The sequence below is a fragment of the Chiloscyllium punctatum genome, chromosome 18 (assembly GCF_047496795.1).
Source record: "Chiloscyllium punctatum isolate Juve2018m chromosome 18, sChiPun1.3, whole genome shotgun sequence".
Classification (NCBI taxonomy): domain Eukaryota; kingdom Metazoa; phylum Chordata; class Chondrichthyes; order Orectolobiformes; family Hemiscylliidae; genus Chiloscyllium; species Chiloscyllium punctatum.
In genome coordinates this window covers 91013395-91157573 of record NC_092756.1, presented here as the reverse complement: position 1 = coordinate 91157573, position 144179 = coordinate 91013395, and the positions used below count along the sequence as shown (strand labels likewise).

Sequence of the window (144179 nt, the reverse complement as noted above, 5' to 3'; positions counted from 1 at the left end):
AAAAATAGACAAGGTCTTTTCCCTGGGGTCAGGGAGTCCAGAACTAGAGGGCATAGGCTTAGAGTGAGAGGGGAAAGATATAAAAGGGACCGAAGGGGCAACTTTTTCACACAGAGAGTGGTGTCTGTATGGAATGAGCTGCCAGAGGAAGCGGTGGAGGATGGTACAATTACAACATTTAAAAGGCATTTGGATGGTTATACGAATATGAAGGGTTTAGCAGGAAATGGACCAAGTGCTGGCAAATGGGACTAGATTAGGCTGGGATATCTGGTCGGCATGGACAAGTTGGTCTGTTTCCGTGTTGTACATCTGTGCCTTTATTCAGCCTCTCCCGAAAGCTCAAACCATCCAATCCAGGCAACATCCTTGTATATATTTTCTGCACCATTTCACTTTAAACAATATATTTCTGGAAGCAGGGAGACCAGAATTGAATGCAGTATTCCAAAAGTCGCCTAGTCAATCACAACATGCACTGACCAATAAAGGCAAGTATACCAAACGCCTTCTTCACTTCCCTGTCTACCTGTGGCTGAACTTTCAAGGAACAATGGACCTGCACCCCAAGGTCTCTTGTTTGGCAACACTCCCCATTGAGTGTATAAGTCGTGCCCTGATTTGCTTTATCAAAACGTGCCCACCAATTACTTTATCCAAATTAAACACCATCTGCCACTTCTTAGCCAATCGGCCCATCTGATCAAGGTCCCATTGTACTTTGAAATAACTTTCTTCACTGTCCCCTACATCACTACTTTTCCTGTCATCTGCAAACTTACTAACCATTCCTCCTATATTCAGATCCAAATCATTTATATAAATGACAAAAAATATTGTGCCCAGCACCTCTCCTTGGAGCATACCACTTGTAACAAACCTCCAGTTAAAAAAACAACCCTCCTCCACCATTCTGTCTCTTACTTTCAAGCCAATTTTGTATCCAAACGGCTAGCTCTCTCTGGATTTCAAGTGTTCCAACCTTGATAATCAGTCTACCATGCGCAAACCTTGTCGAACGCCTTATTGAAGTCCATATGGACAACATCCACCACTCTGACTTCAATCCCCTTTTAATATCTTCAAAAAACTTAATCACTTTTAGTTAGACACTATTTCCCAAGCACAAAGCTATGTTGACTATCCATAATCAGTCCTTACCTTTACAAATACATGAAAACTCTGTCACTCAGAATCCCTCCCAACAACTTACCCACTTCTGACGTCAGGCTCATCTGTCTACAGTTCCCTGGCTTTTCCTTGCCACCTTTCTTAAATAATGGCACCACATTAGCCATCCTCCAGTCTTCTGGCACCTCTTCGGTGGCTATCAATGATACAGATATTTCAGCCAGGTGCCCACCAATCACTTCCCTAGTTTCCCACAAAGTTCTGGGATACATCTGATCAGGTCTCAGGGATTTATCCACCTTTATGCATTTTAAGACATCCAGCACCACCTCCTCTTTATTATGAACACTTTTCAGATATCACTGTTTATTTCTCCAAGTTCTCTAGCTTCCATATGCCTCTCCACTGAAAATACTGATGCAAAATACTCATTTAGTATCTCACTCTTCTCCTGCAGTTCCTCAAATGATTTGGCTTAGGTTATCTTTAAGGGGCCCTATTGTCTCCCTAGCTACTCTTTTGCACTTAGTGTATTGATAGCATCTCTTTGGATTCTCCTTACCTTATTGACCAATTCTATCCTTTTTGCCCTCCTGATTTTCGAGTATACTCCATTGCTCTTATAGTCCAAGGGATTCACTCAATTCTAGCTGTCCATACTTGCCATATCCCTCCTCCTTTTTATTGACCAGTCTCTTTTCCATCGTGCCCTCGATCATATTCAATGATCCAGCCTCTGCTGCACTCTGAGGAAGAAAATTTCAAAGACTAACAACCCTCAGAGAAGAAATTTCCCCTGTCTAATTTAAAATTGTGGCCCCAGTTCTGGATCTCGCAACATCCTCTTAACATCTACATTGTCAATCTCTCTCAGGATCTTATATATTTCAATAAGATAATTTCTCTGAAACTCTGTGTTAGACCTTTCCTCAGAAGACAACCCTTTCATCCCAGCTTTCCACAGAAACAATGTCCTGCAAAATTTGTTTAACCAGTACCTTATGACCTGGCACTCTTGATAAACTGGCAAAAATTATATATTTAAAATACCAGAGTTTACTGTATTATCACAATCTCTGCAATATCCGAGTACTCAGTTGAGGGTGCGAGGGAGAATGCTCTGTGCTGAGAAGTTTTACTTATGGTAAAGTTGGTTTATTATTTAAAGTGACTTGTGCTGTAAATAAAATTTAACAGTGATGTGTATAACCCTTCCATTACGTTTCTTTTACTTAGTATGTGTTTTTACACTGATTACGTGGAACTCTTGATCAACTGGTATATTTAATCAATTGTACACTCCTGCTCCTATGGTGCCACTTAATAAATGGCTTGCTGTATTAAGTCAACAAATTTGAAACTCCTACTTTATTTAGCACTAGGCAATAATTATAACAGGGCACCTTGTCTCATTGAGGTTCTGGAGCATTCATTAGGCTTTTGCAACTAATGATAGACCTTAGCGTCTTGAAGTGGATAAAAGATGACATTAATCAACACTATTGTTCTTGATTTCTCTTCAATGGTCATTTGAAATAAAGAATTCTGGAGAAAGATCTTTACCTTGAGATGGCAAGAATGCAGAATTTGCTGCTGCAGATAGTAATTGAGGTGAATATATGATGAAGTGTTGATGATATATATTGTACTTTTGAATACTCATTTCAAAATAGTGGCAAGTGGATTTTGGTCAGATCTGTGAATATTGTTTTCGTATAGGTCAGAAAGTCAATTTGGAACAATAACTGATATACATATTTTCCAAAGCGGCAGATGACTTCAGCCAAATTCATAGCAGACCCTTGTGGTGTTAATGGATAAAACATTTATGCTGTTGGATTTTCAAAGGGCAATTACTTTAACTTTGACTTCCACAAAAAAGCTTGAAAGCTTTAGTTTAGAGGAATCTAGAGTTCACTTCAGAAGGCAGAATAGTTATGAGGGAAACCTTTTTTCTCCAGTTTAGTTTAGTCACTTCAGCAGAAGTGGTTTCCATTCTTTGAAGCTTCCAAGCTGGAGAATTTGGAAAGGAATCTTCAAATTGTTAAAACTGAAACGATTTAGGCCTAGAAATGTGAGAGGTTCAGTAGACTCAAAAAAAGATCAAAAAATTGTTCAAGATAAAGAAATTAGAAAATGCTAATCAAATAAAGATGTAAAACCTTGAGAGAGGAGTGATATTTCTCTGGGATTGAGTCTCTAATAGATGGTGTTGGGAATCATGTTGAATCTTCATTTTGATATTTTGACTTTGATCTTACTGTTTTTCATGTACATAGTATCTAGCTTTGTCTATTTATTTCATTTGTGTAACAAACTTATGTTCTGTCATTAAAGAACATCTGCAGTCTCCTGTGACTGTGTGTGATTAAACACTATGTTGGGCAAAAATTTAAAATATGATTTTAAAACTTAAACATATGATCTATCAAGCCAAGTTTAATTCTGACTTGCCAAATATTACCATTGGCTGGGATCATAAAGTGGGGCTTCTTTAGGAATCAGAGTTCACATCTGTAGCTCTTTTAGAAATAAAAGGTACGGACAGGTCCTGCATTTAACAGAGAAGTATTATGGTGAAATTTATTTCATGGATTAAATTTTCAAAATATTTTGATTATTACTAAGATTCTTCTGGTAGTAAAAGCCATACATTTGAAATCTAAAGTGTTATGACATGGGGTAAACCCCTCTGCTAATTTAAACTAGCAGCACAGAAAAGATTCACCCCGTTCTATAATCTGTTAAAATTCGAGAGGCAAAGAGCTATCCCAGAAGTCATTATTTAAAGTAAAAATTAACAACTTTATTCTTTAAGTCCAACAGAGAATATTAAAACCAACATCTATTTACAAGTCCTTTCTCTTAAACCTATCTTTTGCCTCCCACTACACAATACTAGTCTGATTTTTTAAAAATCCCAATTAAGATTTACACAAAAAAATCCTGTTTCAAACCAGTCAGCTTTGCCGAGTTTCCTCTGTAGATTTTCCTCTGTAGTTTCTCTCCCAGGTCAGTTTCAATGTTCTGCTGTGCAAACTCCTTCCCTAGGGAGGTACCTTTCAAAATGTCCAGTTTTATACCTCGAAACATTGGATGATTTCATTGGTTTTAATATTATCAAAATACTAAAATCAAACTTGATTGGAATTTGGTATCTTGGGGCATAACTTAAACTGATTGGCTGAATTTGAATTTGTTTTTGTCTTATGGCAATCTAACTACTGCTAGCTGTTTTGACCATATGTTACATTGTTACCTTGTTCAGAATACTTTGTGCTGTGTCAGGCAGGCCTTGCTAGCTTTTCAACTCTCTTAAAAGGTACAGGACCTCTACACCTTCATAACACCTCACCACTTAAGAAAAAATGAACCATCATAATGAAAAGATAGCTTCATTTTTTTCCTCTAATCGTTAACTACAATACCATGACATACATATGACTTTAATCTAAGTTCATATTAACATCTTCCCCATAAATATAACATTGAACAGATATCAGTCTTATCTATACTTTATCAGTTAAATCCACAATCTGCAATTACATTCTTACGACCCGCAACATGTACAATATGTAAATTAAGAGTCTGTAACATAAGACTTCAACAAAATAGTTGCATATTCTTGACTTTAAAGCATTCCAAGAATGTAAGAGGATTGTCATCGGTGTATACAACCATCTCCAACACATTGTTTGTGACATTAACATTAAAATGTTGTAAGGCTAGTACCAAACTCTTTTTCGATTGTGGAATTTTCCTCTTGTGGATGTTGAGTTTCTTCAAAAAATAACCAACTGGCAGTTCAATCCCATCATCATCATCATCCTGTAGCAGTACAGCTCCAATTCCTATGTCACTAGCATCAATGGCAACTTTAAAAAGTTTTGTAAAGTTTGGTGTAGCTAAAACTGGTTTGGTGGTTAATATTGTTTTCAAATGGTCAAATGCATCCTGGTGTTGTTCTGTCCACTGAAAAGTTATGCTTTTCTTCAGCAAATCGATTACCTGTACCACTACCCTGCTGAAACTTAGAACAAACTTCCAATACAATCTGCTAAGTCCCACGAATCAAAGCAGCTCTTTCTTTGAGTTTGGTCGTAGAAATTCCTTGATGGCCTTTGTCTTTGCGTTCCGTGGGGTCAACCTTCCATGACCAATGTTATGTCCCAAGAACGTCACCTCCGTTTTCGCGAATTCAGTTTTGCTGAAGTTTATTACCAGTTTTGCTTCTCGTAGTCATTCAAAGAGCCCTGCCAACTGAACCATGTGATCTTTCCAGGACTGATTACATTGTCCAAATAGACTGCACAGTTTGTTAATGCAGCCACAGCTCTGTTCATGAGTCTTTAGAATGTAGTAAGTGCATTCTTCATTCCAAAAAGGGCCTCACTTTAAATTGATACAGCCCATTTGGGGTTACAAACTCAGAAATTTGTTTCACCATAAAGGTACCTGCCAGTAACCACACAGTAAGTCCAACTTGATGACGTAACTGGCTTGTCCAACTTTCTCGAAACAGTCCTCCAATCTTGGAATTGGATTCGAGTCCGATTTTGTAATGGTATTGACCTTCCAATAATCCACGTAGTATCGTTGAGTCCCGTCTGGTTTGGGAACTAAGACAATTGGCAAACTCCACTTGCTCTGTCTGGCTCGGTTCAATAATGTCATCATCGAGCATGGCCTCCAGCTGCTTCTGGACCTGTCTGGCTTTGTAAGGATAAAGCTGATAAGGGTGTTGTTTCATTGGAGGAGTATTCCCTACGTCTACTTCATGTACAACAGCATTAGTCCTCCCCATCTAATTCTGACATATGTCCTGATACTGCAATAAAAATCTTTCAACTGTGTTCATGCTCCTGAGACAGACCATTTACTAACCTATCCCACTCCTCAAGGACTTCTTCATTTTTTAATCTATTTTGAGGCACATCAAATTCCACACCATTTGGATTTGATTCCTCACTCTGTGGGGCAGTAACTATGAACCTGCTTCTCCAGTTCTTTCTCTCCAGTATAATTCAGTTTCAACATGTTCACATGACATACCTGATACCATTTTTTTCTATCTGACATCTTTATTAAATAGTTCACCTGACTCAACTTTTTCGCATTTTGATCGGGACCATTAAACCTGGCTTTGAAGGTAGTCATGATTTGGAGATGCTGGTGTTGGCTTGAGGTGCACAAAGTTAAAAATCACATAACACCAGGTTATAGTCCAGCAGGTTTAATTGGAAGCACTAGCTTTCAGGTGGTTGATGAAGGAGCAGCACTCCGAAAGCTAGTGCTTCCAATTAAACCTGTTGGACTATATAACCTGGTGTTGTGTGATTTATAACTTTGGCTTTGAAGGGATCTCCTTTCACTGCTAACAGTACTAACATGTCATCCCCTTGGGAAAACAAATCTCAGCTTTTATCTGCCACCTGCTTCATTCTATGATGTGCCCTCTTTAGGTGCTGTTTAGCTAACTCACCTACTCGATTTAATCCTTCCCTCACCTCCGATACATAATCTAAGTGTGAGATCTCACACTTGGTTCTGTCAATTTTTCTTTAATTAATTCCAAAGGGCCTCTCACTCATGCCCGAATATTAACTAAAGGGAGTAAACAGAGTAGATTTATTTGGGGTATCTCTAATGGCAAACAATACGAATGGGATACCTTTATCACAATCACTTGGGTAATCCTGACAGTATGCCCTCAAAGATGGTCTTCAAGGTCTGATGCCACCTTTCAAAAGCTCCCTGGGATTCAGGATGATATGCACTGGATTTAAAGTGCTGCAGACCTAAACTATCCATAACCTCCTTAAACAACCTAGCAGTAAAATTTGACCCTTTGTCCAACTGAATCTCTCTGAGTAGCCCACACCACGTGAAGAAAGCTACTAACTTCTCTACCACCTTTTTGACCTTGATACTCCATAAAGGAATTGCCTCTAGAAATCTGGTAGATACATCCATTATGGTTGGAGAAAGTGAGGACTGCAGATGCTGGAGATCAGAGCTGAAAATGTGTTGCTGGAAAAGCGCAGCAGGTCAGGCAGCATCCAAGGAGCAGGAGAATCGACGTTTCGGGCATGAGCCCTTCCTGCTCATTCCTGAAGAAGGGCTCATGCCCTAAACATCGATTCTCCTGCTCCTTGGATGCTGCCGGACCTGCTGCACTTTTCCAGCAACACATTTTCACATCCATAATGGTTAACAAGTACTGGTTCCTACTTCTGGTTCTCGGGGTCCTACACAATCAATTATAACCTACGTGAAAGGTTCTTCAAAAGCAGGAATTGGCAACAAAGGTGCTGGTTTTATGACTGCGTGTGGCTTACCTACCATTTAGCATGTATGACATGTACGGCAAATGTTAACCACATCCTTGTGCATTCCAGGCCAATAAAAATGCTTTTGTACCTTAGCCAGAGTCTTTCATACCCCTAGGTGACCTCCTGCAGATAGTTCACATGCTACCCGTAACACTTCTGTCTGTATGATATGGGCAACAAAAGTGGTGCACTTTGGCCTATTTCTCCTCTGCACTAACCTTCCCTGGTCTCCATTCCCATCTTAGGATTCTATCTTTCAGATAATAACCCTCAGGAATATTCTCTGCCTCCTTTTCAGAGTATGTACCCACATATATATCTTTTATTGTCTTTTTGTTGCAAGTTCCTTTGTCTTTCAGGACTAAATTCCTCCAGCAGAATAATCTCTCAGAGCCTCATAGGTCCTATCTATTTTTAAAGCACATACCCATCTATCAAAATGACTACATTTAATTCTTTTGAATTCAACATAAGTCTGACCTGGTTCCTTCTTTATATTTCTAAACCGCTGTCTATACACTTCTGGTACCAATTTATAAGCACTTAACATAGCCTTTTTGACCACTTCCATAATTTCTTGAACCCCTCGTCTGACAGCATGGCAAATACCTCACTAGCTCTGCCAACCAGTTTAGTCTGAACGTGCATTACCCGTAAATCCTCGGACCACTCCATCTGCCTAGCCAATTTTTCAAATGAAATAAAGCTTCAACATCTTTCACATCAAAATGTGGCAGTTTGTCATATTTCTATATTTGACTACTTTCTCTTTTAATTTCTATCCTGTTAACTTGACTTTGCTGACTAAGTCACAACGTATCAAGTTCAAATTCCCTCTCTCTCCCTTTGCTCAGCTAAGAATCTTCTCTTTTTCCTCTTTCTTCTCTCTCTATCGTCCTCCCTTTATTTTCTAACTCCATTTTCCTTAAATTATAATTTAAGTTTTTCTACCTCTACTGCACTTGTCTGTTTCTCTGATATACATAAGTGTTTGAGTAATTGCCTTACAATTTCAGTTTTACTTTTGTCCTTGGTTAAACCCAAATCTAACTTCTTTGCTAATTCAAAAAGTATGGCCTTTTTCTTTCCTTCTAAACTATCTTGGCAAATTTGAGAATCATCTTCAAACCCCAGAACCTCTTTAGCAACTTTAGGAGCCATTTCTCCCACTTTCAATTTAACTAACTACAAGTCACCAAAATTAAACAAATTGTCACACCTACATTTTATTTAAAGATGTACAATACCAACCTGCAAGTGTTTAAATCTACTGGGCATTTTTCGTACCCCAAATCTATTCAAATCTGTCCAAATATCAGACTAGATCTATCGAAACCTGTTCAAACCACGAATCCAAAACCTAAACTGTTCTAATCCTGGTGACGAGCCCCCAACTGTTAAGACACAGGGTAAACCCCTCTGCTAATTTAAGCTAGCAACAAAGATTCACCTCATGCTGTAATCTGTGAAAATTCAAGAGGCAAAGAGCTATCCCAGAGGTCACTATTTAGAGTAAAAATTAACAGCTTTATTCTTGAAGTCCAGCAGAGATTATTAAAACCAATATCTACTTACAAGTCCTTTCTCTTAAACCTATCTTTTATCTCATGCTCTACAATTCTAGTCTGATAAAAAAAAATCCCAATTAGGATTTACACAAAAAAAAATCCAGTTTCAAAACCAATCAGCTTTGCCAAATTTCCTCTGTAGTTTCTCTCCAGGTCAGTTTCAATTATCTGCTGTGCAAACTCATTCCCCAGGCAGGTATCGCTCAGAAAGCTCGAGTTAAAAGTTTGTAGAAGATTTGTAGCTCGGGTGCTCGTTGTTGTGATTCTATTCACCGAGCTGGGAATTCTGGGAATTTGTGTTGCAGACGTTTCGTCCCCTGTCTAGGTGACATCCTCAGTGCTTGGGAGCCTCCTGTGAAGCGCTTCTGTGTTGTTTCCTCTGGCATTTAAAGTGGTTTGTCTCTGCCGCTTCTGGTTGTCAGTTCCAGCTGTCTGCTGCAGTGGCCGGTATATTGGGTCCAGGTCGATGTGTTTGTTGATAGAATCTATGGATGAGTGCTATGCCTCTAGGAATTCCCTGGCTGTTCTCTGTTTGGCTTGCCCTACAATAGTAGTGTTGTCCCAGTCGAACTCATGGTGCTTGTCACCTGCATGTGTGGCTACTAAGGATAGCTGGTGGTGTCATATTGTGGCTAATTGGTGTTCATGGATATGGATCGTTAGCTGTCTTCCTGTTTGTCCTATGTAGTGTTTTGTGCAGTCCTTGCATGGGATTTTGTACACTACGTTGGTTTTGCTCATGCTGGGTATTGGGTCCTTTGTCCTGGTGAGTTGTTGTCTGAGAGTGGCTGTTGGTTTGTGTGCTGTTATGGATCCTAGTGGTCGTAGTAGTCGTAGCAGTCATACCAAAATACCTCACATTTATCCAAATTAAATTCCATCTGCCACTCTTCAGCCCATTGAGCTAATTGATCAAGAACCCTTTGTAATCTTAGATAACCTTCTTCATTGTCCACTACACCACCAATCTTGGTGACATCCAAACTTACCAACCATATCTTCCCCATTCTCATCTAAGTCATTTATAAATTAGAAAGGAAAGTGGACCCAGCACCAATCCCTGTGAAACACCATTGGTCACAGACCTCCAGTCTGAAAAGCTCTCCACCATTATGGTGTGTCTCCTGCTGTTAGGCCAATTTTATTCTGCATGGTAGACTAATTAGTAAAGTTAGGTTGCATGGGATTCAGGGTAAGCTTGCCAATGACGTACAAAATTGGCTTGATGGTTAGAGATAAGAGAGTGGATACCAAGAGCTGTTTTTCAGAGTAGACACCTGTGATTAGCGGTGTTCCACAGGAATCGGCATGGGTCCACTTCTGTTTGTTATTTATACAAATGATTTGGATAAAATATAGGAGGCATCCGTTAGTAAGTTTGTGGATGACACCAAAATTGGTGTAGTGGACAGTGAAAAAGGTTATCTAAGATTACAAAGAGATCTTAATCAATTGGCTCAATGGGGTGAGTAGTGATAGATGCAGTTTAATTTGGATAAATGCAAGTTGTTGTATTTTGGTAAAACAAACAGCAGATGTATACAATTAATGGTAGGTCCCTGGGTAGTGTTGTAGAACAGACACCTCAGGCTTCAGGTAATGTAACTCTTTGAAGTTTGTATCACAGATAAGCAGAGTGGTTAAGGAGGTGTTTAGCACATTTGTGTTCATTGTTCAGACCTCTTGAGTATAGGAGTTGGGATGTGATATTGAGGTTGTACAGGACGTTGGTGAGACCTCTTTTGGATTACTGTGTACGGTTCTGTATATCATTAAACTGCAGGGGGTTCAGAAAAGATTTACCAGGATGTTTCTGGGAATGGAGGGTTTGAGTTATAAAAGTAGGCTGGGACTTTTTTCACTGGAGCGTGGGAGATTGAGCGGTAACCTTATAGAGGTTTATAAAATCATGTGGGGCATAGATAAGGTGAATAGCAAGGACGTGAGCGGCAACTTCCTGACAAATTGCTTCAGAGTGGTTAGTGTGTGGAATGAACTACCAGAGGAAGTGGTGGATGTAGGTACAGTTACAATATTTAAAAGACATTTGGATAAGTACACGAATAAGAAAGTTTTGGAGGGATACGAGCCAAACACAGGCAGGTATGACCAGTTTACATTGGGAACATAGTCGGCACGGACTGATTTCAGCCTGGAGAATGATCTGACTGGTTCACGTATATTGATCTCACTAAGGTTGTTGGAAAAACCAGTAGAAACCAAAGTAACTGAAACACTACAGGAGGACCATCCTGAATGTGCTATGATTAAATCTCAGGCCCACGCAATTAGACAGGAAAGAGTAGAATCAGTGACAAAGGACAATGATTTGGAAAATCAAGTGTTGATACAACTTTTGAAAATTTAAATAAGAAGGATGAAAGAAAAGAAAATGAGGTTGACATGTTTAGCATGTCTTAAGAGAAGTGCAACAAATGAATTCTGAATCATACTAGTAATATCAAATAACCTACTCAAGACTTGAATCAGGAGCAATACCCGACAGTCAGGTTAAAATGTTAATGAGAAAACTGAGTCCCCCTCAATTACCAGATGAGGTGGTAGCCCGATCTCAGTATTATAATGAAATTTTAAGATTGGCTCAAGGTGTTCCAATGGCAGGTCACTTGTATATTAGAAAAGCACAGGCTAAAATTCTAATGCATCATATTAGCTGATGTCATATAAGAACATGGTCTTTTTTTATTAAACCAGATATATCATACATGTCAGTTAGAAGAAACCCTACTCTCAACTAAACCTTTAATTTCAATATCAGCTTTTGAAGGACTGTTCAGCAGGATCTTAATGGAATGTGTAGAAACTCTATCTAAACTAGATAGGATATATCTTTTAAGAACATAAGAACTGGGAGCAGGAGTAGGCCATTTGGCCCGAGCCTGCTCCGCCATTCAGTAAGATCATGGCTGATCTTCTTGTGGACTCAAATCCACTTACCCACACTCTCATCATATTCCTCAATTCCTTTATTGTTCAAAAAATGTTTATCTTTAAAACAGTTTACTGAATTAGCATCAACTACTTCACTGGGCAAGGAATTCCATAGATTTAGAACCCTCTGGGTGAAGAATTTCCTTCTCAATTCAGTCCAAACTTTGCTCCCTCTAATCTTGAGGCTATGCCCTCTTGTCCTAGTTTCATTTGCCATTGGAAGCGTCCTCTCTACTTCTTTCTTCTTATCTATTCCCTTCAGAATTTTATGTTTCTATGAGAGCCTCCCTCATTTTTCTGAATTCCAATGAATCTAATCCCAGTTTACTCAGTGTTTCCTCATAAACCAACACCCTCAACTCCGGAATCAACCTAGTAAACCTCCTCTAGTGTCAGTACATCCTTTCTCAAGTAAGGAAACCAAATCTGCACACAGTACTGCAGGTGTGGCTTAACCAGCACCCTTTACAGCTGCAACATAACCGTCCTGCTTTTAAACTCAATCCATTTAGCAATGAAGGACAAAATTCCATTTGCCTTCCTAATTACTTGTTGTGCCTGCAGACCAACCTTCTATGATTCATGCACAAGGACACCCAGGTCCCTCTGCATAGCAGCATGCTGCAACCTTTTACTATTCAAGTAATAATCCTTTTTACTGTTACTCCTACCAAAATGGATGACTTCACATTTATTAACATTGTACTACATCTGCCAGATCTTTGCACACTCACTCAAAGTATCTATCTTCCTCTGCAAAGTTTCACAGTCCTCTACACACTTTGCTCTGCCACTCATTATGGATTAATAATTATGGATCTGTTGACAAGATTACCTGAAGCAGTTACCTTTGGGGGAATTTACAGCAAAAATGTCGTGGACAATATGTGGATTACCCCAAAAAATACAATCAGATCAAAGTTCACGTTTGGTGTTACAAATATTCAAAGAACAATTAACAGTTTGGAAATAAAACTCTTTACACCTTCAGCTTATCATCCAGATCACAAGGAACATTAAAAATATGGCATCAAACTTAGAAAACCATGATTAGAACTTATTTTCAGGAATGCCTTAACAACTGGGATGAAGTTATTGTTAGTATGCTCCTAATGAGTCCACAGGACTCAAGTTCTTTTAAATTGATACACACAACTCCATTTGAGGTGGGAGGGCCTCTTAAATTGATCAACCAGAATTTTAATAGCTAAAGCTCAGAGAAAAATCACTTCTTGCTTATGTTTAAAGTTTCAGACAGAAACTAAGCACAGCATGAGAGTTATCCAAAAAAGCATTTGAAAATTACTCAAGAAACAATGATAACTAAAGCTGATAAAAAGGCCAAAAGTGAAAATTGTGTCACTGGAATCAAGGCATTAGTGTTATTATCGGTCTCTGGGGAACCATAAGCAGCAAGATTCACTAGATCTTACCAAGCAAAAACAAACCAATGGTGTGAATTACATTGTGAGGACAGGAGAAAAAAAAGCAACCAGTGTGTCATGTTACTATGTTAAAGAGGTATTTGAATGATAGACAGTGAACAAGTGTACTTATTGCCATGAAAGACATGGGGAATGAAGATACCAGAACAATTGGAGAACAAACAAATGCAAATTCAAACACTGAACCTTCAATAATCATACTGCATAATAGGGGTGATTAGGAAGTTATATGGAATATTTTGCTAGCTTCTTGAAAATACTGAGCAGATTTTTCAATTTACATTCTTATAAATCATTTGGTGTGCACAGGCCAGGAGAAAGATCTTTGGCTGTATGGTTCTTGATGATGTTAATGCTTTATGCAAAAACTCCTTCCAGACTCAATGCAAGGATGTACTCAAGTGAGGCAAGAGATAAATTCATGACAGACCCCACTACACTACACACACACTCACGCAAACCCTCACTTATACACACACACACTCTCTCTCATACACTCTCTCACACCCACCCTCTCATAGGCTCATACTCCATCACTTTCTCACACACACACTCATGCAAGAGCACACTCATAAGTCTATGGAGTGAATTTGTATTTGCAGAATTACATTTACAGATACATTCTATTTTGCTCAAAAAATACAATTTCACTTTGGAAATAGAATCGAGATTGGGATAGAATTTGAGTCGAGATTGGGATACAGACAGGCTCTCAACTTTAAAGCATTGTCTAAGCTGAGATGTCACTATTTTTTATAAAACCTTAACTTATCTTGAGAATGTGACTTAGAAGGGATTTACATATTAATGAACTGAAACCTGTAGCCTATTCTAAAAGATGAAAGACGAAACAACAATCTAGGTTTATTTAATATATCATTTCAGTTGCATGACACTAATTTTTGCTCCCTAGTGCATCCAAATAAACCTGTTGGACTATAACTTGGTGTGTGTGATTTTTAACTTTGCCCATCCCAGTCCAACACCAGCTCCTCACGTTGTGAAATTCTGTGACATAGTCACATGACTGGATTGATGTGAAATTTGCTCTGAATTTCAGCACTGTCGTGGCTCCTTTGATAATTTCACTGAAGGCAAGAAATTTTAATGGAGAAAAGAATGTCAGAGTGCCATTAGGCAATTTGAAAATATATTGATAACTGCACCAGTTTGAACAGCGTGTAATTATGAGAAGCCTTCAAACCAGCTGCTGATGCAAATGACATTAGTGTGGGAACCATTTTACTACAAAATGCTGAGACTCAGTTGAATAGTCAGTTGCTTTTCTAGGAAATTGAATATTTGTTAACAGATTTATTCAATGGTGGAGAAACACTGAATCATGTGAAAACATAAAGAAACTTGATGCTTGTGTATCCAATGACTCTGAAAAAATATTATAGCAGATGCTGTGTCAAGACCAAATTTCAATGAAATCGTATGCCATTATTAACATAAACTTGCAGAGAACATGGTTATGAGATCCTGTTTATACTTATATTAAATAGATTATTACAATTGATGTACCATGACTCTCAAAGCTACTTCTTCAGTTTATATTTTGAGGGGAGGTGTGGTGAAAGGTGTATAATATATGTTGTAATTTTGGGATTTGGATTTCAAAATAAAGACAGATGGATTTTGATAAATTATATAATGTTGTCTTCTAGTGATCAGAAAGCCACTTTGAATCTGTAACCTAAATACCTCATGTCCAAGAAGAGATGATTTCAGCCAATTTCCAAGCAGCCCTTGTGAGGTTAATGTATAAAATGCTTAGACTGTTGGGTTTATGACAGGCAGAATAAACACGAAGGTAATTGGGTTAGTTATGACTTCAGAACATAAGGTTCAAACTCTTAGTTCATAAAATAGTAGTTTTTTATCTGGTAGGGGAACCACATATTTTCCAGTTCAGTTCAGGGTGATCAGTCACTTCAGCAGAAATGGCTTCTGATCTCTGAGGCTACCAAGCCAAGAAAATTTAGACCGAAATTTTCAAGTTGTCAAAACAGAAAGGTTTCGGTATCAGAATCGAGAAGTTTATGCTAGCAGACTTTGTAATGAACCATAAAATTGTTACTACAGTTCAAGATAAAGAAGCTGAAAAGTGTCAATTGGATAAAGACTTAAAAAGCTAAGAGCGATCATTCTCTGGGATTGAGTCACCCTGTAATGGATGGTTTTGGGATACAGGTTAAAACAATGCTTTGATGTTTGTATTAAGGAATTTAAAATTGGTCGTATATATGGCTTGCCAGTTTATTTCTACTTTTGAGTAATCAACTTATGTTCTGCTGTTAAAACACATACAGCTTTGTTTGAGTAATTTCAGTGTCTAACCACACTGTTAACCAACAGTGAAAAATTAAATATGTGATCTAACAAGCCAGGTTTCATTCTGGAAGCTGTTTAGTCCAGCGCAATCATTACAAATAGTACAGCTGACATTTAAGGGTTACACCCAAAACATTGACTTCTCCACCTCCTGATGCTGCCTGGCTTGCTGTGTTCTTCCAGTCACCTACTTGTCGACATTTGAGGGAAGGCTGCAAAAACAGATATGGGAAAAATAAATAGGAGATATTAAAAATTAAATAAGCATCCTATGGATTATCAAACAAGCACAGACTACTTACAAAGAATTGCTCAGAATTCGCAGCACTGTGAGGGGCGCCATTATACATCATTAAAATCTTCTCCAGTGATGCTCAAATCTCAGGCCCAATGGCCTGCCTTAATGCTATAAATTTTTACATAATTCTATATAATGCAAGGCTATTATGTCTGTTCATTCTGGATTTATCACTTTTTCCACACATGCCTCATTCATCATTTATAACATCTGACTTAATGATAAACGTGCTCCGTTATACTATTACCCTTTGTTGAAAGTGGGTTCTTTTCCAGATTTGTAAAAAATTATATCTTCCTGCATTGATTCTTGTCGTCCTGGTTATAGACACTTTACTAGTGGTTTATTTCCCCAGGATAGGCTTTGGGATAGTAGCATGGAAACCTTTAATGCATTTAACCAAAATAGGTGATCATCTCTGTTAAAATGGCAATGGAAAGGAGTTCAGGAGATTGTGTTAAATGTTCTTAACACTGGTCTCTGACAATGTAATAGACTAAATCAGTTAGTCACATAATGGTTGCAAGTTAAAAATAAGTTCTTTGTTTAATATACAGGAACTTAACATTAAAACCTTGGTTTTATTTCTTTAGCGTTTCCTGGCCCAATATATCCACTGGGGGAGAGGGGGGGTTAAACTGAAAGCCAATACTTGTAACATTTAGAATGCTCAATAATGCCCAAATAAGGAATTAAAGAGTTTATCACCAACACTGTGCATGATCGGAGCCCTGACACAATTCGAATAGCAAGGCTATTGGAGAAGTTGTTTTCATTTGACTTCACCCCACATCCTGAGACTGAAGGAATAATTCTGGCCAGTTCCTCTTTTCTCACCTGTGCTCACTGAGAAGTAATTTGGGAGACTGGGGGCTTGGACAATTCCCAATTGCACATCTTCAGGCCCTTTCCATGGAACTTGTAAGCTTTTGACTTTCCACAACACGTTCCCCGATCATTGTCCATTAACGAAGACTTCTCCTCCCATATGCTCCTTTTAGAACTGTTCTAAACATATCTCACCACAACTGGGATTATGATCTCACCATTTCTTAAGAAATGTAGAACATTAGCTCATTTTAACAGAGATTCTAATACCACGAATTATGATCTCTCCATAAACCACCATAGATTCACTATCCACAGCATATTTATCCTAAATTAAGCAACCCGTGTTAAGACCCATTTTTCAGGACATCACAAATCCTTACAAGTAGGAAGGAAACAGGTAAATTAAGTAGGATTGTATAGGTGATTAGAATTGCTTACCATCCAAGTTTGCCCTACATTCTCCAGGAATCGAATATTAAGTTCCTGGCCGTGGCTGTGATCAAGCCAAGTAGATAAGTTATAGCGAGCATTAAAAATATATTCTCAGGCTATTCTCATTTATTACTTATCGAAGTACTGAAGATGGGGTGGAGAAAGGCTGCAATGCTCATTAATCAAATGCACTGCCTGGGAGGGTAGTAGAGGTGGGAAGCTTTGCAACCGTTTCTTAAAAAAAAGGTACACAGATGAGCATTTAAAATGTCATGACATTCAGAGTTATGGGCCAAGTGCTGGAAAGTGGGAGTACAGACTCAGTGCTGACGGGTCCTCTTCTGAGCTGTGAGACTCCAGGTTAGAATTAGAATTCGGTTTAGTTGTCATGCGTACTCATGTACAGGGATAGGGGAGTGGAGTGAAAAGTGTACATCATCACCATTCACGGTGCCATCTTAGGTACAAGGTACTTAGATACAAAATCTTCGGTTATAACGGAGAAAAATAAAGAAATAAGTTAAAAGTTCAACATTACAGTTCTTCTCAGTAAAAAGTAGTTAATAAGAAATAAAGTTAGATGTTCCAGGGTTCTTCTTTAGCCAGGGTCTTCAGTTGCTCCACGCTGGACATAACGTTATGTGCTAAAACATCCAGGAATAAAACAAAGCTTAGCATACATAGCATTTTTTAAAGTCTGGAGGTTTTAGAAAGACTGACAGTGTGACAAAAAAAAAATATGCTCTTTGTAAACGCTGGGAAAAAGAAAAATGAGAAGATATTTGAACAGGAAGAATAAACTGTCAGAAACTATCACGCACACATAAAAATAAAAGAATCCCTCAATGTCAGAAAATTGAAGGAGCTGGTCATCGACTTCAGAATACGGTATAGAGAAACGCCTGTGTATCAATGGTGCTGTGTCGGATGTGGTCTAGATTTCAAGTTCCTTGGAGTAACTATCATCAATGATCTATCCTTATCCATCCACATCAATGCTACAGTCAAGAAAGTGCACCAATGTCGCTACAGCTTCAGAAGGCTAAGGAAATCCAGCATGTCCTTAATGCCTCTTACCAAGTTTTATAAATACATCATGGCTTGGTAATGACAACTGCTGCACGAGACCACAAGCAATTAGAGTGTGTTATGAATGCTGACCAGTCCATCACGAAAACCAACCTTCCTTCTATTGACACTTTCCATACTTCCCACTGCCTCAGCAGAGTAACCAAGATGATCAACAGCCTCTCCCACCCCAGTTATGCTCTCTTCCATCAGGCAGAAGATATAGAAGTCTGAAAACAAGTACCAACAGATTGAAGAACAGCTTCTTCCCTGCTGTGATCAGACTTATGAAAGGATCTCTCCTTCATTAGAGTTGATCTTTCTTTGTACCCGTCATACTGTATTCTGTTCTATTTCTCTGGTGTATGTAAGTAATTATGATTTGTCTGGTTAGCACTCAAAACAATATTTTTCACAATATCTCGGTACATGCGACAAGAATAAAAAAACAAAAATCAAACAAAAAATGCAAGGTTTAAGTTTATATAGCAACTTTCACAATATGTATAAAATATTCTGATTTTGATGTAAAAATTAAGGTTTTGATTAGCCATGTGAAGGTTTTGTTTTTAAACAGGACAAAGGTCATTTGGAACAGTGATACAAGTGCATGAATTCTAAGACGGCATTTGACTTCAGTCATCTGCCTAGCCTGTGCCTGTGGTATTCATGGATGAAATGTTTATACTGGTGAGATTTTGACAGATACACTAAACACAATAAGGCAATTAGCGTAGCTTTGACTTCAGAATGGAAGATTTAAGGTTTTAGTTCAAAAGAATCCAGACTGCAGTTCAGAAAGTATAATGGTTTCTCCTTCTAAGGGAACCAGTCATCCCAGCTCAAGGATTTTCTTGTGGAGTTTCCAAGCAGGGAGAAATTGCATGCAAATTTTAATTTAAAACCGAGAAAGTTTAGGGCATCTGGAATTTTGTAAAAGGTTCAAAGTCATCAGTTTCACAAAGGAATCAGAAAACGTCTTAAGCTAAGTCCAGCATAATAAACTAGAAAGCATCAGTTAAGAAAATAATTAAAAAGTTGAGTCAGAAGTAATATTTCCCTGAAATTGAGTCTCTATAACACATGGTGTTGGGGAACAGGTTGAAGCATTGTTTGGATGTTTATGTTCAGATCATGTTTATGATATGTGGGCAGCATAGTTGCTCAGTAGTTAGCATTGCTGCCACACAGTGCCAGGGACCCAGGTTTGATTCCTGCCTCAGGCAACTGGGACCCAGGTTCAATTCCTACCTCAGCTGACTGTCTGTGCGCACATTCTCCCCGTTTCTGTATGGGTTTCCTCCAGGACTCTGGTTTCCTCCCACGGTCCAAAGATGTGCAGGTCAAGTGAATTGGCCATGCTAAAATTGCCCATAGTGTGAGGTGCATTAGTCAGGAGTCAATATAGGGTAGGGGATTTGGTCTGAGTGGGTTACTCTTCGGAGGGTTGGTGTGGACTTGTTGGGCCAAAGGCCCTGTTTCCATATCGTAGGGAATCTAATTTAATCATTCCAACAGTCTTCATGTACATGATTGTTTTTCCTTCTTTTACACAATGAACTTATGTTCTGCTGTTGAGAAATATCCATTGCTTTGTGTGAATAGCAGTGACCAACCATCACATAGTAAGCATCTACCTCAAGTGTCATGACCCCAGCTTGTGTAATGACTGGACAAGTCAGATTCCAGATTGAAATCTGACTTGAAAGATCATGCAAAAATAGAAAAAAAAACCCAAAGTAGTTACATATAAAATGAGTTTAAAGATTTTAAAATACACAGTAAAATACAATCCCATTAATTCCAACAGCAATCCTTGATGGTATCTAAATGCCGGAGAGAATTCCCTTGTCACATAGCTGCTCGACAGGGGAAATGTTGGCTTACTAGTATTATTGCTAGATCATTAATCACAAAACTGAACTAATGTTCTGGGGACCTGGATTTGAATCCACCATGGTAGTTGGTGGAATTTGAGTTCAATAGTAGATAACTGGAATTAAGAATCCACTGATGACAGTGAAACCAGTGTCGATTGTCACTAACATCCTTCAGGGAAGGAAACCTGCCATCTTCACATGGTTTGGCCTACATGTGACTCCAGACCCATAGCAATGTGGCTGACTCTCAATTGCTCTCTGAAATGGCATAGCAAGCCATTCAGTTGTAACAAGGTCTCAAAGAAATGAAACCAGATGGTTCACCTGGCATCAACCCAGGCACCGGAAAAGATAACGGCAGAAACAACCATGTCGACTCTGCAAAGTCTTCATTGCTAACATCTGGTGACTAGAGGCAAAGTTAGGACAGCTGACTCACAGACTAATCATGAAACAGTCCGAGACAGTCATACTCATGGAATCATACCTTACAGACATCACTGACACTACTGTCACCATTGGTAGAACTTGCTAATCCCCAAGCCAAGCCCTTCAGATGCTGTTACAACACTGGCATCTACCAAAAATGTGGAAAATTGCCCAGGTATGTCCTGTACACAAAAAGCAGGACAAATTCAACCAGGCCAATTATCGTCCCATCAGTCTATTCTAGGTCATCAGTAGACAGATGTCAGAGGCAGGTTCTTTACTCAGAGAGTGGCAATGGTGTGGAATGCTCTGCTTACCAATGTAGTTAACTCAGCAACATTAAACAATTCTTGGATAAGCACATGGATGATGATAGGATAATGTAGGATAGTTCACAAGTCAGCACAACACCGAGGGCCGAAGGTCCTGTTCTGTGTTGTATTGTTCTATGTTCTAAAGTGATGGAAAGTGTCATCTAAAGTGCTATCAAACGGCATCTGCTCAGCGATACCCAGTTTGGGTCCTGCCAGGGTCAGTCAGTTCCTGTCCTCATTACAGTCTTGATTCAAACATGGACAAAAGAGCGGAATTACAGAATTGAGTTGAGAGTGACATCTCTTGACATCAAGGCTGCATTTAATTAAGTGTGGCATCAAAGAGTTCTAGTAAAACTGGAATCAATGAGTATCAGGGGCAACCTCTCCTCTAGTTTGAGTAATACCAGCATACAGGAAGATGGTTGTGTTATTGGAGGTCAGTCATCTCAACTCTAGGTCATCTGTGCAGGAGATCCTCAAGATAGTGTCCTAGGCCCAACCACCTTCAGCTGCTTCATCGATGACCTTCCCTCCATCATTAGGTCAGAAGTGGTGATATTGGCCAATGACTGTATAATGTTCAGGACCATTTGTGACTCCTCAGATACTGAAGCAGTCCTTATTCAATTGATGTGGAGGTGCCGGTGTTGAACTGGGGTGAACAAAGTTTAAAAAATCATAACACCAGGCTATAGTCCAACAGGTTTATTTGGAAGTACAAGCTTTCAGAGCACTGCTCCTTCATCAGGTAGCTAGTGGGGTGGGATAATAGGATACAGAATTTATAGTAAAAGATCAAAGTGTCATACAACTGACACACATTACATCAGTTGCATGACACTTTGATCTTTTACTCTAAATTCTACATCCTAAGATCCTACCCCACTAGCTACCTGACAAAGGAGCAGCTCTCCAAAAGCTTGTACTTCCAAATACACCTCTTGGTCTATAACCTGGTGTTACAAGATTTTTAACTATGTTCAAATGCTACAAGGTCGAGACAATATCCAGAATTGGACTGACAAGTAGCAAGTAAAATTTGCAAGACAAATGCCAGGCTCTGACCATCATCCATAACAGACACCCTAAACACCACCCCTGACATTCAATGACATTACCATCACTGAATCCCCCACGAACACCACCCTGGGGATTACCATTGACCAGAAATTCAAATGGACTCATACATAAACAGGTGTGAGAGCAGGTCAGAGGCTAGTAATGTTGTGGCGAGTAACTCACCTCCTGACTTCTCAAAGCCTGCCCACCAGCTACAAGGCACAAGTCAGAAGTGTGATGGAATCCTCCCAATTTATCTGGAAGGGTATAGTTCCAACAAAGTTTGACCCCATCCAGGACAAAGCCACCTGCTTCTTTGGCACCACATCCACAAGCATCCACTCCCTCCACCACTGACACTAAGTAGCAGCAGTGTTTACTATCTACAAGATGCACAGCAGAAATTTACTCAAGATCCCCAGATGGTACCTTCTAAGCCCACGAGCAGTTACATCCAAAAGGACAAAGGCAGCAGATACATGGGTACACCATCACCTTGAAGCTCCCTCTGAGCCACTCATCATCCTGGCCTGGAGATATATTGCTGTTCTTTTACTATGGCTGGATCAAAGTCCTGGAATCCCCTCCATAATGGCATTGTAGGTCAACCAACTATTCCATTGTTGTTATTTGAAAAGCAATATAATCTTTATATACACAGAGAGAGAGAGAGAGAGAGAGAGAGAGAGAGAGAGAGAGAGAGAGAGAGAGAGAGAGGGAGAGAGTGAGTAACTAATGGAATTTAAACATAATAATTAAATCTGGAATCTAAAACTCGCCTGAGTCACAGGGACCATGACAACTATCAGCAATTTCTATAGAAGCCCACTGTGTTTCACTCATGTCCTCAAGGGAAGCAATTTGCTGTCCTTACTTGGTCTGACTTGCATGTGACTCCAGACTCTCAGCAATATGGCTAATTTTTAAATTGCCTTCTGAAATAGCCCTAGCAAGCCTGACAATTAGGGATGAGTAACAAATGTTGGCCTTGTCAACAATGGAAGCATCCTACAAAAATTAGCGAGGGGAGACAGCATCAGCTTATTATCTTATCATTTCATCAGTATTACACTGAGACCATTAACCTGGATTATATGCTCAAGCAACTGACCCACAGTCATTGCATGCATTGCCAAAAATACATTGTAAGTGACAAAGGAAACTCCAACATAATCGAGGAACAAGAGTAGGCCATTTAGCGCATTGTGCCTGATCCGCCAAACAAATAGATCATGCCCGATTATATACATCATTGTCACTTGCCTGGACTGCTCCATATTCCTTGATGTTATTAGGGATGGACAAAAATGCCCACATCCCATGAAAAAATAAATGAAAGAAAACATTACTGGTGTGTACCGTGTAAATTTAGGACAAGCTCTCAGAATTTAAGAGGTGAGTTAATCACCTTAGAATGTCCAGTTTCTGACTTGTTCTTGTAGCCACAGTACTTATATAGCTGAATGGCAACACATCCAGGATGTTTACAGTAATGGATTCAGGAATGGTTATGACATTAAATGTTAAGAGGAAAGGGTTAGACTAAGAACTAAATTTAAGATCCAGTAAAGAAATCATGAAGTTAGTCCAGACTCCATCATAATTTTAGAAAAAGAATGTGGAGACATTCTTTGAGAAATATTGAAACAACTGAATCAAGCAAAAGAACATTGACATTGCTCAGACAGATGGTGACGTTTACGTATCATTGTCAGAGAAGTTTTCTAAGGATTATTTTGTAACAAAATCCTATTCTAGGTGTACCTTGGGTCAGGTACTGAAGCATAGAGACAAATTTTTAGAAATTTTAAGAAACAGTCTGGGCAGATTTATATAGAATGTGAAAAGGTAAGGAAAAATAATTTTGAGAGGTGGATATAGGCATTAGTCGGTAAGTACCACATATGAAACTGAGAGAGGTAAGTCACTTGGAATTTTTAAAATATCTTACCAACCATGTTCAAGACTTGGAGACTGCAACTGCTAGATGATAACAGAAAGGACAGACAATTGTAAACTAATCCATAAAAATAAACGTTTGTTTCCATCACCCCTTAAATCAAGGTAGAATAGGGAGGGAAAGAAAGATTGGCATTCAGGGTAAAGAAGGGACATCTTGAAATACCCCAAAAATTCTTCGAACTAGAAAGGAGAATAGAATCGGAGAAGCCTTACAGTGTGGAAAGAGACCATATAACAGGCAATCAAGTCCAAACCAACCCTCTGAAGAACATCCCACCGTATCCCTATGACTTTGCATTTCCCATTGCTAATTCACCTAATCTGGACATTCCTGGACACAATGGCAATTTAGCATGGCCAATCCACCTAAACCTGTACATCTTTGGATTATGGGAGAAAACCACAACACCTGGAGGAAATCCACGCAGACACGGGGAGAACATGCAAATTCCACACAGACAGTCGCTCAAGGGTGGAATTGAACCTGGGTCCCTGGTGCTGTGAGGCAGCTGCGCTAACCACTGAGCCACCATGCTGCCAGGATACTGAGGGGGGAGGTGAAAGTCCAAGGCCTCAACGTTCCCATTAAGAAATGGGACACATTCGTGCAGAGTAGTGGAAAACCAGATAACTTACTGGGATTTTTAAGATTGAGCGTGAGAAAGGAACTCGAAAAGAAAATACCATAGACCAAATTATAGTTTTAACTATAAGCAAGAAACTGGAGGTAAAATCTTCTAGCAGCATAATTCCTGTTAATATCCTTTCTTCTGCATGAACCTCCAAGATCCATGCATGGAAGTGGCTCCTGGAATCAACTGTGAATGGCATCAGCATGCTAATCACCATATGCAGGCCTTTGGAGTGGTTGTGCATGCACACAGCCATGTAGCTTAGAGGAAACATTGACTATTAATGCAGTAGAGACATAGATTTTTTTTGTCAAAAGGGTAATCCCTTCTTCCTTTAAAGGGCACTGCTAAAACCATAACTATATTAAGGAAAACAGCAGGTACTCAAACATTTTTGTTGGAAAGGACACAATCTTTCCTTCAGAAGTGCAATGAAAACCAAGTGCTAGTAGAAAGATACAAACAAAAAATATAACCTAGTTCTACTACATAAAAATCAAATTAGATTGTGAGGTATCATCAGAACAGTGATGGCGGTTATTTAGAAATTACCTGTGAATGAAGTCAACTTACTCCTAGGGAATGAAATGGCTGGAGTATAGTTTTCGCTTCACCCATAATCACAGCAAGTCTGAATGAGGTTAAAAAGGCAGAACAATTACAAGAACAAGGTCCAGATATTTTTTCATTGTATGTAGTGACCAGAGCAACAGCTAGACAAAGTCAATCAATCACAGACTGAAACAATGCCACCAGATGTTAGGTTTGCTGAAACACAAGAAGCATTTAGTCATGATTTGGAGATGCCGGTGTTGGACTGGGGTGTACAAAGTTTAAGATCACACAACACCAGGTTATAATCCAACAGGTTTAGTTGGAAGCACACTAGCTTTCAGAGCGACGCTCCATCAGGTGATAGTGGAGGGCTCAATCCTAACACAGAATTTATAGCAAAAATTTACTTGCTATAAATTCTGTGTTTGGATTGAGCCCTCCACTATCACCTGATGAAGGAGCATCGCTCCAAAAGCTAGTGTGCTTCCAATTAAACCTGTTGGACTATAATCTGGTGTTGTGTGATTTTTAAAGAAACATTTAGTACATCCTTGTTAATTGAGACTCAGAAAACAGCTGAAGTCACCTTTCATCTGCAAACATGAACTTGTTTACCCGAGGGGGACCTCAGACCAGCAAAACATTGATTAGAACCTATTATCACAAATTCATATAACATTGGGTCAAAGGATTAGATTTCTGATTTTTGTTACCACAGATTCCCAAATTAATCTACCGTACTTAGTTCCTTCGAATTAACCTATGGTCATGAGGTAAGAGGTCCATTAAAACTAATTATGGAAAAGTTCTCAAGGCAACAAGACAAATCCTCAATTTTGGATTGTGTGTTCGTACTTCTCAACAAACCAGGTGCATTATCACCTCTGCTTCCTTTCCCTTTAGGATGGTCTCTGCTACACTGTCAAGAGAAAGAAGAACTGCATTCAGAGATTCTGAATAAATTATCCTCAAACAGAAAGGAAAAAATGAGACCCTGGGTTCAAGTGATCTGCTAATGGAATAAAAACTGTACCTCGCTTTGCAGAACAACATTAAGTTAACATGAATATGATAGAGACAGAACATTTCCCTACTCATAGCATGCGTCAAGCTGTCTGCTCTGTTATTTTTGAATGAGTGTGTATTTGAGTAAAAAGTGATGCAGCTTAAGTTTGATAGCAATAGTTTAGTAATTTATAATCCAACCTCTTTGTAATTTCAAAATACAAGTGTTTTTATATCAGAATTACATTTCCAGTTCATGATGAAACTTGGTGAGCACTATTTTAAGGTTCTGATTTGAGGTCAGTAATATTTGTGGTTTAATTAGATTCAAATACATTTGGCGTGGCTTGTAGGATAGCTGGGACTCTAGTATCAATGCACTCTTATCAACTGGGTCATGACAGGTAGGAACATGAATTTTAAAAGAAGGCTGAGAATCATGGCATTGCCAGATCTGGAAACTAATGCAGACCAATAAATCCTACAGAGTAATGGATGACCAAAAACACCAAACCAACCTACTGCTCAAAGGACACCTAGTGTTAAAAACAAAATTAAAATCATAGTGACAATGGAATTAAGGAAACAAAGCTGTAACCTAGAGCTTTGAAGATAACCCACAGGAAATTGAAAGATCTTGCATGACATTACCAAACTACTGTGTAATAATTAGCAAGAAGACTCATGAAGTAACGCTTTCAATTAACAAACTGAAGAATTTTTACCTGATGGTGAAAGAGGTTACTGATTACCAAGGGTGAAAAGGAATCCAAGCTCAATTTGAGACCTTGACTTCGCATGCACTCCGGACAAAGGTTCTGAAATGGTTACTGCAAGAATAATGTGTGTTGCACATTTTTCAGTTGTACACATTAGGTGAATCAAAGGAAGGTAAGGATTACTTAAAGATAAAATCACTATAGAGTTTGGTTGCAACTATCATTTACCACTTTTACAATCTGTGGTCCAAGCCACTCAGACCAGAAAGCCTGTTTTCTCTGCTGTCAGTGACTGAACTGAGTCTTGGTGCCAGAGAGACATACAACACAAAACAGACCCTTCAGTCTAATCAGTCCATACCAACCATAATCCCAAACTAGAGTGTGGCACTGGAAAAACACAGCCGGTCAGGCAGCATCCAAGAAGCAGGAGAGTCGACGCTTCAGGCATAAGCCCATCATTGTGAATATCCTGATGAATGTCCCATTCACTCTCTTGATTCTTGAATGCTGCCTGACCTGTCAATTTCCAGCACCATACCTTTTGACTCTGATCTGCAGTCCTCATTTGCTCATAATCCCAAACTGAAGTAGCTTCACATGGCTGGGCATGGCCCATATCCTTCCAAACATTTCTTATTTGTGTACTTACCTAAATGTCTTTTAAATGTTGTAACTGTACCCTCATCCACCACTTCCTGTGGAAGTTCATTCGATACATGAACCACTGTTATAAAAAAAGTTGCCCCAGGTAGTTTTTATATCAGTTACCTTAAAAATATACCCCCTTGTTTTGAAAATCCCCCAACCTTTGGGAAAGACGCTTGCCATTCACCTCATCTATATCTCTCATGATTTCATAGACTTTTATAAGGTCACCCTGCAATCTCTTATGGGGTGTCACAAGTCCCAGCTTATCCAGCCTCTCCTTATAACTCAAACCTGCCATTCCAGGCAACTTCCTGGTAATTTTTTTTCCAAGACTCTCCACCTTGATAATATGCTTCCTATAACAGTGTGACCAGAACTAGGCACAGTATCCACAAGAGGCCTCACCAACATCCTGCACAACCTCAACATGACGTTCCAATTCCAATATTCAAAGGGCTGAGCAATGAAGGCAAGCAAGAAAAACACTTTCTTAACCACCCTGTCTAGCTGTGAGACAAATTTTAAAGAATTATATACCTGAACTCAGAGGTCTCTCTGTTCTGTAGCACTGTTTACAACCCTACTTTTAACAGCATAAGTCCTGCCTTTAATGGTTTGACTAAAATGCAATACCTCGCATTTATCCAAATTAAACTCCTCACTCTGCCACTCTTCAGATGATTGACCCACTTGATCAAGATCTCTTTGCAATCTTAGATCACCTTCTTCACTATCCACCATACCACCAATTGTAGTGTTATCCACAAATTAGTAACCATGCCTTCTGCATTCTCATCCAAATCATTTACATAAATTACAAATAAAAGTTGGAATCATTGGTCACAGGCCTCCAGTCCATAAAATCCTCCACCACCACTGTCTCCTAACACTAAGCCAATTTTGTATCCAATTGACAAGCTCACCCAGAATCCCATGTGATCAAACTTTACTAATTAGTCAATCACACACAGAACCTTGTCAAAGGCTTTACTGAAGTCCAAGTAAATAATACTCACTGTTCTGCCCTCACCAATCTTTCCCGATTACTTCCACAAAAACTCAATCAAGTTTGAGAGACATGATTTCTCTTGCACAGAACCATGGTGACTACCCCTAATCATTCCTTGCTTCTCCAAATACATATAAATGAAGGATGAATAACGATGAACACACCCAAGGATGGACATCTAATGCATAACATTTGATGGTATAAACCTATCCAATACCTCAAAGATCTAAGAGGTAAGTTTTATGTTAAACAGATAATTTAAGAGAATGATTACAGCACAGATTAAGTATTTAATTAGTTATGGTTAAATGGTGGAAACCCTTCAGCAAATGTAGTTACACCACATCGATACAGCAGTGTGCTTTGGCATGAAGTTGAATAGAAATCTATCACATGCAACAATAGATCTTCCAGCATTTGCATCAACACTTCTTAAAACATCTTTAACAGCCTTCTCAAGGTGTGAACAATGCTGATAAGCCCGCATTTATCATCCATTACCAGTCATCCCAAAATTGTGCTGATAATCCCACCTCAAATCTCTGTTGATTGATGGTGGTGTATTAGTTGGGAAGTTCCACATTATTGATCCAACCATGAAGTGAAGTGGAGGGGCCAGGCTATATAACTTAGAAGGATAGTATGCTACTTACAGGGGAACTACAACATGTTGACATTCTCCTGATATTGTCCTGCCCAGTTATTAACATTATAGGGGTAAGGTGGTGTTAAAGTTTAGGTTGCAGAACTTCTGCAGCATACACTGTAGATAGTATGCAGTCATAGAGAAAATCCAGATATTGAATGGAATGGCAGGGACAGAACAAATGCTTTCTTCTGGGTAGTGTTAAACTTCTTTACTGTCATGACAACAAACACTCAGTAAGCATTCCATTTATATTCCTAATTGGAGTCTTGTCGATGCTAAAGGTTTAATATCACATGGATCCTGGTTCTTGTTTTAATATGGTTGGCACTGTTAAACATCTGACTAATGCAGAAATCTTTGGATGCTAATAGTGGAGGGATCAGCTATATCAATGGCATTAAAGATTAGTAGGTGATCAGTCAGTGTTTGACACTGTGTAACACAAATGCCATATGCCTTATCATCCTAAGTCTTGATGCTTCTTGGAGGCTACTGCATCATTAGAGGTCTTGAGACTGGAACCCTAGGTTGCAGTATCAGAAGCAAACAGTTCCATTCCTGTTCCAGTCATGGGAAAACATTCACAATGACTTCAGTTTTGTATGGATTCCTCAGTGCCATCCTCTGCCAAATGTGGCCCTGATCCCACGGGCAATCAATCGCTGATCTCTCACTTACTTTGTATTCATGGTCTAGAGTCAAGTGGTCTCAGTGGAACAAGTATTTGTTTTTTGTTAGTAAATTGTGCTTGATGACACTTTACATAACCATCACATCACTAGCAGCAAACTGGTACTGTGGAAATTGGCCAAATTGATTAATCTTGCTTTTTGTTAATGACATACGTGAGTACTATTCTACATTAGGTGCCAACACCATGGTTTCAGCAGAAACCACTTGCAGTGTTGGCAAGATGGGGATCTCGTTTGATTCACAGCTCTGAAGCATCAGACATTTTTCTGTGTAGCGTGAACCAGGTTGCCTGGGCATTGTTGTCCATGATGGTGACGACTTCAAGAGGCCATTCACTTGGTATTTTTGGTCAAAATCACTTGTAAACACTTCAGCATAATTTCTTGCAAACACACGTGCTGGACTTACCATGATTGAGTATAGGGTGATTTGCAGAAGTTTTTCCTTCTTTATTGCTCGATGCTCTATTGTTGTTAATTATTGAATCTATTAGTACAAAGGCATTTCTGACCTATTAATTTGGGACTGCTTAAGCCAGTTTATTTCGGTGCTTGGTTTGCAACAAGTTGTATTTGACTAAATTGGTGCATCATTCCAGCATGTTTTTGGATGGCCAATTCTAGAATGCTAGTCTACTCCACAAGACCAAGGCAGTTACAGCTCTGGGCACTGCTCTATAGAAGGAGTGTGAGCACAATGGAGATAGTAAAGAAGGGATTTACAAAAAATAGCTCCACGGATGACATTTTAATTATAAGGATAAATGGGACAAGTTTGGACTGCACTCCCTGGCGAAAAGGTTAAGAGATGGTAGCTTAGATCTGGATAGAAAAGACAGGAATGAGTCGCCAACCTGTGAACAGATGGGTGCGACTCTACTTCAGACATGGCTGACCAGGAAACTCTCCTGCTATGGGTGTAATGCAAGGATTTACAACTGATAATCGATCTGCTTAGCTGCATCATTAACCCAACTTCGAAGGCCATTAGATCCTGAACAGGGACTTGAACATGGAGCCTCTAGTTCAGAGAGTGGGATAGTACTCATTGCACCTCAAGATCATAAGGAAATTAGTTAAGAATATATTTCATTGTTCATCATGTGCACATCACCTAGATGAGCAGCCTTAATTTTTATTCCTTTCGCGTTCTGTACTTCATCCAATAGATAAAGATTAGTCCTTCAATGAATTGCTTGGAAATGGGTAAAAGTATTTGGAGAAACCAATTAAAGCATGACTATTAAATAAAAACAACTGCAGTAATGGAAAGTCTAAATCCATTCCAAGCAGATCAGCAAATAGAAATAAAAATGTTAATGGTCAAACCAGAATCAAAATAAGCAGCTAAGTATTTGGAATCACTTTGCATATCTAAAATTTCTGGTTGAATCCTCAAGCTGATTTCAACCAGCAAGTCAAATGGACACTATAAATGGCAGGATTAGTGGTGCTGGAAGAGCACAGCAGTTCAGGCAGCATCCAACGAGCAGCGAAATCAACGTTTCGGGCAAAAGCCCTTTTGCCCGAAACGTTGATTTCGCTGCACATTGGATGCTGCCTGAACTGCTGTGCTCTTCCAGCACCACTAATCCAGTATTTGATTTTCAGCATCTGCAGTCATTGTTTTTACCTACTATAAATGGCAGCATCGCTTTCGAATGAGGAGGAAAAAATACATAACAAAGCTACTTGAATCTAACTGCGATCTAGCGCCTGAAGATTGTACACATGTCTATACAAGATGGTATTCAACTAACATGTTTCCTGTCCTGCCACAGTCAAATATCATGCATGTTTAGAGATGAAGAACAGCTATTTAGACAAGTGTGGAAGCATTTAAAACAGATGTGTGAGCTAAGTTTTTCACACAAAGGGTGGAGTGTGCCTGGAGTTCACTGCCAGAGGTGGTGATGGAAGCAGACACAATAGCAGCATTCAAGCAACACCTGGACGAATAGGAAGGGAATAAAAGGATACAAATCCTGTAAGTGAAGACAGTTTTAGTTTGGAAAGGCAAAATGTGTCATCACAGGCTTGGTGGTCCAAAGGGCCTGTCCCTGTGTTGCATTGTTCTTTGTAAAGGATCAGGAGGTTGCTAGCAAAGAAGTAATTATGTTGTCCCCTCCACCAAAATGACAGAAAGAGGGGCAAAAATAGAATGCAGAACACAAATATGTTCCCTCTGGTTTCTTTTAGCTGGCTTAATTGGTTTTGTTATGGATGAGATTCGCCACATTGCGTCAGAATCCAATCACATCAGTGAATCAACTAGATTAGAAAATCCCGAGGCTGACTTCACAAAAGATCCAGTCACATTTTTAAGACTGCTGGCAAGAAATGCAAAGGGAATGAGAGGAAGAACCCTTTTATGCAATGAGTGGCAACGACTTGGATATTGTTGCCCACAAAGAGGGAAACAATGAAGTTAAAAGGATTTGGAAAGGAACGTGAAGAAAATAAACTTGCAGGACTGCTAGGAGGAGTGTGGGGGTGGAATTAACTGGATTACTTCATGGTTGGTATGAAACCAAATTGCCTCCTCTTGTGCCATAAAATGACCATTAGATAGCACCTTTTCCATCAAACACAGAACAAGGAAGGGGATAAAAATAAATTGGTGTTGTTCATCGAAGTTTGATCGACACCATCCACCATTCATTAAAACGTGTTAGGAAAGCAGCTGGAATTCTGGGAAAACAGTCCAAGCAAGAAAGACACTGATAGTGACTAGAATAAATGAGCATGACTGTTTGTCACAAAATTGGCACTTTTATTTCTCAAATACAAAAGTCATCGTTCAAAAACCATATGGTTACATAAAAAAGATTTGTACAAAGTCTTACTTGGTGAAATTCCAAATAAATTCCACCTGTCAGTGAATAATGAAACAGCTATCATCAAGCTTTGGCATAAAGATAGATGTAACTGAAAATTTGGAATGAGGTTGAATGGTAGAACGTTAAATAGGATTTTTGCAGCTCTGTAGGTAAACACAGCAGCTGATATTGTGCCAAATCAGATCAGACCAGAGGGGTCAGTTTTGATGTACTTTGTCAGTCAATATTAGTTACACTAGAAATCAGAATAAGACTTCAGTAATGTACGGCTAAATTCAAGGTGGTTTCTTTTGCTGATCGTTACCTGTGGATAAACCCGTCATCCAGGTGACAAATGGGACAAGTTTAACTGGAAGGGGAAGGGTCACTCTTGAGCCCCAATACAGATTACTGTACACACAGACTAGTTATCTTGGAGTGTTACCAGAATGATCATGACTGGAACTGTACACTGAAACACTGGTTACAAAAAAAGTGGCATCAGTAGAAAAATACATTTGATAGGCATCCCTCTCCAAAGTCAGCTCATTCTAAAGCTAACACAATACAAACTGAATGCAATCTCAGCACTTTGGTACCAGCTGCAAACATTGTTGTACAGGTTAGCTATCCAACATTCTCAAACATTCAGAATTGATTTGGCAGAGTCAGAGATATAGAAATTCCATTTGTCATCTAGTCCAAGATTAGTTATCTTCTGGTTCAGCTGTCAAAACCTGTAAAAGACCCTTCAAAATCCGGTTGGACATGACAACTTAAAAAATATAACTGTGAGCAAAAGGATGTGAAGTAATTGAAACTTAATATTTAGTGCTATTCTTTTGTCCTGTACTCATATCACGGGATTCACAGGTATTTGCAAGAGAATTACTTTGATTGTTGGAGAATATATACAACATACAGTGCCCCAAACCGTTCCCAATTTCACTTCCTTCAACTCCAGTCACCTAATATAAAGGAGATAATCAGCAGAAGGTGGTGATGTTTTAAATGTCTGGGAATGAGAGAAAATCTTGCAGCTAATCCAGATATGCAAATGTCCTTGTAGCTACTGAACTTAGTAATGATTCAATAAGGATCAACAAAATCCAGGAGAAGCTCCTAAGAATAACACAAAATCCATAACCTCATTTGCACTTATATCATCAAAATCATGTGCACTTCAATCAGGCTGTTGGTCGAGTGAGTCAACTAACAAAGCTGCTATCAAAAATATTTCTTAGCCTTTTGAAACAGCAGTGGATTTAGTATATAGGAAATCCAAATGTCACCTGCTAGCACATTAAAAGGTGTTTCAATGGCAGTGGTATATTTTGCAGAACATCCAATGAATGTTTCAAATTCTGCATCCATTATACCTTCCCTTCCTTTGCCGATTCCTTCCCAAAGATTAGGGCAACCACATTCGGTGACAAAAAAATAATCACACTTGCTGTTGATATAGTGGCTCTTCAAATGCTCAGTTTAAGAAGTCAGGCCATGAATGAGTACCTGCTCAGTATGAAAGATGCTTACAATCAGAAATCAAACACGGAGCTTACAAATTCACAACATCTGATAGGCATCTCTCCAAATGGCAGTGTCAGTGGTCAGAAACAATTAGTTTCGGCATCCCAAGAAACATTTCCAGTCATTGATTTAAAAAAAACGCCTTTCCCTGCACGACCCCCAATATTTGCTCTTTCATCACCAAGTGGCTGGTCCAAATCGCATCATTACTTTCTCCTGGTCACCAAGGTCCTTCTGCACCTTCTTCCGCATGTAGAATATGGGGCAATCCCGACTAATGAGAAAAGAAGAAGAAAACGTAAAGATGTTACACAGAATTTACAGCACAGAAACAAACTTTCATCCCAGCAGGGTCATGGCAGTGTTCGTACTTCACACAAACCACTTCACGCCTTGACTTTACCTATTTCAATTAACATACCATGCTACTCCTTTCTCCCTAGTGTACTTATCTAGCTTCCCCTCTGATGCACTGAGGCTATTTACTTGAAACACTCTCTATGGTAGTGAGTTTCATATTCTTAACACTGTCTCGGAAAGATAATTATTCAGATTCAGGAGTGATATATGTTGATGGTTCCTCAAGTTTCAGCCTCAGAACAAGTGGAAAAATCAGGTCTTTTATTCAAGAGAGGCTCAACCAACCTGCTGGGATAACAAAAACATGGCAATGATTCTTAGAAATAAAGGACACAACTTGCTTGTACAAGACCATACAGCCTGTTGCCTTACTGTCCACACTTCACAATGCAGTCACAGCAAAAATAATAACATCCAATTTTCACTGTTTCTGTTTTAACAGTAATGTTTCCATGGGTGCCTGGAGCTCCAGTACCTTGTTAAAATGACTATTCCAATAACAAGTGTTTGCAAACTAAGGACCTCTTTACTGTTAATGTTGATCTCTCTCTGCACCTTCTCGGCAGGTGTAACCCTAATTCACTTGTGTAGGACAATCTGTCTGTAAAGCATGTAAAACAACACTCTTCACTGTACCTTGGTACATGTGACAGTAATAAATCAAATCAAATTTGATCAGATATAATGCCCTCCATGATTTCTAATTTATATTCAGATGAAGAAATCGAAAATACGGTTGCTAAAGTTGTTGATGGCACAAAAGAAAAGAAAGTTTTGAAAAGGACAAAAGGGACAATGAAATATAGATGGGTTAAATGAACGAGCAAAAATTTAGTAGACAGAGACTAAAGTTGAAACTGTGAACTTGACCACTTTGACAGGAATAGAATAGTAGCCTATTATTTAAATGAAGAGAGATTGAAGATCTCCAAGACACAAAGATTTAGGCCTCCTGGTATGTGAATCAAGAGTTCACATGCAGGCAGACCAAGAGATTCGGATGACAAATAAACATCATTTATTGCAAGAGGAATGGAATATAATGCTAGGGATATTTTGCCAGTTGTACAAGGTGCTGATTAGACCACATTTGGAGTACCATGCACAGTTTTGGTCTTATGTAAGACAGGATATAAATGCACAAGATGCAGTCCAGACAAGATTCACTCAACTGCTTCCTGGGATGACAGGGTTATCTTATGAGGAATAGCTGGACAAGTGGGTCGGCATCCACTGGAGTTTAAGAAGTGATCTACTGAGACATGTAAGAACCTTAGAGGGCCTGACAGGATGATTACTGAAAGGATGCTTTTCCTTGTGGAAGAGTCCAAAACTAGAGAACAAAATTTTTAAAAAAGCATTTCAGATGAAGATGCGGTGAAACTTTTTCTCTCAGAGATTTGAGTCTTTGGAACTCTCTGCACCAAAGATCAATGGAAGCAGAGGCAGTGAATATCTTAAATCAAATGTGAACACACATTTCTGACTACCAAGGCAGTCAATGGTTATGAGACATAGACAGAATGTGGAGTTGAAGCCACAATCAGATCAGCCATGATCCTGGAACAGCAGGTTTGAAGAACTGAAAGATCTGCTCCTGCCCCTAATTCATGCTTCTATGACTGAGACATGCAGCATATACAACATTGGTATAACTAGAAAATTTCCAGCATCAACATACCTCTCCACTTCTTCACAATGAGGTTGATCTCCTTTTATTTCTCATCTGATATTCCTTATAGTATAATGGAACATATGCCTTCAGCTGCCTCAGCCTTGATCACACGAATTTCCTTCACAAAACTCTTCTGCCTCTCCCTCTATAATGCCTACCGTAAAATGTACCTCTTCAATTAGATTTCTAGTCATTTGTCTGAATATCTTGCAGTTTCACAACAACTATCTTTTTCATAACACTCTTGTTAAAGGGCTTGGAAAAATCAGCTGAAAAGTCAACATTGAATTCTGTTGTTAACTAAAATTAGAATATAGGTTTGAAGGTGGACAGACTGTCTGGCCTGACAAAGTGTGTATGCAGAAGAAATAACAGAACGGGAAAGGGAAGCAAGAAATTTCATGCTCTCAGACAAGGCAAAATATAAATTCACATTTAAAATGTACTGAAGGTGACAAGTGGGAAGGGGGGTGGGGTGCAGTGGATCAGCAAAAAAACTTGTAAATAAAGTCTAAATCTTAACCACCATGCTTTCACTTCCTCCTTCAGCTCATAAAGCATTGTGGTGAGTGCTGCCTGACTCCAACATGTCTGCATAAAACTCCCAGTCCCAAAAGTGTGGGAGAGTGCACCTTTTCACATCACTGAACTCTTTTTAAATTAATAATGATTTATTCAAAATTAAGTGTAATGAGAACATTCACGTCATGCAAGGAAGTTCTCATCTGTACAGGATTTTTCACAATCTCAGGAATTTTTGAAGCATTTTACAGCTGGAGATAATTTTGAGGTATACCCTCTACTGTAACATTCATTATACTTTATTAGTATATTATAAAGCACTGTGGGAAGTTTGGAGGTCATGAAAGGAAAATAGTTTATTCCTAAACTATCCTTTAAGTCATTTCAATATGACTTCAAGATAATTTTAATTCACCAGGATCATGTTTAAGGAATTCTAGACCAATAATATTCCATACTCTAAACTTAGGTGCTAGCTATGGCTCACCGGCACTTTTGAGTCAGATGGTTGCAGGTTCAAGCCCCAATCCAAAGACATGAGCACAAAATCTAGGGTTGATCCTCCAGTGTAGAATTGAAAGACAGGTGCTCCATTGAGAGGTGTAGTCCTTTGGATGAGATGCTTAACCAATATCACACTTATTTTTTCGTCAGGACTTAGAAGATCCCACTGAACAATCAAAGAACAGCAGTGAGCTGTCGGTGTAGTGCTACAATTTGCTTCAACTCAAGTGATGGGAAAGGACTATGTGTATGTATAAGGCACCTCTCATGTTTGCAAAATATCCCAAAGTATTTTAGTTTCATACTTCCAGCAGCTGAAGTCATTGTTCAATGTAGAAATTGTGGCAGCTAATAGGTTCCCAAAATAACACAACTTGCTGTTAATCTGAAAGATGCTTTATACAGACATGTAGTCCTTTCCCATCACTTGAGTTGAAGCAAACTGTAGCACTACACTGAGTCAGTTCACAATAACTCAGAGTCAAACCTGGATGTTTCTGTCCGACATAACCTCTTCAGATGATCCTGAGTCATTGCTGCACTGTTAGGATTATGGTTTATATTGTTCAGCAGAAAGCAAAACATCGACTTACAAAACGCATTTATCATTACCTTGAAGCACTGAATATGAAGCTGCATTCAGTCTCATGTTTTTGTTTTAAGTACAATACAAAATCTCACCCGTCCACTGGATATTACTATGTTACAGAAAATTAAACAGCACTTTGATTTACAAGCATCACAGAAACTTGTCCGGAAATATAAATCAAGCTCATTGGCTATGAAGGCTTAATAAATGTCAATCTTAAGCCAAAGTGCACTCAACAATCATGAATCTTTCTCACGTACCCAATTATCTCAGAGCTGAGACTACCACTCTAAGTTATGATAGCTCATCTTAGTGAGAACATTAAAACAACTAGCGAGTTTGGAAGTTGGGAGTGGAGGGAAGGTGAGTATCTGGCAAGGTAAGTACAGTACATAGAGGAAAATGCAAAATTATTAGATAAACCATTTAGTCTGACTCTATTATAAGGTCAATATTGAATAACTTACGGTACATTAAAATTGTTCATTATGAAAATTAAAACCTGATTTTTGTTTTCCTAAGTTCGAATTTCAGCATTTTGAATTTGGTGAAAGAAAAGCAAGAAACCAAGAGAATTTAGAAAATTTATTTCCATTTCAAACATTATTAAAACATACACTAATACTCTGTAAAATACATCCCCAGTACTTCATGAGATACATCCACAATCAATTAAGCATTACAAATGGCAAACACAAATAACCTCAAAGCAACTCTCCATTAAATTTAGTACCAAAATGACATTGTACTCATGCCTAACCCAAACAGCTTATAATATGTGCAACATCACATGTGACGTACCTACATTTTTGGGCTAGATCTTCAACATAAAAGTGTCAGAATTCATGATTGTTAATATTGAAATGAGGAGTGAATAATTTTTTACCAATACACCACCATAAAATCAAGTTTGGGAATATAACAAAAATTATTCAAAACTGCTTTTACATATCTAACCACATTTCTCAACCTACATGCCTTATGAGTATTCAGTTGTTCCCCAAACCATTTATACTCTAGTATTTTCCCTGGCTTGATAAACCAACTAAATTGTCTACTTTTTTAATAAGTTTATGATGTTTCTGTTGCTTTCTGTTGAGAAGCGACTTCTGTTGCTTTTCAGATCAGATCAAATGGCAGAAATACTTAAACATCATTTTCAGGATGTTACATTTTGAGAGATTTTTTTTCTTGTCCAATTTCAAGCATCACTCATCTCATTATTTGGAATTTTAAGCACATGAACCCAGGATCCAGATAGTTTCCTCATATATTAAGATTCCTAAAGAGTTTGACACAAATCTCTGTTGGTCCACACAATAACTCAGCAAAGATCCTTCAAAGACCTTTCCAGTAGTAGATTATTTGATTTTGCATAGTAATTAGCCTTCAGCTTCACTTACAATCTTGTGCCTGCATATTAACACTGTAGTCGTGACTTAACTTTCAGGAGTTTTTCCAGAACTACATAGCAGATAAAGTTGTGATCAGGCTGGACCAACATGAGAAAGGCATTAATGGATACAAACGACTGTGCTGAAAAGTAACTGAGGACAGGCATCCGAGTACCCATGTCACAGCAAACCTTCAGCGCAGAAGGGAGGAGAATTAGTGTAGACAATGAAAAAGGCAAGTGCTTTAAAACAACAAATTATTCATCCAGAATCATCACTTCTTGAAAAATGGAATAAAAGTACAAATTGCATACTAATGTCTTCTAGGCATTAGCCCCGAAGCAATGTGGAGTTATGGGATGAGGAATGAAAACATAAGAAACCACTGCAAGTGAAATGACCAAGAGTGAAGACTGAAATTGAAAGCTTGCAGTTAACAGAGGATTGGAAGATGAAGCAAGGTTTAGAAGTTCTACAGGTCTAAGGCCCAATTAGGAACAAACTCAAAAGTCAGAACTGGGGTCAGCTAAACAGTAGCTTTCTAAGGAGGAAAACCATCAGTGAGATTGGAAAGATGTTTCCTTACCTGGTACAAAGCACATCCTCATGCAAACTACCCTGACATCGCTGGCACTGAGTCCACAAGCGTGAGAACTTCTCCTCCAATAGTTTCAGTTGAGATACCTGGAAAAACAGAAAATAGGTTTACAAGGAACAGAACAGGTAATAGCAATTACCTGTGAAGTTACACCTACATAAATCCAAGCTTTGCAGTTAAGCAGATTTATATAGCTTGCTTTTCAATGTAAAAAAAAGCATAATCTTATTAGGAGTAATAAGAGGAAAATGGCAAATGGTGGCTTATCTATTAATTTTTATACATACACACACACAGAGGGAACATTTCAAGTTAACTTTCTCTTTGCAAAGAGACGACTGTTGGGAGGCCAAAATTATTGATCAACATTTCCATTTTTTATATATATTTATGCACATTACTGAAACTATGGAAATACACAAACAAGAGCACAATATATGACATTAAAATGGGATCTGAATAATATATAGGCACTCTGGTACAATTACTCACTTGTAACCACATTTTACCTCATCTTGAATGATCTGTGCTTTGCGCCTGCAAACAACTGGTACATTATAAATTGTGCACAGGGGGCACAGTTTTTGTGTTCAAATTTTACTATTCATCATTTCATTACACTTACGAGCTAACCATTAAAAATTGCTATGACAAAATTTCCAATTCAATCTAATCCTGTCATCTGTCACAATGATTGCAGGTTAAGTGTCTGTAACATCCTCTCAACTCGATCACCTGTTAGTTTGAAAAATGAAGCAATATAAAATCAATTTAAACATGGAAGGATCAAGATCCTTTATTAGAGTATTATCTTTCTATGCTAACTTGTCTACCATTCACTTCCTCATCCTATTCTTTTCTGACAGCAAGACAGTCAATCCATTAACAACGCTTCCACGTGCAAAACATTTACTCTCATGAAGTGCTGACTCCTTGTAGAGTTAGATCTAGCAAAAATAGAGTCTCTGGAGGAAAATAATGTATGTAACCTTGGCTCAACTTTACTGAAAATAGGATTATTAGTTAAAAGGTCTGAGGTGAATTGAAAACAAGTAGTCAACCTGGCAATTAATGTGATACGCACCCCATTTCAAGGTTTGTTCTTGTTGACAGTGTCACTTGAACCTTTCAAGTGGACTGCAGTGTTGCAAACTCTCAAATACTTGCTGGTACTCCATATCACTAACTCACCATTCATTCCTCTGCTTTCAATACACCAGCTCAGAAATAACAAATAACCAATTCTGCACTCAAAGGCCAGTTTAAAATAATTTTTGTTTGTTTCTTTCCAATAGCACAGTGGCAATGTCACTGAAATAGTAAACTAGAATCCTCGGCTCATGCTGTGGTGACTTGGATTCAAATCTGATTGCGGCAGACCGCAAAAATTGAATTCAGCAAGATCTAGAATAAAAGATGGTCTAATATGACTACTATTGAGAACCGTAAAAACTCATCTCGTTTACTAATGTCCTTACCTGGACTGGACTACATGCAACTCCAGACCTATACCAATGTGCTTGTCTCTTAAGTACCAGTCTTGCCAGCAATGCAGAAATCCATGAACAAATTTTTCAAATTATAAGCTCAAGATAAAAATTAATGACCATGTTACAGATTGACATAGCATAGAGAGAGGCCATTCAGTGCAGCATACCACAACTGGTTCTTTCAAAGAGCTACACAATTAGTCTTAATCTCCTATAAAAACTTGCCGGAGAAACTCAGCAAGTCTGGCAGCATCTGTGGAGAGAAAGTAGGGTCAGTGTTGTGGCTCCAGTGACCCTTCATCAGAATCAGTTTCGCCAGCAATTTTTGTATTTGTCTCATATTTCCAGCATCTGCATTTCTTGGTTTTATATTACTGTCCTAATCTCCTGTTCTTTTCCCCCCAATAACTTTGTAATCTTTTCTTTTCAAGTATTTAATGCCCTTTACTAATTCCAGAGAATTAGCAGATGATATATTCTCCAAACTAAACATAAATATGTAAATTTTAAAAATACCTCTTTCTGGTACAACTCTGACTGACGACATTTGCAGTAACTGCACACAGCACCTGAGGAAAAGAAGGTTAAGAATAGATTAAATTTGAAGTCTTCTTCCACCTGAACAGTGCATAATTAAAAAGAGAGATGCTATAAAGGCTTGAAACTTGCACACAAACTGTGATTAGGACAATGTGATTTACAAATAGCATTTGTAAACAGGAACAGGGATAGGCCATTCAACTCTCTTTAGGAATTAAACAAGGTTGATGTGATCTCTATTCCTGTTCGTTCTGCAATCCTTTCCGTCCAAAAATCAGACAAAAATATATCACCTAGTTTTGAAATTTATTTAAAATCCCATGAGGCTGCCAGAGCAAGAGGGAATCGTATGTTCCAGGTCTCAACTACCTTTTATATGCAGTAGATAATTAAACAATTTTAGAATTATGATGTAAGATCAGCGATCTGAAATATTACCTCTTTCTCCATCCACAGGTGCTGCCTGATCTGCTGAACATTCCCAGCATTCTTTGTTTTTGATTTCATAATTTACAACAATTGCATATATTTAAGACAGTTAGAAAAGGAGACAGTGGACAGAGAAATGGAAGGACACATTCTCTGCTCAGTGCAGTTAATACAGTTATTAACTTCCTCTTGTAGTGTAATAGTCCTGATTCTTCAAAATCTTAAAGAAAAATGCTAAAACACACATCTTATTAACAAAGTGAGAAAATCTCGGATAACTAAGACGGTACTCCTCTCCCAAACATTAAATTATTTTTGGCTCAAGTAGCAATGCTTGTTTTGAGCTCAATTTTATTCCTTGGGATCTGGTTAAATCCAGCATTTATTGTCTATTCCTAGGTGCTTTTTGTACCTCTGCAAACCACACAGTGTAGGTACATTGTAGGTTGTTCAGCAAGGAATTCTAGGGTTTTGACCCAGCAATGAACAAACATCCACACATTTCCAAATCAGGATGGTGTAAAGCTGAGACAGGTGGCGGTGTTCCTTTGGGCTTGCTGCTCTTATCATTCCAGGTGGTAGAGATCACAAGTTTGAGAAGTGTTACTGAAGAAGCTGTGTCAACTTACTGTATTTCATCTTATATGTGATATGCATTGCAGCCAGCGTATGTTGATGCTGAAGTGAGTACATGTTTAAATTGGTGTCCATCAAGAGGCCACTTTGTCCTTTGTCAAATTTTTTGAGTTCTGAACGGTAATTATTCAGGTAAGTGGAACATGTTTCACCACTCTAACTTGGTACCTTGTAAATGATGGAAAATTTTAGTGGAGTCAAGTCAGTCACTCACCATAGATTTTCCCGTCTTTAACCTACCCCTGCAACCAAAATATTTAAGTGTTTAGTCTGGTTCAGTTCCTTTGTCTTTCTTTCCCTTGATGATCATACCAGTTTTCTGTTGAGCTTTAGCTCTGACCATTTCATAAAATAGGTACAACACAAGCTTCTTGTTGATCAGGACAATCAGTAATACGTTCACAACTGAAGATAGTGGATTATAGGGTCTAATTTCATAGCTGAGAATAAGTGACTATGCAGCAAATTTAGCGTTACATCATTTCATTTTAAGACTTTCTCTTGATCAGCCAGCATCTCCAAGCTTAATCACTACCCCATCATAAGCATGCACAACAAATCAGGGAAGGTTGTTGTGCCAACGAAGACTAAGTAAATTAAAAGGTAAACTCAGGCAAGATTCCAGCATCTATTGCCTTTATATATATTTAAAATATAAGGAATAGGAACAGAGTAGGCCAGAGGGATTCTTGAGCCTGAACTATCATTTTACAAGATTCCAAATGACCTTTTACCTGAACTCCATTTCCAGTGCTATCCTCATATCCTTCAATTTCCTTCAGTCCTAAAATCTATATCTTTCAGCCTTGAACATGCCCAAAGACCAAGCACCACACTAACCTGGCAAATTTCAAATATCCACAGTTCCCTGAATTAGAAACATTGTCCTTATCCAGACCTACAAGTTAAAGCTTTTAGACTCAGACAATGATCCCTATTTCTACACACTCCAGCCAGTAGAAATTGCCATAAGCATCTGCCCCATCCTGTCCTCTATTAGCACAGAAAAACGATTCAGGGAAATGCAGCATATTATAAATAACAATGGGCAGGATATGGATTTACATACACAAAGTAGGAGGCAGCAACAGCACAGTGGTAACGCTGCAAGACTAGTAACATAGAGAGCACCCCAGGTTAATGTTCTGAGTACATGATTCGAGTGGGGCTGTTTTCCCTGAAGCGTCGGAGGCTGAGGGGGTGATCTTATAGAGGGTTATAAAATCATGAGGGGCATGGATAGGGTAAACAGACAAGGTCTTTATCCTGGGGTGGTGGAGACCAGAACTAGAGGGCATAGGTTTAGGGTGAGAGGGGAAAGATATAAAAGGGACCTTAATGGAAACTTTTTCACACAGAGCATGATGCGTGTATGGAATGAGCTGCCAGAGGAAGTGGTGGAGGCTAGTACAATTACAAAATTTAAAAGGAGGCATCTGGATGGTTATATGAATAGGAACGTTTAGAGAGATATGGCCAAGTTCTGCAAATTGGACTAGATTAGATTAGAATATCTGGTCAGCATGGATGAGTTGGACTGAAGGGTCTGTTTCTGTGCTGTACATTTCTATGAATCTGGAACTAAAAGCTAGCCTTATGGTAATCATTGTCATAAAAACCCATCTGGATTATCAATATCTTTTAAGAAAGGAAATCTTCCATCCTTACCTTGCCTGGCTTACATGTGACTCTAGACTGACATCAATGTAGTCGTCTCTTAACATTCCTAAAAAAGAAAATGGCCTAGCAAGCCACTCAGTTCAACAAAATTGCTACAACATCTAAAGAAAATAAGTTAGGCCAGATAGACCACCTTGTATTGACCTAGACATTGGAAATGACAACAAAGAAAACCACTCTTTCAACCCTGCAAAGTTCGCCTCGTAACATCCAAGGATTGTGCCAAAATTGAAATAGCTATCCTCCAAAACTGTTCAGCAATTACATGATGAGGCATTTTACTCATGGAAATGTACCTTACAAACAATGACCCAGGTACCACCAATACCATCCCTGATACACCCTGCCCCAACACCAAAACACAGCCACCCAAGGAAACAGTACAATGATATACAATTGGGAGAGAGTTGACCATGGAGACCTTAACATCAACTCCAGATACCATAAAATCTCATGGCATCAGGTCATACAAGGGCAAAACAAAGCTCCTGATTACCACTTATTGCCCACATCTTAGCTGATGAATCAGTACTCCTCCACATGGAACACTATTTAGAAGAAACACTACTGGTGACAAGACGGCCGAATGTACTCTGGATGGGGAATTTCAGTACCCATCACCAAGTATGACTTAGTAGCACCATTATTGACAGAGCCCTAAAGGACACAGCTGTTGGACTGGGTCTAGAAAAACATATCTGGCACTGCCCTCAACAATCTACTCAGCACAGATGTGTCAGCCTATGACAATACTGATAGGGTTGACCACTGACAGTCATTACGGAAAATCCCACCTCCACATTAAGGATGGTCTCCATTGTATTGCGTGGCACTACCAGAGTCCGAAGTGGAACAGCCTTTGAACAGACCTAACAACTTAAAACTGAATATCCAGGAGGTATTGTGGAAGCTGCAGAGCTACATTCAATCAAAATGTGTAACTTCATGAGCTGGTGTATATCCCATCCACTGGTACCAGAAGATCAACCCTGGATCAATGAGGACATGTCAAGTGCAGCACCAGGCATACCTGAAAGTGAGGTGCCATTATAGGACCACTTACATGCCAATAGAGAGGGCAAAGTAATCTCACAATCAATGAATCAGATCTAAGTTCTGCAGACCTCCCAAATCCAACGGTGAGTAGTGAAGGACAATCTCTGACTAACCAGAGATGACTCCACAATTCTCAACATCCTCAACAATGGGAAGGTCCAGTATGTTGGTGCAAAAGAGAACCGAAGAAGTGTTTGTAGCCATCTTCAAACAGAAGTGCCAAGTGGATGATCCATCTTGGTCTTATTCTTAGGTCCTCAGCAGCTCAGTTACCAGGCATCAGTCAATCCAATACACCATATATGGTATCAAGAAATAGCTGAAGGCACTATGTAAAGGCCATGGGTCCTGACAATATTTTATCAATAGTACTGAAGGCATGTGCTCAAGGACTAGTGACCCCTAGCCAAGATGTTCCACATTAGTTACAACACTGACATCCATCTGATATTGTGGGAAGTTGTCCGGGTATGCCTTGTACACAAAAGAAAGACAAAGTTCAATCTGGCCAAATACTGCCCTCAGATTACCTTCAATCACCAATAAAGTGTCTGAAGGGGTTGTCAATAATGCTACCAAGTGACACCTGCAACAGAATGACCAGCTCTCTGACAATTAGTTTGGATTCCAGCAGGGCCCCTCAGCTCCTGAACTCGTTACAGCCTTAGTCCAAACCTGGACAAAAAAAATGCCAAACTCCAAAGATGAGGTCTGCATGACAACCTTTGATATCATGGCAATATTTGACTCTGGCATCAAGGAGCCCTAGCAAAACAGAAGTCAATGGGACTCAGAGACTCAGGTTTGATCCTGTAAAGGGCTTTTGCCCTAAACCTCGATTCTCCTGCTCCTTGGATGCTGCCTGATCTGCTGTGCTTTTCCAGCACCACACTCTTGACTCTGATCTCCAGCACCTGCAGTCCTCACTTTTGCCTGGTTAGAGTTGTGGTCAAGACAAAGAAAGTTGGTGCTGGAAGTCAATAATCTCAGCTGCATGCTATCAATACAAGAGTTCTGAATGATAGATTCCTAAGGCCAAATTTCTTCAGCTGCTACATCTTTGACCTTCTTCCATCATGAAGTCAGAAATGAGAATGTTTGCACTATGTACAGCACCATTCATGACTCCTTTGCTACTGAAGAAGGTGGTGTCCTTTTGAAGCAAGATCTGGACATCCAGAGTCTTGAGCTGATAAATGGCAAGTAACATTTGCATCACACTAATGCCAGGCAATGCCCATGCTCTGACAAGAGAGAATCGAGGAAGTGGTGTTTAACACCATCTCAGACAAAACAGCCCACTTGACTGGCATTCCATCCATCATCTCCAAACATCACTCCATTCTCTACCAATGCACACTAACTAAAATGTGCACCACCTACAAGATGCACTGCAGTAACTCACCAAGTCTCTTTCAACCACACCTTCCAAACCTGTGCCTCTATCACCTACAAAGACAAGGACCTGTAAGCCCCACACATCCTGACTTGGAATTATATTGCCTTACCCTTACTGTCACTTCACAGTCCTTCACCGACCAGATCGGAGAACTCCTCCCAAGCAGTAGTGTGGGTGAACCACAACCAAAGGTCTGCTGTGACTCATGAAGGCATCTCACCATCTCCAGGACAATGAAGATTGAGCAATAAATGCTGGCCTGGCTGGTGACACTCACATCCGATGAACAAATTTTTAAAATCTATATAATGTGACTGTACATATTATTTTTGAAGAGATTGAAACGTATCTTAAACAACAAGATAAAAACAAAGGACAAAGAGAAAGAAAATAGATCAGGAAAAAATAATGAAGATAGAAAACAACAGAAAAGAAAGGGAGGGCAGAAAAATATACAAAGAAAAATATCAGGTGCAGGTTCCTTATGTTGCGTGGCACACCAAATGGCAAGCCATAAACATAGTTGAAATTAGATTGTGTTTAGTAAAAAAAATCAGCAAAAACAGTAGTTCACAGATTCCCACGGAAAACATAATCGCCATCGCTAATTTTTAAAAATAGAAAGCCCCCTCTGCTCACACTTGCACCCCCTCCACTTTTAATCCCATGATGTGGTGTCAGGAAGAGGCTGAGTGATACTGGAAAAGAATGAGGAACTGGTCAAGTCTCTGCTCTCACCACGGGAAATGAGAGGGAGACCGAAGGAGGCTTTGGGTGAAAAGCATTCTATTCTCGAATAAGGGAAACTCCAGACTGACTGTTTGGGAGGCTTGAGGGCTCTAGCAGGGGAGACAAATTTGACAGTGGGGGTAAAACGACTCTTACAAGAATATACCTCTCGCCATTTAATAGAATCACAATTTACAGTACAGAAAGCCATTCAACCCATCATGTCTGTCCTGACTCCCAAAACAGCTACACAGATAGTCCCATTCTGCAGACCTATTATTTTATTCTAAAATGTATTCACTTATCCCTCTCTATTTCTAAAGGCACCTCTCGCCCCGAAAACAGTCCAATGAACAATGGCACTTTCTGATAACTCATCCAAGTGGTATTCTGTCATATACAAGTTAATAAGGAACAATGACAGTGCAACCATATTGGAGATAAGCAAACTTTGCAGTTCAGCTCAATCCTGCCATCAACCAAACATGCATCCATATATATACACTTTGCATTAGTACACAGTTGAGTCATTAAAAGGTAGTCAAAACATTATTGTTGAACATCACTAATACCTGAACTTCACAGTAGCATTGCACAGTAAGTACAGAGTGCCAATGGGTCAAGATGGCTGGGCTGTTTGATGTATAAATTTTTCAAAATACAAAAATTCAAGTTCAGAGAACCAAATTCATGGATAATGTCATTTTCTTCATAGCACAAAAACACAACCATTAATGTAGTTATAACCTTTGTGAGGAAGATCATTGATAAACACATACTGTATTTATTAGCTGCCACAATGTAACATGTACTTGCCAAATCCATGAAGCAGTGATCAGGCAATCGACATCCTGGTTACTGATTATAATTGATGCTAGAATGAGACAAGTCAAGGAAAACCACTGATCTATCTTTTGTTCTGTCTGTAATCTACTTATTCCATTTCTTTCCTGACACCAATCGTTCACTATACACACCATTGATTCTAACACTTCCAAAGCTACATCTGGCAGGGTTTCTGAAAATTTCCTAATTGTCAACATAATAATTTCAGAATATTACCTTGAAATTAAATATGCACAGATGACATTTGCTGTATGCCAGGACTGTGATTTTTTTTTGGTTGCAGAAAAAATATAGAAATCCAGGGACATTGCATTTAAGCTTAGTTTCTTGTTACTTATTAAGTGACACTAAATAAACAGGGGTCTGGAGAGATCATGGAGGCTCAACATTAGCCACAGCTGCGTCAGAGCACCAGTCAGCAATTAAGTCATCAAACTGAAGTAACAACGTTCTTCAATTCAACTCTGGGTTAAGTACTTGTCACACTGGCACAAGGAGATTTTTTAAAAACACATTCATGGTACGTGGGCATCACTGGTTAGGCCTGCAATTACTGCCCATTCATTGCTGCCCTCAAGGTGGTGGTGGTGAACTGCCTTCTTGAACTGCTATAGGTAGCCCCACAATGCCGTTCAGGAAGGAGTTCTAGGATTTTGATCTAGCAACTGAAGCAAAGGCAACTTATTTCAAAGTGGCTTGGATGGGAGCTTGTGAGTAGTGATACTCCCATGCATCGGCTGCCCTCATCATTCTAAATGTACATGGCCCTGGATTCAGATGTTGTCTAAGGACCCTGAGTGAATTTCTGCAATATATCTTGTAGATAGTATACACTGCTACTAGTGAGCGTTGGTGGTAAAGAAAGCAGATGTTTGTGAATACAATGCCAATCAAGTGGGCTGTTTTATCCTGGATTGTGTCAAGCTTCTTGAATGTTGTTGGAGCTGCACTCATCCAGGCAAGTGGGATGTATTCCATCACACTTCTGATTTGTGCCTTGTAGATGGTGGACAAGCTCTGGGGAGTCAGGCTGTGAGTTACTCACTGCGAGATTCTTAGCCTCTGACCTGCTGTTGTAGACACAGTATTTATATGGCTAGTCCAGTTCAGGTTGTGGTTAATGGCACTCCAGGATGCTTACAGTGGGCAAGTCAGTAATGGTAATGCCACTGAGTATCAGGAGGAGATGCTTAGGTTTTCTCTTATTGAAGATGTTCATTTCCTGGCATTTTGTGGCACAAATGTTACTTATCACTTATTAGTCCAAACCTGGATATTGTCCAGGCCTTGCTACATTTGTACACGGACCAAATCCTGCAAGTTATGCAGAAAGGGGACATTGTTGATTCTTCAATCAAGGGACTAAATTTCGAGCAACGGCTACAAAAAGCAGAACTCCTCAACCTTTAGAGAAGATAAAGTAAGGCAACCTTTAATAACCTACTAACAGATTGTTTGTGGAGGTTGCATGCCATTCAGCACAATCCGGAGTTGAATGTATCAAAAAGTACTCACTTTATTGTCTACTTGATATCAGATAATTAAAATCAATTCAACTAACAACTTTTGGAAGTCTGACTGATGACTCATACTTCAAAACTTTGATTTTAGGACTCCCTCATTCAAAATCCACCTCTATAAAAAGAAATCCTGATAGCTCCAGTCCCTCCCTGATCATATATTTTCAAATTACTGTCCAGCATCGTAATCTTTTAAAGTTGTAATATGCAGGCCTAAAATAGTATTTGACTTAGGCAGAAGACAATAAGATTAATTAATGGATGAAGAACTTGGACTCGCTTCCCACACTACCACCCAAGTTCACATGCATCCAGAGATGTTCTCCTCTAATTGAAGGTCCCCCACATTATACCAAACTGTCAATTCACCATCTAAAAAGATGGATAGCTGTACTGTACTTTTCAACTTCTTTACGGTAGAGGGGACAACCTTCATATTATACCATCCAAAACGCTCCAAGGGGAGAAAGACCACTGAGATAAGATTTAACAGGTCTCACAGACACAAAACACCAAGGTTTTTTTTTTAGAAGTCAGTTACTTACGCTCCCTTACCATTATCATTAAGCACAGCTTTGCATCCTATGCATGTGCTTCTTTTCTTTGCAAAGGCCATGAGCCCACCCACCTTTGATGTCAGTACAGTCTTGCATCTCGTGTGTTCTCCCTCTATAATAAAAAACAATTACAGTTGAAATCAACACCCTCAAAAACTTAGTCAGGAGTACCTACAGCTAGCTTCTTCCAAATACAATCTTCATTTATGAACATCTTTCCTTAAAAGCTGTGGCTAAATACACAACCCAGTCTACAGTGAATTAGCTGGATGAGCAGCATTTGCTTTGTTGTATGCAAATGCTCAAGGCAAAAAATTTTTAAAGTCATTGTTCCTCCTTTTCACCAATCTACATAATTTCAGGTGGAAGTGACCATACGTGAATTCCACATAAGGACAGATTAAGTTAGACTTCAACTCCTCAGTTGAACAGCTTGATAATAGTCAGTATGTGAGCTCACAAACAAAAGGAACTACCTGAACCAGGTACAGTGTGTACCATAAACCACATCCAACATTACTTAGTGCCTTTAGGAACAAAAAGATGGGCTTCCTGGATTTCACATTAGGTGTCATCCAAGGAAAGCAAGTAGAAGAAAAAAATCATCAAGGGCATAACTGTCTTAGCACTTCTGCAGAGGGTAGGGATTATAAAAGACAACAGGCTTAAATCAACAATCAAAATAAGGATGTATATGCTTCAGATTCACACTAAACCATTTAAGGTTTGGCGGTTCATTTCTAACGAAGAATAAAACACTTGACACTGAACATAATTCTATGCCAGAAAGATATGGCCAATAAGACTAATAATTCCAAGGTTTAAGTTCACTCACTCAGAAGCACAGCTTCGGCCTTTGTCTCGCCTAAGATGGGCTCGAAAATTCGCAGTAATGGTTTTGCAAGTTGCTGCTCCAGATAATACTGCGTATCAATTGGAATGTTGTTCTCCAAAACATAGATTGGATCCTTGAGGGAGAGAAATGGGAAGAGGTAAAGGATCATAATAAATTGGAAAGAAAATTCTACAACAGAGAGCTTGAAATAAAATAAATCATTGGCCAATTCTTGAGAAGAAGCAACTACTCCTATTTTTTTAAAACTATGAACTGTCTCCACATTTCTGGCTGGGACTTCCAATCTTCTTCAGATATGTGCAAAGTTCCTAATATCCAACTATTCCCTTTAATGCAAGATAGTCAAGGGAAACTAAGGTCACCTCACTTTTTTACGACAACAGTAGCCATAAGAGTATAAATGTCATAAAGTTAAAGTTAATGGTGTAACGTCCAGTGTTTTACAGAAAACCATTTTCAAAAATAACAGCTGTAATTATTATTTCATGATCAGCATTTACTTGTTTACTGCTCAACCCCCCCCCTTTCACTCCACCACACATGCTCATCCTTGCTCCCTCAGCTGCTGAGTGTTCTTTTCCCTCCTTCATATCTTGATATATTCAGACCTTCTCTCAACCTCATGAAAAAGCTCAGTCCCACCAGCCCCACAACAATACCGATGACTCTTCACCATCATCTTGGGTGAAGAGGGTAGCGTCATTGAGAATTATCATGGGGTTAACAGTAAGGGAATAAGAACTAATTGGGGAAATTAACTGGCTCTAGAATAGATTCAAAGTTGTCCAACCGAATAGAACAGACTACTTCAGGACCCACAGAACCTCCTTCACTGAATGATTTCTACTTAAAGGCTAGTGCAGAGGACGAGATCCACAATGGCAATAAATTTGCAGACAGCTTGAGAGGACCAATGCAGATGGTGCTCAAGTATTTAGCAGTTAACTTAATCCTGGACTTTCAGGGTCCCTCTGTCACACACAAAACTTCATAATATTCACCACCCCTTGCCAAGAAAAGTACAATTGTAACAGCGGTATTCGAAGTGGGGCGCCATCCAGAATAAAACTCAATCAGTGCACTGTTAATGATCTTAGTAATCAGTTGGTTCGTATCAGCCAACTATGGCCACTTATGTTCAAACTGCAAGATACACGGTGCAAGGGTCCGTGTGCATGGGGTGGGTTACTCTTCGGAGGGGTGGTGTCGACTTGTTGGGCTGAAGGGCCTTTTTCCACACTGTAGGGATTCTAATAAAAAAAAGCTACACTGCAACAATTCAGAAAGGTTATTTCAACACCTTGCCTGTCAGTTCTATTAGCAAACCTGATCGGTAACATCACCTCAAAACTCCTCAAGTTACAAACCACCAAATCAGAAATAAATTGTCCTTTGACAGCCACCTGTAGTTGCAAATTCTTGTAATTCACTACATGCCACAATTGTGGGTTAAAGGAGCAAGACCAATATCACATTTTCAGAAGAACCAGCCATGATCCTATTGAATGGAAGCGAAAGTTTGAAGGCCCAAGTGGCCTATGTCTTATGATCTTATCTTTAGCTTCCGTACACACTGTCCAGCAGGAGATCCTAAGATGGAATCCCCATCCCCACCAAGCCCAAAAGACACTTGGGTTAATTTCTACCCAAATAAGAATAGCTCTATCTACACAGATAGAGTCATAGAATCATAGATTGGACACAGACCCTTTGGTTCAACTAGTCCATACCCATCATGCTCCCAAACTAAACTAGTCCCATTTGCCTGCATCTGGCCTATATCCGTCCAAACCTTTCCTATTCATGTCCTTATCCAAATGTCTTTTAAATGTTGTAACTGTAGCTGCATCCACAACTTTCACTGGCAATTCATTCCACACACAGACCATGCTCTGGGTAAAAAAGGGTCTCTCATGTTCTTTTTAAAACTTACCCCTTGCCTTAAAAATATGCCCTTCACTATTGAACTCCCCCACCCTCAGGAAAAGATCCTTGCTATTCACCTCACCTTATACTCATTATGATTTTATAAACCTCTACATGGTCACCCCTCAACCTCCTACATTCCAGTAAAAGTCACTCCATGCTATCCAGCCTATTTTTCTAACTTAAACCCTCATTCCCATCAATATCATGGTAAATCTTTACTGACCCTCCTCCAATTTATTATCTTTCCTATAGCAGGGCAACCAGACCTCACACAGTACTCCAAAGAGGCGTTACCAATGTTCTGTACAACCTCAATGTGATGTCCCAACTCCTATACTCAGATGTCTGAGCAATGAAGCCAAACACTTTCTTAACCACCCTGTCTATTGTATTTTTATCTCATTGTAATTATGATAACATTTTTCACAACATGAATGTTCTTCTCTCAACAGCTCAGAAAAGTTATGAAATTAAACCTTCAAAAGTCCATAACGAACATAATTATGTTGCAATAATACCATACCGTTGTTATTCTTCTGCACAAATCCTTAAGCAGCTGTTAAAGACATTTCTTTTTAAAAAAGCTTGGGAAGGTTTTGTGTGAAAGGAATGAAGGAATTTCCGTAGTCTCAATCCAGCTACCAATTGACACAAACCCTCAGTACGGGATTGACTGGCAAGCTCACCGAGTAACTAATGTAAGTATGAATTGGGAAGTGAAAAACTCCAGAGGATGGCCATTCTTCTGAAAACAGAGCAGGAGGATAAAATAGGACAAAACAGACAGAATTACTAATTCAAAAATTGCTCATTTCTTTGTCATAGGTCCTAGCTTGTTGCAGTGGACAACAAACAACAGTTCCTTTGTGGTTTGCTTGCTGGGTGCAGATACTTTGCCTTATTAGGTTCAATTATTATGTGCATCCCCCTGTACTATTGTAGGATGGGAAACACACCTGATACAACAACACCAACACCAAAACCACTGAACTTTCTCTTTGAGCTGAGGAAGTTAAGCGATTAATTAAACATGTTCAGAAAATAAGGAAATACTTTCACAAAACTGAGAAAAGAGAACAAGTGCTCAAAGGCTCACTTCCCCAAGCACTGCGTAGCTGATACCACAATGGGGAGGGTTCCCAAAAACGCTCTCAGAAGACACTGTCATTAATTTCAACTTCTCTAGCGTGCACTCTAAATACTATTATGTTTCTTTTTGAAAAGGTGGGCAGGTGGAAACAGGATAAAATCTTTGACTGCATGTTTGGGTGATTGACTCTACAACCCTCATTAGCAATGTGGATGGAGCACTACAGGATGATCATATTGAAATAATTTTACCTAGCCTCTCTATTGCAAAGGGAACTATTGTTCAGAGGTGAAATATAAGCATGGAAGAGGAAAATGAGGCAAAATACCTGCCTGCCATCTGTCAGCCTCTGATGAAAAATATGGCACGTATATCAACTTGAACAAGTGAGGACCAAGCATGCTGTAAAGTCCTCTATGGATAAGCACCCATCAACAATTGAAAACATACTTCTGGAACCATGGAACCCTACTCCCAGGGGAAAAAGAAAATGACTTGCATACTTAGAAAAGTCAATCACTCTGGGTACACTTTATATAGTTTCCACAATTGCCTGCTTTGCTTGCAGCTCCCTCTGCATTTCCCAATGTCAAAAAACTGTGGAATTAGAAAATGAAATTAAAAAAAAAGGACAAAATGACAACCGGACAACATAAAGATTAAAAATAACTAATGCACCTTAAGAGTAAGAACAAGGCACAGGCTAGACATTCCACAGCAATCACCTCATCTGCTCATCACACAAAACCTCCAATGCTCAAGAATTAGATTGCATACTTGTCACTTGGCTGGAGGGGTACAGCTACAACACTTCCTATAACATATCAGCATCTAGAATTTTGTTTATCAGTCCCTGTATCTGCCTCTGTACCTATATCTACATACTGCAGCAATTACAAAGCACCACACACCAGTGAAATGCACACCACCAACTCATATAGGTGAATATATTAGGACCAACTAACCTGCAATCTCTACAATCAAGAAAAAGCAGTAGCATTGTGGAAACACTATCACCTTAAAGATCTCTCTAAAATTGAACTGAACAATAATTAACATTCCTCTACTGCCAACACCAGTAAAACAGATTATCTGGTCATCACCCTATTACTTTTTAATTGGATCTTGCCCAGTGTATTCGGCAAACCATTTCCTGCATTACAATGGTGACTTAGGTTTGAATGTAAATGATTGGCTGGAAGTGCTTTGGGACCTCAGGAAATAAAAGATACCTTCCATTCTTATTGTTAATCGCCATAATCCTGGAATTCCATACCCAAAACTATCATAGGTCTCCATTACCATAAGAGACGTAATCAATCAAGGTGAAAGCATTTAAGCTCAAAGGAAAATCTATAAATTGGTAACAGATAAGACTTAGTCAGCGGCAAGCAAATTTTGAAATAAAATTAAACATTTCTACCTCAGACTTCATGTAGGCTGCTACTCCTTTTGCAGCACGGATGATGACATAGGGTACCCGGTCTCCAAGATTCGGTGCACTGCCTGCATCTCGCTTTCGCATCCTGTATGGCATAGATAAGAATGGATCAAACACACAGTTGCAAAAAATTTTCCAGTCGAGTATTTGTTAATTCCAGTCAATTATTTCAAATATTAAATCAATTGAATTGATTTAATCAATTCATTAAATCAGATTCAAGAAGGCAGCTCACCACCTTCTCAAGGGTAAACAGGGATGGGCTATCAATGCTGTAAAATCAACAAGGTAAAAACTGAACTGCTGTGCTCTTCCAGCACCACTAATCCAGTATCAATGCTGGCCAGCCAGTGACGCCCAAATCACACAAATAAAAAAAAAAATTGTGATTCACCAATTGAACTCTGGGGACTTGGTAATTACTAGGTTAGATAACACTCCATTATGGTGGAACAAACATAGTGACCAGAAAAAATGCATCAATCAACATTACTACAAGTGAAAACATTTTCATTTCAAGAATAATGCCAAGCACAACAATGCCTTTACAAAGTATGATTGCCAAGCTGATGAAAATAAGATTACGTCTGTATACGTGAGAGACTCCAGTTTGACAATTTGTGAAGTAATTGCCGATTAATTGGTTGAACGTGACCTCCTCACACAGTCTAGAGTTGCAGAAAATGGTGCGAAGATATATATTCTATATTTAATGGCACAACTGCATTTCAATGGTCAAGATAATGAGTACTTCAATATTATGTTATTTGAATTAAATGAAAATTTGTATTAAATGGAAACTACAGATATTTTCTTTCGTTACTAAATAGCTCTTCATCCTCACTGATTTAAAAGTGGAGGTCTCAGCAGCACATCAGTATTAGCTGAAGACAAGACTGCATTTTGTACAATGATCAGTAACTGGATCCTAGGGACAGTGGAACAGAACTTGGGTGCCAGATACAATTATTTGTAAGGAAGTCCCTGAAAACGCTTATACTGAGGATATAAGTAGTATTCCAGAAACAGGGATAAATCAGGAAATGGAAGGGAAGGAGAAACGCTGAAAAAAATCACAATCACAAGGAAACTCTACTGAACTAATTACTGAAGCTACAGACTAACATGTCCCCAGGTCCAGAAGGACTTCATCTGAGGGATGTAAAATAATGGTTAGTGAGATAACGGACCATAAGATATAGGAGCAGAATTAGGCCATTCGGCCCATCAAGTTTGTTCCACCACTCTATCATGGCTGATACATTTCTCAACCCCATTCTCCTGCCTTCAACCCGTAACTCTTAATCTTTCTACTAACCAAAAACCTATCTATCACGGTCTTAAATATGCTCACTGACTTTACCAACACTGCAGCAGCAAGTTCCAGATTCACCATCCTCTGCTGGGAGAAACTCATTTCAGTTCTAAACAGTTGTCCCCCTTTCACTATGAACTGTGCCCTCAGGTCCTATTTTCTTCTACTGGTCAAAATATCTTCTCCACATGCATTCTCAGTGTTCTGTAAATTTCAATGAGATCCCCACCATCATCCTCCTAATCTCCATTGAGTACAAACCATAGAGTCCTCAACTGTGTGAGAAGCCCTTCAACTCCAGGATCATTCTTGTAAATCTCCTCTAGGCTCCCTCCAACACATCCTTCCAGATACTGGGCCCAAAACTGCTCTCAATATTTCAAACGTGGTCTGACCAGAGCCTTATATAGCTTCAGCAGTGCACCTCTGCTCTTGTATTCTAGCCCTCTTGAAATGAATGCCACCATTACATTTGCCTCCCTACATGCCAATGAAGCTGTATATTCATCTTAAGAGAATCCTGAAATAGGACGCCCAACTTCCCCTTTCCCCATTTAGAAAAGTCCACACACCTCTATTCTTCCTAGCAAAATGCATAACCCTACACTTCCATCTGCCACTTCTTTGCCCTTTCGCTTAGCCTGTCCAAGTCCTTCTGCACCTCCTTGCTCCTCAATACTACCTGCCTCTCCACCTATCTTTGTGTCATTTGCAAACTTAGCAAAAATGCCCTGAGTTTCTTCGTCCAGATCATTAATGTATAATGCAAATAGTCGTCATCCCAACAGTGCTCCCCTGCAGAACTTGACTAGTTGCCGTCCTGATTTCTATTCTCTACCTTCTGCCAGTCAGCCAATTTCTATCCATGCCAGTATCGTAGCCCGAACACCATGGGCTCTTATCTTATTTAGCAGCCACGTGTGCGGCACCTTGTCAAAGACCTTCTCCTAAACTAAATAGGACACATCCACTGGCTCTCCATGGTCTAATGTGCTTGTTACCGCCTGAAAGAATTGATGCATTAGCTTTAATTTCCAAAGCTCCCTTGATTTGGGGTCAAACCATCAGATTAGAAGATAGCAAATGGAACTCTTTATTCAAAAAGGAGGAAAACAGAAAGCAGGAAGCTACACAGCAGTTAATGTAATATCTTCTCTTCTCCTCCCACTCACCAACCCCCCCCCCCCCCCCCCCAACCCCGGCCAACCCATAGCACTATGAATGAGAGCAGCAAACATCAAGCTCATCAAACCTGGGAGGCATCATGCATCAATCCAACCATCTTTCCAACAGGAAGAGTAGCACTGTAGTCAGGAGCAGTATTCTAGTTGCAGTAAACAAAAATAACAAAAAAAACTGCAGATACTGGAAATCAGAATAAAACTAGAAATTGCTGGGAAAACTCAGCAGATCTGACTGCATCAGTGGAGAAAACGCAGAGCTAATGTTTCAGCAACTCTTCTTCAGAACATAGTCTTGGCTTGCAGTAATAAAATTAAACTCGAAGTTAAACCTAACAGAGAGTATAAGATTCAATTCCAGGTCTGTACCAAGCTACACGGTTTCATCTAGAGCAGTTACTAAGACACCACGATGAGGGAAATGGAATTGGGAGTGAGAATGCAGAGGAAACAAAAAGAAAACTTAGTTCAACTCTTAATGACGGAAAATGTATTTGGAATAGTAAATGAGGAAAAGCTTACACCTGAGGTGACTTGCAACAAGGTCTTTTTGAAGCACATTCTAGCAAAAGTCAGAAATTCAAGAGATTTGGTTAGACACAAAGGAATGTAATGGGCACTCTAAAGCAACAACAGCTTTGAAGTTTTAGAAAGGTTCCCCTAGGTTGGTGGCTCATTCAAATACAAAGTGTGAGGAAGGGCCCCAAATCTACTTTGCAAGTCATAGACTGAAGGGAATCTCATTCAAATTGAACCTTAAAATAAACCTTGCGATTATGTGAGAACAAAAGAGAGAAAAATTTGAACAGTGTCAATGACACTAAAAATAGATTAGTCTTGATTACAACGATCACCCACTACCCACAAAGAAGCCACAACTGTGTAAAGGAAAGTCCCATAATCCTTTGCGTGGGTCTGAATAATTCTAAAATAAGACATTATTGCCCGAACACCTGCATCAGGCATGAGCAGAAAAGAGCAAGGGCGTTGAGATTGGGCAAGGCTATTAACGATGCGTGACCTCTGCACTTTTTTTTAAATTTTATATCAACATAATCACTGAACTGCATCCATGCACACCTCTTTCCACCCCCGCCCCCCCCCCCACCACCTTTGGGAGTGAGGATGAGTGCATTGCTTCAACAGATCTACATAGAATGCTGATATGCATTCTGTTCTTTGATTGGGGAAACCTTTACCAATGGTATCAAACCTTTTCTAAAACAAAACTAAAGAAACACAGGGAACAAAATAGATAATTTAGACCACTGTGCCGGCTGTTAATTTTGCCATTCTCTGTATTAACTTCCCAAATTTATGAACAAAGACTGATAGGAAAGACATTTCAGTCCATCCAACTCATCCCACACAACTGTTAAACCTTAAGTGTCACATTTTATCCACTCTCCACCCAACCAGGAACTAAGAGATCGGGGGGGGGGGGGGGGGGGGGGGGGGGAGTTTCAGAATTTTGACCCAGCAACATTCAAAGAATGGCAATGCATGTCCAGATTGGAATACATTTGAAACTTGAAAAATTTATAGCTGATGGTTCACCAGTGCACATGTTGTCTTTATATTTCCCAAAAGCAGAAACTGCAGGTTTTGGAAGAGCTAGTGAAGAAGCCTTGCTCCAATGCAACCTTAAAGATAGTGCACACAGTGGCCATGAAACACTGGCCATTACTGTATGTGGTGACTTACTATATGTAACTGGTCATCATGTTTGTCAATGCAACAGTTACTGAGATTTAAAGCATTACGTCATGTGTAATATACTTGGAAGTAGATTGGAGAGATGCGTTAAGGAATCATACAAGCCTTTCTATTTGAATATATTTTCTCTACAAATATAGGCATGGATATTTCAATTTTTCCCTCTCTCTCACCATCGTCAAGCATGGCTTGATATTAAAAAAATATTAAAGGTCACTTCAGTCACAGGAAATCTGAGCAATTTTATCTCAAAGCAACTTTTTTTTTGTATTTTGCGCAACGACTTCTGGTCTTGCAGCTGCAATGTGGCCCAGCCTCAAGTTGCTATTTTCGCATTTCCTGCAAGACACAGGTCAACGATTCCGACTCCTCGTTGGAAACAAAACATAACACATTTCCAAATGAGTATTCCCACTCTGTACTGCAGTATTAACAAAATCTGCCTGAACTTTTCAAAATGAAAACATAATTTTGATAACTTGGTAGGAGGTTCAAAGCCCAATAGAAATTCATTCCAAAGCATCCAAAGGCATTCCACTCTCAACACACTCAATTCCTCACATATACATACTGGACCACTCTTCAGACACAACTAGATTTCAGCAGTTATTTTCACAGTCACTTCAGAAATCTTCAAAGCATTTCTTTCATGTACACAGGTAAGAAAATGTAGTCAGGAAATCAACACTTGCTTGAATCACTTAAGAATCGATTCAAGCTCTTAAGTTACTTCAGAAACGAAAAGGAAAGAACTTTTGCACAAATAACCTAAGAATGTTCCTGAATTCATGGTAGTATATTTTTCCAAGAGTAGTAAGTCACTGTTGAGAGGGGAAGATGGAAACTAGTTTGTGTGGAACTAGATTCCAAAATCAGTCGTGACAGTGGCCAAATAATCTGTGACGTCAGTTTAATGGATAAACTCCCTTGCTCCCCTTCAAAGAGTGCCATGGGATCTATTGAGTGCACAGGAGACAGTCGAAGATGATTCAGTTCGACTTCTTATCCAGAAGGCAGCACCTCCAACAATGCAGCATGTCCCCATAACACAATGAAATATTAGCCTAGATGATGGACTCGGCTCAAGTCCCTTGGGTGGGACTTGAAGTCACAACCGTCTGACTCAGAGGCAAGAGTGCCATTCACTGAGTCACAACTGACAAACATACCAGGCATCAAGTTTTGAGCAGATGATCAGCACCGAATTTGCTGTTCTCATGCAGGACAATTTCACTGTGGCTCAGGAGAAAATAAGAGCATTATTCTTACGCCTTAACACTTCCTGGTGAGAAAGATATGCAGATGGATGCTATTATTGAACTGAACTGGATTTGGCTGCCTGCACAGGCCTGCTGGCAATCTCCATGTAGCTTCATACATTAATAAAGGCTACTTTAGTGAGGTACCAGAGGATTGCCAACACTTGTGAAACCAGATTCCAGCAAATCTTTAAATTTGGAAAAGAACTGGTAATGAAAGGGTGGGCGTGGAAGGTGGAGGGGGGCAAGAGGAACAGAAATCTTAAGAGAAGACATATCAACTTACCTTTCTGCTAGCTCCACATGGGCCTGTTTCCCTGCATACTCATCAGCCGTCCTTGTGAGCTCCTTTGTAATCACAAGTTGTGAGGTGTCGATCCTATTACACAGCAAATCGGAGATAACCTCTTTTGCATGCTCAACTGCTCCTGATGGATCCCTTTTACAGAGTAAAAGCATAGCCAATGAAACCCTGCAATGTATTTTGCCCCTTTTAACAAATTGATGAATTAGAAACATATAAATTAAAGCTCAGGAGTATGCCGTTTGGCCTTTAGAGTCTGTTCCATGTTTTGTTTGTTAATCCCCATTCAGGTATCTCTTTCAGGCAATATGGTGGCACTCTGAGTCACAAACATCTCTGGTAGTGTCTATCTCTTGGTTTGGAGCAGGACGAGAGTAGAAAGACAAAATCCCACCAAACTCTGCAGTGATCGAGACACCTTAAGCATTGCAAAAACTTCCAAATCTTTCTGAAATAGCAAGCTTGTTCAAAGCTTTGGGTCATTAAGTGCAGGCTCTGATGCTGCATCGCTTACCGCTTAACATTCTAATATCAATCATAGAGCTAATTATGGTTCAGATTAATTTGGGTTTTCAGGTCTAATCAGATTGTTTTATACCCTAACTGCCAAAAGATTATACCCTAACTAAGAAATCCTGTTTTATCTTATCCACGGGCGACACGGTGGCTCAGTGGTTAGCATTGCTGCCTCACAGCACCAGGGTCCCAGGTTTGATCCCAGCCTCGGGTGACTGTCTGTGTGGAGTTTGCACATTCTCCCCATGTCTGCGTGGGTTTCCTTTGGTGCTCCGGTTTCCTCCCACAGTCCAAAGATGTGCAGGTCAGGTGAACTGGACATACTAAATTGCCCATAGTGTTAGGTGCTTTAGTCGGAGGAAAATGGGTCTGGGTGGGTTACTCTTCGGAGGGTCGGTGTGGACTTGTTGGGCCGAAGGGCCTGTTTCCACACTGCAGGGAATTTAATCTAATCTAAGCAAGCTAATGCAACATTCTGATCATACACCAACTTCAAAATTTAACCAAAGTGTCAGCATTTGGCTGAATGAAGCACAGATTTAAGGAATGAATGAGAACCAGTTCCAATTTCTTAGGTAAATATTTTTTAAAACTGCGTTGTTTGGAAGCTCTCTCAATTTCTAATTATATAAAATTTAATATAGGATTACTGCATCCCCATCCAGCCTTCTGCAGTGGATTCAATCTTCATATTTGTAGATAAAAGGACAATACGTCTAATGACTATCTTATCAATCTTCAATTCATCCTTTCTTCAGGTCTCATATTTCATTAGTGTATACAACCAGCATAACCAAAATCAGCGGAGAAGTAAATCTTCCAAACTGAAATTGATTAAAATAGAAAATAAGACAGTTTCATAACTACCTGTCAATTAAAATCTTCTGAAGACAAGTATTGATCAGGTTGGCTACCAGTGGGCAATTATCCCTTCTCACCGTCTCTATACCCTTGCAATCCATCTTATCATGGGTATTTGGGTTGGAAGAAAAATACAATCCAGCGTAGCGCTTCTTGTTGATCAGCAGATATGGGAAATACACCTAAAATATAGATTTGTAGAAATATTATCTGTCACCATCTGCCAAAAGGGAAAGGGTTAGCCATACTAATTTCTCCTATGAAAGGATCAAACTTATCATCTTTGACACACTACAAACACGACATTCACTGACACCAATTCCTCCTTTCCCTTTCCCAGACATTACTTCAGCCTGAATCAGACATTTGAACTCGGGTCTTATGTCACGAACAATCTCAGACCTCAGATAAAAACGAGCAATAACATATTATTTATGAAGCATCTTGAAATATTCCATGGTGTTTTACAGGAGTATGAATGGACACAATTTGACACCAAGTCATATAAGGAGCTTTCCAAGGAGTGTAGATGATCAAAAGTTTGGTCAGCAATAGGGTTTCAATGGCAATCTTAAAACCAGAATGAAAGGTAGAGAGATGAACAGGTTTAGGAAACAATTTCTAGAACTAAGCAAAGATTGTGTGATTAAAAATAAGGGGTACTCAACAGGCGAGAGTTAGAAATATGGAAATATCTCAAGATTGTAGGGCTGGAGAAGTTAGGAAAGTAGAGAGATGCAAAGGATGAGTGTTTTAAAACAGAGATAGAGTCATGGAGATGTACAACATGGATACAGACCCTTTGGTCCAGCCCATCCATGCAGACCAGATATCCCAACCCAATCTAGTCCCACCTGCCAGCGCCCGGCCCGTATCCCTCCAAACCCTTCCTATTCATATACCCATCCAAATGCCTCTTAAATGTTGCAATTGTACCAGTCTCCATCACATCCTCCAGCAGCTCATTCCATACACGTACCACCCTCTACATGAAAAAGTTGCCCCATAGGTCTCTTTTATATCTTTCCCCTCTCACCCTAAACTTATGCCATCTAGTTCTGGAGTCCCCGACCCCAAGGAAAAGATTTTGTCTATTTAGCCTATCCATGCCCCTCATAATTTTGTAAACCTCGACAAGGTCACCCCTCAGCCTCCGACGCTCCAGGGAAAATAGCCCCAGCTTGTTCAGCTTCTCCTTGTAGCTCAGATCCTCCAACCCTGGCAACATCCTTGTAAATCTTTTCTAAACCATTTCAAGTTTCACAACATCTTTCTAATAGGAAGGAGACCAGAATTGCACGCAATATTCCAACAGTGGCCTAACCAATGTCCTGTACAGCCACAACATGACCTCCCAACTCCTGTACTCAATATTCTGACCAATAAAGGAAAGTATACCAAACGCCTTCTTCACTATCCTATCTACCTGCGACTCCACTTTCAAGGAGCTATGAACCTGCATTCCAAGGTCTCTTTGTTCAGCAACACTCCCTAAGACCTTACCACTAAGGTGTTTTAAGTCCTGCGATGATTTGCTTTCCCAAAATGCAGCACCTCACATTTATCTGAATTAAATTCCATCTGCCACTTCTCAGCTCATTGGCCCATCTGGTCTAGATCCTGTTGTAATCTGAGGTAACCCTCTTTGATGTACACTACACCTCCAATTTTGGTGTCATCTGCAAACTTACTAAGTGCTTAAGTAGAAGCCAATGTAGGTTAACAAGTTGATTCAGTACAAGTTAGGGCACAGATAACAAAGTTTTGGATGCTCTCAAGTTTTACAGAGGGCCCAAGGTGGATGCGCAACACTTCTGCCCAACCAAATCTTTAATGCCTTTTTACATCTAGATCTGACTACTTCAACCTTTTCCTTGTTGGTCCTCTATACTACACTCCTCACACTTATCCAAAATTCTGAAGCACGCATCTTACTCCAAACAATATCTTATCTGTACTCCTGTTCTCCAGTTTTAAAATCCTTCACTGTAAATCCTTGTATGGCCTCATAAATTCACGCATTCACCTTCAACCACTAACACTTCCCTCCAGACACTGTACTTTCAATTCAGAAATCTTTTATGCAACCTTGCTGAATTGTCAGCTGCTTGGGCCTCTCTGATTTCCTCTGATTCCCTTTTACCTCTTCATCTCTTTCTTACTTCAGGGTCTTAAAACCCATCTCTTCAATTGAGACTCCAGTCACTTCTTCCTACTCTCTTTCTTCCTCATGAAGTGCACTGGAGCATTTATATTAAAAATAAAACTCCATATAAATGTATTGCATTGTTTCAATAATGCACCTGACCTAACTACAGAGACAATGCAATTCAGCTTTTGGAAGGTCAAGACATGTATACTTGTATCCCTGTCTTCCTTATTTACTTGCCTGTTCTGTTTGACATTTTAGATCATGTTTTGGAATGGGCTCTTCACAGCATTGACAACAGACATCAGTATGTTGATGGAAACTTGAATTCAAGTCTTGTATTTAGCCCTTAAGATTTCATGGCATGATCTATTTGAACAACTAATTTTTAAGAAAACTCATGCATTTAGATAGTGTCTATCGTGACCTCAGGACATCACAAAGCCAGTTAAACATTGTGAAGTGCAATCATATATGACAGCCAATTTGAATGCAGTAAAGTGTTGCACACATCAGTAAGAATGCTTTATGTCAATAAGGGCTAGGAGATCAGATAGAACTCTAATTTTTTTTCTTCAAATGGGCTAAATGGTCCTTGGCATAAGCAAAGGGAGCAAAAGACCATTTAGCCCTTTCAAGTCTACTCTATCATTTAATGGGTTCATGGCAGATATTCTACTTCAACACTATTCTTTTGCACTATCAGTTTCCTTTCATGTTTTTAATGTAGAGAAGTCTACTGATCTTGAAAATATTCAACACTGAATTCTGCACACCCCCCCACCCCCCCCAAACCAAAGCACCATGTGCAGACAATTCCAAAGATTCACTACCTTAATTGAAAAAAATTCCTCTCATCTAAATCCGAAATGGCCTGCCCTTTATTCTGATATTGTGCCTACTGGTTATAGACTGAGAAACACAGCTCTCTCTCTCGTCCTGCCACCCCCATCAGAAGATAAACTTCTTACAACTATCGTTTGGAGCCCGAAAACATTCTGTTTCAATGAGATCATGCCTGCTCCATTTCTTCTTTCCATACGGGATACTCCCTCCTACATCCCCACCAAGGGCCCAGTCAGCTATCTGTTTAAAGGTTCTGCACTTTGGTCGAGACATTATTGGTGCATCACTCTCTCAGTATCATACCAGGTGATAACTTTAGGCACCAAGAGTGGAATTTAAACTCAAACGCTTTTGACTCAAAAGAACTATGTTAACAATCATGCCACGGCTAACAGAAACTGGCACATACATATGCTGATGTCATGAGAGATTCTTAACTAACAAAAACTTTCTCCTCAAATTGTGGCCACTAAAGCATGAGCTACACTTCAAAGAAGAAAAAGGTATGACTTCGGCAGAGTGAAAGAAAAATTAGATTTTTGAACTAGTGTTATGATTTTCATGTTTGACATTTTTAAAAATATATCAATAAATGAAATTACTTCAAATTTAAAAGAATCTCAATAGTTTTATGAAACAACTTTATGAATGCCAAACAAGCATAAATGTCTACCCTATTTTAAGTTGTAAGTGCAAAACAGCTCAAGGACCATATCTATAATACTGAATTAAGTTTTATATTTGATTTGGCATTGAGTGAAATCAATCTAAACCTCTTTTTAAAAATGGATCCAAATTTGGTCATAAACTGTGAAATAGAGGAAATCGAGTCTGCATACCCAAAGGACAAATCTCTAAGAATCTGCATTTAAACTGGGATGGACCCAAATCCATGATATTCTTAGGCTCCTCTCTTCTATTTTACCAAATCAAGTTCAACAAAACTTCATACTAGATTTTCCATTTACCTTTTCAAACTCCAGTTTAATGGGAGGAGTGAAGTGACTTGAAACCCACTCGGCTGCCTCCCGACCCAAAGCCATGGTTTCTTCCACAGTCTCGGCTCCCAGTTTACACATGACAGAATCCGTATCACCGTAAATTACCTAATTAAAAATAAATTAGGAACTAGAATAAAACAGAAAAAAATCCCTCTGATGATACAGTAGATATATAAAATGCTGCAGCACCAAGCCAAAGAAGGCCCTGTGTTATATTACTGATTTATCAATCCCCACTTTCTTATTCTTCCTGCCCTTTACAGTAATTGTTTTCCTCCCTACTTTTTCCCTCTCCTCTCCTTTGCTGTTATTGCACTAGCTGCTTTCATACTTCTTCCTTCTTACTGTGCAATTCTCATTCTATTATTGGAGGTAACAACCTAGTTACCTGAATAAGAACAGGTAGCAGAAAGGATTGTTGAAAGCTGCATAACATAATTCACACGAGTAAACTCTGTAACCTCCAACTTTTCAAACTGATTGCCTGGACAGGCCTCAAGTCCTACAATCTGAGAATTTAACAGTAAGTTAGAATACATCCAGCAGAAGATTGGTAATGTTCAAGGACACCCTATATTAAATATTGCTTTGAGGACTTAAGTTTTGAAGGACTGTCGAGAAAAGAATTTATTTCAAGTCTCGTGGAAATATCTGGAGTGGTTCCTTTAAAGGAGGTCATTAAAACTTCATTGCAGACATTTGCAATTTAAAAAAAATAAAGTATCCGAGAAATCACATGACTGGTCATAAACACTGGCTTTGTTAGAAGGCTTATGCCCGAAACATCAACTTTCCTACTCCTCAGATGTTGCATGACTTGCTGTTCCTTTCCAGCACCAGACCTTTCGACTCTGACTCTCCAGCATCCGTAGTCCTCACTTTCTCCTTGGTGTAGATCCTACTGGGGATGTTTTTGATCATGAATTGCCTTGGAAAGGCTCTTATTTTATCTAACCAAGTTGGAGGAAAGCCAGCTAAGAATCAGTTGAATTGGATGTAAGCTTGCTTGCAGTAAGACATGCAGTTAATCTCCTCAATTTCTGAAAAGAATGCCCTCCTGATCAGCTCAGGGTGAAACAAAAGTACAGTAAAGGAGCAGGGAGTATGAGTGAGTAGAAAAAGTTGCTGTTTTAGTCAACAGAAACAACAATTTAACAAAGGGCCTTCGTCTTTTTGATTTGGTTCTGTACCAAATAATGTTTTTACTCCGTATCAAAATGCTTTGTGTTATATACAATGTCAAGAATATCTCGACATTGTATTGCCTGAGCAAGCTGTGTCTGCAAGACTTTAGTGTCGAACACACATGATTAGCGACTTGACAACACAAACCAGACATCCCTACTTTACCTTTTTGCCTTCAAAAAGCCAATCTTTGTGAGGAAATCTAATTCTTCCCTCCTTCCCTGAAGGGTGTTTGCTTGCATGCCTGTTTCATTTAGGGCAATAAGCATTTATATTTTAATATTAGGTTAACTAGTAGGTGAGTAATTTAACCAATTATTGCACCCTTATTTAGGTTGTGATGATAATTGAGCTAATTCTGATGGGTAGCTTTTTTTAAAATCTGAGATAGGTAAGTTATCTAATTGATCATCTAACTAGACAGAGTTTTTTTTGTAATGTTGCAACTAGCATTGTGGCATTACAGTGACAATGCATTCTTCCAGGCTCTGTTGCAACAAGAAAGTAATGCAAAGGATGAATGTGTGATAACTAACATGTTTACTCCACTTTAACAGACTGGGAAGGTGGGGGAGGAAGCTGAAGCTATGGTGAATTTAAAATATGCAAATACCTGAATTGACTAGATGGTTAAAGGTAGTCTTTTCCAAGAGAATATCATGTCCCAACTACAATGTTCCTGATGCACATGTTAACACTGCAGTCCTTTAGGTAGAAAATGGACCAATTCTTACCTTAGCATCTGCTTTGTAGCCATTTGCAATGGTGTACTTTGATTCAACAAGCTGCTTAGTTTTCTCAATCATTTGTCGACCAAATCCAGTAACGCTCTGGAAAAAAATGTTAGCATTAAGCTTTAAATTCCTTCGCATGATAAGAGCGTGATTTACTCCGAGAAATGAACAGTTGACAAAGGATAACCAGACTTAAAATTAGAGTTTGTTTTTTAAATCATCAAGATATAAGATGTGCTGGGGAATAATATACACTCCATCTCGGATATCAAGTATCAATAGTAAGCACTTAACTTGAATGTTAAGACGGAAAATAAAGCTTCCTCTGCTGCTGCACTATAATCCTCCCCAAACTTGCAACTAATCAAAGCTGATTTATAATGATTTCATTTCTGATAAGTTTTTAACTTACACATTTTGAAAAGAACAAGAGCAAAGAGCAATGCCATGTATGCAGCATACATGAAGTCTCAGAAATATTTTGATTAGCTGTCTTGTGCAAAAAACGTATGACCAAAACATATGGAGTCAGAGACCAAGTAACACAAGTGATCGAAAGGTGACCACAAAACTGAAACTGAAGGTAGGTATTATGGAAAATTTCTCAAACAGACAGAAAATGAGAAGTGGTGTCCCACACTGGTAGGTGTTGGAAATACTGTTGTTTTCCATTTAGCATAAATGATTTTGGCTCAGAAATTAGAGAAATGCTATTTGAAATTCATAAATATAAAATTGGGAAGAAAGGTATAACTCTCATTGTAACTCATTACCTGATTACAGAAATACATACGAACTATTGAATCAGAAGCAAGCCATTTAGCCCCTCAAATCTGAACTGCCAATAAGATCAAGGCAGATTTGATTGTAATCTCAAACCATATTCCTATCCATGCTTGATAATTTTTCAATCTTTGCCTAACAAAATTTTATGTACCTCTGCCTTAGGAATATTCGAGGACTCTGCTTCCATCTTTTCTGAAAGAGTTCCAAAGAATCTTGACCCGCTGAAAAAAATGGGTGACCCAAGATTTTTAAACAGAGACTCTGGTTCTCAGTTCTCCCACAAGAGGAAACACCTGCTCCGCATGTATTTTACCAAGGATACTGTGACAATACTGTCATTTTAAAAAGGTTATCTTGTCCTTGTTTTTTTTTGAAGAGAGGTCATAAAGGCATAGATGTCAAACAGTTTAGTTTAAGAATGGAAGGGGAATGGCCAGTTCTTCCAGGTCAAGTTTTTTCTAATTTGGTTTAGCTGTAACAGTCACAAGATGCGAGACTGCAGGAAAGTTGCAAGTTTCAAAAAAGAATTCCTCTGACTACCTTCTGAAATCTCTATGGATGTTTTTCCCTTCGGCCTGTAAGGATGTGTTTGAATTTACCTTTTTGCCAAGAAGTATAATTATGGGCTGTTATTGTATCGGAACAGTTAATTAGTAATAGCTACTGTATTGGGTCAGTTAAGTTTTCCAACAGTTGTGATTAAAATTCCTTTTTCTTTTATTCATGTTTCAACTGTTGTGTTTAAATGACCACACAAAGCCAGGTGATTTGACCAGTTACATCACACCTGCCTTTAAAATCAGATAAAGTTAGGGTCTAGGCTATCTTAAAATATTTTTGAGGGTGTCTGGCCTGGTCCATAACACGACTCAGGATTTTATATCTTTCGATCAGGTCACTTCTTACTCTTCTAAACTCCAGCAGAAAACAAGCCTAAGTTGCCCAACCTTTCCTCATCAGACAATCTGTCCATTCCAGGTATTGATCTAGTAAAATAAACCAGATTGCAGAAGTTGGAGATCTACAGAAATTGCTGGTGAAAACCAGGTGCAGCAACATGTGTGTGAACAAAGCAGAGTTAATGTTTAAAGTCTGGCTCTTCATCAGAACTGAAACAGCTGAGAAAAACTGGCATTTATGGGGGCTGGGGAAAAGAAGAGATGGGACCCAGTTTAAAAAAAAAGAGATAAAAGGGTACACGCAAATGAAGAGATTATGGATGGCAGATGACAGAAGAGAAGCTGACATGATCGTGAGAGCTCAGGGCAGCAGAAAATGGGTAGTCTGTGCTTAAAGTAGACCATGTAATATGATAACAGGCATTGGAGTGGTGAAAATAGGTTGGCTATGTTAAAAGCAACCCATGTCAACTGGATGCAGGGTGGATTTTTTTAAAAAAGGACAGAATCAGGTTCTAGACCTATTGAATTTATATGCGGAGTTCCAGAGACTACAGGATTCCCAAGTGGAAGATGAGACTTCCAAACATGCACTGAGGCTCAACTCCTCAAGGCTTCTCTGAACTGCCTCCATTGCAGTTTATTAAATTATTATTAAATAAGATGACCAATACTGCGTACAGTACTCTACATCCTGTCTCACAAACACCCTAATTGATGCAAAACCTGATGACTTATGAATTCAATTCGCCGTGCGGTAAACAACAGCATCTATCAGCTTTCCTAGTTTCTTGTTGTACCTGCATATTAATCTTTTGCAATTCATGTACAAAGACACCCAGATCCCTCTGCATCTTGAAGCTCCACAATCTTTCTCTGTTAGATAACATGCTTCCTTTAATTACTTTCCTGCCAAAATCAGGAATTTTATACATTCCTACATTATGCTTTATTTGCCAAATCTTTCCCCGATCAATATATTATCTTTTTGTAATCTTGTGTCATTTTCACAACTTACTTCCCCATTTATATTCATGTCATTTGCAAATTTGGCAACCATATCTTCCATCTCTTCATCCAAATCATTTACAAACAGCTGACAACCAGCACCAATCTCTTTCACACACCACTCACTTAATCTTGCTAACTTGGAAAAGACCCATTTACAAAGATTTTCTACATTCTGTTAGCCAGCCAATCCTCTAGCCATGCCAATGTGTTACCTGCTCCACTGAGGTTTTATTTTCCTTTGATGTGGCATCTTATCAAATACTTACTGGAAATCTCTATACAGCACATTCATTGATTCTTCTTTATCTATAGAACATGTTACTCCCACAAAAGACTCTCAGATTAATTAAGCACAATTTCCCTTTCAGAAAATCATGTTAACTCTGCCTAACTACTTTGAATTTGTCTAACTTTGCTGATTTAACGAATGCAATAAAAGCTTCCAAATTTTCCCTATGACAGATATTAAGCTAACTGACATACAGTTTCCTGCTTTCTGTCTTCCTTCCTTTTTGAACAAAAGAGTTACATTTTCTATCTTCCAAATTAATGGGACTGTCCCTGAATCAAGCCTTTCAAAGCCCCTAGGATGAAGTCCATCAGGACCCCAGTGATGAAGAAAGCTATTAAATGGTGCATTATTTAAGAAGGGAGTGAAAGAGAAAGCAGGGAACTACTGGATCTGTTAGCCTTAAATCACCAGAAAGTAAAATCAATAAAAGGGAACTGAACCCGCGTTGTTAGCATTTTTCTGTATTGTAAACTAGCCAGCTAAACAACTGAGCTATCCTACCCCCCGCTGTGGACGGGTTAAGATTCTAAACTCCATTACATTTGAAGTCTCTGACTCAACAAACTGAGAAGACTTCGATACTCAGTCTGGGTTGGGATCAGTTTTTTTAAAAACCTTTTTTTTCCCTCTTTTTCCTAACCATCTTCCTTAATCATTTAAAACTCCAGGGAGAAAGTAATGAATGGTACAGAAGACAGCACTACTTCAGCACTCAATCTGATTGACCTTCTTCTGTTGGCTTCCAGTCAGCAGCTGTGTATTGCATTGCGACCAAGAAAGGGAAGTCAACAGTTGTGAATAGATTCGAAGAGTGCAGTGCTGAAAAAGCACAGGCGGTCAGGCAGCATCCAAGAAGCAGGAGAATCGACATTTCAAGCAGAAGCTCTTCATCAGAAATCTGGAGTTTATATCCTCGAAACGTTGATTCTCCTGCCCCTCAGATACTGCCTGACCTGGTGTGCTTTTCCAGCACTCTGATCTCCAGCATGTGCAGTCCTCACTTACTCCTAGTTGTGAGTAGATGCCCACATTCCACAGTGCAGCAGAAAATACGGCAAAGTTGTGCTATCCTCCTCAAAATTCAGTTTGAAAATATTTTTTCTTTAAAACAAAAGAAAACTGGCTGCTCCCACTGCCTCAACCATCAACAGATGGTCCTAAAGTGATAGAGATAGAGATTTAGGACCACATTACTGCATGGTCTCTCAGTTACTTGCTGCTAGAACACTTCAGAACACAGAGGTCCCTTTATTTCAGTCTGCAAGGAGAATAACTAAATCAGGGAAAAAACCCAAGTCCAAGGACGCAACACGCACTATCTGCAGCATGACCAAACAACTATTTCTGATTAAAGCTTATATACCAATGCCATAAGCATCTCCTAACCCAGCACTGCTTTGAGCCTAAATTTCACTTTCAAATCACGCAACTTGATGCTGACCTACCTCTTTGACCAACAGCTCCAATATCTCCCAAGTGTCAGGTTTCAAAGTTTTGTATGATAACATTCCTGTGAAGCACACAAGAACATCTTAATGCAGCAGCAAGTGTATTTCTGTTTGTCCAGATGAAAGAAAGACTGCAGCTCTGGCAGAAACAGAACTGTGTGCACTACTGAAGATTCCTTCCATGACTTTGTGACTGGAAAGAAACTAATTGGGCAGTAATTGGCACTTTGCAAGTCATTCTTCTCATTCACTGTGATTGAAGTATCTGTTAATTTCCTTCCTTCCTCTTTTCTCTAGTTTTCCCAACTTTACTAAAATCTTTTCTTATTAAGAAGTATTAAGTTTTGATCAGGTACATGCATCTGAAATGTTAAGATCCTCTTTCTTTAGAGATACTGATGAACTTCTTGTATATCATCAGCATTCTACTTCCACAATAGATGGAGACAAGTTATTTCCTGAAACAGGACAGTAACCAGATTTTCTGCAGCAATGGAAGAAAGAGATGGGCAAAGCTGAGAAAAATCAATTCCCAAAGATTATCAGAGTATTATCACCCAATGACCTTTCCGGGCCAGCAAGATATTCTAAAGCTTCTCATGTTAGGAACACAACACAGTGAATTTACTGAAAACTAAATTGGGACTAGATAGAGAGGGAACAAACTGGATATTGTTTTGTTGGAAGGATCAGACTCAACAAATGAAATAACTTTTCTCTTTCAAATTTATTTCTCTCAAACCCAGGAATGTAACTGTTGATTAGATACCATGGTTACAAGGACAGAGATAAAAAGCATTCCTAATGGCACAAAGATAGCTCAGAGAAGGTATAAGAAAAGTTGTTTAAATTAAGGAAGATTTTGATAGAATTAATCAGAAAGGAGATTTTCAACACAAGGGGAAGAATCTGTATTAGGAAACAAATACTCCTTGGTGCATAAAAAGTTTTGCTATAAGGAGATTTTAAAGTAGAAACCATTGGATTCAATGAAAAAAAAAGAGATGATTCCTTAAACCAAAGGTAGGTTCGGAGCTAATGAGGAAGCAATATGTCAAAGATGCACTGCAACAATTCACCAAAACTCCTTCAGTAGCACCTCCAAACCCACAACCTCAACCATCCAGGAAAACAAAGGCAACAAACAGATGACACCACCACCCTTCAAGTTACACAGCAACCTAAATTAGAACTGCTTCACTCTCACTGGATCAAAACCCTGGAACTATCTCATAACCAAACTGTAGGTGCGCATACATCACGTGGTTTGCAGCAATTCAAGAAGGCAACTCACCACCACCTGGATCAAGGGCAATTAGGGATGAGCAAGAAATGCTGGCCTAGGCATGGAGGCTCACAATCTATAAATAAGTTTAAATAAGACTTTGGACAGTTCCAGCAAAAAAGCCAGCACAAAGAATGGGCCCAAATAACTTCACTTTATGTTGTACAATTCCATCATTCTCTGGAAGGAAAAACAATTAGTCATAGAGGTCTACAGCACACAGGAAGGACCTTCAACAGATAAAAACAATTAACTAACTATTCTAATCTCATCTTGCAGCATTTGGCCCACAGACATGCATTGCAAGTATACACCTGAACACTTGTATGTTATAGATTTCTTTCCCTACCACCCATTTTAGCAGTGAGTTCCAGATTCCCACCACACTAAGTGAAAAACATTTTCCTCACATCCCCTCTTAACGTTCTGCCCCTTACCTTAAAACTATGAGCCCAGTCAATGCTCCCTGCATCAAGAGGAAAGGTTTCTTCCTGTCTTGGCCTCTCAATCATGCCACCAACACCACCACCCAACCCCTCTGCTCCAAAGAAAAGAATCCCAATCTATCCAATCTCTCTTCATACTGAAACTCTCCAATCCAGGCACTATCCTGATAAATCTCTTCTGCATACTCTCTAGTGCAATCACATCTTTCTGATAGTGTGGATTCAAGAACTGCGCACAATATTTTAGTATAGCCAATGTTTTACACAGTTCCAGCATCTCCTCCCTGATTTTAAACTCTACGCCTCAGCTAATAAAACTAACTTAACCACTTTATCTACCTGTCCAGCTACCTTGAGAAACAAAAACAGAAAATGCTGGAAAAGCTCAGAACTTGAGGAAGGGTCACTGCCAAAAAGTTTACTGTGATTTCTCTCCACAGCAGAACTAGACGGCATAGGTTTAGGGTGAGAGGGGAAAGATAGAAAAGAGACCTAAGGGGCAACTTTCTCACTCAGAGTGTGGTACGTATATGGAATGTTTTGCCAGAGGAAGTGAAGGAGTACAATTGCAACATTTAAAAGGCATCTGGAAGGGTTTGGAGGAAGATGAGCTGAGTGCTGGCAGGTGGGACTAGATTGGGTTGGGATATTTGTTCAGCATGGATGAGTTGGACAGAAGGGCCTGTTTCCGTGCTGGACACCTCTTGACTCTATGAGACGCTGCCAGACCTGCTGTGCTTTTCCAGTAATTTCTATTTTTGCTTCTGATTTCTAGCATCCAGAGTTGTTTCGGTTTCAGTTATCTTGACAAACTGGTAATCCTTGAGGTTTCCCAGGGTCCTACCATTTATCATGTACTCCTTTGTCTTGTTTGTCCTACCCAAGTACGTTATATCTCATACTTATCTGGATTGAATCCCATTTGCCACCGATCAGCCCATTTATATCCTCCTGTGGTCTAAGGCTATCCTCCTCACTAATTACCAATCCACCAATTTTTGTATCATATACAAACTTAATGATCAACGCTCTTACACTCAAGTCTAATTGTTCGCCTAAGTTCATTCCCTCTCAATCACTGCATACAAATACTGAATTGGTACCTTCTGAACTGAATGAGAGGAGTTACGGAGTGCAAACTGACAAATTAGTCTGCAGATCTTTTCCAATCCCTCTGAACAAACAGGGATCTTGCAGAACGACGCACATTAAAAGATAAAAAGGTCTAGACAACAGGGCAAAAGTCAGTCGTGCTATCTGGGGACCACTACTGTTGTGTACAATGGACAGAAATGGTACAGATGAGGAGAGTATGATTTTAATACTGGCACCTTGGGATGAAGGTCAGCTTCTGTTACTGCCTTCAAAAGAGGAGGGAAAGAGAGATGGCAAGATGAAGTATGCAATTAAAACAATCCAGAATGACAGAGTGCCAAAAGCTAAAGGGAGTTCCCAGTACTACAGGTGTACCTTACAAAACTACCTATTATTTGATATGAGCTAGCCTCAAAGCAGCAAGCTGGTCACAAAGATTAACTGTTATAAGAAAACAATTTCATGCAGAAACTTCCCAGAAGTTTGTGATCTGATACTAAACTGTGCACACCACCTGTTCAGAGATGTTATTATACACCTCTGGAACAAGTGTGACTTAAACTAGGTACCAGAGGTGAGGACACCATTATTGCATCCCAAAAGTCCCCCTCCACCCATCCAAGAAGTTGGTTAAATCAACCTATTTGTATAAATTATGACATATCTCTACGGTAGGTGAAAATTGAACCTGAACATTATGGCTCAGAGGTAGTGACACTAAGACTACACCACAAGAGCCTTCCACTCATCCATAAGACATTTTCTAGTCAACCTATTCAGAGATGTTGTGGCACACCTCTAGAACAGGTGTGACTTGAACCCACATCTCTTGGCTCAGAGGCAGGGAAACTCCCATTACACCACATTAGCCCATACCCATCCAGGATTAATTTTAAAAGCAACCTGTTCAGAGATGCGATGACAAACTTCTGGAACTGGTGGGTCCTCCTGAATCAATTCATCCAGGACTGTGTCTCTGAAGACTTGCAGCAGATGAGTGAAAGATTTGATGGGATTTCACACTGTTCAGTGTTATCTAACCACCTTTGTTGAAAAGTGGCATGCATCCCAGATTGAATTTTGTGGTTTAAAGCTAACTTATTGACCATTCCTTATAATGATTCCAACACATTGTTGAGTACAACTGACATCACAAGCAATCTTGTTTCACAGCTTTTGTTTTGAGGGAAAATAGGTCCAACATTAGAGCTTATACTGAGCATAGAATTTATTAAATACAGTATTTTGCCATCTATTCTCATTGTTGCCAGGTTTCTCACAAATGTTCCACAAGGAACTTGGCTGAAGCGTTTGGAGTGAAAGATAGCACATCTCTGAAATGGTAAAATATTTGGTGAGCTCAGAAACACGATAAGGTCTAAACCAGGTTCGCAATGCACATGTGTTGAAGCGTAGATAACTACATGGGAAGATTGTCTTAGGGAAGATTGAGTAGAGAGTACCTGTACTCATTGGAGTTTAGTATAATAAGATGTAACCTTACTGAAATGTAGAAGGGTATTTTGGAGACTGACAGAGCAGACATCAAGGTTGCTTCCCCTTGTGGGAAAGTCTAGGATCCACAGATCATAACCTCAGTGAGGGGACAACCAGTCAGGACAGAGGTGAGGAGGAATTTCTTTTTGCAGAGGATAACTAATCTGTGGAATTGTTTACCACAGAACACTGTAGAAGGTGGATTATGCATATTCAAGACTGAGATAAACAGATATTTAATCAGTAAAGAGACCAAAGGTTATGGGTACAAAAGGCAAGGAAGTGGAGCTGAGAATAATAAAATCAGCTGTGATCTTAGTAAATGGCATAGCAGATTTGATGGGTTGAATGGACTATTTCTGCTCTTATGTCATATGGAAAGCCTTTCTAATGCATAAGGAACTAACCTAAAATTTTCTGAAGTTTTATGATATCATGATCTTATACAGAGGGAGACATGATATAGTGGACTAGCAATGTAAGAACTTATGCTCAAATCCCATCATCAATGAGTAAATTTGGAATATAAAGCTAGTTTCATTAATAATGACCATGAAACTATTGATTGCTAGAAAACAGAACATAGCATCTTTAAAGTGATGAAACATCAATTAAGAAACTTTTGATCATTCAGGAAATCAAAGGATATGGGAATCAGGCAAACAAGTGGAGTTAAAATAAAAGATTAGGTTTTACTAAGTGAATGGTGGATAGGGTCAAAATGGTCTCACTCTGCTCCTATTTCTTGTGTTATACAGAGGTGCAGTACTACTTTATAGAGGAGATAGACACTGAGTTAGTTGTTCTCAGAAGAGATAGCAACTGGATGGTTGAGGTTTCATGCTTTACATTTGCACTTTCAGCAGTGTACCCATAATTTTCACAATAAGTGTAATTACTAAGGAAGGTTCTCAATAACTCCGCATCTTGGCTCTGGGAGAAACAAGCAACTGTGTTAGAAAGACTGGGCACATCAACTTTGAGGACTGCGATTAAAATAATATATATTTCACATTCACAGATTTAGTGATGATTTGGAGGTGCTGGTGTTGGACTGGGGTGTACAAAGTTAAAAATCACACACCAGGCTATAGTCTGACAGGAAGCACTAGTTTTCAGAGAGCTGTTCCTTCATCAGGTGGTTGATTTATTGAAATAACAAACCTGAAAAGGAATTTTAAAGAATTTTTTTGCCTAAGTACTTTAAGTTTATAGCCAAAACTAGTTACACAGCCATTTTGCTACAATAATTTGACTTCTTAAAATGTAGTTATAAAAAGAGTATGCTCTTAAGAATTTATTTTGTGCATTGTAAGTCAACTTTACGAGTAACTTGAAGAATGGTTACTTAATCTGGCATCCTTGAATCTGAATGTTTGCTTCTGTTACCTTCAGGAGGGGGAGAAAACAAAGCAACAAATACAACTGAAGCTCAATACCATGAGCAGAATAATCAATCCAGTCCATACTAACAAATACCTACTGGCTAAAAGGAATGCATAATACTGAGTGCCCAGTTCTATGAGCGAATATCACAAAACTACTTAAGTTGATATGAACTGGCTTTAAATTAACAACCTCTTTCACAACAGCAAAAAGGTTAGCTGTTGTTAAGTAAACAGCAATTTCATATTAACACTTTGCAGAGGCTCAGTAAACAGTTTAGAAGAGTTTACATCACCTGTTGATCCCCAGACTGAGTTAGCTTTATAAAGACTATATCTTTTAATTTTTCATTATTTTTGATTGAGGACTGAAATAGGAAAAGGATTGGTATTAAAAAGCAAGGCCCATGGCAAGGATTACTGCAATTTTTAAAAGTAAGTTACCTGACAGTCATTATAAGTGCTGTTTTCACTGGTTTGCTCAAAGTTTTTTTGGGAGACACGGTGGGGAGAGGAGAGATGGTGGTCTAGTTGGAGCCAGCACATGTATGAAAAATGTCAAAAACAAGTAACAGTCTGGGGAATGGTGACCCACTGTCGACTACAAACACTTTCTGCCTGCCAACGTGACTGGCTCCAGATAGCTGAGCAGCTTGTGGATGAATGCTCAATGAGAAGCGATCAGTCTTCTGAAAAGTAGAGAACTGACCTGCTCTTGGCAGTGAAGGAAACACCATGTCTGAAGAAAGCCATTTTATTTCCCCTCATCAATTGCTCTGAGCTATGGCACTTAACCAATAAGTCATAGGCATTACAATTGTGAAGCAATTGATCTGTGTCTCCTGCAAGTGAATGGACCTGGAAAAAGGCAGTTAAAGAGTTGGGCCTGATAAGCCAAAAGGATCATTTCAGCAAACACTGTGGACAGAGGCTTTGAACTGCTTACCCAATCTTGCCTTCCACTAGTGAAACCATGATCTCTTTTCTGCCTGAGTCGGCCCGTGTGTGGATTGGGGAGTTTTATGAAAGGATTAGTTATTAACTGGTAGAGTTGTGTGTCAGTGGTTCATAATTGTTTATCTGCAGCTAGTGTATCAGCTGTAATAAATAGTAATCATTGTTAATTACATAAACCCGGTCTGTGTTTTCTGTTAAGCTGGGTCTAAAAGGCAGGTATAATGAAGAATTTTGCATACTTTCGTAAAATCGAGTTTTATGACAACTTTGGTAATAGCGAGGCTTGATTTCCAGCACTTCCAGCATGAAGAGGAACTTCCTCAGTTCCCAGTGAGGCATTAACATTTTAGTGATCTTATTTGTGATGACAGTAATCAAGCTGACCCTCAAATTTCTGGCAGCTTCTGTGGCAAAATAAAGTTAACATCAAGTCCAATATGACTTCTCCAGAACAGATCTGATTCAAAAGATTAACTCTGTTTCTCTCTCCATAGATGCTGTCAGACATACTGAGCTTCCTCCAGCATTCTTCTTTTGTTTTAGATTTCCAGCATCTGCAGTATTTTACTTTTAATCACTCAAACTGTCTGCATCAGGGACTGAAAAAATAAATTAGATTTTCAGACTGTTCCTTGTGGTACCGTCACCATTGCTGAAAGAAAGTGTGCAAAGTGCCTGGTGATTGCAAGTACATGCTTGGCTACAAGAACAACAGAGATCTGACAACTATGCACGTGCAAACATCAAGTAACAGGAGGATCAACAATGCTCTCTGTAATCAAAAAGCACTTAAACACATATACCGATGATCCACTTGAGCCAACTACCATATGGCCATTGGGACATAGGTTCATGCACCCAGCAAGAGTCAGGTCAGGTGAGTGCAGAGCTGAGAACACAAAGGAAAATGATTTCAACTGAAATTCAAATCAATTTTGCAATCCATTTTGCAACAGCAAAACAGAAGCCCAAGCCCAACTGTGTAGCACTAATACCAGCAGATTTGTATCACGCAGGAAGCAAGACTTTACCACAGGAAAGCTGGAAACTGTCCGTTTCCTGAGGCCTGTTTGTACTAAAACTAAATTACACACTCATAGCAGCCGCATTCCTTGCAGCATCTCTACCACAGCAGAGCCACCACTACCACCACCCCCCACCCCGCCACTGCCATCTTGTACATGAAAGGACTTACAACATAACCTCATTAATCTGCTCCCAAATTGCATAATTTTCTTTTTGTAACCTTGTCTTACATCAGCCATCTCTTTCCCAATCATCAGCTGCAAGTGCGCAGTTAGGGTTTGTTAAATCATCAATAACTGGTGTCTCAAGCAACCTGTTCAGGATCAAAGCAACCTCCACTGACTGTTGAGTCGCAGCAAAAGTTGTTCTGAAGTGACATTCAAGGAAAGAGTGAATTAATTATTAGTCGTGTTGAAATGTAAGTCACGGAGGGAAAAAATAAAACTCCCAAGGCTCTTCAGAGACATAACCACACAAATAGAAAAAAAAGGGAAAAATAGGAGAGGGAGGTATGGAACTTAAAATAATGTGTACAATAATAGTTACCACACCACAAAACAATACAAGCTTTGACGTGTCTACTAAGACCAAGACTCATGGCAAGCACTACGGGAATAAGATCAGACTCGAGAAAGGTGGTTGAAAGAGAGGGACTTGCATCAAAGACAGATTGTTGTGGATTCAAGACCCATTGCAGGATTGGACCAAACACTTCAGTTTAGTACTAACTGAAAAGAATCAGTACTCTTTCCAATTGTAGATGGGGGTTGTCTGCACATAAATTAGCTACCCCATTACCAAAGTAACAGCAAGTCCACTTCAGTAGAAATTAGTTGGCACTGAAGTGCTTTGGTCCAACCTACAAAAGGTACCTCACTTGTGCCAGCACAGGATGCTATTCAGATTTACTTTCATTGGGTACAGGACATTACATCCATTATTTTCTGATCTTCGATCTATCCCTGCAACCGCATTTCCTCTAATACAGCTACTTTAAATGTAAAGGATCTCCTCCATGCTACTTTGTGATAAAACCTTTGAAAAGTCCACACAACTTCCATTACAAGGAGTCAGTGAAATTGTTTAACAGCAGTCAACAGACATGGTTTAATTAGTTTACTACCACCAGTGAGTCAGGTTGTAATTTGAAGTTCCACTTCAAGACTTGAAGTAGCAGAGAGTGCTGCACTGTCAGAGGAGCTAACTTTTGGATGAGAAGATAAATCAAGCCAGCCCCAAAAATCATGTGGATGCTTATTCAAAATGTAACAGGTGTGTATTGCCACAGTATCCCAGCCAATGCTTCTATAACCAACATCTAAATATCTGAGCATTGACTCAAAATATTTGCAGTTAATTTACTGATGCTGGAAATTTGGGGGAAAAAAATTGTGAGTGGAGAATCTGCAAATAGATATACAGGTTGTGCTGTTATAATGCTTGTTTTGTCAACACAAATTTGCTGTAACGGGATTACAATGCCAATACTTAAAGCATTGTTTATAAAGCATGATTTTTTCTATAACAATGAGTTGCACAAGTATGCAACCAATGCATTATGGAATGACTGTAGCCAGGTTGAGAATGAGAAAAAATTTGGCAGACACAGTATAATGTGAATAAAATAAGGTTGCCTAGAAGAACAGAAAAGCAGAATATTATTTAAATAAGAGCGTAATTGTAGAATGTTGCTGTTGAGGGGTTCCAGGGTCTCATACATGAACAAGTTAGCATACAACCACGGAACTGGAATGCTTGCCTTTATGGCATGGGGAATGAAATACAAAAGAAAGGAAGTCTTACAATACTGCAGAGGACACTTGTGAGACCACACGATCAGCTTACACTGCTGATCTGCAATACAATGTTTTGATGACAGTTTAGAAAAAGGTTTACTAGGCTGTTTACGAAGATGATCATCTTATGACATAAGGTTGCACAGGTTGAACATATGTTTATTGGCGATCAGTAAAATGAAAGGCAATTGTACTGAAACATCAAAGATCCTGAGGGGGCTTGACAGGGTAGATTTTGAGATGTTTCCTCATGTGGGGAATCTAGAAGGGATTCCTTTTCAGAATAAGGGGTTGCTCATTTAAGATTGCTTCTGAGTGTGTCATTAATCCTAGAGAGAGTTGGTTAGTTCAGTTGATTTGACTGCTGGTTTGCAATGCAGTGTGATTCCAATTGTTTTGGTTCAATTCCCACACTGGAGATGTCTGTTGTGATTTTCTACTCTGTATTTAGTTATCAGAAAAAAAACTTCCTCCTCACAACTGCAGTGTGCTTTCTCTGCAAAACTATCCTTCTAGCTTTACTTCAAACTATGATGGATAAAACTACACCAACCACCACCCATACCAAAAGCAGGAAATACTATTTGCAACCTGTAAGGAGAAAATTACAGTTTTCAATTAAAATAAATGCAGCTTTCTAACAGCTGAGCTGATTAACACAGTAAACAGCTGAGCCACAAAGAGCAAGGAAGTCCCAGGCCCAATTGCTTCTCTGCACTATGTTAGCCAATCTGAAAAAGAGGCAAATAGAAAGTTGTAACTGGCACCAACATCCACGAGTCAGAAAAGACTGGGAAGATAATTATTCAATTCCTGAAATCTATCTTCTGATCCTTATCGGAAGTGATAGCGCAGCTGATGAGTGAGGAAAAAATTAAGTTCAACTGCAATCATCACAAGTAGTAAAAAACCTTCAATACAATAAATTCAAATCATGAACAATGGCTGCATTTGCAAGAAGTCAGGGTCTCTCTTGTTTGTGAAATTGAGCCAGTGAATATCAGTGCAGTCGAGATACGAAGGGAGAAAACTCGTGAGGAGAAATAAAAATGTCCACAACAACAGAAAAAAAAGGATGTGGAGAAACAAAATTAAACTCTAGTAAATTTTAAAATCTTTCTAGAAAAAAATGACCAAAAATGAGAAATGAAAATGATTTGTGCAAGCATGAAAGATTGCAAAATAAGTCTTGTAGAACAACCTGACAGTGCAGAAAGGAGCTTTAAAAAGCTGCTAATACAGTAAAGAACCATAGGATTCAAAACTGGTGAGTCTCAACTTCGAATAAACTTCACTCAACCTTCCAGAATCGAAATCATGTACAGCAGGCTTCAACAAAAATTTCAGTCACTTGATGGCTTCTTTCTCCACAGACGCTGCTAAAACTGAGTACTGCCAGAATATTATTTTTAATTTCAGAATTCCAGCATCTGCATTACCATACATAAATACCTGGTTGGCTAAGTTAAAGGGGCAGTCACACTGCAGTCTACTTCCTACAACTGTGAGGGGAAAGATGATGCCTGTGGAAGATGTATGAAAAAAACGTGTCCAGACTGAAGACGATTCAGGAGTTTAGAGTGAAGACCTTTGGAGTCAGATTGTACTTTTGCAGCAATTTCCCTTTAGGAATCGAAATAGTTTGAGAAGAATGCACAACCAGTAATCTACAGAAAGAGAAGACTTAATAATGATTGACTATGATTAATATCTAGTATTCTTCCAACCTTTATGTGTACTGTGACCTCTTTCCTGGCCAGGAACAGGCTCATGTCTCATGGCGCACGCAGCAAATCTGCATCCACTGCACAAGCTTGTTTCATAGGTCAATGAACCGCCTGACAGCTATTCTAGTTCTACCCTTGTGCAATTTAATACATGGCTCTTTGTCTTTTATGAGTTCTTAAAATGAAAAAATTAATCTATATTGGTCCAATCTAGTTCCTTCGTTATGTTAAACATCTCTATCTGATTCTCCCTGGCTGGCTACGAAAAATCTCATAGCTAAGATGTTTCTAAGCTGGGTATCATTCTTACACCTTCTGAAACATTGTCAAAACTTTTATATTGCCAATTGAACAAAGGAACCAAAATTTAATTTAGTATTCCAATCGAAGTCTTATACAAAGACCAAAACAAAAATGCTTTATTTATGCCATTCTAACTATAACTACACAGCACTGATCATGATCTTTAAGTGAATTACATATGACAATACAACGTGTTTTTGCAGCAGACTTCAGTGCTGTACCCTGGAAAAAGCAAGCGTATGCAACATAGATAAATAAACATATTTAACCAAAGTAATCCTTCCCTGCCTCAAACTATTGGAAGTTTTAATTAGATGTCATTTGATGCCCTCACTGGGGCCTACAGAAATCAACATCAACTGGCAAGTCCACTGGCAAATGGAACCACGATAATTCCGACACTCTCAAACCTATTCGAGACCTGAATCCTTACCTGAAGCAACAAACGCCTGAAAAACTCAAAATGGCTATGAATTCAAAGTAGGATGGGCCTTTCGAGATAGAGGTAAAAAAAACTTCTGAGGATTAGCCAAATCAGATCTGTGCTATTTGTTTTATTACATATATCTTAAGGCAAGATCCCAGTCTTCATTATTAACCTAAAGTTCCAACCAATAGTCACTAGTTTCAGAGTAGACATTTTACCACATACTCCTTGAAATAAATTATACAATCAAGTTCAGTACTTGACTAAAAGAATAACATCAAGCCACTAGACTTCATCCAACAAGGTTCACCAACAATCAATGAAGAGTTAAAGTCTAACCAACTAACATGTAAGTGTCGAAATGTTATTTTGACCGTTATAACCCCACTTATCTGTTATAAACATCTCATATTGCATGACTGCAGTTATCCCCTGGGATAAGACTAGCCCTGTAAGTATGCCAGAGGTCCAAATGCTTAGTATTCACAACTTTGGCTAATCAGTTCAATTACTTTGCAAGGAGGGTTTCTGTCTTTATTTTCTTAAGTCCACATAAAGCAAAACTGCATTGGATTTCCAAATCTTTTCAAACAAGGGCATGAGGAAAACAGAAGTAATTGTGCTTACATCATGGCTATCTTGTCTGCAGATCAAGATCAATTATTTTTCAACCACTCATTGCAAGGCTAGTCACTTATCACAGTGAGATGTTTGAAAACAATATCTTGCACAATTTACAAGGCTCAGATGACAATGTATCAGTTTCCTTTCCCCCACCTTGTCCAAGATCTTACACAAGCCAGCAATGTCCAGATAGGCAGCCACCTGAATTTATAGCTCCTTCATGACTATTATGTAACTAAACTTTAGATGGTGCTGGATGACAGACCCCACTGACATGGAACAACAATGGAAAGCTGGAAGATAGATGAGAAGAAACTTGTCACTTTTTAAAAAATACATGACATCTCCGCCATCTCTTTTACCAGATCAGTTAACAACCTGATGTGCATTTTTTTGTGCCCTCAACTTCCCTCTGCTCCACTGACCATAAGACTGTCAGTTATATTAAACCCAGGTCTTCTGGTTAGTGTCCCTACTGCCAGCAGAAACAGTTTCTCTCTCTACTCTTTCTCAGGTTTACTGGACTGCTATGTATCTTAAAGATATTTTCTTAACAACTTGTTCAACCTCTACAGCAGGTGAGACTTGAGTCTCACTCAAAGGTAAGGACACTAGCATTGCACCACAACAGTCTACGTACTCCGTAATTTCCTTGGTCAACCTCTTCAGAGATGTTATTACACACCTCTGGCACAACTGGACTTGAACTTGGGTCTCCTCGCCAAGAGTGAGGGACACTACCATTGTGCCACAACTGCCCTCACTTCTCCTCTGTGAAAATCCTTCATCATTTATAGAGTGGTTGGAACCAGGTGGACCTCATTAACTACAAGGTTTGCAATTGAGGTTGTTAACCTGCACCAATCAGGAAAGCCCTGGCTGACCAATATAACCAGGAGATGTCCTACACCTGCACACACCCGATATGGGTGCTCGGGAAAAATAAGCACCACCACTGTCAGGTGATAGTGTGTGGGGGAAAAACAAAAAAGAAGAAAAATAGAAAAAAATGAGCAGAGGAAAAAAGTTATATAACTAGATTAGAATCTCCTCAACTGAGGACTGACTGAGCGCTGGCTGGCCACAGCTAGTGTACTGTGCATTAATTATCAAAGGGGGACTTGGTGACAGGACACTGGCCTCTGTGCAGTTCTCAATTTGGAACATCTGTTTTAAGCTTCTGACTAAACATCTCTGCCCTCAGAAGAACAATGCCAGCTCTCTTGCCACCCACTGCACCACACTCTACATCAAATGAACCAATCTGCAACCTTGATATTGTATTATGTTTGACACTGAAGTGCTCTTGTGACCAGATATCCACACTAAGACCAACTATTTCCACCTGCATAACACCACTCAACACTACCCCTGCTTCAATTCATCTGATGTCACGATCCAGGTTTTCCTTATCTATAGGTTCAACTATTTCATTACTGCCACGGCCAACCTCTTATTTTTCACCTTATGTTAACTTAAACATGTTCAAAACCTTGTTGTCTGCACCATAACTTGCACTGAGTCTTACTCAGTCAGACAGAAAGGAAACAGACCCTGTAGTCCAACTCGTCCATGCTAACCAGGTTTCACAAACTAAATTAGGCCCACTTGCCTACGTTTGGCCAAATCTCTCTAAACCTTTCCTCTCCAAGTCCCTGGCCACACGTCTTTAAAATATTGTAACTGCATCCACCACTTTCTCTGGCAGTTCATTCCATATATGCACCACCTTGTGTGAGAAAGGTGCCCCTCAGGTACCTTTTAAATCTTTCCCCCCTCACCTTAAACCTACGACCTCTAGTTCCCAACTCCCCTACCCTAGGAAAAGAGACTTTTGCTATTCACCTTATCTATGCCCCTCATTATTTTATAAATTTTATAATGTCTCAACGAATCTAAGTTGTTGCTACTTTTCTAGCCGTTAACTGAACTGATGCTCCTCAATCCATTGTAAATATGGGCCAAACTTGTTCTCTGGCTTCACAGAATTAGTTTACCTTGGCCACAGGAAACACTGGAGCACAAAAACTGGTCTTAATGACCCACAGTTAAAATCAGCCAGATTCCCACTGCTGATCACGATCTTTCTTGAAAGTATCCTGGTCAAACACAGGACTGGGGCTCAGTTGTGACAGAGTGCTAATATCACAAGCGCTTGTGAAAGCAGACTCAAAGAGAATAATAAAATGCTCAAACTTATGCTCAAATCCCACAATCTCTAATCTCCTGTAGCACTACAACCTGCCAAGATGTCCAATCTACTCCAATTCTGCCTCTTGCACATGACTGATTTACTTTGCTTCACTGACAATCATGGCTGCAGCTGCCTCAGCTCTAGGCTACCAAATTCCCTTTCTAAACATGCACCTTTCTCCTCCTCCAAAATGTTCCTGAAAATACACATCTCTGACCAAACGTTTTGTCATCCACCTTTCTCCATTCCCCTTTTCTTTTGGACCATGCTCTTGTCAAGTGCCTAATTTTATTATGTTAAAAGACACAACACTAATGCACAGTGATGTTACTATCTTCAAGTAAAGGACAGAAGACATGAAGCAACTCCAGCACCTCATATTTCTGAGGCAGTAAGAACAATCAGAGAGACACTTCTTGAGGAAAGCAGAGGAGGGTGAGCAAAGATGCTGCTGACAAATTGATTTACAACATCTTATCCTGCTCAACACAACTTCCTGCAAAGCTTAACCACAGTCTCCCTTCTGAGAACATTGTGACAAGACTCATCACACAACTGCAGTCTTCTGACTGCATACAGCTTGGTTGGCTATACATATTAAGACTTTTTACCCATATACGGATACACCCATTTGTTACAACCATTTTAAAAAATCTGTTGTGTATAATCTCTTCTTGGTGAGAAGTTGTTTTTAAGACATTTAACACTTAAACATGGTTCCCATTACTGTTACTGTATCAGTAAAACAGAACGTCTCCTTTTTAGTCTGAGAGCTTTACTCATTTGTAATTCAGAAAAGTTCTTGGAAGCAAGTTCCAGTATTATTTTAGTTCTATTTCACAATTATGTACAATACCGAAATATTACGTTCCCACGGCTCTGCTCATCATCTCCTCACTGAAGTCACGCAACTTTCATGTCAAGAGAAAAATACTGGATAACTTGTCTAATATAGATCTGTCAAACTGTCTTATAGCTGATTGAGATAAGGTGTACAAGATTATTCCTTTGATTTATTTCCCCCTTTACAAAAGTGTAGTAAGTTCCTAACACCTCAGTATAATTTAGATTAAGAACTAATTAGCACAGGGAAAGAAAGCTTTAGTACAACTATAAGAGATATTGCTTTGTCTTTCAAACATACAAAATGTAGTGAAGAAGCCACAACAGTACTTCACTTACTCTTCATTTTTTCTTGAGCTGTCACAATTTAGGTAAATCCTAACTCCCATGAGTGGATGACAATAGGGTGAAGCATTGGGTCACAACTGAGCTACACTTGAACTCAACATGCTTGAAGGTTACTAGACCATTAGTTGTGTTTTGGTGCCAATCCAATGTTTATGATTGGTTTTATGCAGTTCTGGATTGGATTTAGCTTAATTTTGCAAGCCATCAGGCATAATTTCAACCAACTCATTGGTCCAGCTCCACAAAAGTAACACCCTCACTTATGATAGGTAACTTATGAGAAACCATCAATTCCTGGACTCTTTGGTACCTAAATCAACTCTCAACTTTTGAAAATGTAAAAAGCATGAAAACTCTCCTCCAAATAAAACTAAAATCCATTTGCTTCTCAGTCAAATAGCCTGGTAGAAGTAAATCTTACCTAATATGCACATGTTTAGAAAGCAAGGAAAAATTGAAAGTAGTCACTCTGCAGGCTTTTGTTTGGGAAGTTATAAAGGAGGCAGGAGCAGGGGGTGAAAGGCAGAATGAGAACACAACACCAAAGCTCACCTGTGATATTTCCAGGCAAGGTAGCTTGCCAACCTGTGCTCCAGTGAAACCATACACTGAATTTGCACTCACTTTCAGGGCAAGTTGACGACCATCAAGAACCTTTTGTTTGAATGGATCCGTCTCTTTCTTTAGTTCTGCCTTTGCCCTTGAATTGGGAGGGGGTAGAATAACATTGAAAATATGTTACTTCATTTGTCAGAGTATAAATGCCATAAAGATCAGGGCCCTTCTAATGCTAACTCATCATTTGAATCGAGTCTCAAATCAGCAGGCTGTAAGTGCTGCCCATTCTATATGGGCAAATCATTGCACAATAGGTAAGCCTCAAATATATGAAAATGTGCCATTTATAGCACAATTGAATGTTCTATAAAATCACCCAAGCAGCCAATAAAATGACTAGCATGGTCAAAAAACCCAATCTTGTGCAAGGTTATTGTTATAACAATTTCAGAGAGAAACAGATGCTGATTCATCCCATACCAGGCATAGACAATTCCTGCTGAAAATGTGTTGCTGGAAAAGCACAGCATCTGCAGTCCTCACTTTCTCCTCATAGACAGTTCCTGACCTGACTATTTGACACTCATGTCTGGTGCAAGATATACTAACTCTTTTCACAGTAACTACTACTTCTCGAGTCCCCTGCCCAAAGATAGATCAGAGCCACAGTGTCACGCCTTCGAACAATGACGGAGGCAAGTCCCTAATCCAGTCTAGCCAGAATGGGAAACAAGTCCCATGTTGTTGGCAAAAATCTGATCCACACTGAACCCCCAAAAAACTCAAAGTGCTATGGCAATATGCAGGTTGCAGGTCCAAAACTACGAGTTGTGACAGAGGCTTCAATCTTCTTTCCAACATATGCTGACCAGGAGTCTCTCCCACCCTTACCACATGCATTGTCATGTGTTGGAAGTATTCACACACTAATACTAGGCCTGTTTGGCTACAATATGGCAGCATTTCCTGGGGTTGGTCTTCACTGTAGAGTTTTGGCCGAGGAGGCTGGGTCACGACCACCAAACCACAAGACCTTCTCTCCAGAGTAACAAAGATAAAAAAAAAATCTGTGACTGAACATAGGACCAGGAGCAAGTCATTCAGCTTCCCAAAGCTGTTCCACCAGTTAATGAAATCATGAATAATTTGTGAGCTGACACTGTAGACACATCTTTGCCTCTGAAAAAAAATCTATCAATCCCAATTTGAAAATGAGCCATTGATCTCACATTAATTGATTTTTGTAGAAAGAGTTTGAAACTTCTACCATCCTTTATGTAAAAAGTGTTTCATACCTCTTAGTAGGCTGTGGGTGCAAAACTGTTTACAGAAATCTCTATAGGATAGTCTAATCAGGATCTTGCACAGCTGAAGCATGACTTCAACCTCTTTCTATTCCAGCTGTCCGGATATAAAAGCCAACTTTCCATTAGCCTTTCCCATTACCTGTCCATGATAATTTAATTTAATTTGTTAATACCAGCAAGACTAAGGAAATCATTATTGACCTTCGATGGGATGTTACTCAGATGCTCCCCTACACATTAACAGCACAGAAGTGGAACAAGTGGAGAATGTCAAGCTCCTGGGAGTGGTCATCCACAACAAGCTTTCTTGGACTCATGTGGACGCACTGGTTACAAAGGCCCAACAATGTCTCTTCTTCCACAGGCAGCTGAGGAAATTTGGCATGACGGCGAATACCCTTGCCAATTTTTATAGGAGCACCATAGAGAGCATTCTGTCTGGATGTATCACTACCTGGTATGGCAACTGTACCATTCAAGATCAAAGACAGTTACAGAGTGTGATGAACTCAGCCTGGACAATCACAAAGGCCAACCCCCCATCTACAGAAGCTATCTACAAGGCCTGCTGTCAAGGAAAGGCTGCCAGCATTCTCAAAGATCCATCGCACCCTGCCAATGTTTTTCTACAAGCTCTACCGTCAGGGAGAAGGTACAGAAGCCTGAACACGCACCAGCCGGTTTTGTAACAGAATACTGAATGGACTCTCAAACTCTTAACATTCACCTGTACCTATGTTTTGGTTTTTGCCGCTGTTTACCTATTATTTACTTATCTATGCTACTTAACAATGTGATCTGCTGGTATTGCTCACAAGACAAAGCTTTTCACTGTGCCTCGGTACACGTGACAATACATTCAATGCAATCTCTTCCTCAAATTATCTTGCCAACTCTAATCTTGTGTACTATTTCCTATGGAGGAGAAAGTGAGGACTGCAGATGCTGGAAACCAGAGTTGAAAAATATGGTGCTGGAAAAACACAGCAGGCCAGGCAGCATCCGAGGAGCAGGAGAATCGACGTTTCAGGAATAAGCCTGAAGAAGGGTTATGCCCGAAACGTCGATTCTCTTGCTCCTCGGATGCTGCTGGGTCTGCTGTGTTTTTCCAGCACCACTATTTCCAACATCATGATCCAAGATTGGTCCACTCGTTCCAACAGAGCGTTTGTCTAGCTGGTCGCTTCAAGTATTTACCAGTGTTAAATCAGCTACCAGGAGGGATACAAGGTCAATGCAGATCTTAGCCAGGGAGGCACACCATTCTAATGCACAAAAGCAGTGAGAGGTATAACACCTTCACACCAACTCCTTCCCTACAAGGTGTCTTAGCTATCTTTAGATCAAAACTTAGATCAATTGGGCAAATGTAGCATAATGAAGGATAGCCATCATGGATTAGCTATGGGCAAACTGTGTCTAAATAATTTGAGAGATCTTTTTAAAGTGAAGTAACAGAGAGGGCCATAGGAGGTAATGCTGTTGATGTGGTGTACGTGGACTTTCAAAAGACATTTGATGAAGTATTGCACAAAAGAATCATGAGTAAGGTTTGAGCTCAGCGAATAACAGGGACAGTAGCAACATGGATATGAAACACTGCAACAGAGAAAATGGGTGGACTTTGATCATTCAATATGATCATTTCCATGGCACGGAATTCCATAGGTTCACCACTCTCTGGCTGAAGAAATTTAACCTCATTTCAGTCCCAAATGGTGTGCCCTATATCCTTGAGTTGTAACCCCCTGGTTCCAGACTTCCCAGTCATCTGAAACACACTGTCTGCATTTCGACCATGTAGTCCTGTGCATGGTTATGGAGAAAACAGGAAGTGGCACTAGGCAAATTATTCATTCAGAGAACTAGTGCAGACATGATAAACTGAATGGCCTCTTTCTGAGAGAATATTGGCCATCCAAAACCCACATGTTCCACTTTCTCAGCATTCATTAGAAGGCATAATTAACAGAGGCTTGAGACACATTTCCAACCTGTAGCATCAGCAAGGAATGTTTTATGGAACAATAGGGATGGTCATGAAATAAGGTAGAAGTGCAATTAAAATGAAGTCTGATGAAGCAAACGTAACTAATAAACTAATATCCTGTTTATGCTGATTTAGTTCATTTAATTGCACTTCTTTATTCATTTAGTCTCATTACCGTGCTCTTTTCCCAAGGATGTTACAATTTCTCTCTTTCAATATGTACTCAAGATTTTAGAACATTTTCTCGAGTCTGCTTCTACCTCACATCATAAAAATAGAAGGAAGAATAATCCATACAACCTTGAACCTGATCCATCATGTGTTATAATCATAGCTGAGCTTTTACCTTCATTTCACTTTCTGCAGTATCCAGATATCCCTTAATTCCCATAGCAACCAAAAGTGTCTCATCATCTTAACATATTCAACCAGTGAACGTTCACCGCCATCTTGGATAGATAACTCCAATTGAAAAAATCTTTCAGATTCTTATTCTTAAATGGTTGCATCTTATCCTGACTCCAAGTCTACACTTAGAAGCCAAGGGAAACATTAGAAATTCTGTCAAGCCTTCTTAAAGCATTTTATTCAATGGGATCACTTCTTATTCTTTTACTCAATTCCACTCAACCTCACCCAGACTGACTCTTTCCTCCCAGAAATCAATCTTCTTGTTCAGACAGTGCATTCTAGATAGCAGTTCACCATTAAAAAAAACCTCAACTTGCCTCTAGCTCTTTCGTCAATTGCCCAGGCCAAAAAAAGCAAAATTTGACCAATTAACTGAACAAAGTCCAATAATTACAGCTGATGAATTAACAAATACTGTTCCAATGACCGAACATTACCATACTCACCTTTTCCTTGCAGACAGAAGATTTTCCAAGATTTCTGGAAGAAGACCCTTTCGCACTGAAACTTTGACAAATTGGTCACCTGTTGGAGTCTTAATGAATTGGTCTGAAGAAAACCTTGAAAGGGAAAAGGTACAGTGTCGAGGATAAAGCCACAAAATGAATTTTGTCTTTCATTAAGGAAAAGCGAGCCTCTATTATATGTTACCATTCCACATGTGTTTTGGTTCCACCAGCTAGGGTTCCTAAGATTCCAACATGCTTATGACTTCAAGATTAAAAAGATACAGCAAGTTGAATGGACTGCTCAGTGTAACTAGAAAAATACACTACTTGCAGTGCAGCTGAAAAAGATAAACTAGTTTGATCTGGTCTTGGCCAAGTTAGCCATTTCCAGAGAGCACTCGATGAAGAGATATAGCAACTGAGAACTGTACCTTCTGGTGTACCTTCTCGCCATCAAGGAAGAGTGTGGGCAGGCTGGGGGGAGATTGGCAGAGGGAGCAGGAGGGGGTAGACCAGGGGTGGGTGGGGTGTGGCAAGACAGGAGGTAAAAGAGAATTGGGAGAGTGGGAAGGGGAGGGGGTGAGATATGAGAAACCAAGAAAGGTGTGAGTGTGGAGGGAGAGGAGGAGCAGGTGGGAACGCAAGTGGGAAAGGGGAAGGTGTGGGGGAGGGAAAGAGGGGTTTGTGATTGGTGAAGAGGGGGCCTGTTGGGGGAGAGAGGAGAGCAGGTGGGGTGTTGCGGTTGGGGAAAGAGGGCTGGGTGGGCGAGACGGGCAGGTGGAGAGGGTGTAATGGAGAGAGCAGTGTGGGAAGGGGTCATGGAAAAAATTGGAGGGGGCTAGCGAGAAGGAGAGATGGCAAATCTCACCTAATTCTGATTAGACTAGCAGACTATATGGTTCAGCAAAACAGTAATGTCCCTAAAGCAACTAAGGTTGCAACTCAATCACTAGAATACTCATTACCTAAACATAACCAATTTTTGAAAAGCCACGCAACTCACTTGTACTTTTCCACAGCACCTGGCTTCAGCAGTGTTGTGTAGCAGAGGTTATGTGCCATCATTATAGATGGATACAGTGAGGAAAAATCCAGAGTTGCAATGGGGACATCATAATACCTGTTGGAGTAGAAAGCAAAAATTACTCTTTGTGAAGTACGGAATGTTGTGGAGCCTTTAGAACACAAACTTCCACAGAATAGACAGGGAATGTGAGAGAGAGAGAGAGAGAGAGACACCCTGTTCAATGTACTCTCCAGCAGAATACAGGTCAAGGGCAAAGCCATACACGTATGAGTTACAGGGGAAAGAATATGTAACATTTGTTTAATGTTCAAAATGAAAAGAAATTGTTAAGGCTCACATGGTATAGGAGAAACATGACTTTGAATTTCATCCTTGGCCTTATGAAGACCAGGCACATGAATTACAACAGTCAACAATGATTCACTTGATATCACCTATGGAATAACATACTTTGTCGAAGCTCCCACCACGTCTCAGCTGGATATAGCTCAGACACAGTTCAGGCAAGTTTCAAATTTAACACTAATCCAAGTACATTCACAGATAAGGTAAAGTGATACGACTGGCCTCATGATTTTCACCCAATCCTCAGCAAGTTGCTTTGACACTACCTTCCAAACATGCTACCTCTACCATCGAGGACAAGTGAAGCAGGTGCAGAGAAGCACCAACACTTGCAAGTTTCCCTGAAAATGACATATTCTGACTTGGAACTGTATTGCAGTTCCCCCAAAGTCACTGGGTGGCACGATGGCACAGTGGTTAGCACTGCTGCCTCACAGTGCAAGAGGCCTGGGTTCAATTCCCACCTCAGGCAACTGTGTGTGTGGAGTTTGCACATTCTCCCCGTGTCTCAGTGGGTTTCCTCCAGGTGTTCCGGTTTCCTCCCACAATCCAAAAACGTGCAGGTTAGGTGAATTGGCCATGTAAGTTGCCCGTAGCGTGAGGTGAAGGGGTAAATGTAGGGGAATGGGTCTGGGTAGATTACGCTTCGGCGGGTTGGTGTGGACCTTTTGGGTCAAAGGGCCTGTTTCCACACTAAGTAATCTAATCTAATTACCAAAATCCTTGAGTTCACTTCCTAATAACAGTCAAAGTACCCACACTACATGGAACACAGCTGGCCAAGGCACAGCTCATCACCATCCACATATGTGTAATTAGGGACAGGTAACAAACACTGGTCTAAAAAAAAGTGTTCCCATTCCATAAAAGAATAAAAACAAGAAATTTCTGATCTCATGCAAAATGACACACTCCAGTAGGGATCACTCTAACAATGTATGCAAGCAAAAGAGATAAACAACTTTAAAATTCAATATCAAGAACCCAAATTGGTGAATGGTTCTGCAGGCTGCATGGGTAAGGGCACAATAGAAAATTACTGATCTTCATTTGGCATTACGTTTCAGAAAACTTTTAAGCCTCCCTCAAATAAAATGAGTTTTATGGCATAATATTATAGTCTTTGATTGCCAGTGGAAGCAAAAACCATCTACTAATATCAGTTAGTAACTTGAAAACTCAGGTTTACACCCATTCATCCCTGTTCTCTTCAGCAATTGAAGCTATTGATTAAGAAAAAGATCTTAGGAAGGCAGTTGCATAGGAAATATATTTTCCTAGTCACATCATTTACTCAAAGTTCTTAGCCCGAGGGGAAAAGAGCATTTTATCTGCAGAGACAACCAATTAAAGAGCTAGTGAGTGTTCCGTGCAGACAAACAATAAAATAGTCATTAATAAGAAGTTGCTGAGATTAAATAAAGAACACTAGCATAATTAAAAGGTCATTCAGCAGCAATGAGGAGATGCCAAAACATGGCTTAAAAGGTTGAACAGAAAAGACTAAAGGAGGTTGTGTTAACGAGTGTGGAAAGAATAGAAGTAAACAGCGAAGTAATGTGCCAGGATTCCAATGCAGAATCACCCCATGTTCAGCCAAGTGGCAGATTACTTCAAACATTGAATAACCTAGCCGTTACCCTTTAACTGGCTCAATGACAGTGGCGCCAGTGTAGTCCTCTCCACCCTCTGTTTTGACCACAGGCATCACCAAGTCATGCTTCATTGCCTAGAAAATTAAGATTAATACAGCATCACATTTTAACAACTCATGAGGGGTTTTGCAACTCGTTTCAAACAGTTGCTGTATTCTGTGGACTGAAACATCATACGTTGAGTTCACATGAACCTGCATTACTTTTGCCTATTCACAGACTTGCACTTGCATGAAATGCCTAAATACATGTTTTGTTAACAACTCTATTTGCAACCTGATCATCTTAGCATTACAAAACAGTTTGAAGGATTCACCTTCTCAGCCTCTCTTCTTGTCTAAGGCACGGCGACCCTCATGCTAAACCACCAACAGTCATCTCTCTAATGAAAGACCAGCCATATGGTTTAGTAAGACTATGGCAATTTTACTTATTTTTACAATTGCTGTATTTATTTAGTACTTTTCAAATTGTAAAACTTTCTCATCTGTTTGATAGGAGTTTTATCAACCAAGGTTTAATACTGAGTCACAAAGTTATGAGAATAGATACCAAAGGAAATTAAAAAGGTAAGTTTTAAGCATCCGAGAGGAGGGAAAATAGATTGGGACTTCGAGTTTTGGGCCTAGGGAACTGTAGACACATACACAAATGACGTAGTTAATGAAAGCAGGACTGTTCAAGAGACCAAAAGAAATGCAGAGATTTTGAAGAGCTGTAGGAAATTATTGATAGGGTGTCAAGGCGATGGAGAGATTTGAAAACAAGGATGAGGAATTTAAAATTGAGGCACTGTCACACTGAAAGCAAGTGTAAGTCAGCAAGCAGAGATTACGGGTGAACAAAGTTGGATGTGTTAGGATGTAAGCAGCAAAATTTTAAGATGAACTCATATTTTATAGTATGAAAGATAGGAGGCCAGCCCAGACAGCATTGTACTTGGCTATTGCAGAGTTAAAGAAAGACACAGAGAAGGTTTTCACCAGCAGATGAACTGAGGCAGCAGATTTGGACAATGCTACAAAACACGAAATAAATGAACTTTGTGATACAGTGGATATATAGTCAGAGGCTCAGTAATTTAATCAGTTGAAAACTCTGCTGTTAGTACTAGATGTCAGTCAAACAGTGAGACAAGTCGGAGACTGTGGAAGGATCAAGAGAAATGGTGTTGAGGTCAATTTAGATATCAACATTATACATATCCAAACTGATTTTGTGTTTTTGGATAATACCACCAAAGGGCAGCAGGTAGACGTCACCTGGAAAGGGTCAAGGGACAACAGATAATAGCAGAAAGACAGGCCACATCAGTTGATTAGCTGGGTGTGACAATGTTTATAAAGGAACCAAACAAGGACAATCACACCCAGCTAGATGACAGATGTGAAGAGTTGAAACAGGATTGTGTTGTTAACTGTGCCAAAGACCAAAGACAGATTGAGATGGATTAACAAACTCCTCTATTTTAGCATGTTACTGCTGAGTAATACCACAGTTCCCAATTTTGCTCTTTGGTTCAGCATTAAGTTAGTTGCCAATTAATGATCCAATAATCCAAAATTATACCAATCTCTCAACAGCACATCCTGCTGCACCAAACTGAATTTATTTACAGCCAAAAGGCAGATAGGGCCATCTTTAACTAGTCTGGGCTGAATTTATACTGACTTCAAAGATGACAGTCACTCTACCAACCAGCACCTATCAGATTTATTTTTACCACACCTATAATTAGAATACTCAGCCAGTTTCACCTTGTCAAAATAACAGTTGCCACAGTTCACATTCTTCCCTCCAAATACAAAAACTATTGTTCAATTACTGCTGGGAACCAGAAATTGGAGAAGTTCTATGTGTCAAGCAGAAGTTGTGTCACATTCACTGCTTCACTCATCTGCAGCTAACCAATGACAATTTTTTAAAAAATTAACTTGGCTCTGACCTGTCGGAGTAACTGAGAGACCACTTTGATTTGCTGTCCTCGTGAGAGGAGGTAGGGTAGGGGTACTCCTGTCACTCTGGCCATTTCCATATAGTTAATTACACACATCAATTTCTCCAAAAGCCGCAGGGGCAGGTAGGCATCCTTCAGGCAGTAGACAGCTAATCGCCTTCGTGTTTGCTCATTACCATGCTAAAGCAAAAAAGAACAATGGTCAGAAGATAGGCAAGGTAGAGAACAAAAACAAACAGATGTGACAATGGAATAGAGAATGCAGTACAGATGAGGGAACTACCCAGATAGTAAATTTCAGATTTTAAAAGATTTAAAGTTGGTCCAGAATCACTTCAATAGATGAAATTACAATTAAAAATTATTTTCAATTTAGCTAAAATCTAAAACCAAGCTGATTATTCGACTGAGAAATCAGCCCTTAATCAATAAAATTGATAAAAATGTTTTAGAAAGGCTGGCAATTGCAAATCTACATGTTAGGCAGAACACTTCTCACTTATTGTAACACTTTCTCTCTATTGCTTAACTGTGATTGCTGTGTGATGCAAGATGTCCAGGAATATATGGTTTGTGTGCAAGTTTTCATGTGACTGGAAGTACAAGCTTCCCTTCATGCAAAATATTTAAAGGTTGGATCTCAAAAAACCCACAGATGCCACTTATCTCTTGGTACTTTTCCAGTCAGGAGTCTATTCCTTGTAGCTCAGCAAAGAAATAGCTTTAAAAAGTAATAAATCTATTGGGATGAATGCCAGAATGCTATTTATAAAATTATCTGAAATGAAATCTGACATTGGTCTGTTCTGAAACTGAGTTAGTTAGCTATTTAGGAACTCTGCGTTCTCCTGAACCTCCCAATATCGCAAGATTCAAGAATCAAGTTAACCTGCGAAGAAAGAAAGCACACTTCTTTTCCCCTACTCAGCAACGTATACATCCAACTACTGGATACCTGCAGGTCTGAGATGATCGAGTGCTGAACGTCTTCCTTCTGCTCCTGCAGGAAATGGAAGCTCACTGCATTCAAAGTGTATGATCGCAGTTTGTAGTCCCGTAGCAACACCTAACCAAAACAAAATTTACGGAAGTTCGTTCTAAAAAACAATCAGCAGTCCACTATTTAAAACAGCTTATTTTGAAGTATAGTCATTGGCATTTCATAAGCAACATCAGTAATGAGATGAATGTCAAGTTACTTGACTTATCTTTTGGTGATGTTTATAGAGAAATAATGTTGGTTCAGACACTAGAATAATTCAATTATTTGAACAGTGCCTTGGGATCTTCTGAGAGGTCAGATACCTCAGTTTCATGTTTCATTTGAAAGATGGTATCTTCAACAACGCAGAACTCTGTCAATACTACAGTGAAGCATCCGTGTGGATTATAATTATAGGTAAGGCCCTGTACTGGTTTCAAAAGCAGGAAACGGGCCATTCACATTCTCAAGTCTGCACTGGAATTAAGAATGCGAGAGAAACTGCTTTCTAATTGCTCAGTGGTCTAGTCACCCACCAAGAGAAAATATTAGTTTCTAAATAGACCATTGCGCAATTAGAAAGCTACCCTACTGAATCTAGCAATTATTTTAAACTCCTTGATTGGATTACCATATAATTGCCTGTGTTCAAGGGTCTACAAGTCACATTTATGCAACCTGACCTCAGCATAATCTTTTAGATTAGATTCCCTACAGTATGGAAACAGGCCCTTCAGCCCAGCAAGTCCACACTGACCCTCTGAAGAGTAACCCACCTAGACACATTTCCCTCTGACTAATGCACCTAACACTATGGGCAATTTAGTATTGGCCAATTCACCTGATTTGCACATCTTGTTGGAGGAAACTGGAGCATTCAGAGGAAACCGGAGCATTCAGAGGAAACCGATGCAGACAGTCGCCTGAGACTGGAATTGAACCTGGGTCACTGGCGCTGTAAGGCAACAGTGCTAATCACTGAACTACCCTTAGGCTAAGGCATAATCCTGGTCTCACACAGTATTCTCCCGTTTCCAGAAGGAATCGGAGCCAAGGCTCTGAAGGATCAGCTCCTCACTTTTGAATTACAATTTCTTTGAAATGAAGGCCAACAATCCACTAGAATCCAAGAGAATATGCATCCTTTGTCTACTTCTCCAGATCATCTAGTCTTGCACTATTAAGAAAATATTCCCATTTTTCTTAAAGTCACGTGGATGATCTGGTGTGTCTCCACATTGTACTACTTCTGTTACAGCTTGCCTCTTCAGTCTATCTTTGTCCCTTTCTAATTTCCTTCTCAAATCCACACATTTACCATAGTTCAAATGCTTAAGAGTTATCTGCAAACTTGGACATGTGATTATTTATTCCTTCATCTTGGTCAATAATATGGTGAAAAGATGAGGCCCCAATACAATTTTCTGGAGAACATGGCTTGCCTCATCCTACCAATCAAAAAACATTTAATTGATATTCCATCTCCTTGCTGACAACCGACTATCAAGCTTAGATCACAAAGATGCCTGAATGCACATTGTCCAAATGTTGTTAATACCATCTAAAGTGGTTCGTTATCAAATGCTTTTTGGAAGTCCAAGTAGAACAGCTCACTTAACACGTCAGTGGTCTCCTGAGAAAAATCTAGGTTAAATCTGGTATCTTAACAGCAGGTGAACAAACAAATCATTAAAAAACACAACTTATCGTAGATTTGTCATGATGATTAATGTTGCAAAATCTATTCACTTTACACACCTGTAGGAGATCAAACTGCACTCTTCCCTCAATGTTGATCACTTTATTCTCTCTGCGGCCCATCTGCCGGGACTGAAACGAGGAATCTCGGATTACAGACTTAATGCTGGGAATACGACCCAGGAATGGAAAAGTCGTCACCTGAAAAATTATGTAAGTTAGCCTTATTGTTTCAAAAAGGCTGTAAATCATAAGGATAGCCAAAAGAATGGTGTTGGTGCATTTGTGTTCTTCATCATGCATGCAGTCGGAAATTAAAAAGTAGGTGCAGTAGGCCATTCAACTGATCATGCAATTTCGGTATCCCATTCTCACTTTCTCTTCAAAGCCCTCAATCCCTTTAGCCGCTAGGGCCACACCCAACTTCATCTTGAATATATCTAATTGAACTGGCCCCAATAGCCTCCTGTGGGAGAGAATTCCACAGGTTCACAGCTTCCTGAGTGAAAAAAGTCTTCCTCATCTCCATCCTGAATGGCTTACCCCTTATTTTTAGACTATGACCCCCTAGTTCTGGACTTCACCAACATCAGAGTATTCATCTCGCATCTAACCTATCCAGTCCCATCAGGATTCTATGTTTCTATGAGATCCCACCTCATACTTCTAAATTCCAGCGAGTATAAGCCCCATTGATCCAGCCTTTCCTCATATGTCAGTCCTGCCATTCTGGGGAATCAGTCTGGTGACCCTCCATTGGGCTCCTTCAATAGCAAGAATGTCCTTCCTCAGACTGGGAGGCCAAAACTGCACACATACTCAATATGTGGCCTCACCAAGGCCCTGTATAACTGCAAGACATCCTTACTCTGATACTCAAATCCTCCCACTATGAAAGCCAGCATGGCATTAGCTATCCTCACGACCTGCCAAACCTGCACGTCACCCTTCAACAACTGTTCTACCATGACACCCAGATATCATTGCGCCTCATCTTTTTCTAAACTGCCAACATTCAGATAATTCTGGCTTCCTGTTTTTGCAACCAATATAGACAACCTTATATTCATCCACGTTATATTGCATTTGCCAAGTATTTTCCCACTCAACCAGTCTACCCAAGTCACCCTGCAGCCTCTTAGCATCCTCCTCACAGCATACACTGAAACCCAGCTTAGCATCACCTGCAAATTTGGAGATACTGCATTCAGTTCCATCACCCAAATCATTAATGTTAAATTTTAACCAATCGCCAAATGACTGAATTCTGTTGGTCTAAGACTAAAAGTTATGTTCTTCCAATTGCAACCTGACTGACCTCAGAGACAGCAAGAATATAATTTAGCATGCAACAGAAATGTTTCATTTTTTGACTTTCATTCCTTAGAAAATAAATTTTGGTGAAGAATATTTGAATGGCTAAATGAGCAGAACTATACAGGGCCTGTGTAATTTCAATTCATGGATACCATATCAGCAATACCACTTTTGGGCTCTGATATGACACTCTTAAAGATCAAAAGCTGATCTCTGCTCAGAATGAGCTATTTCGGTTAGGTATCAGACTACTGATTCGTTGCTGTCTAATCTACCTGGTGGCGCACTCACTACATTTCTAATCTCAGTCAGAAAAAAGCATTCAAAACCCAGTCAAGAGACAAGAATCACCTAGTTGCACAGGCAACACTATAGAATCATAGAACACAGAAAACCATAATTCAACCCAAAGTGCACATGCCAGCACCTTAGAATAGTGCTATATACATACGCCCTGCAATCTTTTTTCATCAAGTTTTTAAAAATTCTGCCATGAAAATGCTTCTAACACTCTTTTAGATAGTGTATTCCGGATCACAACAACTCGCCACGTACAAAGTTTCCTCATATTATCGGGTTCTTTCGCAAGTAATTTTATTTTGCATCTTCCAGTCTGTCACTCAAAATTACCTTTCCATACTTATTCGTTTTATAACCACTCCTGACTTTGAGCACCTCTTTCAAACCTCCTCTTAATCTTCTCTGTTCTAAGGACAGCAATCCCAGCTTCTCAGTTTTTTCCACCCTAGTACATTTCAGAAGATCTTTCCAGTAGTCTTCAAAGTGTTAGAATCTTGCCTGGTAGCTTTTTAAGAGTAATAATGGCAGAGACTTAATTAGCTACCTTCTCTCTAGTCCATCCAGAGTGAGGGGTATGGGAAAGAAAACCAAGACATTCTCGTATACGTGAAATATTCTGCACAAACGTGGTCGCACAGCCCAACTGTTGCTAACGTGTGTTTGTATGCCACTCCTTCCAGGTTACCTCATCTAACTCTATTAGTATCCTTTCCTGTATCTGTTTCTTTGTGTGTTCATCCAGCTTATCCCTAAATTATTCATTTATTGTCTTGAGAAAGTGTTAGTGGACTGGGAAGATATACCAAACAAACAATGCCCACCCCAAAACAGGAGGTCTTCAACATTCTGCCCATTTGATACTTTCATTACATTTTAATTGGAAATGATTACAGAAAAAAAATTCATTTATGTACAAGCAAGGTCAAGTTAATTGATTAGCCAAAGAATCAAAGAGCAAAACGTTGTACTGTAACTCATCAAACAAATGTTAGCAACAGTATAAACCTTTATAAGGAAGAAGGACTTGCAGAGAAAAGAAACAGAACTTCCAACATTGATACTCAGTTATCCCAAGAACAGCAGTGATCGTCCACAATTCCAAATTTTAATGTTGAAGCTGAATCAAATACCATTTACAATTGTTCAGCCAGGCTCCAAGAAGCCTGTTTTCAGTTGCTTTATTCAGCTCCCTTTTTTAAGTTGCAATGCTGCAGAAATATTGGATGCAAAACATTAAATGCTGCAAAACCAAGAAAGCCTGACTTGCCATGCAAAATCAGTGTTCATAATAAGATGCCCACTTGAAACCCCTACTAAACACACAAAAACAGAACATTTGTCCATAACGGGCTGTCATACTTACCTTGAGTGCTTGTGCCCGGTTAATCAGATATGGTAAGTCAAAGTTCTGAATGTTGTATCCAGTAATTATGTCAGGATCAGCCACTCTGATAAACTCTGACCAAGCCTAGAAAGGATGTTAATTTAAATAAGCTTTTGTAATATATACATAAATAACAACTATTCCACACTGTAAAATCAACAAAGAATAATCAAAGAGCTGAATGTTACAGATGCAGGAAATATGTCATAAAAATAGAAAATCTTGGGAAAAATACATAGATGCTTGGTTAATCTGCTGCAGAGAGTGAAACAGAGTGAACATTTCTGGTCTGTGTCCTTTTGCCAATGCTCTGTCTGTCTCTCTCTCTACGTATACGCTACCTAACGTGCTAAGACTTTTATCAGCATCTTCCGTAAAACAAAAGATTATGCATGCTGGAATTTGTGAAACAAAGACAAAGCATTCAAAATACCAAAATCGAGTAGAACAGGTGTGGAGAGGACAGACTAATTAATGTTTCAAGAAATGCTCAGGACCCTTCCCCAAAATGCTGTTACAGTTGACTGGGTTGAAGGTGGCTGTTTGGACATTTCACAACTGAGATTGAGGGGCTTTTTTTGGTTATGCAAGGGAGATGGAACTAAAACAAGCGAGTGGAATTTAGAAAAAAAACAGTCACAATCTAATTCAGCTAAAGTGTTAAAAGCTCAAGGAGTTCAATGGCCTACTCTTGCTCAGCCTTTCTAGCATTTTTCTGCTTTTGTTGTACATAATCACAGCTCACTAAAGGATGCGTTTCATAGCCTCACCACTGACAGAAAGCGGAGATCAACGACTAGTCCAATGTCAGAACATCTGTGTGACCCTTTCCATGCTAAAATGTACTGAATTATCAGTCAACTAGTCTAATATAGAGAAATACACATGACTGTCATTACAAAAGCATTCAAGAATTTGAGTCATTTGTGTTGCTCTATGAACGCAGTATGGCCTCTATTTAAAACTGTTATCTCAGACAACGAAAGGCACCAGATACACATCTGGCCATATTGCTGCGGAGGCTGGTGATATTGAAAAGTCATTTCAAAAGTACGGAGCTATTTTGTGTTAGCATGTGGGTACAATTTTTTTAAACAGGAGATTTCAATCAACAGGAAGGTCGGGGACAGACAGAGTCACCAAACCACCTGACTTGCACATCACAGGTCATCTTACTGCACGGTTTCTCAGCTGGGGAATAAAAAGTGGTGTCCCTAGAGCCTAACAGGAGAGAGTAAATAACTCAAACCCACTAAAGCATAATACTGTGCAGTAATGCTGAAGTGATCTCACAGTGAAACTAACCTATCAGATTAACAAATAAAAGAGCATAATGAAGGCAGTAATTAAAACTTTTGATTAAATTAAAACGTTTTATTTATATATTCTTGTTCTACGTAGAATTTCACAATCAGAAACATGCCATTAAGCTCAATGGCAACTGGCTGCTCCATGACAGTTTAGACTCCAAATAAGCCACCTCCAACCCTACTCTAATTCACCAAAATAGCATTAACCTTCTTTTCTTGATTGAGTATTTATCTAGCTTCCCCTTAAAAGCATCTATGATATTCACCTCAATCACTCTATGTGGTAGCAAGTTCCACATTTTCAATGACCACTGCTGGCATTTGGATGCACAGGAACCAAACAGCAAGGTGGTAGCTCGCTCTTGCAAAGAAGTCTGAACAGGCAACAGCAAGCTTTTAACCACAAATGACATTGAATGTAAAGTTAACGACCATGTGCACAACCTTTCACTCTGGCACTAAAGTGTGGCAACTTCCAATGGATGCCAAAGGACAGTCGACAAAAGTAGGATGCCAAAACCACCTGAATTCAAACCAGGTGAGACGAGGTCTTATGTAGTTCAACATCACATCAGATGGGGTTTTGCTGCTAATTCATTTGAGTAATCCTTGATTCAAATTGAAAACAAAAAAGAATGGCATTTCTGTTGTAAACTAAACTTATTCCTAACTCGACCTCAAAGTCAGTTCTCATTTCTATAGAAAAAACAATGCGTTCATTAACCTGCCTTGCCTTTTGAATCAAGCTGAATTACTGTGACGTTAGAATCAGTGCAGTTGGTTACTGGAAGCTGTAAGGAAATAGGTTGCTAGGGGTGAAGCTATGGTCAAAACAAAATTATTCTCCATTTTGTGATTTTATATCAGAACATGATCAAAATGAGCAAGGTTACATTTATTGCTGATACTTTACTAAGTGCTTATGAGGCCAGTTCAGCAGTTGATCATGTAGTTTGGACAGTGTCGACTGTAAGTGAGACCCAGCAGGAATGGAAGACTTCCTTCCTTGAAGGGAATTCATGCAGAATCCACTAAACGTCATGGCCATATTTTACATGCAGTGATGGGACACAAATTACTGGATATATACTGAATTCAATTTCACTACTTGCCAAGGTGAGACTTGAAATTATATTCTCTGGATTGTTGGTCCACAGCTACAACAATTATATTAACGTGCATTCTGAAGCAAGAAAAAAAGTAACAGAAACAAAAATATATTGACCACCAAGAAAGAGGCCAGTTTTCCCCCCTCCCCCGAGTGGAACAAAAGTGCCAAGGGTGAGGTTATGTACATTCAGTGAAGCGTAGAACACCTCCCCCCCCCTCCAAAATCAAGTAATTATGACTGATTATCAAAGTGGCTGGTTGAATCTAAAAGTGGAGCAATTTGAGACACAAAACCGCAAAAATAAAAAAGTTTTTTTTAACATAAATTTATCTTTGTTCAAGAATGCACACCATTAAAATCTGCCCCTTGGGGGACTAATCAGTTCTCCATCAGCACGATTTTAAAAAATATATGTCATCAAGAAAACTTAAGTGCAAACCTCATTCTACAGGACAGCACCAAAGTTGAAAAGAGCAAAACGTGTAAGCCCCCTCCCTTCATTACCACCTCAAAGCTTTGAGTGTAAAGACATCACCAGGTGCAGTGCTAATTCAAAAATATCAGGTTCAATGCACAGCACTGAATTAGCTATAACTGTTCTGCTCTTTATAGTGTCAGCTGCAATAGCTCACTCTTGTTAGAGTCACAAGTTTGTGGGTTTAAGTTTCACTCCAATGACCTCAGCGCAGAATTCAGGCCACCACACCAGTGCAGTGCTGATGACTGGCTGCATTGTTCGAGGTGTGGCTTTCTGGATAATGGTCTAACCTTGGGCCACTGTCTACTAGATGTAAAACATCCCATAGCAGTATTCAAAGAAGAGCAGGAGACTCCTCCCCAACATCGCAAGATTTAAGCCTCAATCATTTCACCAAAACCGATCTGATAATTATCTCATTGCTGTTTGTGGAAGCTCCTGTGTACATTTTCTTCACAGGGCATAGATGAGATAGCCAAGAAGAAACTATTTCCATTAGTAAAAGAATCAATAACTGGGATGCAAGGTAAGGGGAGGTGGTCTAGAGAGGATTTAAAGAAGAAAGGTGATGGGTTCCTGGAACTCACTGAATGAAAGGGTACTGGTGCAGGAACCACCACAGTATTTAACAAGTATTTCGATGATCCCTTGAGGTGCCATACATACAAGGCTATGGGCTAAGTGCTGGAAAATGGGACAAAAGTGGTTAGGTGCTTGATGACTGATACATTTACAGTGAATGAAAAGGTCTCTTTCCATACTGTAAAAATGTTATAACTATGTTGGTTGCTGCACTTCAAAAGTTAATCCCTTTGGAGTATGAAGCAGCACCATTCTAGTTATTCTTTCAGAGAAAACATTACTAGGAATTCATGCTGCTAGGCAGTGATATCTGCTGGAAAATCCACATGTGGCCATAAGATGTTGTGAGGTAGCTAATTAGATTATTATAATTCATGTGATAATAATGGCTAATAGGACAGTATGATTTAGCTGATGCTTTGGAAGCTGTGCTATGGTGAATGTCAAGGCCTTTACAGGAAAAGTGAAAAAATTCAATCAAAATTGTCCATTTGTTTATAAGTACAATGATGAGAGTTACTTTATGATTTCAGCAATAACAGGTTGAATAAAGCAGTAACTCAATCCTTAACAGGGGAAACTGCACCTTGGGACCTGGCCCAGTAGAATCAAAGGCATTACAGAACTGTAAAATCTGAACATAAATTTCTAAAGATTCAGTTCCCCAATCCTGATGCTGCACAAGTACATAAGCCCCATCTTCTCCCACCTCAGTATCAATACCTTTAGCAGCTCATTCTCCTTCTCAAAGCACAGAACCTGTGACCCCACAATGCTCGCACAAGATCGAAGAGTGAAGACATTACGGATGAAGGGGTCCTTTTCGCCCTGTCGCAGCATCATGTTAGCAATCTGTATTACAGGGTCTTTGTCAGCCTCTGGAAAAACACCTTTAAAAAAAGCAAAAGTTTAAAGAGAAACAAACAAATTATTTGTTATGTTTAATCTTAGATCTATAAAGAGGAACAAGAGCAAGCAATTTGATCTGCAAGGCATATATTTTCTAAGTAAGTCCATGAAATTTTTCTTGGGTTCTCACAAGTCACCTATGTGCTTCGAGAGATGGAATAGCAGTGTACGATCCAGTGACGGAGAATGCTGCAAATCAGATGCTATTTCAGCTTGCAGCTATACCTGCCAGGAGATTTGCTGTCAAGGAGTGCCACGCTAGCCTGTCTCGCGTCACTCTCACACATTCTCTCTAACTTAGCTGCCGACAACCTGTGACGCCCATCATCCAACCTCCAACAAACCAAAGATCTCTTTCTACTGCCTTCACCATTCCTCTCTAGAAATGAAATAACTTTTCAGCACACATCAAAGGGTGGAAACACTTTCCTTTCTGGATGTCACTTTTGAGTTCATTTTGTTCATGCAGAGGTGCACCTGCCTTACAAGAGCAGAAGACCATACGCCCTCTCAGGCCTGCTCCAATACTCAAGAGGTGATGCCAAAACTTCAATCTCAGCACTTTCCGATAACAGCCCAGTTATTCCCCTGACAGTCCAAAAACAAAAGAACAAGATCCTACAACAGTGCTGGTGGAAGATGTTGACTGATGGATAAGGGATCAACCTCCAAGGAAGTGTACACACACAAATTGGTGGTTAAATTATCCAGGTAGTGCAGCTCTGTGCTGGCAAATGCTTGGAAGAAAGTCAAATGTTTTTCCAATCAGCTAGAGTTTGGTCCACATCACATGGTGACCACAGAAAATCAGAAATTGAGCCAGGGGAGGGATTTGACATAACTCCATAACTTAAGCTTCCCACCTTTCATTTTTTATTTTTATCTTTTATTTTTTCCCTTTCTAACACAAGGATCATTTTACACATTTTTTAATCATGGCAAGTTGCACATAACAGAAGCATCCCTATGCACACAATGAAACAAACTGTCCAAGTGAGACAGACTGTCATGCAAATCATTTTTTTCTTTATGTTGCACATCACACAAAGCCTCTGTTCTTTCCATGTGGGTATTTCTTGGTAGAGGCACAAACAGAGTTTATTCAGCCCAGTGTGTCTGTGCCAGTTCTTTGTTATAAACATTTTGAAAGTTACAGGATTTAATTCCATCACCTGACCTTCCTTCTTCCCCTCATGCAAATGTGTATTCAAAAGTGCTTAGTCATACTGATCAGGTTCAAACCAAGTATATGCTGGGTGAGTGAATCTCGTCAGGATGGTGTTCACAGATGGGGATGGTGGACTACAACTGGTCACATTAGCACTGGATCTGGAAAGATTGGGAATGGAAAAGTCATTTAAGTTTCTTATTTCTCACCTATGCTGCAATTGGCACTTTAGTGATCGGAAGGTAAGGACAAGCTTCAGAATCTCCCAACAATAGTGTGTCTTCCAGCATACAGTGTCTGGGTTTACACACAAAAAAGTTTACATCAGTACTCGAGAACGACTGATGCACTCGATAGTATGAAAGAAGGGAAGGAAATTCAGGGGAAAAAAAGCACATTTGAGAATATGTTAAAAATGGCATTTTTTTTCTTCCAATGGAATGAGTTTATTTTAGCACCTGGACGAACATACATGATGGTTTTCAGGCTGATCCCAATCTTTTAAATCATTTTAAATAAGCTTCTAAACAAAAACAAAAATGGTATGGTAGGTTTTATTAAACATACCCTTTCTGCCGGCACATTCTATGTCAAAGCTCAACACTCGAAGTGGAGGGATTTTCTGCCACTCTCCTTCAGCAGAGTGACTGATGAAATCCGTCCAGGCAACATCCACCTCAATTTGCGCCAGTGTTACCTGTGTGGTAATAGCAGAAATAAAAAAAGAAATACTCAACTTACAAATGCAATGCTCAATGAGCAAAATTTCCTTATAATATAATTTCAGGATTCAGGAGTCACTGGCAAAGCCAGTAATGACTACCCATGTTAAAGTACCACAAAGATATTGAAAGGCTGCTACCTTCTTAAGTCTTGGATTCAATTTTTAGTTCATACTGAGGGAACTGGTGGAGGGAAGTGTAATCTGTATGGTCAAGTGAGATTTGGTGTAAAGTTCTAGCATTTGATTCAGTGACAATGTAAGAACAGCAATTTATTTCTAAGTTCAGCTGATGCACACATGTGTGTGTCCTGGTGAGAGCCTCAAGGAGAACTTTCAAATTGATGTTCACATGCACTTGCTGCCCTTGTTCAAGTCAATGACAATCACAGATTTGACTGATGCCAACAAAGATACCTTAGTGCATTCAGTAAATAATACACACCACGACCAACATTCCCACTAAACTACAGCCACATTAGGGTCAGGATTTTTTTTAAAATTCATTCACAGCATGTGGGAGTCACTGGCCAGGCTAGCATTCATTGTCCACCCTCAACCCTAATTCAGAGTCAACCACATTACTATGGGTCTGGAGTCAAATGTAGGCCAAACCAGGTAAGGATGGCAGCTTCCTTTCCTAAATTACATTAGTGAACGAGATGGGTTTTTCATTACAATTAACAATGGTTTCATGGCCATCATTATACATTTAATTCCAGATTTTAATCACTGAATTTGAATTCAGTGAGATCCAAATATGACCTGGTTCTCCAGATTACTAGCCTAGTGATAAAACCATTACATCAGCACCTCCCCTTAATATTCCATAAAGTGATTTTTAACATTCCATGCAGGGGACAAATAGGTTGTCCGCCAATCTTGGAGACCACACAATGTGAGTAACGGGGAGAAATTCGAAGAAACATCAATTGCAGTCACTACAGATTACAACAGTCTTAGGTTCAATTTTTAGTTGATACTGAGGGAACTGGTGGCACCAGTTGGGGGCCTAACCTCTTTGGACTGTTGCTAAACCCAATGTTTCCAAGGTACCTCACAGCAGCACAACCAGAGTGATAGAGTCAAATAGCATAGAAACAGACCCTTCTGTCCAACTAATCCACGCCTGCCATGTTCCCAAACTAAATTAGCTACACTTGCCTGCATTTGGCCCATATCCCTCCAAACCTTCCTGTTCATGAATTATATAAAAGTCTTTTAAATGTTGTAATTACACGTACCAACCACTCCCTCTGGCAGTTTATTCCACACACAAACCACTCTGTAAAAACATTGCCCCTCATGCCCTTTTTAAAACCTTTTCCTCTCAACTTAAACATGTGTCTAGTTTTTTGAACTCACCCATGATAGGGAAAATATCCTTGCTATTCACCTTATCTATGCCCCTCATGATCTTATAAACCTCTAAAAGGACACCTCCTATATTCCAGTCTAAATATGCCTCAGCCTATCCTTATAACTCAAACACCACATTCCCAACAATCTTTTCTGAACCCTCTCTAACTTAATAATATCCTTTCTGCAGCAAGGCAGCCAGAACTACACAAAGTACTCCAGAAGAGGTCTCACCACCATTCTATTTAACATGACATCCCACCTTCTATACTCAAATGTCTCAACAAAAAGGCAAGCATGCTATATGCCTTCTTGACAACCCTGTCTGTGTGTAGCAAACCTCAAAGAATTACATACTTGAACTTCTAGGTCTCTGTTCTACAACAATAGCCAGAACCACTTACTGCATAAATCTTGACCTTGTTTGTTTTACCAAAATGCAATACCACACATTTATCCAAAGGTCTACCACTCTGCTCTCATTTTTTTTTGGTTACTTCTTCAAAAAACTCAATTAAGGTTGTCAGACACTACTTCCCTCGCACAAAACCCTCGTCAGTCCTTGCCTCTAAAAGTGCATACAAATCCTATCTTTCAGAATCACCAGCAACAATTTACCCACCACCAATGGTCGACTCACAGTTCCCAAGCTTTGCTTACAGCCTTTCTTAAATAAAGGCACAACATTAGAAACCCTCCAATCCTGTAGCATCACATCTGTGGTTACAGGTGGTACAAATACTTCTGCTAGGATCATTGCAGTTTCTTTCTTAACTTCCCACATCTTGGGATAAACTTGTTCAAGGCCTGAAGATTTATCTACGTTTATATTTTCTAAGACCTCCAGCACTTCCTGCAGAAAAAGTGACATCAAGGAAAAGGGTCAAGGGTGGAATTTGGAGCCTAGATTGTTACTGATCTGAGAAGTGAACATATATGAACAATAGGAGCAAACAGAATGGAAAACTGTTACATTCTACATAGTCAAGACAGCTTGCCATCAATGCTACACTTCCATTGATTTGCAACGGGCATAGGGTGGCTGATTCATTTAAATAATTTCTGACTTATCAGTTAAAAGTCACATCTTACAGTAACAGCTGAAGGCAAGATAAACTGGCTCTCTCCATGTTTTGACTGCAGACTGTGTTGGAAGAGATCAAACACTTTCACTATCTTGTTCACAATCCCAAATTATTCAGTTAGCAGAGATCCAATCACATGCCTGTTGGCAAACAAATGACTTTAAACATCAATGAATGATCACTAGTCCTTTGACCAATCAAGTTCTTGCTGTCACCAAAGCTCCATCTAAATAGACAACCCTTTTGCTCCAATTCATCTAGAGTCACTTAAATAATTGCTTGTTCAAGCAGCTCCTTGCATAATGCTTGTAATGAAGGTCAGGTTACTTTTTTGTGACGGGATGGGATGAAGGGTCTCTTTCTGCACTATTAATCTTCTATAGCACCAAGGTACAACGCGGGTGATAATTGTTGCCTCTTTTAACATTTCTGTCTTTGCAACACTGTCAGTCTTAATCCATAACAATCCACTTTTGACCAATGTCGAGGGGTGACCTTAAAGAGGCTTATAAAATCATTAGGGACACAGATATGGTGACTAGCCAAGGTTTTTTTTAACCTAGGATGGGAGAGTCCAAAACTAGAGGGAAAGATTTTAAAAGGATCTGAGGGGCAACCTTTTCACACAGAGGGTGCTGTGTGTATGGAATGAACTGCCAGAGGAAGTGTAAAGATGGATACAATTACAATATTTAAAAGGCATCTGGATGGGTACATGAATACAAAGAGTTGAGGGGGATATGGGCCAAATGTTGGCAAATAGGACTAGGTCACATTGGGATGTCTAGTCAGTGCAGACAAGTTGGATCAAAGGTCTATTTCTATGTTCCATGATTGTTCATTACCCATGAGTATGGTCAATCATTCATCAAATGAAGTTCCAGAGGAAAATTGGCACAAATAAATAGAAGAGTGAACACCTGTAGGAGGGGAAAAGTGGGAGAAGGACAAATAATGCACACCTCTCTTTGTCAACCATGCTTTTTGTTAAATAAGGACGAATTAAAAATTCTGAAAGCTATAAGAGAAAACAAACCAAAATGCAAAATACTGCTTTATAAATCAGAGTTCTTCTGAATATTGTTGAGCAGAAATATTTAATAAGCATCTGCCTATCATTTGGCATCACGCAAAAATTAGCGTGATGCCAAGTGATAGGCAGATGTTTATTAAGTCACATTCAAAACATGCTGCATTTCCAGAATATTTATGGTAGATGATAAGCATTATTCATCTTTCCAAGTTTGGCAAAGTAATATTCTAGATAGGGGGTGAGGTTATGACCATCAAGCCCTATCCTTCCAGGAATGACTGCACCTTGTAAGAAAAATACAAGCTTTTAAAAAAGATTATTTCCATCCCACACCCGTCTAAATATTCAATCTAATTAGCCTTTAGGAGAAAGTGAGAACTGGTGATGCTGGAGATCAGAGTTGAGTGTGTGTTGCTGGAAAAAGCACAGCAGGTCAGGTAGCATACAAGGAGCAGGAAAATTGACGTTTCCGTTCCTGATGAAGGGCTTATGCCCGAAACGTCGATTCTCCTGCTTCTCGGATGCTGCCTGACCTGCTGTGCTTTTCCAGCAACACACTCTCAACGAATTAGCCTTTAGATAAGCATACCTTTCTGGGATTGTCCCTTGTAGTAGTTGAGTTTCCTATTATTTGTTCTTCTCTTAACAAGTACTTTCCAGCCAGTAGTTCTATCCAATTGCAGCCAACCACATCACTGTCCACCATGAATCTACAAAAGTATTGCAGGGAGGGCAGAAAAGTGCAAGAGGTGATCACAAATTATACTCAACCTTTTTAATCTTCTGCACATCAGCAAACATGGAGTTCAGAACTGACCAAATTCTACCAAAAGCACCATCATGCCTGAAGAACACTAAGTACGGTCCCATTCAATTGCAGAAGATATGTTTGTATTCATGTCATTGGCCCACCAATGGTGGTAAAACCAAATGACACCAATATATCATTGGAATGTTGCATGCAATTCTGGCCTCCTTCCTATCAGAAAGATATTGTGAAACTTGAAAGGGTTCAGAAAAGATTTACAAGGATGTTGCCAGGATTGGAAGATTTGACCTATAGGGAGAGGTTGAATAGGCTATGGCTGTTTTCCCTGGAGTGTCAGAGGCTGAGGGGTGACCTCATATAGGTTTATAAAATCATGAGGAGTATGGATAGGATAAATAGACAATGTCTTTTCCCTGGGGTCGGGGAGTCCAGAACTAGACGGCATAGATTTAAGGTGAGAGGAGAAAGATATAAAAGAAACCTAAGAGGCAACCTTTTCACTCAGAGGGTGGTATGTGTATGGAATGAGCTGCCAGAGGAAGTGGTGGAGGCTGGTACAATTGCAACATTTAAAAGGCATCAGGATGGGTATATGAATCGAAAGGGTTTGGAGGGATATGGGGTGGGTGCTGGCAGGTGGGACTAGATTGGGTTGGGATATCTGGTCAGCATGGACGAGTTGGACCGAAGGATCAGTTTCCGTGCTGTACATTTCTATGACTCTGTCTCTTTCAAAAGACGGCTTGGTGCAGCATGCCTGAAGTTTCCTCTGCGCAACACCTCTGCAAAACTGATAAATAGACAATTTTAGGTGAGAACAAGGAACAGAAGATAGATGACAGCCAACATTTCTTTTAAGCTGCACTGCCACCTGCAAGCCCTGCTTTTGCCAATCCGCATTTCAACGCAGTGACCTCGCGCATACAGAAGTCACTGCCACTTACAGACTTCCATTAAAAAAAGGGGAACGGACAACACAACTGAATAGTCATTTTTTACTTCATTCAAGGATATGTAGGCATTAGAGTCATACAGCACTGAAACAGATGCTTCAATCCAACCAGTCCACATCAACCATGTTCCCAAACTAAACTCATCCCATTGGCCTGTGCTTGGCCCATATCCTTCCAAACTTCAACTATTCATGAACTTATCCAACTATCTTTTAAGACATTGTAACTGTACCTGCATCCACCATTCTCTCTGGCAGTTCATTCCACGCACAAGCCACTCTGTGTAAGAGAGTTGTCCCTTAGATCCCATTTAAGTCTTTTTCCTCTCACTTTAAAATTATGCCACATAGATTTGAATTCCTCCACCCGAGGGAAAAGACCCTAGTCATTCACTTCATCATGGTGCTATAAACCTCTATATAGGTCACTTCTCAACCTCCTACACTCCAGTGAAAGAAGTCCCACTCTATTTTAATATCTCAAGTCCTCCATTCCTGGCAAATATTTTCTGAATCCTCTCCAGTTTAATAACATCCTTCCTCTAGCAGGGTTACCAGAACTGCACACAATACGCCAGAAGAGGCTACCAACAACTTCCACAACCTCAGCATGACATCCCAAATCCTATAGTCAAAGGTCTAAGCAACGAAGGCAAGCATACGAAAGGCCTTAACCACCTTGTCTACCTGTGTTGCAAATTTCAAAGAATTATGTGCCCGAACCCCCCTAGGTGTCTCTGTTCTACAACACTACCCTGGACCTGCCATTAATTGTATATGTCTTGTACTTGGTTTCTATTACCAGAATGCAATACCTCACATTTACCCAAATTAAACTCCATCTGCCACTCCTCAGCCTATTGACCCAATTGATCAAGGTCTCTATACCAACAGGGGTTTATTGCCCCTTACTGTCCTGGAGAATTATGCCTTCTTAAATCAGAGGTCCATGCAATGTAGGAATATCCAGAGTCCTATTAGGAGTTCCAAGATTTTTATCCCAGCAATAGTGATGCAATGGCAATTTAGCTCCAAGTCAGGGTGGTGGATGATTTGAAGGGGAAATTTGCAGGTATCATGGAATCCATATCCTGCAGGTAGAGAGCATTTGGTCCATCAAGTGTGCATAGACCCTCTGAAGAGCATCTCTGCCTCGTCCTGTAATCGCCACCCCCATTACCATACTAACCCACCCAGTCCACAAATAAGTGATCACTAGCAACTTAGCATGTGCAATCCACCTAACCTGTACATCTTTGGGTGTATGCTGGCATCCTTCTTCCAAATGGTAAACATCAGATTCAGAAGGCGTTCTCCAAAGAATCTTACTGCATCTCTACAGTGCTGCTTGAAGACGATATATATTGCCACCACTGTGGTTTGATGGTGAAGGCAGTTCATGATGGTGGGAGGGTTACTTTGTTTTGGACAGTGTCCAACCTCTGCGATGTTGTTGGAGCTGCATGCATCCAGATGAGTGCAGCATATTCCATCACATTCTTGGTAGGTGCCTTGTCAATGGTGGACAGAGTCTAGGATTAAGTTACTCACCACTGAATTCCTAGATTCTATCTGGCTGTAGTAGCCACAGTATGTATATGGCTGTTTCAGTTCTTTTCTGATCAATGGTAATCTCAAGGGATTCAACAATTCATACGGTGTTGAGCATCAAGGAGTGATCTCTTGCTGGAGATGATCATTGCATACCACCTGTGCAATGCCAATACTACTTTACATATATTGTACTTCAAGGCAGGGCAATCACCCAACTGAATAGGACAAAGAAGCCAGCAAATTAAACGTTGCGCAAAGTTGATACCAACAGAGGTTTGTTGTTGAGAAAATAGAGAATTAATGAGATAAGAAAAACTTCTTGAAGTACCTGAGGTAGTCAGCATTACACTATGGGTGTGCATATATAATCAATTATGGTCAGGGCACATGGTTAGCACTGTTTAAAAATGTAAGCAGTTGACTACGCTAAGCACAGATAGTATAAACAGTAGTGACTGCACCCACTTTGTCACCTGAGCCATTCTGAAGCTCACAGACAGCCCCAATGTCAAAAACAAAATTACAAACAATAAAACAAAGCACATTTCAAACAGGTTTAGATTATTACCTTTCCACCCCCAAAAGTACAGAGGTGGTGACTACTCGTTCCTTTGCCATTGTTTAATTGCTAACATCGTCGCCAGGATTAGGCAGCTGTAGATTCCAGTCCCAATCCAGAGACATGAACATATATGTCTATGCTCACACTGTTGTATGAGAGAGCACTATCCTGTCAGAGGTGGTGTCTTTCAGTTCAACCATTTAACCAAAGCGCATGTACTCTCTCAGGTGACCATAAAAGATTCAAAAGCACTACTCAAAGAGAAGGGGAGGTTTCCCTAATGTCTTGGTCAATATTTATTTTTCAACCAACAACACCCTCCCCAAAAAACCTGTTTTTTTCTCACAACTGCTTGACAGAGGTTGCTATATGCAAATTGCTTGCCATGTTTCATAAATTACAGCATTCACTACATTGCAGAAGTGGTTCATCAGTTGTGCTCACTTTCAGACGCCTTGAGGTTGTGAAAGAAGGTACATAAATGCAAGCCTTTTGTTATACAATTGTTTGAACACAAAGGAACAGCAAGTACCTGATTTCAAAGTCTATGTTGGCCTCATATGACTGATAATTACTCATTGGAGTTGAACCAAAGCGGAATCCTTGCTCCAGCAGGCGCTTAGCAGGAGCAATTAAACGAGGTAGCGCCATCGTAATCTTCAGAAACGGTGTCTTAGTATTTCCTCCATAACCATACATATCTGTAATTATACATCATTAACCTGCTGAAAGCATAACTTTAGGAAATTGAAACAACAATTTTCTCATTGCCTCTCCTTAATATGGTTAACCCTGCTTTGGAAATGGCAGGTATCTTGTCCAAGTTGACTCTCTTCCATGTAAATCCAGACAGTATGACTGCATAGGAGAGGAGTGTGGTCTGTTGTCTGGACAGTCAAAGACACTCTTACCAGCAGCCTCAAGGAATTTGATTGGGAATCAAAAACTTGCCCTTGTCCTATCCCAGGAGTGTTCAGGTCAATTGTGACACAGTTATTGTAGCCCTCGCTTATATCAAACAATGGACAGGGTTGATCTAATTTCAGGGAACCTTACATAGGAGCAGTTTGAATAGTGATGAGAAATAATAATGGCAAATCATTTGTGGGAGTGGTGCACACACCCTCCAACTGTAACCAGATGATAGGATGGGCTATCAAGGAAAAAAAAAATTGGATCTTGACAGCCAGGAAAAATGATAATCATGGGAATTTTAAAATCCATTTAATTTGGAAAAATTAAATGAGCAAAAGTAGCCAAGATGAGGTGGGCACAGAATATTTTTTAGATAGTTCCTTAGAACAATACTTTCTACAGCCAAACAGCATGCAAGTTATACTAGATTTGGTATTTTACAACAGGATAGGAATAATTAACAACCTCAGTGATGGTGTCCCAAGGTAGTATCAATCATAGTGTAAATTGAATTTTACATTCAGTTTGAGGAAGAAAAGATAGAGTCCAAGACGAGTATTTTAATGAAGAGCAATTATGAGGACATGAAAGCAAAGCTAACAAAAGCAAATCAGCAAGTGAGGTTAAGGGATAGAACTCAGACACTATGGCAGATACTTAAAGCGATATTTCAGAATGCACAGGGTACATTTTAATGAGAAAGAGAAATTCCAAGGTACAGCCCACCATCCATTGTTAGCTTAAAAAAAAGTGTATTAAACTTATAATTATGCAAAGACAGTTGGCAAGTCAGAAAATTGTACAGAATGTAAAGAACAGCTAAGAATGAGGGAAAAATTAAAGGCTGAGAGAAAATCAACAAAAAATATTAAAACAGTTAAGTTTTTACAGATATTTAAAATACAAAATAGTCAGCCCTATTAAATTAGCCTGGGGAAATAAGGAAATGGTGTATGAATTGAACAGGTATTTTGCATTGGAATAAAACAACATCACAGAAAAAGCTATCAACCTAGAGGGAGGGGGTAAAATATTAAAATTGCCAGGGAGATGGTACCGAAGCTACAGGCTGACAAACCCCCAATCCTGTTGGGAATTCAGTCTGGGGTATTAAAATTGACTAGTGAAATAGTTAATGTGTATATTTTAATTTTCCAAACTTGCCTAGATTTATGAAAGATTCCATTAGATTTAAAAGTAGCAAACATGACTCATGTATTCAAAAAGGGAAGACAACAAAACAAGAAACTATAGGCCAGTTACCTTATCATCTGACATTGGGAAAATGCCAGACGGTATTACAGTATGACATTATAGTTGGGCACTTAGAAAGATTGTCATGCAGTCAACATAGCTTTGTGAGAGTGAAATCATGTTTAACTAATTTATTGGAGTTCTCGGAGGAAGTAACATACACTGTGGATGAAGGGAACCAGGGAATGCACTGTACCTCAATTTCCAGAAAGCATCCGATTCAGTATCACATCAAAAGCTATGGCAGAAAACAAAAACTCATGGTATGGCAGAAGCTTGTTTAGCTTAAAGCAAACAGAGTTGGCGTAAATTGATTATCTTTTGGGTGCCAAGATGCTGAGTAGTGTATAATGATGATCAGTGTTGGGGTCTCAGCTATTAGAATTTACATAAATGACTTGGATGAAAGAACAGAAGGCACAGTTGCTAAATTTGCTGACAACACAAAGATAGGTAGGCAAGTGAGTTGTGAAGTGGGCATAAGGAGGCTACAAATATAGAAAGAAAGGTCTGGCAAATGCACACATTTTCAGAAAATGTGAAGTCTATTTAGCAGGAAGACTAAGAAAGAAGCATATTATCTAAATGGTGAGAGATTGCAAATGGATCAGTGTGTCCTAGTGTGAGAGTCACTGCTTAATGAAATAAGAATTGAATACACAAGTAGGAGGTTATGCTTCAGTTTTACAGGAGCATGTGAGAGATCAGTAGAGTACAATATTGATCTCCTTACTTAGAAATGACATGGCACTAAAAGCAGTGGAGAGGAGGCTTACAAAATTAAAATTTGAAACGAACAGGTTATCTCATGAGGAAAAATTGCACAGACTAGGCTTGTATCTGCTAGAGTTCAGAACAGTGAAAAGCAACTTGATTGAAACAGACCAGGTCATGAGTGGTCTTGACAGAAAGCATTTGGAATATGTTCCAAAATAAGGAGTCACCCATTAACAATAGGAAGAATTATTTTCTCAGACAGTCCTTTAGTCATTGGAACACTCTTCCTGAAAAGGAGGTGGATGCACAGTATTTGAATATTTGTAAAGCAGACATGGATAGTTTCTTGACCAACAATAAGGTGAAAGATTATCAGGGAGAGGCAGGAGTATAGAATAATAAGATCAACCATGATTTCACTGAATAGCAGACTTGAGGGACCAAGTGGGTTTTGACTGCTCCTAATTCAAATGTTCAAATCTCTTGCTAGAATCTTCTTCCCTGGAAACTAAAGTATCTTAACTTCCTATTCCAGCAACAACTTAAAGGCTCTTAAAGAGCTTCTGATTTGCCTCATAATCTCTCCTACTACTTTCAACTATTATGGCATTTCTCAACGTAAACATTGGCCTTTGTTCTGGTTCCCCTGTCATTATACGGAAGAGAACTGCAGGGAGCCACACTATTGAATTCAGTACTTACTCTCCTTCATACAGATATCAACTGCCAAGACTGCTTGAGAAATGTTGTCCTTATTTGATCTCATGTCCTTAATCACAATTGTGTTCAATTCCCGTTGAAAATCATGGAGGTGTTCTGAACCGAATCCTGTTAGAGAAATTGTATTCCTTGGTTACTAAAACAAAACAGTCTCACAGATGTAGCAAGAAGTTCTAGAGCTGTTAGGCATATCACCACAAGAGGTCACGACCACTTTTTAATCAAAAAGGCGCTGCAAATTTGTGTCAGGGTAGAGTGCAGTCTTTGTAACTGTGCCACTGAACATTCAGGTTAAAAAAAACTTGCGTAAGTCTCAACCATGTCAATGTTAGAGTCTTTCCCATGTAATTGGCTGCAGTTTTCCCAATGATTAACACAAAGTCACACAGGCTCTCAATGTCTTTGGAGGTTTTCTCCGAAAGTGCCACATTCTCAGAGTAAAAAGAGATGGACAATAATTTGTCTTTACTAGCTTCATGGGAATGGAATGACAGAAACAGATTCTGTAACAGTTTCAATAAATACTGGAGTAAAAAAAATTGTAGAGGCATGTGGAAAAAATGGTGAGTGCAACTTGATGGGGCTACTCTTCAAAAGTACCAGGGCAGATTCAATGGGCCAAATGGCCTCCTTCAATGCTGTATTATTGTACAGACACTCCTTTTTAAGTTAACCTCCCAGGCCAACACAATGCAACATGAGGAACAGAGGTCCAAACTGAAAAGGACAACAAAAGAAAACTCTAGAATTCTACTAAATTAACCTGGAATACAAACACAAATGACAAGTGCTTGTGGGACTGTCACAGTGTCCCATTTTCCTCTGCCCCAAGGTTTCATTAGATCTGTGTCCCCTAGAATTAAAGAAACTGACAGGCTCAGTGACACAAAATTCTTAAGAGGCTCAACACGGTACATGTTAAGTTTGGTTGGAGTCTAGAATCAGGATCATAATCTCAGAATAAGAGATCAGCTAATTAGGGCTGAGATGAAGAGAAATTTCTTCACTCAAAAATCATAAACCTTTGCAATTTTCCACCACACAGATTGATGGATTCTCAGCCATTCAGTAACTCAAGACAGATATCATATTTTTAAAAGCATTAAAGGAATCAAGGGGTATCCAGATGATGAAATCTGGTCTTTCAGATTAAAAAAGTCAACCTCAAAGGATTGAAAAGCCAACTTTTGGCCCTATTTATGTTCTCATTAGAAGCTGAATAAAACAAAATCTATAACAGAGAAAGAAAATAGGCAATCTCACCAAGCAAAACAAAAAGATAACTTATTTGGGAAATTTAATAGATTTATACTGGTAGCATTCTGAGCTCAGGGTTAAAAATGTATTGCAAGGACAATCAGAATGAACATTATATAGTAGCTCATGTCATAACTGAATGGGCAGTACTTGGTGTGGAAAAGAGTAAACTAAAATGGAATGAGCGCAGCACCATCACCCATCTTGATAAAAGATAAACCAGCCCCAGTATGTAAGAGTTTGCAAAATCTCACCAGGTGGTGCCTTAACATAGAAGTAGGGCATGAATCCATGCACGTGGCAGCAGACACTATTCCCTTCCATCGTAATTCCAAACATACGAGTAACAGGAACTGGTCCCTGTTTACTCCCAGGCATTCCAGCAACATGAGAACCTTCAAGAAAAATGGAACTGTTATTAACAGGTTTTTTCCTTTATTCTTTATTAGGATGAGTGTGTCACTGGCAAAGCCAGCAATTGTTCTTCTCTCACAGCCTTTGCCCTGACTGGTTTGCTGGGACACTTCACAGAGTAGTTAAGAGTCATTAACATTGCTGCAGGTCTTGAGTAATGCATGGGGAAGACCAGATAAGGATGATCCATTAAAGGATGAAAATAGCCAGATGCATTTTTAGAACAATTGATGATAATTTCATGGTCACCATCCCTGGTACCAGCACTTTTCTTTTCAATATTGAAATTGAATTTAAACTCCACAAACTGCCGTGGGATTTGAACCTAACTTCTTAGGACATTAGCCTCGACCACTAGATAAGGCAAATCAGGGCAGGACTTAAACACTTAATGGTAAGGTCCTGGGGAGTGCTGCTGAACAAAGAGCTTGGAGTGCAGGTTCATAGTCACTTGGAAGTGGAGTGGCAGGTAGGTAGGATAGCGAAGGTGGTGTTTGGTCTGCTTTCCTTTAATGGCCAACGCATCGAATAAAGGAATTGGGAGGTCATATTGCGGCTGTTCAGGGCATTGGTTAGGCTACTGTTGGAAAACTGTGCGCAATTCTGGTCTCCTTATCAGAAGGATGTTGCGAAACTTGAAAGGGTCCAGAAAGGATTTACAAGGATGTTGCCAGAGTTGGAAGGTTTGAGCTATAGGGAGAGATTGAATAGGCTGGGGCTGTTTTCCCTGGAGGGTCGGAGGCTGAGGGGTGACCTTATAGAGGTTTATAAAATCACAGAGGGTATGGGATAGGGTCCATAGACAAGGTCCTTTCCCTGGGGTTGGGGAGTCCAGAACGAGAGGGCATAGGTTTACAGTGAGAGGGGAAAGATTTCAAAGGGATGTAAGGGACAACTTTTTCATGCAAAGAGTGGTGCCCCAGAGGAAGTGGTGGAGGCTGTAACAATTATATTTCAAGGCATCTGGATGTGTATATGAATAAGAAGGGTTTAAGAGGGATGTGGGCCAGGTGCTAACAAATGGGACTAGATGAATTTAGGATATCTTGTCGGAATGAACAAGATGGACCGAAGGGTCTGTTTCCATGCTGTGCATCTCTATGACTATGTCAAGTTACCAAAACATTACATTCTTCCCCCTAAGGTCAGCTTATTTGCTGCTTTGGGAAGCTTGTTGCTAACAAATTGGCATCTAAGTTTCCAGCATTATAACAGCGACTATCCTCCAAAAATATTTCATTGGCTGCACAATGGTCACAAAAGGCACAAAGAGATTTAAAGTTTTTTTTAACCTCATACAAAATGTAAGGTAAGGAAGAAAAGCAGAATGGTTGAAACCAACAGGGTAGAGGAGAGTTACACTGAGGATGAGGTTACGAGTTGGGATGTCATGTTGAGATTGCATGGGATGTTGGCGAGCCTCTTCGAGTCATAGAGATGTACAGCACAGAAACTCATCCATGCCGACCAGATATCCCAACTTAATCTTGTCCCACCTGCCAGCAACCCACCCATATCCCTTCAAACCCTTCCTATTCATATTCCCATCCAAATGCCTTTTCAATGTTGCAACTGTACCAGCTCATTCCATACATGCACCACTCGGTTTCTTTTATATCTTTCCCCTCTCACCTAAACCTATGCCCTCTGGTTCTGGACTCCCACACCCCAGGGAAAAGACCTTGTCTATTTATCCTACCCATCATGATCTTACAACCTCAATAAGGTCACCCCTCAGCCTCCAACACTCCAGAATAAACAAACCCAGCCTATTCAACCTCTCCCTATAGGTCCCAAATCCTCTAATCCTAGCAACTTCCTTGTAAATTTTTTCCGAACCCTTCCAAGTTTCACAACATCCTTCCAATGGGAAGGAGACCAGAAACGCATGCAATATTCCAAAAGTGGCCTAACCAATGTCCTGAAAAGCCACAACATGACCTCCCAACTCCTGTACTCAATGCTCTGACGAATTTTTAAAAAGCATACCAAACCCCTTCTTCACTATCCTATCTACCTGCAACTCTACTTTCAAGGAGCTATGAACCTGCATTCCAAGGTCTCTTTGTTCAGCAGCACTCCTGAGATCCTTATCATTAAGTGTATAAGTCCTGCTAAGATTTGCTTTCCCAAAATGCAGTACCTCACATTTATTTAAATTAAACCCCATCTGATACTCCTCAGCCCACTGGCTCATCTGATCAAGATCCCACTGTAATCTGAGGTAACCTTCTTCACTAACCACTACATCTCCAATTTTGGTGTTATCTGCAAAATTACTAATTGTACCTCTTATGCTCACATCCAAATCATTAAATAAATGATCCAGCACCAATCCTTGTGGCACTCCACTAGTCATAGGCCTCCAGTCTGAAAAACAACCCTCCACCACCTCTCTGTCTTCTACCTTTGAACCAGTTCTGTATCCAAATGGTTAGTTCTCCCTGCAGTCTGAGAGATCTAACCTTGCTAAACAGTCTCCCATGGGGAACTTTGTTGAATGCCTTACTGAACTGAACTCCACATAGATCATGTCCACCACTCTGCCCTCATCAATCCTCTTATTCACTTCTTCAAAAAAAACTCAATCAAGTTTGTGAGACATGATTTCCCATGCACAAAGTCATGTTGACTACCCCTAATCAGTCTTGCCTTTCCAAATAAATGTAAATCCTGTCCCTCAGGATTCCCTCCAACAACTTGCCCACCACCGACCTCAGGGTGACAGGTCTATAGTTCCCTAGCTTGTCCTTAATACCTTTTTAAAATAGTGGCACCATGTTAGCCAACCTCCAGTCTTCTAGCACCTCACCTGTGACTATTGACAATACAAATATCTCAGCAAGGGGCTCAGCACTCACTTCCCTAGCTTCCCACAGAATTCTAAGGTACACCTGATCAGTTTCTGGAGAACTGTGTACAGTTCTTGTTATGCTGTTGAGGGAATGGTATCATTAAGCCAGAGAGGGTTCAGAAAAGATTTACCAGAACAAAGGTTTATAAAATCATGAGGGGTATAGATAAGATGAATTGTAGGAGTCATTTCCCTCAGGTGAGGCATTACAAGACTAGGAGACATATTTTTAAGGCGAGAGGAGAAAAATTTTAATGAGACATGAGGGCAATTTTTTTTACACAAAGACTGGTTCATGTGTGGAACGAACTTCCAGAGGAATTGGTGGATGTGGTACAGTTACAATGCTTAAAAGACATTTACAGAAGTCAAACATGCATATGTTTTGAGACCAATGAGTATGTGGCTTGTGTTTAATGAGAAGACGACTTCCAAATTCCTTAGCCAGATGGTCTGTGTCATAGAGTGTTAAAGGCAACACACCAGGGAGAGCACCAATTGGAACAAAGACAGAGTTGGGACAGATAGGCTGGAACCAATGTTTGGTTGGAAAAACAGTAGCTGAACAATGAGCTACCAAATAGATTGTTTTGGGCAGTTCAAAGTATATTCCCTCAAAAGGGAAAGTTGGCACAAATAAATCCTTAACCTGTTAGATGACAAAGCAAATAGAAATAAAGTTGAAGAAGAAAACATGTGCTGGTGACAGGTGCTGGCTAGTAAGTACAATTAAGAACTAAGCTGAATACAGAAGGTGCAGGTGGGAGGTGAAAATGCAAATCAGAGAAGAAAAGAGGGATTGTGAAAAATGACTGGTAGCTAACAGCTAAAGGGAAATCCCAAAGCTTTCTAAAAGCAAACCAATAATAAACGGGTGGGAAAATGAGGAGTTGGACTCTTTATGGACCAAAAAAGATTAATCAATGACAGCAAGAGACATGGCTAAGATGTTGAATGAGTGCATTGCATTTGTCTTTACCAATGAGACAGAGGAGGAAACTCTGTCACTAGGAAAGCTTAAAATTGATAAATTGCAGGCATGAATGAACTGTTGGCACTTTAAAGTTGATAAGACACTGGGACCAGATGAGATGCATCCAAGAATATCAAAGAAAGTCAGTATGGAAATTGCAGATGCACTGTCAATAATCTTTCAAATTTCCCTAGATTACAGGGTCGTGCTGAAGGATGACAGAATTACAAAATATTACACCTTTGTTCAAAAAAAGTTACAAGGATAGGCCCAGCAATTACAGACCAGTCATTTTAACTTCAGTGGTGGGGAAATGGCAAGAAACCATTATTCGGGAAAAACTAGCAGCCTGATGAAAAACGTGACATAATTTGGAACAGCCAGCATGGATTTAAGAGAAAATGATACCTCATTAACTTGGAGGAGATATTTGAAGAGGTAATAAAGAAATTTGGAAATATATCGCCATTCCTTCACTGTTACTGGGCCAGAATCCTGGAATTTCCTCCCTAACAGCATTGTGGGTCAACCCACAGTAGGTGGACTGCAGTGGTTCAAGAAGGAAGCTCACGACATCCTTCTCAACGGCAACTAGGGACAGGCAATAAATGCCAGCCAGTGACACCCCACATCCCACAAATGAATAAAAAAATTGACATTAGATACATGTTGTAGGTAGTTTCAATTAAGGCCTTCAAGACGGCATTGTTTATATATCATCTAATGTGCAGGGTTACAGGGATAAGGCAGGAGTGTGGCAATAAATGAAAATGCTTGAGAACCAGTGCAAAAATGATAAGTCACATGTCTCCTTGTGAACTGCAACAGTTCTGTTGCCTGGAGATAAAGAGGCAACAAAACCCACAGAAGGATGAGAGTCACATTCAGAAGGAACACATACAAAAATGCTAACAGATTCAAAGAACAGCATGCAGAATATGCAGAATAGGCTGTATATGCACAGAAATTACACATTTTCTAAATGCTGTAATGGAGGAAGCAGAGCAGCCAATTTGTACATAATTTGGAGATGCTGGTGTTGGACTGGGGTGTACAAATTTAAAAATCACACTACCCCACAACCACCTGATGAAGGAGCAGCACTTCAAAAGCTAGTGCTTCCTATTAAATCTGTTGGACTATAACCTGATGTTGCGCAATTTTTAAATTTGTACATAGCAAGCATCTACAAACACCATCGACAGATGATTTCCTAAATTATGATATTAAATTGCATAGAGATGGCCACCCAAAGATATTAGATTAGATTACTTAGATTACTTAGTGTGGAAACAGGCCCTTCGGCCCAACAAATCCACACCGACCCGCCGAAGCGTAACCCACCCAGACCTATTCCCCTACATTTACCCCGTTACCTAACACTACGGGCAATTTAGCATGGCCAATTCACCTAACCTGCACGTTTTTGGATTGCGGGAGGAAACCAGAGCACCCAGAGGAAACTCACGCAGACATGGGGAGAATGTGCAAACTCCACACAGAGAGTTGCCTGAGGCAGGAATTGAACCCGGGTCTCTGGCGCTGTGAGGCAGCAGTGCTAACCACTGTGCCACAGTGCCGCCCGTGGTCTGCTAAATTAATGAGAGAGAATACTACTACACTAAGAAAAAATATTTTTCAGACATCTAGTAAATCATCACAAATATGCTGGGATTAAAAGGACAACAGAAGTGCAGGATGAACTTGGATGCTTAGTCAGCCAACTTGAAATATTATAGGGTTAAGCTTGACAGACCAAATAACCTTTTTTCCTCAACTTTTTCTGATGGTTACAAAAGAACCATCTATGATTAAACTTGAGGCCACTCAACCCATTGTACTCATTCCATCACTCAATTAAACTGTGTTATCTGCGTCCCAGCTCCTTCACCCCGTTAAACTTTCTCCAAAAAACAGATTCTGTAACACAACCTTGTCTGACAATTACCCACCCATCTCAGTTTTAAAATGTTCACTTAACCACTTGGCCTCAAAAGCTTTTGGGTAAAATTTTGATACTTTGTCACAAAGTTCAATAGTGGTAGTGGTGGTCTGCTGCCAACATAATCCTAATCTTCACCAATTCTCAGTCCCACCACTTACCTACATAGTACTCCAGCTCCACCTGCTGGAAGGCGATATTATCTACCTGTGGGTCAATTTTGGGTACAGGGGGACGCTGCCACTTGTTGTTCGTAACCTTGGAAGAAAACAAATTTCCTGAAAGGGGGAAAAAAAAGAGACACCTTTTAGCATGATAGATGATCCACAATTAAACAATTTGTACTCAGCCACCAGATAAGCAAAATAACCAAAATACAGGGCACAGTTTAAAAGAAATTTATCCATTTTATTCCCCCTAGTGTTGTATAAATTTCACTGGAGAACACTGGCAACCAGCTCAAATTCATCTGCCACAATTTGTGACCTTAAACAATTTTCAATCTTTCAATTTTCTTCCCTCTTCTTTGAAGGTACCACTTACGCACTCAGGGTCGAAACCACTTTTGATACCTTGCCCAAGTGATTATTTTTCAGATATAAGCCCTTATATTGAATTACAATGAACTATCAGATCACAAAGGCTAACATAATTAACCCTGAATCCTTTCATCATACCATTCAGTGTCTGCCTTTAACAACATTCAGTCGCAGGAAAAAGGAAAGCCTGACCAATTTATTGTTACTTCTGGCCCAAAGAGTGAACCAGCTGAATTCTGCAGTCCGCCCCACAGATCTGAACTCAAGTGGCACTGGAAGCTATTTGTATTCATGCATTATCCTCTCGACCGGTCAAGAGGACAACCTGCCTGAGAGGGACTGAAGATGCGTTTATCTTCTGAGTGTAGAAGATTGATATTAATTATAACAAAGCCCACAGTAAAATGAGTCATTAAAGCTGCAGTGAAAAATTATTTTAGGGTTATATTTTTAGATTTATTCTGAAAGAAATAATTTGGAAAAAAACACTTTTTAAATCGGGGGGGATGGTTTCTTTATACAAAGCATATTTACATGACTGCAATATATAAACTGAGGTTAAAGGTGCTTAAAATACTGATGCCTAGTGACCAAAGTTGTTTCGCAAGCATCAAAAAATAATTAAGTCATTTGATGGCTTAGCTTGTTAAACTATAAATCTCACATCCACTTTTTTGGAACTCTCTGACCTAGGATGCTGAGCAAAATTTTCTGTCAAAAATCCTTTCTTCTGGTTGCGAACTACACAACAATAGAGATGGAAATACATTAGGACAGTCAAACTTCGAGCTAAAAGCAGATGGATCAGGCTTTTACCTAGAATCAAACGATTCAGATCCAGGTGAGTTTCATTGAAGTTGAACACAAGAATCCACTAGTCAAGTGTAATGTAGCACACTTTCCAATTTGCACCATTAAACAGATGCAAGTCCTGTAGTTTAAACTTTGTTGGTCATAAGCTCTAGACTGGGGAAATTTGACAATGACGTGGGTGTTCAATTCATTCACAACTCCTCTGATAACAAAGAAAACTCTTGCCAGTTACTACAGGTTCTAAGAAACTCCAGGTTTGGGCTGACAAGTAGCAGATAAAATCCACATCACATATCGGTGGGTAGTGACCATCATGCGCAGACAATTGTCCTTAAACTACACTTACGCCACCATCAGAGTCCTCCACCATCAACATTCAGGAGGTCCTCAATAAGCAAAACCTTAACTGAATCAGCACTTGACATTGTGACAAGAAGGGGAGAACAATTCCTGAGTACTCAAAGCCTCTGCACTATCAACAAGTCACAAGTACAGATTGTGATGGAAAATTCACCATTCATCTGAATATATTCAGCCACAACATTACTCAGAGACAGTGAGATTCAATAACATCCAAGATACAATAATTTGCTTGACTCTTTGGACTCTATATCTAGTTGCTCTGTCACCAGCTCGGCATGGGATCAGCACATAGGATCTACTGAGCTACACTAAGTAGATAGTGGGCAGCAAGTCACTTGAAATGGAGAAGAACTGGACGAGTAAACTAGAGGTCAAGCACAGGTAAATGGATTCATTCAATTAATAAAGTCTTGAGTATAAAACTGGTTTCAAGATCACCATCACTGAAACTATCACTGATTGTCATAAAATCCATTTTGGTAAAAACAATGACTGTAGATGCTGGAAATCAGATTCTGGATTAGTGGTGCTGGAAGAGCACAGCAGTTCAGGCAGCATCCAAGTAGCTTCGAAATCGACGTTTCCAGCAAAAGCCCTTCATCAGGAATAAAGGCAGTGAGCCTGAAGCGTGGAGAGATAAGCTACAGGAGGGTGGGGGTGGGGAGAAAGTAGCATAGAGTATAGTAGGTGAGTGGGGGAGGGGATGAAGGTGATAGGTCAAGGAGAAGAGGGTGGAGTGGATAGGTGGAAAAGACGACAGGCAGGTCGGACAAGTCCGGACAAGTTATGGGGACAGTGACTGAACTGGAAGTTTAGAACCAGGGTGAGGTGGGGGAAGGGGAAATGAGGAAACTGTTGAAGTGATCCGAGGCGGAAGATGAGGCGTTCTTCCTCCAGGCGTCTGGTGGTGAGGGAGCGGCAGTGAAGGAGGCCCAGGACCTCCATGTCCTCGGCAGAGTGGGAGGAGGAGTTGAAATGTTGGGCCAAGGGGCAGTGTGGTTGATTGGTGCGGGTGTCCTGGAGATGTTCCCTAAAGCGCTCTGCTAGGAGGCGCTCAGTCTCCCCAATGTAGAGGAGACCGCATCGGGAGCAACGGATACAATAAATGATATTAGTGGATGTGCAAGTAAAACTTTGATAGATGTGGAAGGCTCCTTTAGCGCCTTGGATAGAGGTGAGGGAGGAGGTGTGGGCGCAGGTTTTACAGTTCCTGCGGTGGCAGGGGAAAGTGCCAGGATTGGAGGGTGGGTTGTTTGGGGGCGTGGACCTGACCAGGTAGTCGCGGAGGGAACGGTCTTTGTGGAAGGCGGAAAGGGGTGGGGAGGGAAATATATCCCTGGTAGTGGGGTCTGTTTGGAGGTGGCAGAAATGTCGGCAGATGATTTGGTTTATGCGAAGGTTGGTAGGGTGGAAGGTGAGCACCAGGGGCGTTCTGTCCTTGTTACGGTTGGATGGGTGGGGTCTGAGGGCGGAGGTGCAGGATGTAGACAAGATGCGTTGGAGGGCATTTTTAACCACGTGGGAAGGGAAATTGCGGTCTCTAAAGAAGGAGGCCATCTGGTGTGTTCTGTGGTGGAACTGGTCCTCCTGGGAGCAGATCCGGCGGAGACGGAGGAATTGGGAATACGGGATGGCATTTTTGCAAGAGGTAGGGTGGGAAGAGGTGTAATCCAGGTAGCTGTGGGAGTCGGTGGGTTTGTAAAAAATGTCAGTGTCAAGTCGGTCGTCATTAATGGAGATGGAGAGGTCCAGGAAGGGAAGGGAGGTGTCAGAGATGGTCCAGCTAAATTTAAGGTCAGGGTGGAACGTGTTGGTGAAGTTGATGAATTGCTCAACCTCCTCACGGGAGCACGAGGTGGGGCCAATGCAGTCATCAATGTAGCGGAGGAAGAGGTGGGGAGTGGTGCCGGTGTAATTACAGAAGATCAACTGCTCTACGTAGCCAACAAAGAGACACCCCTACTGCCATGGTCACCACCACTTCCGCCCCCACCAGCGCCACTCACCTGCATTCTGCTGACATGCCCCCCACAGAGCCCACTGTCACTATCCCCACCCCCCCCAGAACCCCAAGGGGAACACTACCCCTGCTCATGACTCCACCCCCATTCCCCCCACCATCACACCCACTCCAGTTACAGGTTCCGCCCCCACTCCCAGCTCTACACCCACACCAGATCCCAGATCCCAGCTCCCAGCCCTGCCGAGTTTTCACCATCCCCCCAGACCTCCCCCTCACTGAGGACGAACGATCAGTCCTCAGCAAAGGACTCAACTTCATCCCCCTCCGTCCACGCGTCAATGAATTTAATACACGCCGTGATGTCGAACAATTCTTCCGTCGCCTCCGCCTCCGAGCTGATTTTCACAATCAGGACTCCCGCCCACCTTCCGAGGACCCCTTCACCCACCTCAAACACACTGCATCCACCTCTTCATTTCCAACTGTCGCCGGGACATTAACCGCCTCAACCTGTCTACCTCCCTCCCCCACTCCAACCTCTCACCCTCACAACGCGCAGCCCTCCAATCCCAACCTCACCATCAAGCCAGCGGATAAAGGGGGCGCAGTAGTAATCTGGCGCACTGACCTCTACATCGCTGAAGCCAAACGTCAACTCGAGGACACCTCTTCCTACTGCCCCCTCGACCATGACCCCACCCCCCATCACCAAACCATCATTTCCCAGACCATACAGAACCTCATCACCTCTGGAGATCTCCCACCCACAGCTTCCAACCTCATAGTCCGGGAACCCTGCACTGCCTGGTTCTACCTCCTTCCCAAGATCCACAATCCTGACCACCCCAGCCGACCCATTGTCTCAGCAGGCTCCTGTTCCACTGAACTCATCTCTACCTACCTCGACACTGTCCTATCCCCCCTATTCCAGGAACTCCCCACATACGTTCGAGACACCACCCACACCCCCCACCTCCTCCAAGACTTCCGTTTCCCCGGCCCCCAACGCCTCATCTTCACCATGGATATCCAATCCCTCTACACCTCCATCCGCCATGACCAGGGCCTCCAAGCCCTCCGTTTTTTCCTCTCCAGACGTCCCCAACAGTACCCTTCCACCGACACTCATTCGTTTGGCCGAAATGATCCGCACCCTTAACAATTTCTCCTTTGAATCCTCCCACTTCCTCCAGACCAAAGGGGTAGCCATGGGCACACGTATGGGCCCCAGCTATGCCTGTCTCTTTGTTGGCTACGTAGAGCAGTCGATCTTCCGTAATTTCACCGGCACCACTCCCCACCTCTTCCTCCGCTACATTGATGACTGCATTGGCGCCACCTCGTGCTCCCACGAGGAGGTTGAGTAATTCATCAACTTCACCAACACATCCCACCCTGACCTTAAATTTACCTGGACCATCTCTGACACCTCCCTCCCCTTCCTGGACCTCTCCATCTCCATTAATGACGACCAACTTGACACTGAAATTTTTTTACAAACCCACCGACTCCCACAGCTACCTGGATTACACCTCTTCCCACCCTACCTCTTGCAAAAATGTCATCCCATATTCCCAATTCCTCCGCCTCCACCGGATCTGCTCCCAGGAGGACCAGTTCCACCACAAAACACGCCAGATGGCCTCCTTCTTTAGAGACCGCAATTTCCCTTCCCACGTGGTTAAAGATGCCCTCCAACGCATCTCGTCTACATCCCGCACCTCCGCCCTCACCCCTCCAACCGTAACAAGGACAGAACGCCCCTGGTGCTCACCTTCCACCCTACCAACCTTCGCATAAACCAAATCATCCGCCGACATTTACGCCACCTCCAAACAGACCCCACTACCAGGGATATATTTCCCTCCCCACCCCTTTCCGCCTTCCACAAAGACCGTTCCCTCCGCGACTACCTGGTCAGGTCCACGCCCCCAAACAACCCACCCTCCAATCCTGGCACTTTCCCCTGCCACCGCAGGAACTGTAAAACCTGCGCCCACACCTCCTCCCTCACCTCTATCCAAGGCCCTAAAGGAGCCTTCCATATCCATCGAAGTTTTACTTGCACATCCACTAATATCATTTATTGCATCTGTTGCTCCCGATGCAGTCTCCTCTACATTGGGGAGACTGAGCGCCTCCTAGCAGAACGCTTTAGGGAACATCTCCGGGACACCCGCACCAATCAACCACACCGCCTTGTGGCCCAACATTTCAACTCCTCCTCCCACTCTGCCGAGGACATGGAGGTCCTGGGCCTCCTTCACCGCCACTCCCTCACCACCAGACGCCTGGAGGAAGAAAGCCTCATCTTCCGCCTCGGAACACTTCAACCCCAGGGCATCAATGTGGACTTCAACAGTTTCCTCATTTCCCCTTCCCCCACCTCACCCTAGTTCTAAACTTCCAGTTCAGTAACTGTCCCCATAACTTGTCCGGACTTGACCTACCTGCCTGTCTTCTTTTCCACCTATCCACTCCACCCTCTCCTCCTTGACCTATCACCTTCATCCCCTCCCCCACTCACCCATTGTACTCTATGCTACTTTCTCCCCACCCCCACCCTCCTTTAGCTTATCTCTTCACGCTTCAGGCTCACTGCCTTTATTCCTGATGAAGGGCTTTTGCCCGAAACGTCGATTTCGAAGCTCCTCAGATGCTGCCTGAACTGCTGTGCTCTTCCAGCACCACTAATCCAGAATAAAATCCATTTTGTTAACTAATATCCTTTATGGAAGAATATTTGCTTTCCTTAACTTGGTATGCCTCCACACCCACAGTCATGCAATTATGAAACGGCTCCAGCTCCAAGGCAAATAGGGATGGATAAAAAGTGCTGGCTTTCCAGCAATTTTAACTTCCCTTGAAACATTTTTATTAAATTAGAGTTCAAATATAAGGGATTTGGGATCTGTTGACCACTGAATCCAGAGGTCATCTGCAGTGGATTGTGTGATCAACCCGAGACTCCAAATCAGGTGACGGTCCCAATTCCAACATCTCCTCTGTGATGTGGTATCTGATTTCAACAAAGGGAACAGGAAGACTTCTACAATTAGAGCCGGTGATTAGCTCAGACAGCATTTCTATCGATGAACTTGATTCTGTACCACTCAGAAAATTTACACAGTTCAGAGGAGGACACCACCCACTCACACCCTACAATCAAATGATCTTTATTGAAGCTTATATTTCTAGAAGACACTTGGGTAAAGGAGGATCTGTCAATGCTCAGGAAGCTATGTCAGAAAGTGTTGGCGTTCAGAAGAGAGGTGGAAAATGAAAAGAAAAATATTTTAAAATCAAACATCATTCCCCATTTGTAGGAGTGGTTAGATATGAAAAAGCACCCATTTCGCTAAACTTCAACCATCCTAGTTAGCACACGATACAGTAATAGTTATTAATTAATCATTGCAATCCATCTCTTACCCCCAGTTAGGCTCTGGTAGTGCAGTGATAGTTTCTCTAATCTCTAGGCCAGAAAGTCCAGGTTCCAGTCCCAGCCTCTCTGCCAGACTCCAATTATTCACATCAAAAGCAATCTGCCACCTACCAATTGGAACCATATCATGTGATGTTTGCATTTCCTTGGCATCCACTGCCATTTCTGCCTCCACTTCATCAAGATATGCCAGCTCCTCTTCAAACTGCGATGGGCCATCATCATCCCAATCTCCACGGAGCCTCTTTGCCTGTGCCCGATTTCCATCGACAGTGCCACCAGGTGCCTTATTGCTTGCAGACTGCATTTTTTTCTGTTAAAATCAAAGTACATTACTGGTTATCTCATTGAGCTCCATTGCCATCGGGTGCATTAAAAAGATGTTGCATTTATATACTGCCATTCCTGACCAAAGTGTCTTACAGCCAATTATGCTCATTGAAGTGTTGTCACTGTTCTAATGTAGTATGCTTCATCTTGATGTTCTAGCCTGCATAAGCACAAAGACTTACATTAATAAAAGGGGCACCGAATTGTCAAATCACTGACTTCATATTGCAGTCCTCAGAACAAACACAAGAATGCTAATTTCAAACAAGCATAACTGGAGAAAAGAGTGGTAACTGCTTATATTTCTAAATGTGATATGTTTACCCTGAACAGCAATTTTGTAAGTACAACCTGAGCCATTTGGTTACGTTGCAATCTTGACACAGGAATAGAATACATCTCAGCTACCCTGCAGAAGTGATTTTCCTATCAGATTCTTCCACTGACAAACTTTTATATTTGTATATTTCCTCAGTTCTGTTGAAAGTCATTGTTCTGAAAATTTAGCAGCATATTTTCATTTTATTTCAGACTTCCAGTACTGCAGAATGCTGCCATCCAACACCATATACTGTAGGAAGGGGAGCAGATGGTGCAGGAGAGAGAATAAATGCAGAGCCCCAGCCCATTTCTGTTTGGAAAAAAAACAAATTGCTGGTAAAACTCAGCTGGTCTGGAAGCATCTCTGGACAGATTGCAGAGTTAATGTTTTGGGTCCAGTGACGCTTTTTCAGAACTGTGGAGGTTTGGATTTTTAAAAATTCTGTTTGCATATGGGCTCAAATTCCATCATAGCAGCTGGTGGAATTTAAATTCAGTTAACAAATCTGAATTCATTGAAGGATTTAAGGCTAGATTCAGTAATGGTGACAATGAAATTGCCACCAAGTGTAAAACCTCATGTGATTCATTAATGTTCCTTAGGCAAGAAAACCAGATATCGTTGATTGGTTTGGCCTAAATCACACTGAAATGACCCAGCATACCACTCATTACAAAGACAATTAAGGATGCCTCATCAGCAACGTCCACATCCCACAAAAGAATAAAAACATCTGATGTTTGCTGTGCTGCTGTGATAGAGCAACTTGCTCAATAATCCTAAGTGTGCCAACAGTCACACTAAGAACCAACTTAAGGTTAGAAGTAACATTTATTGACTGGAACCATCCTTTGCAAAAAAAGCCAAGAGTTCAAATCTAAGAGCTTGGGGTCCCTATAGCTCCCATTGCTTTCTCTAGGACAATGCCACAACAAATCGGTATTACTCACTCACCAATCAATATTAAGTTATATTTGTGCCCTTAAAACATATTCATGATTTTCACAGAATTGAAGATACAATAATTACTTGTATCTTTTCAGACGTGAACAACAGGCCGTGTAAAGCACTGGGATTGTTCTAATGGCGATTTCTGAAGGAAATGATTACATGGAGGAGCAGTGACTGATTAACATAGTTACCATAGTCTCACTCGTACATACAAAATCTGTACAAAAATATGCCCAAATATACATTTCCTAAACTGACAACCCACCCATACTTGACCAAACGCATAAATCACAGACTGAGTTTGGGCTTCCCCAAATAACTAAAGGCTTGCTTTCAAGTCATCTCAAATGACTTGCTATGAGATAAAGGACTCCATTGATGATACAGCATAACATGTGATTCAGGGAGAGCTTGATAATTGGATACAAAATTGGCTCGATGGTCAAAGACACAGGGTGATGGTGGAAGGATGTTTTTTGGACTAAAGGCCAGTGACCAGCAGGGTTCCACAGGGATTGGTAGTGGGTCCACTTTTGTTGGTTATTTATGTAAACATTTTGGATGAGAATTTGGGAGACAAGGTTAGTAAGTTTGCAGATGACACCAAAATCGGTGGTGTAGTGGACTGTGTAAGTGTACAAACAGATATTGATCAATTGAGTCAATGGACTGAGGAGTCAAACATGGGAGTTTTATTTGGATAAATGGGAGGTATTGCACTTTGGTAAAACAAACAAGGACAGGACTTATACAATTAATGGTAGGGCCTTGGGTAATGTTGTAGAACAGAGAAACTTAGGAGTTCAGGAATGTAATTCTTTGAAATTTGTGTCAGAGGTACACAGTGGTTAAGGTGGCATTTAGCACACTTGCTTTCATTACTTAGAGTCTTCAAATCTAGGATGTCATGTTGAGAACATTTGAGAGGCTTCTTCTGGAGAACTATATACAGTTCTGGTCACCCTGCTATAGGAAGGATATTAAATTGGAGGGGATTCAGAAAAGATTTACTAGAATGTTGCTTGAGTTATAAAGATGGGCTCGATAGACTGGGACTTCTATCACTGGAGTACAGGAGGTTGAGGGGTGACCTTACAGAGTTTAAAAAGGATATGAACAACATTTTGTTTACACAGAAAGTAGTTCATATGTGGAATGAACTGTCAGAGGAAGTGGTGGATGCAGGTATAGTTACAACATTGAAAAGACATTTGGATCAGGTTTAGAGGGATATGGGCCAAACCCATATGGAACATGGTCGGTGTGGACTAGTTGGACCAAAGGGTCTGTTTCCATACTGTATGACATTACAAATACAATATGTGCAATTGTATTCTTGTACAGACTTTGTCTTGATACTGCATTCATGTCCCAAGTTTACATTTACCACATTGCTGTAGAATAACCACAGGTCATAGCTGGGCATGGTTCTTGCTTTCTGTTCCATTTTGCTCTATTCAACAGCAACTGTGACCAAGTAGCACTCTTTCCCAAGTCAGAATTTTGTAAGCTCAAGCTTCCTTCAGACCACATTCCCACTGCAGTACTGAGGGAGTGGTGCATTGTCAGAGATGCCAGCTTTCAGATTTTAAGCAGAGGCACCATTTTAACATGCAAAATAGGTGCAGACGTAGACCATTCTGCCCTTTGAGCCTATTCCACCATTCATTATGATCGTGTTTAATCTGCTTGTTTTCAATTCTACATTGACATCTACCTCTGATAACCTTGATTCTCTTGTCTAACAAGAATCCATCCACTTATCGTAAACATATTTAACGAGGTAGAGATTTCTCAAGTTGCATCCCTGAGAAAAAGAATTCTTCTCATCTGCCCTGAAAGGGTGACCCCATAATTTCAAGTGTCTCCAGTTCTGATCTGACCAACAAAAGGAAACATTATTTGCACCTCCAGCTTGTCAGTTATTCAGAATCTCATACACTTCAATCAAGTTATCCCTCACTCATCTAAACTCCACTGGAAGCAAGTCCAAATACTCCAGCCTATCTTCAAGACAATCAACTGAGAGATATACAACAGTGTTAATCAAAGTGTTGAAATCCTAGTGTCCTGGTCAACCCTCATGCTTCAAATTACACCCAAAAAAGACAATCTCGTAATTTACTGCTGTTTGTAAGGCCTTAGCTGTGCACAAATAGATGTTATATTTACAATGGCAATTTCATTTCAAAAGTATTTCACTGTAAAGCAGTTTGGGACACCCTTAAGTTATAGAAGATCTACGCAAGTTTATTTCTTTAATCCTCAAATAATTATGGCATTACAGAAAAACAATGTGTTACCCTTGAGTCCCAGGACGCATTCCTTTCCCAACTAAAGCTACCATGACATGCAGCTCATTCACAGATGAAGAAATGGAAAGATTTGAAAACAAAAGACTGAGACTTATTAGATAACTGTGACTGGTAAGCACAGAAAGGAGATTCGGAAGCCCTCATGCTGCAGTGATAATGCCCTGACCTCTAGACGAGAAGGTCCAAGTTCCACATCCTCCAGAGATGCAACAACATGCCTGGTAGACAAGGAGGAGGCTGGAAGGATATTGCAAACCAGGCTGCATCAAGAGCGGAGAAATCAACATTTCAGGTGTAATCCTTCTTCATGGCTGAACAGATTGACTGTAAACAAAATCTTCAAAGTGTGAGGTGGGGGTTAGACAGAAACAGTGGGTGGAGGGGGGGGGGTTAGGCAGGGACGGGGGGGGGTTAGGCAGGGACGGGGGGGGGGGGGTTAGGCAGGGACGGGGGGGGGGGTTAGGCAGGGGAGGGGGAGGGGAGGGGGGAGGGGGAGGGGAGGGGGAGGGGAGGGGGGAGGGGGGAGGGGGAGGGGAGGGGGGAGGGGGAGGGGAGGGGGGAGGGGAGGGGGGAGGGGGGAGGGGAGGGGAGGGGGGAGGGGGAGGGGAGGGGGGAGGGGGAGGGGAGGGGAGGGGGGAGGGGGAGGGGAGGGGGGAGGGGAGGGGGGAGGGGGAGGGGAGGGGAGGGGGGAGGGGGAGGGGGGGGGGAGGGGGGAGGGGGGAGGGGGGGAGGGGGGGAGGGGAGGGGGGGTGGGGAGGAGGGGAGGGGGGGGAAGGGGGGAGGGGGGGGGAAGGGGGGAGGGGGGGAAGGGGGGAGGGGGGGGGAAGGGGGGAGGGGGGGGAGAGGCAGGGGAGGGGGGGGGAGGCAGGGGAGGGGGGGGAGGGGGGGGAGGCGGGGGAGGGGGGGGGGAAGGGGGGAGGGGGGGGAGGCAGGGGAGGGGGGGGAGGGGGGGGAGGAGGCGAGGGAGGGGGGAGGCAGGGGAAGGGGGGAGGCAGGGGAGGGGGGGAGGGGGGGAGGGGGGGAGGGAGGGGGGAGGGGGGGAGGGAGGGGGGAGGGAGGGGGGAGGGAGGGGGGAGGGAGGGGGGAGGGAGGGGGGGGGAGGGGGGGGGGAGGGAGGGAGGGGGGAGGGAGGGGGGAGGGAGGGAGGGGGGAGGGAGGGAGGGGGGAGGGGGGAGGCAGGGGAGGGGGAGAGGAGGGGGAGGGGAGGGGGAGGGGGAGAGGAGGGGGAGGGGAGGGGAGGGGAGAGGGAGGGGGAGGGGAGGGGGGGGGGGAGGGGAGGGGGGGAGGGGAGGGGGGGAGGGAGGGGGGCGGGGCGGACGGGGGGGAGGGGAGGGGGGCGGGGCGGACGGGGGGGAGGGGAGGGGGGCGGGGCGGACGGGGGGGGTTAGGCAGGGACGGCGGGGGGGGGTTAGGCAGGGACGGAGGGTGGGGGGGTTAGGCAGGGACGGAGGGGGGGGGGGGTTAGGCAGGGACGGAGGGGGGGGGGTTAGGCAGGGACGGAGGGGGGGGGGTTAGGCAGGGACGGAGGGGGGGGGGGTTAGGCAGGGACGGAGGGGGGGGGGGTTAGGCAGGGACGGAGGGGGGGGGGGTTAGGCAGGGACGGAGGGGGGGGGGTTAGGCAGGGACGGAGGGGGGGGGGGGGTTAGGCAGGGACGGAGGGGGGGGGGTTAGGCAGGGACGGAGGGGGGGGGGTTAGGCAGGGACGGAGGGGGGGGGGGTTAGGCAGGGACGGAGGGGGGGGGGTTAGGCAGGGACGGAGGGGGGGGGGTTAGGCAGGGACGGAGGGGGGGGGTTAGGCAGGGACGGAGGGGGGGGGGTTAGGCAGGGACGGAGGGGGGGGGTTAGGCAGGGACGGAGGGGGGGGGGTTAGGCAGGGACGGAGGGGGGGGTTAGGCAGGGACGGAGGGGGGGGGGTTAGGCAGGGACGGAGGGGGGGGGGTTAGGCAGGGACGGAGGGGGGGGGTTAGGCAGGGACAGAGGGGGGGGGTTAGGCAGGGACGGAGGGGGGGGGTTAGGCAGGGACGGAGGGGGGGGGGTTAGGCAGGGACGGAGGGGGGGGGTTAGGCAGGGACGGAGGGGGGGGGGTTAGGCAGGGACGGAGGGGGGGGGGGGTTAGGCAGGGACGGAGGGGGGGGGTTAGGCAGGGACGGAGGGGGGGGGGTTAGGCAGGGACGGAGGGGGGGGGGGTTAGGCAGGGACGGAGGGGGGGGGGGGTTAGGCAGGGACGGAGGGGGGGGGGGGTTAGGCAGGGACGGAGGGGGGGGGGGGGTTAGGCAGGGACGGAGGGGGGGGGTTAGGCAGGGACGGAGGGGGGGGGGTTAGGCAGGGACGGAGGGGGGGGGGTTAGGCAGGGACGGGGGGGGGGGTTAGGCAGGGACAGAGGGGGGGGGTTAGGCAGGGACAGAGGGGGGGGGGGGTTAGGCAGGGACGGGGGGGGGGTTAGGCAGGGACGGGGGGGGGGGTTAGGCAGGGACGGAGGGGGGGGGGTTAGGCAGGGACGGGGGGGGGGTTAGGCAGGGACGGAGGGGGGGGGTTAGGCAGGGATGGGGGGGGCGAGGCAAGGACAGGGGGGTTAGACAGGGATGGGGTGTGGGGGTGAGCGACAGGGGTGGGGGGAACTAGACAAGGAGGAGGGGGGTTAGACATGTGGGGTGGGCGAAGAGACCAGGTGAGGAGAAGGAGGGTGAGCATTCAGACAGAGGGTAACCCTGGGAAGGGGGTCGAGTGGATTACCGGGGGGGGGGGGGGGGAGCACTGGGGGAATTACTGTACTGAGGGGAGTGGGAGTTTCGGGGCTGTGCTCTGCAGGACCACACACCTCAGGCTCATCCGAGGCTCAGTCTGTTAAGTCCCGAACCCGGGAGGGTCTGACGGATCACCGCTGCTGGTCCCTGACCGTGTGCGAAGGGAAAGCTGTCCCTTTGGGGTGGAGGGAAGAACATTCACCAAAAACCGGGGCTTTAATTTCTGACCCGCCTCCCCTTTTTTCTCTCTTTCCCCCTAAATGGGCTTCCAGCTCCTCGCAGATTTTAAACAAAGGCCGCGGTGAGCCTACGGACCTCTGCCGTGGGTTAGGCCTCAGGCTCCAACACCTTTACCTCAGACTCTCGCTCGCGCCGCTTCTCCCCTCAATCTCCCGCCACCGACACCCCCCTAAGGTCAGCCCCGCCCACTCCGGTTACCGCGACAACGGCAGCCCAGCTCAATGATTGGCTCGCATTCGCAGTCAGGTGTTGAATGGGTGACTTGTCATATCTGATTGGCTGGGGGATGCGCATGGATGCATCTTCATTGGCTGAAATCTGGCACCCCCGATTGGCTAATAGGAGCATGGTGTGGTATCCTCAGTGGCGGAGGCTAGGTGATGCTGATTGGTTGACAGGAAGCCCAGTTTTCATTGGCTGCAATTAACAATACACATCGAGTCATAGAGCAGGGAAGAAGACCCTTTGGTCCAACGTATTCATACTGGCCAGATATCCTAAATTACTTAACTCCCATTTGCCAGCATTCGGCTCATT

At 40.7% G+C, this 144179-nt stretch overlaps 1 protein-coding gene across 7 annotated transcripts; it reads right to left on the bottom strand.

Annotated features, from left to right (window-relative positions):
• Positions 1 to 32705: 32705 nt before the first annotated feature.
• pold1 (polymerase (DNA directed), delta 1, catalytic subunit) lies at positions 32706 to 143807 on the bottom strand. 7 transcript variants are annotated; one of them, XM_072588741.1, is made up of 28 exons: positions 143477 to 143697; positions 140825 to 140918; positions 136852 to 137053; positions 129779 to 129895; positions 123689 to 123829; positions 122160 to 122285; positions 119104 to 119272; positions 115324 to 115444; positions 111104 to 111233; positions 109183 to 109349; positions 104958 to 105062; positions 102038 to 102178; positions 100253 to 100363; positions 99286 to 99477; positions 97326 to 97414; positions 95317 to 95433; positions 94311 to 94424; positions 90151 to 90298; positions 69210 to 69305; positions 67258 to 67395; positions 63301 to 63476; positions 61900 to 61992; positions 56125 to 56227; positions 51662 to 51794; positions 50825 to 50938; positions 41951 to 42003; positions 39933 to 40030; positions 32706 to 34576 (listed from the first exon to the last, which is right to left on the bottom strand). In XM_072588741.1, the coding sequence occupies exons 1-28, from the start codon at positions 143485 to 143487 to the stop codon at positions 34480 to 34482; spliced, it is 3396 nt and encodes a 1131-aa protein (XP_072444842.1). In that variant the 5' UTR covers positions 143488 to 143697; the 3' UTR covers positions 32706 to 34479. The 7 variants fall into 7 exon arrangements, with proteins under 7 accessions (XP_072444842.1, XP_072444841.1, XP_072444845.1 ...); XM_072588740.1 differs by having other exon boundaries at positions 61900 to 62052; positions 143477 to 143696; XM_072588744.1 differs by having other exon boundaries at positions 61900 to 62052; positions 140825 to 140982; positions 143477 to 143695.
• Positions 143808 to 144179: the final 372 nt, after the last annotated feature.

Bases quoted from the DNA above. Each gene is read 5' to 3' on its own strand.
- pold1 (XM_072588740.1), bottom strand. The intron at 105,063-109,182 runs GTATTGATACTG...CATCCTTTCTAG, and splicing joins AGGAGAATGAGCTGCTAAAG to GCTTGGTCAGAGTTTATCAG. The intron at 100,364-102,037 runs GTGTGTAAAGTG...TGTTTTGGTTAG, and splicing joins TGCAGTTTGATCTCCTACAG to GTGTTGCTACGGGACTACAA.